The sequence below is a fragment of the Lathyrus oleraceus genome, chromosome 2 (genome assembly GCF_024323335.1).
Source record: "Lathyrus oleraceus cultivar Zhongwan6 chromosome 2, CAAS_Psat_ZW6_1.0, whole genome shotgun sequence".
NCBI lineage: Eukaryota > Viridiplantae > Streptophyta > Magnoliopsida > Fabales > Fabaceae > Lathyrus > Lathyrus oleraceus.
In genome coordinates, this window is record NC_066580.1 from 358567452 (window position 1) to 358711630 (window position 144179).

A 144179-nucleotide genomic window follows, 5' to 3' on the forward strand; every position below is an offset into this window, starting at 1 on the left:
TGTCAATGGCACCAGTGACTATGGGATGTTGTACACTCATGGATCTGGATCTATGTTGACTGGATACTGTGATGCTGACTGGGCTGGAAGTATTGATGATAGGAAGAGCACATCAGGAGGATACTTCTTCTTGGGGAACAACTTAATATCATGGTTTAGTAAGAAACAAAATTGTGTGTCTCTATCCACTGCTGAAGCTGAATACATAGCAGCTGGAAGTAGTTGTTCTCAACTGGTTTGGATGAAACAGATGCTAACTGAATACAATGTCACATAAGATATCATGACATTGTACTGTGACAACCTGGGTGCTATAAATACTTCTAAGAATCCTATTCAGAACAACAGGACAAAACATATTGATATTCGTCATCTTTTTATTAGAGAACTAGTGGAAGAGAAAAGCATAGCCCTGAAGCATGTTGCTACTAAAATGCAGTTAACTGATATATTTACAAAGGCTTTGGATGCTAATCAATTTGAATGTCTAAGAGGGAAATTAGGGATTTGTATCTATGAGAATTTATAGCAATTAATTTGGAGTGGGGAAGGTAATAAAAATCTTGTCTGTCCATTTAAAATGAAGTGCCCCATTTATGGTAAATCATCACCTAGATAATTGGAACTTCCATCTATAGCCTTTTCACACGCAACCTCTACTCAAACAATTCCACCTTCCTTCAACTTCATCAACCTTCTCTGCTAGGGCAACAGAAACCTTTCCACAAGAACAACAAGATGTCACAACATCCTTCACCATCTTGTTCTAAAACTACCAAACCCGCGCACAAAGCTAGAACGCCCTCTATGGACTTTCTTGATGAAGATATTTTGGACGTGATTCCCCTGTCTTTTATTCCAGGCGAAGCTCCTGGTTCATCCTCCACTGCATGCCCTACTCAAGGTAATAGTTCCAATATCCCCTCCAGCTCTACTTATACTCCTAGTTCTATGGATGATATGCATCACACTGAATGTGTCATAAGGAACCTTGTCACGAGAATCCTCAATGAGGGACACTCTATAAAGGGAGTTTCTACTCCTCTATCAAGAAGGGACCACTCTCCTGAGGTTGGACCTCAAAATGAGAAGGAGGATGATTCATCTAGGTATGAAAAAGATATAGTTGCTGAAGGATATGCTCTTTAGGGCAAACTTTGTCTAGTAAGAAATTTGTGGCATCACCTGCTGCCAATGCTTCACAGTCTAAGAAGCATGATTCTATAAAGCAGGTTGTAGATGTTTTTGATTGGATGCATTTTGTGTTAAAACACTTACTGTACTCTGATGTCTGGGCTGATGTCATGACATGCTTGAGTAGTATGCTGCAGGATTAGCTAATACATGATTTACTGAATGTCAAACTGAATGTTATGACATTCATTCCTGACAACAGATACTGAATTATAGAATAATTGGTTTTTCTGTTATAGCTCAATATTTGTTTCAGTCTATTTTTCAGGAGAATAACAGACCTAGCATATAGCCTAGTGTCTGAATGTCAAGCTGAATGTTATGACATTCATCCCTGACAGCAGATACTGAACTATAGAATAGTTGGTTTTTCTGTTATAGCTCAGTATTTGTTTCAGTCTATTTTTTAGGAGAATAACAGACCTAGCATATAGCCTACTGTCTGAATGTCAAACTAAATGTTATGACATTCATTCCTGACAGCAGATACTGAATTATAGGCCAGTTAGTTTTTCTGGTATAGTTCAGTATTTATTACAGGCTGCTGTTTCAGGAAACCAACAGCTGAGCTAGAATTAAAGCTGTCTAGCATATGGCCTATGTTCTAGACGTCAAACTGAATGTTATGACATTCATTCCTGACAGCATATGCTAAAGTGTAGGCTAGTTATTTTTTCTGTTTCAGTATTTATCTCAGGCTGTTTTTCAGGAATCTAACAGCTGTGCTAAAATCTAGGAAACTAACAGAAGAGCTAAATTCAAGAGCCCTAACAAATAGCCTATTTGTTAGAACCCTAATATGTGGAAATTAGGTTAACTTGCTTAACCTTAATTTTAGGAAATTCAAGTACAAGGCCCAAGTACTGCATTATAAAAGGATGACAATCCTACTTTCAGCAATTCAGGGATTTCAAAGTGTGAAGCATTAAATACATCAATGTATTTCATAGTTGTAGTTTTTATTGTGTCTTGTATTAGGTTTTACTTATGAGCTAAGCAATTATCACCTAGATGATTGCATTGGACTAGGGTGTTTATTGAGTTGTAATTGTTGTGTCACTCTAAGCTTTTAAGCGTGAGTGTTGTGTTTCTTGATTAAAGCTGTTAAGCACAATCAAGAGTTGTTTGAAGTATAAATTCGCCATTGACTTTAAACTAATTAAAGGTTGTAATCACTATGGTGATTGAGGGGGAGTGAGTAGGAACTCTGGTCTTAGTTTAGATTGAAATTGCATTGGGTAGGTCTTAAGTGATAGGATTAAACAGTTGGTTTAAGTCCTGAATTAATACTACTTATAGTGGATTTCCTCCCTGGCTTGGTAGCCCCCAGACGTAGGTGTGTTTGTCACCGAAATGGGTAAACAATTGTCTGTGTCTTTTACTGCACTTTTCATTTACCTTCTGCATACATTTCCTGTCTGCGCAGAATTGGATGTCATAACATCCAGTGTGACATTGATAGTCTGTTACTAGAATTTCAAAGGTGATTAACCTAGAAGATGAGAATTCGGATGATGAAGATGATAGATTTCTTCATCACTTGAAACCTAGTGTGGCTAAGAGGATGAAGGCAAGAAAGGGTAGGTCTGTGGCTGAAATGATGACAACCAAAATTGCTAAGAAGGCTACTGCTGTAGGCCCCTCAAAGTCTTGGAGCAAAGTGGAGGTGAAGAAGAGAAAAGTAAGAGAAAGTTCTGACTCAGATGAAGATATTGAAGAAGATGTCCCTGATATCTCTCTTGTCAAGAGTACAACTGTTAGGAAATCCCCTACAAAAGTTGCAGTTGTACACTTGGATAATATTTCCTTCCATCTTGAAGATGGAGCAGTAAAATGGAAATTTGTAATCCAAAGAAGGGTGGTTGTGGAAAGAGAACTGGGCAAGGATGTTGTGGAGGTTAAAGAGGTCATGGACCTGATTAAAACTGTTGGATAAATGAAAACTGTTGCTGGGTTATCTCAGTGTTATGAAGGACTGGTGAAAGAATTTGTGGTCAACATCCCTAAGGACATTGCTGACAAAAACAATAAAGAGTTTTGTAAGGTGTTTGTAAGAGGGAAGTGTATCAATTTTTCTCCAACTATAATTAATAAGTTTTTAGGAAGAGGAACAGGAGGTGCATGTGATCTAGAAGCTGATGAAGATGCAAGCTCCTCTGACTAGTTTTGGGGAAGTTGTCCCCCACTTTTCTGATGATGTGTTGTTCTGGATGTTCTGATGGTGGTTCTTTTGGCAGTCATGTTTTGATGCCTTGATGTATTTTTTTCTGGGTTCTTTTTTATTTCTCTGGATTTTTATCTCAACTTGTTAAGTTGTGTATGTTTGTGGTTTTGTAACACCTAACAATATGCTTTAACATTCTATGTGATATTTTGTTTGACTAATAGGCATTTATTTTGTCTCATTGGTCTCTTTGGTCTCTTTTGGCTAAAAAGGGGGAGAAGTAGCTAAAGGAGCTGTAGCTAAAGTAGTTATGCTATAAACAGATGATAGATGATATTGAAGATGATGTATGTTGGAGATAATATATTTAGTACAGGTGTTGTTGAAGGAGATGTCAGATGGGGAGGTGTATGTCACAGGTGATGTTGAAGGAGATGTCTGTGTTGAACAGACTGAGGGGGATGAAGCGCATGTGTGTTTAATATGTGTTTACTAGTTGCTATTTTCGCTAGTAATGTATGTTTTAATACTTCTGCTGCTAAACTGCTGATGTGGTTATTATCTTGTGAACAAATGGTCTGATGTATGTTTTAGCCAAAATTTGCCAAGGGGGAGTTTCTTGGTTCTATGGGTGGGCAGCAATTTTGGTAAAACCTAGAGTGTTCACAAGTTGTCACAAGTGTTGTCTTGACATGAGATAACATGTTCCTGCAGGGTGTTTAAAATATGGATATGCAGGATTTTACTGAGATGTCAGACCCGATGTCATGACGTCTGTATACAGAACCTTCAGTCTGAATGTTATGTATTGTGTGATTGCGTTTTTTATGCTAATATATATGTGATTGATGTAATGATTGAACGCGCCTTCAATCAGTAATTAAAACCAGATTGACTTATTTTCCAATAAGATATAATCAGCTGTCATGAGAAGATATGAATGGAAAATAGTTTTAGGGTTTTGTGATGTCCAAGCCCAGCCAAACACTTCTATAAAAAGGGCATGGAATACCTGGTTTTAATACACAAGAAATAACGAACGAAATATTGAGAGAGAATAAGGGTTTTAGTCTTGTGTGGTCGTGTGTATTGTGAGTCATTCATTCATCCATAGATGATTGAATTGGACTGACTTTTGAGTTGTAATTTGTCCACTCTAAGCTTTGAAGCATGAGTGTGTGTTTACTTGGTTGAAGCTTTTAAGAAAGATCAAATATGTGTTCTTGAAGAGTGTCTTCTTTTTATTGTAATACTTGTTTTTACATCACTGCTGTGATTGAGGGGCAGTGAGTAGGATCTCATATCTAAGACTTCTTAGGTAGAAGTCACACGGGTAGAGATTAGGTGAAAAGACTGTAACTTAAAGTTGTTTACTGAGAGTCTTTGAACTAATTTTGTTTAGTGGATTTCCTTCCTGGCTTGGTAGCCCCCAAACGTAGGTGACTTTGCACCGAACTGGGTTAACAATTGCTTGTGTCACTTATATTACTGTTCTTTATATTCTATCCTGTTTATATTGTTCAGATATTAGTGTCGTGACATTACCTTCGACATCTCATATCTGATACCAGAATTTCACTCAGGATTAAAACAATTTAACGGATCATGTGGTTCAGAAGGATGCCACCACATCGTCGGAGTCAGAGCTCCGGTCTTCTTCTCCGGTGGACCTCACTGGACTGGTCCACCCTCAACCATCACCAAAATGAAAATGGAGGACATGAATTTAAAGAAAAAATGCTCAGGAGCTTGAATCTGGCCTCAATTTTGTCTAACTCCAAGTATATAGAAAGATACAGGAAGTTGAAATTTGAGGATCATGATCTGAGTTGCTTCGATTTGACCTCTAAGCAACTCAATCTTGTTGCCTACATTGGTATGACTTCAGACAACCAAAAATCAACAAGAATAGTGGATAATTGAGTGAGAATCAAAGAGATGAAAAATTCTGAAAATCACCTTCATTGTAGCTTCAAATTGGCACGATCTTGCTCTCAATTATGCTTGTCCTTGCTTCAGATGCTTGATGGAGTGGAAATGGATCAAAGAGAAGGAAGGACTCTTGGATTTTCAATTTCAAAAATAGTGAGAGATTCAAACTCGATTTTCAAAGAAAATCCTTAAGCTTATCCTTTGAATGTGAGGGTTTAGGGTTGCTGATTCAAAGCTTGCATGCCAGGGGTCCTAAATTCTGAGCAAGAGGACCTCTATTTATAACCAAGGAGATTGATAATTGCACACTTCAATTTTTGGCCAAAATTGGAAATCTCACTTGCATGCTTGCATGGGCGTGTGATAGGCCCATCAAATGATGCACTTAGGTCCAAAATTATGTGTAAGCAATGTTGAAATTATGTGGAAGGGCCATGCAATCGTGTATGAAAAGTGGAACTTCAATTCTTCCAAATGGTCCTTCAACTTTAAGCCATGCACAAGTCATTCATACTTTGTCCGAATGAGACGATTTTGCATTTTTTTGTAAAGGATAGATCAAGAGGAACAACTTTCATGTTGAACATATTTTCATTTGAAGCTTGGATCATGATGAATTTTGAGGTGGAAGTTTGGAAAATCAAACATATCAAAAATATTTCTAAGTATCAAGCCATATGTTCACTTCTTCCACCTTGAGTAACATTTTCTATGGACTTCAAAGGAGAAACATTCCTTCATCAAAGTTGTATCTCTTCCAAATGTCTTCAATTTGGTCACAAATTTGACCTCATTTGGATTTAGCATGAAGGAGTTATACATTTTAGAAGTTGAGGAAAATCACTTGTTCAATGGTATTGGCCCAAAATGACCTATAATGTTTCCCTTTATCACATGTATTTGTAAGTTGAATTTGCATTTCCTCCAAACATAAAAGTTTAAGTAGTAAACCCAGATGAAGAAGGGTTTCCAAGGCAAACAAACTCTAAACTCTTGATGATTTCTTGATCAAAATAACATGTGAAGATCAATGGGGATTCATATATGATACTTAGAGTCATAGTAAACCAATTCTTGATTGAGCTCCTTGCATTGAGGGTCTCAAACCCTAGATGTGAGCTTGATAGAGCATAGGTGAGCATGTACACTACGTACAAAAGCAACAAACTATACATTGACATATTTTTGGTATTTTGGTTAGTAAATGATAGAAAAACAAAGTATGATACAATCTAAAGTGCTTGGTGACCTCTTCCAATGCAAACCCAATGAATGAGGGGTAAGGAGGATGCCAAGTTGTGATCCCAATCTTAATTCATATGATGAGATAACATGAGGGATCTTAGGGTCAAAATTGGGGTCTTACAACTGCCCCTATTTAAGGACGTTCTAGCTGAGGAGATGAAGGTTTAAATCTTTATATCGACTCAGTAGAATGGACTTAAATAACAACAATAGAAACAAATTTTGGTCCCTAAGAGATCTCATGATGCATATGATATGAAATGTTAAAAAAAAATCTCTGTGGGATAATGTTGCCACAAAGGAAAAGAATTCGAAGAGACCGAAAATCCGCAGGAGCATAACACATTCCGTAAGGAAAACTCACTGGGAAGACAAAAACTCTAGAGGAAAAAGGTTGTACGTAGGCGAGGCTACGACTTTAAAACTGTTAGGGGACTCGAGGGATTCCACGAAAATAAATCAATGGAAAGACTTAGTCGAGGATAAAAGGAAAAATCTGCAGGGGAAACTAGTAGATCAGAACAAAGCCAAAATACTCGATCCAAGCCAGGAAAATGGTGATTTCACTGAGGAAATGCGCACTCAAACTCAACCGGGGAAGAAATGATCTTCAACACAGGAGCAACAAAAGTATATTATCCACTACCAATTACTAGGTAAGGAGATAACATATTTTGTCAGAGAGGACATCCGTTACCGGTTAGGGTAAACATATCAAGGATGATTCGCTGGGGGCAACCCAGAGTTGTATTCATTACCAGTTACTGGGTAAGAATAACCTGTTGGGGAAAGCCAAATAGGATTTATAACTACCGGTTACTGGGCAAAAGACCGCAAAGAAAAAGAATATTCGTCACTGATTAAAGTGAACATATCAAGGATAGACTAAAAGGGGAAGAATATCCGTCATCAGCTAAGATGAACATATCAAGGATAGACTCACCTGGGGACATTAGGAAGGATATCCGTCACCGGTTAAGATGAACATATCAAGGATAAATTGTCTGAAAAGAGTAGGAATTATATCTATCGAATATTAGCTAGAATACCAAAAAGAGAATATCTGTCACTGGTTAGGATGAACATATCAAGGATAAACTCCAAGGGGAAGCAGGATTTACAACTACCGGTTATTAGGAAGAAGACCAAAAAGAAGAGGAAATCTGTCATCGGTTAGGATGAACATATCAAGGATTAACTCTCTGGGGAAAGAAATTGGGATTACAACTACCATTTTACTGGGTAGAATACCAAAAAGAGAAAATCCGTCATTGGTTAGGATGAACATATCAAGGATGGACTCAACTGCGGGGGAAGAAAATATTCGTCATCGGTTAGGATGAACATATCAAGGATAGACTTCCTGGGAAACGTGAAAACAAATTCGCCGGGGAGAAAAGGGTTTCTTTTGCCGGGTATTAAGCAAAAGTGAAATACTTGCAAATTGAAAAGTATATTACCATTTACTGGGTAATAGACTCTTAGGGGACCAAAAGCATCTATCTAGGTAAGATCTAGAAAGAAACGGTCAATCAAAGACTCAACCCAATGAGGATATCAACTGGGGAGGAAACTAAAATAATGATCATCCACGAGGAAGTAACTCAGTGGGGAATGATAAAGGTTAAATTCTTTCTGCTTAAGGGGTTGACACTCTACAGTTGAAAGAGGATAGACATACCAAATTTGCGTGGGGGCAAGGTGTAACACCTCAAAATTTGCCCTCCTCTTCTTGGGACTAGTTTAGCACATTGCATTTCATTTTAGGACATTAGGCATTGCATTTTGCATATCATATGAAAGTAAGAGAGTCATCCTCCAAAGTCTTTTCAAAAGATGGAGGAGTTACGTGGTTCAAGCCTGAGGGTTTCCATGAATAGATGATCAACCATCTGAGAGTGTGCACTTCAATTAGGGTTTCCTGAGTCTTCAAAGGTCTTGAACATTATCTTGATTACAAGGATATATCACCATCATCATGGTTCTATCATCACCAAGGGTTTCATGATTCATGCTCAGGTTCCTTTGGATTAGGGTTTTGACCTCTGGTCAACCCTAATCAATGACATTCTTCCAGCTAGGGTTTCTCAAGGAGATAAGGTATTTGCTGAAGAAGAGGATCACATGTTCATTATATTGGGCTTGCATGGGCTAGGGTGTCATTTTTGAGCAAATTCCCCAAGTGGTGGAGGTTCAAGCTGATCAGGGCATTTCAAGGTCATCTGTGGACCAGAAAGTCAACTATAAAGTCAACTGAGGGCTATGAGGTGGGGAAATGAGTGTCAACACTTCAATCATGTTCCAAAGAGGTCCATTTGTCATTTCAAATACCTATCTTGAATATTTTGAAGTCATGGCAAAAGTTTCCAAAAATGGAAAGTGACCTGTAATTTCAAGTTTCCAAAAATGGCAAGTTTTTGGTCCACATTCAACTTGACTTATCAACATCAAAGAAGCTTCAAATGGATTTTTGTTGAACATTAAAGTTGAATATCTTTCTCTCCTCTTTTCAAAAAGTCCAAGATCATGATTATCTGATGATTGGTTGAGAAGTTATGGCCAAATGATCACAAAGTGTACATGGAAGTTCAACATGGCATAACTTTTGATTTAAAACTCCAAATTGGTCCACTCTTTTTGCAAAATGCTCTTTGTGATCAATACTTTCCAAATAAACCATTGCCTTGCATGGAAAAAGCTCATGTGATAACTTGTTCATTCATGTATATTTTGGAGGGAAATTCAAGAATTTAAATTTGGTTGATGCTACCAATAAAATACCACTTCCATTGTGTTTATTAGATGGTTTTAAGTGAGATCATAGCCATTGCATGCACTGTTCACGTGCACATGTCCATGCATAACCTCATTTGCATGTTTTTGCACTTTGCTTCACATCTCCTTAATTTTAATTAACCAAGCCTAATTTGGGTTAGCATTGTCGTTAGCACTTCATATAAAAGCCTAATCATAATTGTTTTGGCTCAGAAGAACAATTTCAGATCTAGAATTCACATTTCCCTCCATTTTTCTCTCTCTTCAAAACTCAAAATTTCTTCACACAAACCTTGATTTTCTTTGCACATTCATGATCATGGAAGAGTTCTAAGCAAGATTCAACGTGTGGTTTGAAGAATTGAGCGAGATTTGAGCTGGTTCATGAACATTCATACATTGATGGAAGATTGAAATTGAATAAGATCTAGTGGATTTCAAGTGCTTCTTTATACACAAAGCTTCAGGATACAAGTACTGGAGCAGATCTGGAGAATTTGAGCACCTGAGGACGCGTATATAGATCACTGCAAGTTCAAGTAAGTGAAATTCGACTCTCTCTTTTCTCCAATTTCTTGCCATGAACATGAAGATCTTGATTCACTGAGCATGTTGATAGGTCCTGTTTTGAATTTGGTTAAGAATTGAGTTAGTTATGATGATTTAAAGTTTGGATGTGAAAAATGTTTTCCTTCGATCCGCTTGATTGACGGAGTTTTAGGACAAATAAATGTGATATTCGTTATCCTCGTAACAAGGCCTTTCGAACGGTACCAATTTTATGCGTTTCTGGAAATTTTTTGGTGCGTGTCCGCCGGAGAACCACCGGAGAAGACGACCGGAATCACTATTCCGGCCGTCTGGTTCAGACCTTAGGGTTTGGCATTGGAGCGTTTGTAACCGTCCGCGCGCGAGTTCGAAACCTGGTGCAAGCGTTTTCAGAATTCCAATTGATTTCTCATTTCCTAAACGCAGCGTTTCACTTGTTATCCTTAAGCGCTTGGGTTCGATCCTGGCGTGAGTGTTTTTGTAGATTTAATTTGATATTCTTCTGGACCTTCCTTGGCCTGAGTTCAATTCCTGGCAATGTGTTTTGTGAATTTAATTGTTTGAGCGCACTTTATCCTTCAGCACGTTGGTTCGAATCCTGCTGAATGCACTTTGTGAATTTCATTTTGAATTCCATTTTTCCACATTATTTTCATTTAATCCATTTTATTTCATTCAACTTCCAAAAATCATAAAAAATAGAAGACACGTCCAAATTGATCCAAACTTTTTTTCACATTCTTGTTTTAATGTCTAGTTTTTTTTAGCATTTATCTCATGATTTTTGTTGCTCTGGATTTTTTGTTGTGCTTGATTGTTTGAACATGATGCCAATTTGCTATGTTGTGCCAATTGTTTTGTGAAATGCTCATGGTTAATCCAATTGCCTTGAAATTTAACATGCCTGATCATAACATGTAACATGATTTTTTGGCGTTTGTTTGGCATTTTTATCATTTGATACCACTGTTTTGGACACATAGACATGTGGTGTAACATTTTGTGCCTTGCATTTGTGCATTTTCATTCATATACCAATTGACCTCTTCTAGATTTAATTTTTGGTATGATGCTTGTACATAACATGTTAAACTCACATAAAAAATTTCATGATCATTGGATACATTTCTGTTTTAATGTGGATTTTCTGTTCTTGATGTCCAATTTTGATCACATTGTTTGCCTTTGCTTTATCTTGATTATGTGTTGGCTTTGTCTATTGAATTAGCTTTGGTCCTTTTGAGGACTCTTTCTTGTTTGATTGAATGTGCTTCATATGAAATGTTGACTTCTATTTTGGTCATTTGACTTGCCTTTGACCCTAGTCTTTGTACTAGTGGTTTGTACTCACCAATTGTGTTTTGTGTTTAAGGTATTTAGCACTAATGATTGGTGTGGCCTCATTATTTGAGATGCCAATTGCTTTGATTACTAACTCTTGTTGTGTTGTAGGTCCATTGATATGATGAACTCCCTTGAGTGCTTGCATTTGTGACTTGCATTGTGTAGATATTGGAAAGTCCTACTGTTGTCTGTTGGTTTTCTGAATACAATACTAACTGTTTGGCTTTTTGTATAGGTACATTAGTCGCTTTTAGCTTGCTTTGCTTTTGCTTTGGAGTGTGGTTGGTACACCACTAAGGTAGTTTAGCCTTCTCACTCCATGTAGTTTGGAAGCCCTGTCGCTTTTTTGGCAGGCGTTTGGCTGAAGTCCTCCTTAAGAGGCAATGTCTGTGTTTGTTTATATTTGTGCCAAAGACCTCCAAGTGAGGCATGTTACTTGATAAGTCCTCCTAAGTGAAGAGGCAATTGACAGATAGAAGGGACTAGTAGCCAGTCCCCTGTTAGTCAGTGAGTCGTTCATTATGCTCGCACTACGTGCTGATGCTCTTGAACAATGTACCCAAGATCTGTGTATAGAGTCAGTCAAGTGGAATAGGGTCCCTCTTTCTGGACCCCCACGCTTTCTTTGATTTGAGCTCACCCAGGCCAGGGTTAAGAGCCATGAGGTTTAACCCTCATTACCATTTTTGATCTGCTCACCCTGACGGTCAATGTCAGTGGTTAAGAGCTTTAGCATACCCTTACAATTTTGGCTTGTTTGTCGAGGTTGATATGACCCCTTGACTAAAGCCCAACCATTTGTCTGAGCCTCTTGTTTGTATATAGAGTGTGATGCTTGATCATTTGTGATTGGTGTTTACTTGCTGTTTGAGCTGACTTGCTTCCTGTGTGAGTTAGATGCATGATTAGAGATCTCAACTTAGGGATTGTGGATTGCATGACAACTATTAGGCTCGAGTTAGTCTCCCTTTTAGTTTGTTGTTTCCCTGGTCTCTGGTTAGGAGAGAGTTTCTCCCCTGTTAAGGGGAACTACGTCGCCCTGATTCTCATACCAGATGAGATACGTAGGCAGGAGATCGAGCGAGATCTCTCCGGGCGCCCTTTTTTTCTTTTTCAACCTTTTTGTTTATTTTGACGTCTCAACGTCTTTTTGTGTTTGTGTGACAACTATTAGGCTCGAGTTCCAGACTCCCTATTAGTTTGTCAATCTGATAACCCTTTTTCTTTGGTATTTGCTGGTTAGCGTGTGCTATTGTTTGGAGTCGGATATAAGTCCATGTATTGGCATTCTGTTTCCTTGTTTGTGTTGTTTGTTTGGAGTCGGATGTAAGTCCATGTATTGGCATTCTGTTTCCTTTTGGTGTTTGTTCAGAGTCGGATGTAAGTCCATCTATTGGCATTTTGTTTCCTTTTTGAGTGTTTCTTTTGACGTCTCAGCGTCTCCTTTTCGGTGTTTTGTTTCGGCGTGCGTTAGCCGAGCTACGAGTGCTCTGATTCTTACACTGGATAGAGAAGATACGTAGGCATAGGATGCGATATCCTAGCGAGTATATTCCCCATTTCCCCGAACTACGTCGACTCTGATGTTTGTTTCTGACAAACTACGTAGGCCCAGGATGCGACATCCTGCCGAGTCCCCTTCCTCCATCTTCTTTCACCTGTTTATTATTCCAGTGTGTGTGCATTCTCTTTGAGCAGTTTATCAGCAACCTTTTTCTATTCTTTTGAGCGTGGATCCCGTCGAGTACGACGGACGTGAGGGGTGCTAATACCTTCCCCTTGCATAACCGACTCCCGTACCTTGCAATCTCTGGTCGTAACACCGTTCCTTTTCCCTTTCTTAGGTTAGTCCTGCGCTTCCTTTCCGTCATAGGATGAATAGCGTCGGTGGCGGCTCTGTAAACATGTTTTTTTTCCGCCGGTTGTTTTTCGCGTTGCGACAGCTGGCGACTCTGATGGGGATGTAAGTTGACCTCTGGCTGGTCCATCTTCCCTAAGCGAGTCAATCCTAGCGCTCTCTAGGGTAGTTTTGGTTGCTTTTACTGCTTATTTATTTCATTTATGATTATTATACTGTGATTGTATATATTTGCATATATGTTTGCATGCATCATATTATTACTGTGCTGGATTCTGGACAGGTTTGGTTCCTTTGATTTGGGGTGGGTGTTCTGAGTGGGGCTAAAACCCAGGCCCGAGTATACACCTAGGATTAACGTGGTCTCACATCTCCTCACATGTTAGATCAGCATGTTGTTGCGATGTGACATACCACATCCGGACGAGGTTCATCTGAGAGAGCTCTTCCGGGTGGAGTAGTCCACTTTGGTTGGGTTACCTCTTTTGAGCTGTTGACTTCGGTGACCGTTCTTTCCCGGATCTTTGGTTTAGATGATCTTATGAGAGCTGCAACGGCACACCCGAAAGGGCAAACCCGTTGAGTATCTTGTCCGATTGTCGAGACCATTATTCGCCTTAGGATGACCTTATTTAGAATTCACCTGTGAGGGGAGGGTTTGATTCCTACAGATGCATGTTCTGGTGGTGACTCTTTGATGGTGACTAATGGTTCTGTTCTTGATCAGGGTCCTAGTTATGAGTTGGATTTATGGATATTTATTTCCGGCATGCCGGAGTGCTGTCCGTGGTATTTATCAGCGGGTTCCGTTTATTTCGGATCCTCGGGCTGAATTTGAGGGTACTTGTTCAGAGGATCTTGTTGCTATTTGGTCAGTGATTTTCCTGTGATGATGGTGATATATCCTCCGTTCCGTTTATTTCGGAACTCCGAGTTGGATTTATGGTTACTCAGTCCCTCAGATGGTTGTGATCAGTACAAAGACCAGAATCCAGTATAGTTGATTATTCAGATGACTTGGAGGATGGAACCGTGACTTGCATTCATGCATCTGCATCATTCCCATTTTGCATTCATTCGCATCTAATTCATGTCTATCCATACTCAAGATACATTCTCGATTGAGATTTTGGTTGAGAGACATCCTGATATCAGAATGTTATTGTCAAATTATTATTCGTCTCGATGAAGCCAAAATCAAAGGACAGAATGTTCCTCATGCAGATAGACATTGAATTCATGCGTGAGTCATAATAACCTGTCTTCTGTTTTACAGGTGTCAGTTTCTAACGTGTTTGATTGACTCAGGAATCGTTGCTTGCACACGCCGAGTCATTCCTCTGCACGTAGCTTGTTCGCACAGCTACCCTACCAGGCGCAGCAAATCCAAACTGATGGATCCACCCAACGCTGACATTCTCTAGCTGAAAGAGAAGATGAGTGAGTTGATCAATGCCATGCAAGGGTTCGCCTTGGGGCAGAAAGCAATCGCCGAGAAGGTGGAGAGAATTGAAAGCTGGCTGAAAATGGGGAAAATACAGGGAGATGCTTCGTCGTCTGGATCCAAGAAGCCCTTTGGTAACTGTCAGCGTAAGAAGGAGGGTGAATCGAGTGATGTGTATGCCCAAAGGGGACACGGTAGGAATCATTACTACCAGCACACTGCTGCAGTAACGATTCCTGCTGGTAATCAATTTGTACAATAGCAACAGCAGTCACCTCAATAGAGAGCGCAGAGAGCTGGGTACCAAGTGAGAGGAAGGATGGCAGATCGTCAGTTTGATAAGCCACCTGTGACATATGCCTTTTTGCTGAAGAAGTTGAAAGATTTGGGGTTGGTTTAGCTGAGAACATTGGCTCCGGTGAGACCAGATTTGAGGCCTGCCAGTTATGATGAGAATGCCAAATGCGAGTTCCATTCTGGTGCCCCTGGATACAATGTGGAGAATTGTAAAGCTTTTAAGCATGTGGTTCAGGATTTGGTAGATTCCAAGGCCATTAATTTTGCACCATCTCCGAATGTTAATGCTAACCCCATGCCGACGCATGGTCAGATGGGGGTGAATGCAGTTTCTGAGGATAAAGGAAAAAATGGGGTGATGGAAGTGGATCAGTTGAGGACTCCGATGGTTGAGGTCAAGAGACAGTTGTTGAAGAATGGAGTCTTTCCGGGCTGTGATGATTGTTGTGCCGCTTGCACGGTTGCTCCAAATGGGTGTGTATTGTTAAGGGAGGCAGTGCAGAGGATGATGGATGATGGAAGTCTCAGCTTTGAGAAAGCTGGTTTGGAGAGGGAGGATGTTTCCACCATAACCATTTATTTTGATCCAATCGACTTGTCAGCTCCGGCAGATGCAGCTCCAGTTACCATCACGGTACCGGGGCCTATTCCATATGAAAACGACGATGCTGTGTCGTGGGATTATGGTGGGGAGGTATATTGCAATGGAGAGAAGCAGGAGGATTAGGCTGTAGGTGAAACCACCATTTCAAAGGTGGATAATGCCGGACCTAGTGGTTTCACTCGCAGCGGGAGGTTGTTTGCGCCCGATACGTTGAGAGGGGGGAAGGAGAAAAAGAAAAGAAAGATAAGGCCGAGGCTTTAGCCAGGGCAAGAGGGAAGCAGGTGGTGAGTGAGGGTATTCCTGTAGCGACAGCGGCGCCTGGTGGGTCGGAAAAAGAACTTGATGATGAAGCTGAGGAATTTCTGAGGATCATCAAGAAGTCTGAGTATAAGCTTGTTGACCATCTGCAGCAGACTCCGTCCAAGATTTTGATCCTGTCATTGCTGTTAAGCTCCGAAGGGCATAGAGATGCTTTATTGAAAATCTTAAAGAGAGCCTATGTCCCGCAAGATATTACGATCAATTAGCTGGAGACAGTGGTGTGTAATGTTAATGCCAGCCATGGGTTGGGCTTCACTGATTTGGATCTTACAGTGGACGGGCGTAATCACAATAAGGCATTACACATTGCAATGGAGTGTAAAGGAGCAGTGCTCTCGCACGTTTTGGTGGATACCGGCTCGTCACTCAATGTGTTGCCGAAGAAGGCCCTGGCAAAGCTGGATTGTGAAGGGTTGATTTTGAGGCCGACTGACCTGGTGGTTAGAGCATTTGATGGCTCTAAGAGGGTTGTGTTTGGGGAAGTGGAGCTCCCTGTGAAGATCGGGCCCGAGGTGTTCAAGTCTGTGTTTTATGTCATGGATATTCAGCCGACATACAGTTGCTTGTTGGGTCGACTGTGGATACACGCTGCATGGGCAGTAACTTCGACTTTGCACCAGAAATTGAAGTATATCTGGGACGGGCAGGTCGTAACAGTGTGTGGGGAGGAAGATATCTTTGTCAGCCAACTGTCATCGTTCAAGTATGTAGAAATGGACGGTGAAATATGGGAAACACCGAGTCAGGCATTCAAAACCGTCAAGGTGGAGAATGCTATTTTTGCTAAGGAAGAGAAGAAGCCGTCCATTTCTTCTTACAAACAGGCTGCGGAAGTGGTGAAGAGTGGAGAAGCCCCAGGTTGGGGAAGAATGATTGACATCGCCGCCAAGGAAGACATGTTTGGGGTTGGTTATCAGCCGGGCCAAGGCTCGTCGGGGCAGAATAGACGCCGTCGTCAGCCATTCACGTTCACCAGTGATGGAATGCTGGATCCAGATCGCGTCTGTGCGGTGGGTGAAGAGATCGACAGTGACTGCGTGCTCGACTCTTGGATAAAACCGTGCGTACCAGGGATGGAGATCCAGAACTGGAAGGCCGAAAAGATCATCACTGTCACTCTACGTGAAGAGCAATATTTCTGTTTTTCAATTCTGTCTGCATGAAAACCATACGTTTTGCCCGAAACGTAATGGTTCATTGTAAGGGCCACCTCATGTGTTTCATTTTGCAATATTTGCATCATCAATAAATGGATGTTTTTCACATTAAAAGCGGTGCTCTCTGTTTTTCATTTATTTTTGCAGTTTAAAACAAAAATAAAAATGGCAATGTTTATTTTCATTTTTCTTCCTTTTAATTTGTCTCGTACCGGTTCTAAAAGCAATGCATGAATCAACATTCATGCAAATTCGATCATTCTCCGGATCTCATTGATAACAATCTTGTTACACCCTCATATGACTTCGACAATCCGATCTATCATGCCGAAGAAGAAGGCGAAGAAGATTGTGAACTGCCGGAGGAATTAGCCAGGTTGTTGAAGCAAGAGGAGAAGGTGATTCAACCGCACGAGGAGAAAGTCGAGGTTGTGAATCTGGGTACCGAGGAGGTTAGAAAAGAAGTGAAAGTTGGGGCCGCTTTGGAGGTAAATGTCAAGAGCAGAATGATAGCCTTGTTGAAAGAGTATGTTGATATCTTCGCCTGGTCTTATCAAGATATGCAAGGGTTGGATACCGATATTGTTGTGAACAGGTTACCATTGAGAGCAGATTGTCCTCCAGTGAAGCAGAAGTTGCGCAGAACTCGACCCGAGATGGCCATGAAAATCAAAGAGGAAGTACAGAAGCAGTTGTATGTTGGTTTCCTAGCTGTTACTAATTATCCACCTTGGGTCGCGAACATTGTGCCGGTCCCGAAGAAGGATGGGAAGGTGAGGATGTGTGTGGACTATCGGGATTTGAACAGAGCTAGCCCGAAGGATGATTTCCCATTACCTCACATCGATGTGTTGGTAGATAATACAACTCAATTCTTGGTGTTTTCCTTCATGGATGGCTTTTCTATATATAATCAAATTAAAATGTCGCTAGATGATATGGAGAAAACAACATTCATCACACCGTGGGGCACTTTTTTCTATAAGGTGATGCCGTTCGGTCTCAAGAATGCCGGTGCCACGTATCAGAGGGCTATGGTGACTTTGTTTCATGATATGATTCATCATGAAATTGAATGCTATGTTGATGACATGATAGCGAAGTCCCAAACAAAAGAGGGGCATTTGGTAGATTTGGCCAAGCTGTTTGACCGGTTGAGACAATTCAAACTGAGGTTGAATCCGAATAAGTGCACTTTTGGAGTGCGGTCCGGTAAGTTGCTAGGGTTTATTGTGAGCGAAAGAGGAATCGAGGTTGATCCTGCTAAAGTAAAAGCGATACAAGAAATGCCTGAACCGAGAACATAAAAAGAGGTTCGTAGTTTCTTAGGTAGATTGAACTACATTTCACGGTTCATATCTCATCTAACAGCCACGTGTGAACCCATATTCAAGTTGTTGAGAAAAGATCAAACGGTCAGGTGGAATAATGATTGCCGAGCGGCATTTGAATAAATAAAAGAATATTTGCAGGAGCCTCCGATTCTGATGCCTCCCGTGGAGGGACGACCGTTAATTATGTACTTGACAGTCCTCGAGGGGTCTATGGGGTGTGTACTGGGGCAGCATGACGAGTCTGGTCGAAAAGAGCATGCAATTTACTACCTTAGCAAAAAGTTTACCGACTGTGAAACAAGATATTCACTGCTCGAGAAAACTTGTTGTGCTTTGGTATGGGATGCTCGCCGACTGAGACAGTATATGCTGGTTCATACCACTTTGTTGATTTCCAAGATGGATCCGATCAAGTATATATTTAAGAAGCCAGCATTGACCGGACGGGTTGCGAGATGGCAAATGATTTTGACTGAATACGATATTCAGTACACTTTTCAAAGAGAGATCAAGGGGAGTGTATTATCTGATTACGTCGCCCATCAACCCATTGAGGATTATCAACCGATGAAATTTGAGTTCCATAATGAGGACATCATGTTTCTCAAATCGAAAGATTGTGAGGAACCGATCCCGGAGGAGGGGCCTGACCCTGAATCCGAATGGATTCTGATGTTTGATGGGGCCGTTAACGTGAATGGTAGTGGAGTTGGTGCTGTTTTGGTTACGCAAGGGATCCCATGTTCCTTTTGCTGCCCGGCTAACATTTGAATGCACCAACAATGTGGCTGAATACGAAGCTTGCACGGGTATCGGACCTCGGTGCGTACATCTACTGGGGCAACGCCCTTCTCGCTTGTGTATGGGATGGAAGCCGTGCTACCGGTTGAGGTCCAGATTCCTTCGTTGAGAGTCCTGATGGACGTGAAATTGGAAGAGGCTGAATGGGTAAGGACTCGGTCTGAAGAGTTGAGCCTGATTGAGGAAAAGAGGCTGGCAGCCATTTGTCATGTGCAGTTGTACCAGCAGCGGATGAAGCGTGCTTTTGACCGAAAGGTGCGACCTCGTGTATCATGTGGGAGATATGGTGTTGAAAAGGATCCTTCCTCCTCAGAACGATCGTCGGGGAAAGTGGACACCCAATTATGAGGGTCCATTCGTGGTCAAGAAGGTCTTCTCTGGCGGAGCCTTGTTGTTGACGACCATGGATGGCGAGGATTTTCCATCCCCTGTGAATGCGGACGCAGTTAAAAAATACTTCATATAAGAGACCCGCTGGACGAAAAGAATAAAATACTCCAGGCAAAAATGGGCATTCCGGCGAACCAAGAAAAAATGGAAAAGGTTCAGGCAAAAATTAGGGATAAAAAGAAAAAAAACTGTACACCCGGCAAGTCGAAAACCCCACAAAGGCAGCTTGGGCAAAAAAGGGTATCCCGGTGGACTGAAAACCCGAAAGGGCGGTCTAGGCAAAAGAGGGAATGAAACGAACAACTGCGTCTAGCATGATCGTTTGTGTTTTGGTTAAGACACATGGATAATCCCCGGCAGGGATCGGTCGGAAGCGTCTTGGTCAGAAGGCAGAAAGCGCGGAGAGTCTTGAGGACATATGGGCTGTAACTGAGTTGGAACTCAATGAGATCACGGGTTCACATTGCCATTAGGATAGATTTTCATTTTGTGCGTAATTATCTCTTTTCAGGGATTGCTTCCGGTGTATTGCTCAGTTTCGAGCCACCTCTTTCAATCAATAAAATGCATATTCAGTCAAATAATTTTGTTTTTTGTTTTCATTACCGCCTTGATTGCAAAAACATCCGTTTATTTTGATAAAGAATTTTTGCATTTTGAGACATAGGGGTCCCTTCCAATGCATGTTCATAAGATTGAAAGCCTGAAATCTTATTCGGAAGGTTGAGTGACCCAGGTGTTGAAATTTTGGCACGCCTGGGGCACGTTTTTATCTAACGATCTCTTTTGCAGGTGCTGTTAGATATTTTCACTCACTTGCAGGTTGTGATGTGAATCTTTTTGACGAAAGATTTCTTTGAGGTCCGATCAGAGACGAGGAGTTGAAGAATGGTGAAAAGACGGCGAAAGGATTGCGACGATCCTGGAAGGTTAATCAAGAAGACTCTTCAAAGTCTGAAGAAGTGGAAAGTTGACACTGTGATTAGATGGTGAATGTCCGTGTTCGATGAGTCGACAGGCGTTCCGTGTTGAAAATTCCATATTTTCCCTAGCAGGGTTTGAGATTGTTATCTCCCCAACAGGTTCGAGATCGATATTTCCTCAGCAGTTCGGACCGAAGGTTGTTGTACCTCCCCAGCAGGTTCGAGATCGGTATTTCTTCAGAAGCCAGGCCTGAAGGTTGTTGTTTCCCCTAGCAGGGTTGAGATTATTTCTTCGGCAGCCAAGCCTGAAGGTTGTTGTTTCCCCTAGCAGGGTTGAGATTGTTACTTCCCCAGCAAGTCTGAAGGTTGCTGTTTCCCCAGCGGAGGTGTGCGTTGGTAGCTATTTCCCCAGCGAAGTCCCCAAGCAGATCGGGTTCAGCGGAGGTCATCCCCAGTGAGGGTTATCCTTTCCCCAACAGCAGTGCTATTCCCCAGCAGGGTTGGAGATTGGAGCGATATCGAGTTCCTCGAGCTCCTCAGTAGAGTCCCCTGAGGGGGATATTTTTTTTATGCATTCATCATTTAGAGAAGCATAGCATATTGCATATTAAATTGCGTAGCATTTCCATGGTTATGGAGCATTATGCTGTAAAAAAATCATGCATTAGCATTGCAAGCATAAGCTAGTCTCAAGCCGTGGTTACCGTTTGAGAATTGGTTTTGCTGGTAAGTTGGAAGATGTTACTCTGAGGAGTTTAGCATCATAACGTTGGATCAACGATATTCCCCAGTAGTGCGATATTGGAGGAAGAATTTCTGTCGTGCGGAGATGGAAGTTGGAAGATGTTACTCTGAGGAGTTTAGCATCATGACGTTGGATCAACGGTATTCCCCAGTAGTGCGATATTGGAGGAAGAATTTCTGTCAGGCGGAGATGGAAGTTGGAAGATGTTACTCTGAGGAGCTTAGCATCGTGACGTTGGGTCAACGGTATTCCCCAGTAGTGCGATATTGGAGGAAGATTTCTGTCGAGCGGAGATGGAAGTTGGAAGAGGTTACTCTGAGGAGTTCGGCATCGTGTTTTTGAATTAGAAATATTCCCCAGTAGTGCGATATTGGAGGAAAATTTTCCGTCGGGCGGAGATGGAAATGAAGATCATAGAATAATGGAGAAAAGGAAGTGTTGGGCATTTTCTGGAGAACGGGGTCCAAATGGAGAAAAGGAAGTGCGGGGCATTTTCTGGAGAAAGGGGTTCAACTGGAGAAAAGGAAGTGAGGGGCATTTTCTAGAGAACGGGGTTCAACTGGAATTGAAGATTGTATCCGGGATGAGGTCCTCAGGATTGTCTTCTGATCATGTGTCACCTTAGACTTTGGCGAGGCCCAGTGAATTCGTTATGGGTGTCTTCAAGTGAAGAAACGCACATGTTACCTTCCTGTCGTGAAGGTGTACCCTCTGGTATGTCGTCATCAGAGTGGTGTTTGGTGTTATTTCCGGCGTTGCCAACGGAATTAGCATAAGAAAATGGAGAACGAGGTTCAAATGGAGAAAAGGAGACACGGGGTGTTTTCTGGAGAACGGGGTTCACAATGATGATCACGAGTTATCGTCAGGCGACTGGGGTTCAAATGGAGAATGGGGTTCATTGTTTGGCAGCAAGAGTGACATGAAGTTGTCGGGGTCCAAATGCGGTGATCAGGGATCGTCCGTGCGAAAGAAAAGGAAAATTCTGGGGTTCAAGAAAAGAAAAACTTTTGGGGTTCAAGAAAAAGCAAAAAAAAAATCAGAAAATTTTGGGGTTCAAGAAAAGCAAAAAAAATAAGAATAATCCTCAGCGGAGCGCGAATTGTTCGATTGTTCTTTATATTCAACCACTTTTTCACCCAGATCATCTAAAAGCCGAGGTTGTTCATATTGACAGGTTCACAGTGGATTGAATGAAAGACCAGCCTGTTTATGACTTATTATCCCCAGCATAGGTCGTTGGCCCGCGTGCCGCCTCAATTATCATTTTCCCTATTTTCTGCCGATGTTCAGATCGAAGAAGTTTCCGACGTTCAGGTTGAAGCACTTGTGGCAGTCAGGCCAAGTTTCCGATGTTCAGATCGAAGAAGTTTCCGACGTTCAGGTTGAAGCACTTGTGGCATTCAGGCCAAGTTTTCGATGTTCAGATCGAAGAAGTTTCCGACGTTCAGGTTGAAGCACTTGTGGCAGTCAGGCCAAGTTTCCGATGTTCAGATCGAAGAAGTTTCCGACGTTCAGGTTGAAGCACTTGTGGCAGTCAGGCCAAGTTTCCGATGTTCAGATCGAAGAAGTTTCTGACGTTCGGGTTGAAGCACTTGTGGCAGTCAGGCCAAGTTTCCGATGTTCAGATCGAAGAAGTTTCCGACGTTCAGGTCAGCGCGAAGTGGTATTCAGACCGAAGTGGTATTCAGACCGAAGTGGTATCCAGACCGAAGTGGTATTCAGACCAGATTTCCGGTGTTTAGACCGATATCAATACTCTCATATTCCGATGCTAAGTATTCAGACTGATGAGCGGCGTTCAGGCCATGGCTATTCTTGTGTTACCATTTATTTTGGTATCCAGGTTAACATTCTGTTTCGGTATTCAGACCGACTCTCACTGTACCAGACGGATTTTTCTTTGAGATCACCTCTTTGCCGATTCTGAAAGGCATGGTTACATAATTCCCAGCGGAGCGCAAATTGTTCGTCTGTTCTTTGTATTCAACCACTCTTCACTCTGATCATCTGAAAGCCGAGGTTGTTCATATCGACAGGTTCACAGTGGATTGAATAGGGGCAGCTATAACACCTCAAAGTTTGCCCTCCTCTTCTTGGGACTAGTTTAGCACATTGCATTTCATTTTAGGACATTAGGCATTGCATTTTGCATATCATATGAAAGTAAGAGAGTCATCCTCCAAAGTCTTTTCAAAAGATGGAGGAGTTACGTGGTTCAAGCCTGAGGGTTTCCATGAATGGATGATCAACCATCTGAGGGTGTGCACTTCAATTAGGGTTTCCTGATTCTTCAAAGGTATTGAACATTATCTTGATTACAAGGATATATCACCATCATCATGGTTCTATCATCACCAAGGGTTTCATGATTCATGCTCAGGTTCCTTTGGATTAGGGTTTTGACCTCTGGTCAACCCTAATCAATGACATTCTTCCAGCCAGGGTTTCTCAAGGAGATAAGGTATTTGCTGAAGAAGAGGATCACATGATCATTATATTGGGCTTGCATGGGCTAGGGTGTCATTTTTGAGCAATTTCCCCAAGTGGTGGAGGTTCAAGCTGATCAGGGCATTTCAAGGTCATATGTGGACCAGAAAGTCAACTGTAAAGTCAACTGAGGGCTATGAGGTGGGGAAATGAGTGTCAACACTTCAATCATGTTCCAAAGAGGTCCATTTGTAATTTCAAATACCTATCTTGAATATTTTGAAGTCATGGCAAAAGTTTCCGAAAATGGAAAGTGACCTGTAATTTCAAGTTTCCAAAAATGGCAAGTTTTTGGTCCACATTCAACTTGACTTATCAACATCAAATAAGATTCAAATGGATTTTTGTTGAACATGAAAGTTTAAGATCTTTCTCTCCTCTTTTCAAAAAGTCCAAGATCATGATCTTCTGATGATTGGTTGAGAAGTTATGGCCAAATTATCACAAAGTGTACATGGAAGTTCAACATGGCATAACTTTTGATTCAAAACTCCAAATTGGTCCACTCTTTTTGCAAAATGCTCTTTGTGACCAATACTTTCCAAATCAACCATTGCCTTGCATGGAAAAAGCTCATGTGATAACTTGTTCATTCATGTATATTTTGGAGGGAAATTCAAGAATTTAAATTTGGTTGATGCTACTAATAAAATACCACTTCCATTGTGTTTATTAGATGGTTTTAAGTGAGATCATAGCCATTGCATGCACTGTTCACGTGCACATGTCCATGCATAACCTCATTTGCATGTTTTTGCACTTTGCTTCACATCTCCTTAATTTTAATTAACCAAGCCTAATTTGGATTAGCATTGTCGTTAGCACTTCATATAAAAGCCTAATCATAACTGTTTTGGCTCAGAAGAACAATTTCAGATCTAGAATTCACATTTCCCTCCATTTTTCTCTCTCTTCAAAACTCAAAATTTCTTCACCCAAACCTTGATTTTCTTTGCACATTCATGATCATGGAAGAGTTTTGAGAAAGATTCAACGTGTGGTTTGAAGAATTGAGCGAGATTTGAGCTGGTTCATGAACATTCATACACAAGATATAGTGGATTTCAAGTGCTTCTTTATACACAAAGCTTCAGGATACAAGTACTGGAGCAGATCTGGAGAATTTGAGCGACGCGTATATAGATCACTGCAGGTTCAAGTAAGTGAAATTCGACTCTCTCTTTTCTCCAATTTCTTGCCATGAACATGAAGATCTTGATTCACTGAGCATGTTGATAGGTCCTGTTTTGAATTTGGTTAAGAATTGAGTTAGTTATGATGATTTAAAGTTTGGATGTGAAAAATGTTTTCCTTCGATCCGCTTGATTGATGGAGTTTTAGGACAAATAAATGTGATATTCGTTATCCTCGTAGCAAGGCCTTTCGAACGGTACCAATTTTATGCGTTTCTGGAAATTTTTTGGTGCGTGTCCGCCGGAGAACCACCGGAGAAGACGACCGGAATCACTATTCCGGCCGTCTGGTTCAGACCTTAGGGTTTGGCATTGGAGCGTTTGTAACCGTCCGCGCGCGAGTTCGAAACCTGGTGCAAGCATTTTCAGAATTCCAATTGATTTCTCATTTCCTAAACGCAGCGTTTCACTTGTTATCCTTAAGCGCTTGGGTTCGATCCTGGCGTGAGTATTTTTGTAGATTTAATTTGATATTCTTCTGGACCTTCCTTGGCCTGAGTTCAATTCCTGGCAATGTGTTTTGTGAATTTAATTGTTTGAGCGCACTTTATCCTTCAGCACGTTGGTTCGAATCCTGCTGAATGCACTTTGTGAATTTCATTTTGAATTCCATTTTTCCACATTATTTTCATTTAATCCATTTTATTTCATTCAACTTCCAAAAATCATAAAAAATAGAAGACATGTCCAAATTGATCCAAACCTTTTTTCATATTCTTGTTTTAATGTCTAGTTTTTTTTAGCATTTATCTCATGATTTTTGTGCTTCTGGATTTTTTGTTGTGCTTGATTGTTTGAACATGATGCCAATTTGCTATGTTGTGCCAATTGTTTTGTGAAATGCTCATGGTTAATCCAATTGCCTTGAAATTTAACATGCCTGATCATAACATGTAACATGACTTTTTGGCTTTTGTTTGGCATTTTTATCATTTGATACCACTGTTTTGGACACATAGACATGTGGTGTGACATTTGGTGTAACATTTTGTGCCTTGCATTTGTGCATTTTCATTCATACACCAATTGACCTCTTATGGATTTAATTTTTCGTATGATGCTTGTACATAACATGTTAAACTCACATAAAAAATTTCATGATCATTGGATACATTTCTGTTTTAATGTGGATTTTCTATTCTTGATGTCCAATTTTGATCACATTGTTTGCCTTTGCTTTATCTTTATTATGTGTTGGCTTTGTCTATTGAATTGGCTTTGGTCCTTTTGAGGTCTCTTTCTTGTTTGATTGAATGTGCTTCATATGAAATGTTGACTTCTGTTTTGGTCATTTGACTTGCCTTTGACCCTAGTCTTTGTACTAGTGGTTTGTACTCACCAATTGTGTTTTGTGTTTAAGGTATTTAGCACTAATGATTGGTGTGGCCTCATTATTTGAGATGCCAATTGCTTTGATTACTAACTCTTGTTGTGTTGTAGGTCCATTGATATGATGAACTCCCTTGAGTGCTTGCATTTGTGACTTGCATTGTGTAGATATTGGAAAGTCCTACTGTTGTCTGTTGGTTTTCTGAATACAATACTAACTGTTTGCCTTTTTGTACAGGTACATTAGTCGCTTTTAGCTTGCTTTGCTTTTGCTTTGGAGTGTGGTTGGTACACCACTGAGGTAGTTTAGCCTTCTCACTCCATGTAGTCTGGAAGCCCTGTCGCTTTTTTGGCAGGCGTTTGGCTGAAGTCCTCCTTAAGAGGCAATGTCTGTGTTTGTTTATATTTGTGCCAAAGACCTCCAAGTGAGGCATGTTACTTGATAAGTCCTCCTAAGTGAAGAGGCAATTGACAGATAGAAGGGACTAGTAGCCAGTCCCCTGTTAGTCAGTGAGTCGTTCATTATGCTCGCACTACGTGCTGATGCTCTTGAACAATGTACCCAAGATCTGTGTATAGAGTCAGTCAAGTGGAATAGGGTCCCTCTTTCTGGACCCCCACGCTTTCTTTGATTTGAGCTCACCCAGGCCAGGGTTAAGAGCCATGAGGTTTAACCCTCATTACCATTTTTGATCTGCTCACCCTGACGGTCAATGTCAGTGGTTAAGAGCTTCAGCATACCCTTACAATTTTGGCTTGTTTGTCGAGGTTGATATGACCCCTTGACTAAAGCCCAACCATTTGTCTGAGCCTCTTGTTTGTATATAGAGTGTGATGCTTGATCATTTGTGATTGGTGTTTACTTGCTGTTTGAGCTGACTTGCTTCCTGTGTGAGTTAGATGCATGATTAGAGATCTCAACTTAGGGATTGTGGATTGCATGACAACTATTAGGCTCGAGTTAGTCTCCCTTTTAGTTTGTTGTTTCCCTGGTCTCTGGTTAGGAGAGAGTTTCTCCCCTGTTAAGGGGAACTACGTCGCCCTGATTCTCATGCCAGATGAGATACGTAGGCAGGAGATCGAGCGAGATCTCTCCGGGCGCCCTTTTTTTCTTTTTCAACCTTTTTGTTTCTTTTGACGTCTCAACGTCTCTTTGTGTGTGTGTGACAACTATTACGCTCGAGTTCCATACTCCCTATTAGTTTGTCAATCTGATAACCCTTTTTCTTTGGTATTTGCTGGTTAGCGTGTGCTATTGTTTGGAGTCGGATATAAGTCCATGTATTGACATTCTGTTTCCTTGTTTGTGTTGTTTGTTTGGAGTCGGATGTAAGTCCATGTATTGGCATTCTGTTTCCTTTTGGTGTTTGTTCGGAGTCGGATGTAAGTCCATCTATTGGCACTTTGTTTCCTTTTTGAGTGTTTCTTTTGACGTCTCAGCGTCTCCTTTTCGGTGTTTCGTTTCGGCGTGCGTTAGCCGAGGTACGAGTGCTCTGATTCTTACTCTGGATAGAGAAGATACGTAGGCATAGGATGCGATATCGTAGCGAGCATATTCCCCATTTCCCCGAACTATGTCGACTCTGATGTTTGTTTCTGACAAACTACGTAGGCCCAGGATGCGACATCCTGCCAAGTCCCCTTCCTCCATCTTCTTTCACCTATTTATCATTCCAGTGTGTGTGCATTCTCTTTGAGCAGGTTATCAGCAACCTTTTTCTATTCTTTTGAGCGTGGATCCCGTCGAGTACGACGGACGTGAGGGGTGCTAATACCTTCCCCTTGCGTAACCGACTCCCGTACCTTGCAATCTCTGGTCGTAAGACCGTTCCTTTTCCCTTTCTTAGGTTAGTCATGCGCTTCCTTTCCGTCATAGGATGAATAGCGTCGGTGGCGGCTCTGTAAACATGTTTTTTTTCCGCCGGTTGTTTTTCGCGTTGCGACACAAGGTATACCACCGTAGCAGAGGATCAGAGAAACAATGGATCACAAAGTGCATGCAAATAATGAAATCTCTAAATGTATATATATATATATATATATATATATATATATATATATATATATGTGTGTGTGTGTGTGTGTGTGTGTGTGTGTGTGTATAATGATTATGCTAAAAAACGATCACAAAGGATACAAATGTCACTGGTCTGAATCATCGATACAATTCTCAGCCAATCCTCACAAGAGGGAAGTATCTGCTGGAGAGAATCATCCACCTCAGAGGCTCAAACCTGGCTAGGGAGAAGAAAAAGGTTTCCGAAGATCTGCGCTTTCAACTCTGCGGGGGATTTTAGGTCAACACCATATTAAATGGGAGACAACCTTACAGAGGATTGAAAATACTGCTTAAGAGTCGGGGCTAACAGAGGTTAGGCATAACTCTGATGGCGACTTGCGGGGGGAACAAAATTGCTGAATCTATGCATCCTGCTGCGATGACGCGCCTACAACTCGAGGGAGGCCATTACGAACTCAGTTGGGGAAACCAACAACTCGGCTGGAGATGCTGAAAAGTTGCTAAGAATAAACGGAGATTGCACCAACTGCTTGGGGAGAAACCAATAATGCTTTGTATTTAAGCCTTACCATTTCCTAAACCGTTGTTGATATTCCTTTAATGAAATTGATTGTTCTTTAAAAAGTAATTGCTTTTATTATTTAAGAAAACATGATTTTTTATTTTAAAACTTTAATTTCAAAATGATCACAGTAAAATTTAATTCTATTTAGCTGAATAAATAAGACTAGAAACAATTGGATAGAAAGCTCAACTTTATTTAATGGAATGGTAGTCTGTAAATGATAAGACTCCATAGATCTATACAAAAGTTGAAAAATGGTAATTTACATGGAAAAGGGCTACATTGAATACAATGATCACTAATCCTTCTATCGCATTCAATATCCATTGTGCTCTTGGCTTTGGCTGAAGATGAATCAGAACCGAACATTGTGCTCAAGAAAGTCTTCAAGACTGGAGATCAACAGCTTGCAGTTACTTGCCATAATCCCTAATTTTTGCATAAATTTCCCCAGGGTTGGGTACTCAATTTATCGGGATAATTTTTATGTTTTATGTCTCTAACGTTTTCTTGGATCGCCCTTTTAGGTTTTCAATCCACCGAAACGCTCATTTTTGCCTAAGCCTCCCTTTCGAGTTTTCAACTTAGCGAGTTGTTATTTTCTTTTTTAGGCGAAGTATTTCTTGATTGCATCGGCATTCACAGGATGCGTGAACTCTTCACCATCCATAGTTGTAAGAATCAAAGCACTTCCTGAAAAGACTCTCTTAACAACATATGGGCCTTCATAATTAGGAGTCAATTTTCCCCTAGAATCTGGTTTGAAAGATAGAATCTTCTTGAGCACAAGGTCACCTTCTCTGAATACACGAGGTCTGACCTTCTTATCAAAATCTTTCTTCATTCTATGCTGGTATAACTGACCATGTCACATGGCAGTTAACCTCTTCTCTTCAATCAAATTCAGTTGATCATACCTGGTCTGACACCATTCAGCTTCAGTCAACTTGGCTTCCATCAGCACACACAATGATGGGATCTCGACCTCTACGGGGAGCACAACTTCCATGCCATAAATAAGTGAGAAAGGGGTTGCCCTTGTTGAAGTGCGAATGGACGTACGATACCCGTGCAAAGAAAATGGGAGCATCTCATGTCAATCCTTGTACGTCACAACCATCTTCTGAATGATCTTCTTGATGTTCTTGTTTGCAGCTTCAATAGCCCCATTCATCTTTGGTCTGTAGGGAGAATAATTATGATATGCAATCTTGAAGTCTTTGCAAAGAGCTTCCACCATATTATTATTCAAGTTCGAACCATTATTAGTAATGATCTTACTTGGAAAACCATAACGGCATATAATCTAATTCTTGATAAACCTCACAACAACTTGCTTGGTTACATTTGCATACGATGTTGCTTCAACCCACTTTGTGAAGTATTCAATAGCCACCAAAATGAAACGATGTCCATTCGACGCTTTGGGCTCAATCATGCCAATCATATCAATTCCCCACATGGAGAAAGGCCATGGGGAGGAAATGATTCTCAACGGTGTCAGAGGAACATGAATCTTATCTGCATGAATTTGACACTTGTGGCATTTCTTCACAAACTTGTAACGGTCGGATTCCATTGTCAGCCAATAGTAACCTGCTCGCAACATCTTCTTAGCCATAGAATTTCAATTGGAGTGAGTACCAAAGGAACCTTCATGGATTTCATTCATCAACAGGTTTGCTTTGTGTCCATCCACGCATCTGAGCAAAACCATATAGAAATTTTCTTGTAAAGTACATCACCATTCAGGTCAAAGTTGCCATCTAATCTCCTCAAAGTCTTCTTATCTTTCAAAGATGCCCCAGGCGGGTAAATCTGACTTTGGAGAAAACATTTGACATCAAAATACCACGATTTTTCATCTTTGATCTCCTCAACAGCAAACACATGTGTTGGCCTATCAAGACGCATCATAGTTAGATTAGGAACTTCATTCCAATACTTCACCATAATCATTGAAGCCAACGTTGCAAGAGCATCTGCCATCTGGTTTTCGTCTCGAGGGATATGATGAAACTCAACCTTTGTAAAGAAAGTTGAAATCCTCCTCGCGTAATCTCTGTATGGTATCAAACCGGTTTGATTCGTCTCCCATTCACCTTTGATCTGATTCATGACCAAAGTTGAATCTCCATAAACGTCTAAATACTTGATTCTGAGATCAATGGCCTCTTCAAGCCCCATAATGCAAGCTTCATACTCAGCCATATTATTTGTACACTTGAAACTCAATCTAGCTGTAAACGGAAAATGAGTGCCTTGAGGAGTAATAATCAATGCCCCAATGCCATTACCATACTGATTAACAACTCCATCAAATACCATGCCCCAACGGGAACCAGGTTCTGACCCTTCTTCAAGCAATGGTTCATCGTAATCTTTCATCTTCAAGTACAATATCTCTTCATCAGGAAAATCATACTGCACTGACTGGTAATCTTCAATCGGTTGGTGGGCCAAATGGTCAGCCAACACACTACCTTTGATCGCTTTTTGAGATCGGTATTCAATATCATACTCTGATAACAACATCTTCCAACAGGCGATCCTCCCAGTTAAAGTAGGCTTCTCAAAAATGTACTTGATTGGATCCATTTTGGATATCAACCAAGTGGTATGATTCAACATATACTGACACAGATGCTTAGCAGCCCAAGCCAATGCCCAACAAGTCTTCTCTAGCATAGAATATTGAGTCTCACATTCAGTAAATTTCTTACTGAGGTAGTAAATAGCATATTCTTTCTTTCCAGTCTCGTCTTGCTGACCAAGCGCATAACCCATACTCTCTTCAAGCACAGTCAAATACATGATCAAAGGTCTTTCTTCAACAGGAAAATACAGAATCAGAGGTGCAAGTAGATACTCTTTGATACTGTCAAAAGCTTTCTAGCAATCCTCAGTCCAATCATAAGACTGATCTTTCTGAAGATGCTTGAATATAGGCGCACATGTGGCAGTCATGTGTGAAAGGAATCTTGAGATATAATTCAAGCGGCCGAGAAAACCTCTGACTTGCTTCTCAGTTTTTGGCGCATGCATTTCTTGTATTGCTTTGACCTAGGCATGATCAACTTCAATACCCTTCTCGCTGACAATAAAGCCCAACAACTTACCAGAACGAACATCGAATGTACACTTAGTGGGATTCAAGCGGAGTTTGTACTTCCTCAAACACTGTAATAACTTCAACAAATGCTCAACATGTTCTTCTTCATCACTGGATTTAGCAATCATATCATCAACATAGACTTCGATCTCTTTGTGCATCATATCATGAAAAAGAGTGGTCATTGCTCTCTAGTATGTTGCACCAGCATTCTTTAGACCGAAAGGCATCACTCTATAACAAAATGTTCCCTAGGGTGTAATGAATATGGTCATTTCCATATCCTTGGGTGCCATTTTGATCTGATTATAACCGGAAAATTTGTCCATAAACGAAAAGAATTTGAATTTAGCTGTATTGTCTACCAACATATCAATGTGTGGCAAAGGAAAATCATCTTTCGGACTAGCTTTATTCAAATCTCTATAATCGACACACATATGGACTTTCCCATCCTTCTTAGGAACAGGCACAATATTGGCACCCACTGCGGATACTCAGCAGTAACAAGGAAACCGACATCAATTTGCTTTTGCACTTCTTCTTTGATCTTCACTGCCATATTAGGATGAGTCCTCCTCAACTTCTGCTTGACTGGCGGGCATTCTGGCTTCAACGACAATCTATTCTCCACAATCTTAGAATCTAAACCAGGCATGTCTTGATAGGATCAAGTAAACACATCTGAATACTCTCGAAGAAGATCAATCAAAGTTTGGAGAAGGAGTAGGATCATTGTATTGAATGGGTTTAGAAACCACCCTGCATAATGATTTGATATTTGATTTTAGAGAAGTGAGTTGTGATCAAATATTATGCAGATGGACAATTATTATTTATTTATTTATGTTTTTTGTGATTACCATTTTTCAGAAAAGCAAAAAAGTAAAAAATAAAACATCATATATGTGGATGAATAGAATTGCATTTTATTAATGATCAATTTGAAAGATGCCAAACAATGTTCACTTCTCCCTTAGGCATAGGAGAAGGATTTTCAAAAACAATAAAGCAATTACTTAGAGCGATGAATAATAACTGGAACGTCGGCAGCGATCCAATTGTTGCAAGCTTTTCCATGCGCCACAAAATTGGTGCAGTCTTCATCTTCATCTGCCTCAATCACTGCAGCTGAGTGTTGTTCATTACCATGGAGGAACCCTCAGCTATGGAAACTGGGTTGAACATCTTCAATAGACGACCCTTATTGAAAACCCAAACAAGCACGATTCTTATTCTCAGAGACCTCTACCATCCTGCCCCATTGATCAGAACTACCATCTTCAATAATTTTCTGAGCATCTTTAAAAGAGGACATAGATGCCCCAACTTTCTTTTCTTCGGCAATAAATAGAGCTTGGAACGGAGTTCCAATCTCATCCTCACCTTCAACATATGAGGGCGACAGATGACTCACCAACAACGTGTTCTCTCCACCAACGATAACGAGCTTTCCATTCTTCATGAATTTCAATTTCTGATGCAGAGTTGACGTAACAGCTCCCGCTTCATGTATCCATGGCCTTCCTAACAAGATTTATAGGCCGAGTGGATATCCATTACCTGAAAAGTAATTTGGAAATCACTAGGACCTATCTTCACTAGAATGTCCACCTCACCAATAACAGTCTTGCGAGAACCATCAAAAGTTTTGACGATCACGACATTGTACCTCATCGGAGCTCCTTGATACGACAATCTGGACAAAGTTCACTTCGGTAGTACGTTCAATGAAGAACCGGTATCAACCAACACATTTGACAATGCATCCTCCTTACAATTCATCAATGTATGCAATGCTAGATTGTGATTTCTGCCTTCCTCGGGAAGTTCTTCGTCACAAAAGCTCAAATTGTTGCAGGAAGTGATATTAGCCACAATATGGTCAAACCAATCTACTGTCACATGATGTTCCACATAAGCTTGCTCCAATACTTTTTGTAATGCTTCTCTGTGCGCTTCAAATTCATAAGCAGAGACAACACTGAAATTTTGGAAGGAATTTAGAGCAGCTGCTCCAGCATATTAAATTCACTCTTCTTAATCAAATGAAGAACCTCATCATCATCATTAGGCTTCAAACTACTGGATTCACCACACTGACACTTTGGAGCACTAACTGGATCTACTATAGGCACTTCCACCTTTTTACTGACATCCTCTACATCCTTTGGGAAAACAGGACCAAAAACACGACCACAACGGGTCACCTTCGCTATATCGGAAATACTCACAACATAATTAGTCGTAGGCAATGGAACCTCTTGACCATTCTCTACCATTGTCGCATCATACTGATACGGAACAGCTCTATCGGATGCATACGGGACTTGACCCACTAACCATATTACCAACGGCGATACCGATATGTTGTTGTTGTTACTGTTGTTGCTATCAAACTGAATTACCACCCACTCAGGGGTCTTAAACATTGGCACTATCACGTTGACATCATCTATATCCCTTGACTGTTGGATCTGGATTACATTCTCATCCATCAACTTCTGGATATCTCTCTTGACAATCGAACACCCACGGGGGATCACACTACAGATTGTACAACTGTCATGGTTGTGTTCATAATCACTAATTATGCACAGGGTCTTATGCATCTCAACCAAGGATCGACGGATACGCCGCATATCAAATACTCGAAAACTTTCTAGACAGCCATCTACCATATCAATAGAGGAATTACCATGAGTAGGAAATGGGTTTGCTTTCACATTTGGCGCACGGTCTTCAAAGGACACCATCCCACTCTTCACTAGCTTTTGGACCTCATATTTCAACGGGTAGCAGTTCTTAATATCATGGCCAGGAGCCCCTTGGTGAAAGGTACATTGGAGTTTTGGCTTATACCACTATGGAAGTGGTTCTGGAATTTGTGGCGGATTTCTTGGTTGGAGAAGGTTCTTGAGAACCAAAGATGGGTACAATTCAGCATAGGACATAGGAATGGGGTCGAAAGAGACCTTCTTCCTCTCAAAATTCGGTTGTTGTTGGAAAAAAGAGGAATATCCATTACCGATTACTGGGTAAATTAACACAGGTAAAGTACTCAACACCAAGAAGGATATTACCAGTTACTGGTTAATAAACTCTTGGGGACCAAAAGATCTATCTAGGTAAGAACTAGAAAGAAATGGTCAAACAAGACTCAATCCAATGAGGATATAACTCAATGGGAGTGGTTCCATCTAGATAACGAGTTAGGGAGGAAACATAAATAATATTCATCCACGAGGAAATAACTTAGTGGGGAAGAAGAAAGGATAAACTCTTTCTGCTTAAGGGGCTGACACTCTACATTGATGGAGGACAAACACACAATATCTACATGGGGAAATGATATCACCAAAGTAAGGGATCGGAAAAATTAGGTCAATATGTAAAAATGCACAATGAAATATCTGATTTTATGCATATGCATATATATGCATGAGTATGTTTATGATTATGCTAACAAATGAGCACAAAGGAAACAGACATTAAGATCCAATCATCACCACTAGATACTCAACTAATCTCAACAAGATGGGAACACCAACTGGAGAACTTGCTATGGATGAAAATAAATCATCGAGGATATAAATCCTATTTCAAATATTCAATTCCCTGGGGATAACACACAACCATGCACTCAAGGAAGACTGGGGATATTACAATCCAAATTAAATGCTCAACTCTGGTTAGGGAAAGTCATGGAGAACATACATCCGACCAAAAACTGCTGAAGACTCAGCGCTCAGAGGAAATGAAGATTACATATATTAGTAGCAATCATAGGGACTAAAATAAATCCAAATCTCAACACTCAACTCTTGGGAGAGGAGGAATAACTTCTAGGGGATAAGCAATGATTGACAAAGATCTTTCTTAAAGCTCAAACTCTCTGGGAGAGGAGAAAATACAACTTGGCAACTCCGTTAGGGAATGAAAGCACTGCTGAGGACATCAACCAATATATATTTCATAGCAACAAGTCAATGTTGCGGGGAATTTTATGTCAAGACCATATCAAATGGGAGACAACCCTGCAGGGGACGACTTCATCAATACTGCTCAAAGTCAAATACCGTCTGAATGAGGAGATCTTTCATCAAAAGAGGAAACTCCGTGGGGAATCCACATCACAATAAGAGGCAAAACTCTGAGTGGGGAACCGAGCTACTTACTGGGGATTCCATCAATCAAAATCAACTCTGTGGGGACTTCACTAGGTAATAAAATCCGTCAGGACAAATCATGCGCCGCACGAGGATGCAATCAATAACATATTTCTTAAGAGGAAAAACAACAGTCACAAGACTCTTCTTTAGGGATGGAAATTTGATCTATCCCTAATGGGCCCCCGCAAATTTATCCACAACGGGTAGGCTAAAAACCCACAAAAATGGATACGGGCATGGGCTCGGGTAATTACTTACAAAAATAAGCGGGTATGGGTGCGGGTATGAGCACTTTGATACCCACCCCGCCCCATACCCGCACACTATATATTTATGTATTTTAATTTATATTATTATATAAAAATGTATCTCTATCAATTATAAAATATATATCAATGTTAAACCATTATGTATTTAATATAAGTGTTCGTTTATTTCAATAATAAATTATTTGAAAACTTTTTAATGTTTTTAAAAACTTAAAATTATATGATATTTTATAATTGATCTATTTATTTTTAATAGGAATGCGAGTCATGGATACGAGTATGGGTACTTACATACCCATAAGACACGGGTACGAGTGCTAACTTTGGCACCCTAACAGGTATAGGCTCGGACACGGGGATTTTTTCAAATCACGGGTATGAGGATGAGTACTATAGTACCATGCCCAAACCCTATCCATTGTCATCCCTACTCTTCTTGGAGATTGAGAAATAAACCAATTCCAAGGTACCAGAAATATCAACTAGCCTGTAGAAACTCGCAAAGGGAGAAACCATGCCATGGCTAAGCAACCACCAAATAAAGGTGTGATGGGATTCTAAAACCAAATAAAGGTTTTACCAGAGATCCAAGATTCAATCATAATATCAATGCAAACCAAGGATGAAAAATCCATGAAGACTCACAGTTGGGGAAAGATGAAGAACTACAAGGAGAATAACCCATCAACCATGTTGGGGATAAATGACAGACCATTTAGGGAGTAAACACCTCCAAACACTGCTTGGGGAAGACAATAATGCTTCACATATCAAGACTTACTGTTCTCATATTGTTGTTGACATTCCTTTTTGAATTCAATGTTCTTTAAAGTAAATGTCTTATTATTTCAGAAAAATGTTTATTCATTGATTTTTTTATTTCAAAATTATCATCATAAAAATACAATTTTATTAAACAGAAGCAAATAAGAATAGTAATCAATTGGATAAAGGCTCAACTTTATTAAATAGAATGGTAAACTGCGAATGACAGGACTCCGTGGATCTTTACAAAGTTTGAAAATGGTAATTTACATGGAAAAGGGCTACATTGGATACAATGACCACTAGTCTCCATGCCAAATTTGAAATCTATGGTGCTTTTGTCCTTGGCTGAGAACGACGAATCAGAACCAAACTGACTAGCAATGCTGCCTCAACAATCAGGTCTAGCCGGATGCAATTAATTTCCATAATCCCCAATTTTTCCTAGATTTCCCCAAGGTGGGGTACTCAATCTACCAAGATGATTTTTTTATTTTATGTATCTAACTTTTGCCTGGATCGCCCTTTCGAGTTTTCAATCCACCGAGACGCTCATTTTTGCCTAAGCCGCCCTTTTGGGTTTTTAACTTAGCAAGCTGCTCTTTTATTTTTTAGGCGAAGTATTTGTTGACTGCATTGGTGTTCACAGGATGAGTGAACTCTTCACCATCCATAGTTGTAAGAATCAATGCACCGCCTGAGAAGGCTCTCTTAACAACATATGGGCCTTCATAATTAGGAGTCCACTTGCCCCTAAAATCAGGTTTAAAAGATAATATCTTCTTGAGCACGAATCTCCTTCTAGAAACACACGAGGCTTGACCTTCTTATCAAAACAATTCTTAATTCTCTATTGATATAATTGACAATGACACACGACAGTCAATCTCTTCTCTTTGGTCGAATTTAACTGATCATATCTGCTCTGACTCCATTCATCTTCGGTCAACTTGGCTTCCATCAGTGCACATATTGACGAGATCTCAGCCTCCACTAGGAGGACAACTTTCATGCCATTAACAAGAAAGAAAGGGGTTGCCCATGTTGAAGTGAGGACGAATGTACGGTACCCATGCAAAGCAAATGGGAGCATCATGTGCCAATCTTTGTACGTCACAACCATCTTCTAGATAATCTTCTTAATATTCTTGTTAGCAGCTTCAAAACCCCATTCATCTTGGGTATGTAGGGAGAAGAATTATGATGTGCTATTTTGAAGTTTTTGTAGATATCTTCCACCATATTGTTATTCAAGTTCAATCCATTATCAGTAATGTTCTTACTTGGCACACCATACCGACATATAATTTCATTCTTGATAAACCTTACAACAACTTGCTTAGTCACGTTTGCATACGATGTTGCTTCAAACCACTTCGTGAAGTAGTCAATAGCCACTAAAATGAAATAATGTTTGTTTGATGCCTTAGGCTCTATCATGCCAATCATATCAATTCCCCACATGTAGAAGAGTCATGGATAGGAAATGACATTCAAAAGTGTCAGAGGATCATGAATCTTATCCACATATATTGGACAGTTGTGGCATTTCTTTTCATACTTGCAACAACAGATTCCATTGTCAGCCAATAGGAACCTACTCTCAACATCTACTTTACCATAACATGTCCATTGGAATGAGTACCAAAGGAACCTTCATAAATTGTTGTCATAAATAGGCCCGTTATATATCTACCCATGCATCTAAGCAAAATCATATCGAAATTTCTCTTATAAAACACATCACCATTCAGGTAAAAACTGCCAACTAGTCTTCTCAAATTCTTCTTATCTTTCAAAGATGCCCGAAGCGGGTAAATCTGAATTTGGAGGAAACATTTGATATCATAGTACCATGGCTTATCATCTTTGATTTCTTCAATAGAAAATACATGAGCTGGCCTATCAAGGTGCATCACAATCAGATTAGGAACTTCATTCTAATACTTCATAACAATCATAGAAGCTAACATTACAAGAGCATCTGCCATTCGGTTTCCATCTTGAGTAATATGATGAAACTCAACCTTTATGAATAAAGATGACATCCTCCTTGCGTAATCTCTATATGGTATCAAACTGGGTTGATTCGTCTCACATTCACCTTTGATCTGGTTAACAACCAAAGCTGAATCTCCATAGTCGTCAAGATATTTGATCATAAGATCAATGGCTTCTTCGAGCCCCATAATGCAAGCTTCATAGTCATCCATATTATTTGTGCATTTGAAGGGCAATTTAGTTGTAAATGGAAAATGAGTGCCTTGAGGAGTAATAATCAATGCCCCAATGCCATTACCATACGAATTAGCAGCTCCATCAAATACCATGCCCCAACGGGAACCAGACTCTGGCCCTTCTTCAAGCAATGGTTCAGCATAATATTTCATATTCAAATACAATATCTCTTCATCGGGGAAATCAAACCGCACTGACTAATAATCATCAATAGGTTGGTGAGCCAAATAGTTAGCCAAGACACTACCTTTTAATCACTTTCTGAGCTCGGTATTCAATATCATACTCAGATAGCAACATCTACCAACAGGCAATCCTTTCGGTTAAATCAGGCTTTTCAAATATGTACCTGATTGGATCTATCTTGGATATCAACCAAGTAGTATGATTTAACAATACTAGCGCAGATGCTTAGCAACCCAAGCCAAAGCACAACATGTCTTCTCAAGCATAAACTACTGAGACTCACAATCAGTGAACTTCTTACGGAGGTAGTAAATAGTGTAAGACCCAATTTTGGCCCTAAGATCCCTCATGCAACTTCATCATATGTATTAGCATAGGGATCATACCTTGGCATCCTCCTCACCCCTCTTTCATTGGGTTTATTTTGGGAGAGATCACCAAGCACCATGTGATTGTATCATACTTGTATATTATCATTTTACTAACCCAAGTACCAAAAATATGTCTTTGCATTTGCCTAACTCTTTTATAGGTAGGGCATTATCCCCATTGATCTAGCAAGCTCATATCTAGGGTTTATGACCCTCATGGCTAAAAGCACAACCAAGGATGGATCCACAATGTATCTAAGCATCATATATGAGTCCAAATGATCTTTGCATGTTATTTTGATCAATATTTCTTGAAGAGTTTGGAGTTGGTTTGCCTTGGAAACCCTAGTTTGTCTGGGTATCTTGAGTAACTTCTTCAAAAAGCTACCTCACCAATTGATCAAATTTCTCAAGGGACACTTCAAATTTCATCATATTATGCATATATGATCTACCATGAGCCAAAACGTCAAGAGAATTGGAGGTTAGCAAGATGGTTAATGGTGGTTGGCCAGATGAATTCATCTGATCAAAACTGGGTCTCCCTAGGCCCTATCGCCTATAATCTTCACCATATGAAAATGATTCCAAGAGAAACGTTACTCTAAATGACATTCCAAACAACTTTCATGTTGATACCTAGAGATAATTTGGCTTGAAAAATCATTTTCTATGTTGAAACATTATAGGTCATTTTGTCTAAACCCTAATATGAAAGTCAACTTCCCAAGGCCATAACTTGCTCAATTTTTCTGAGATGAAAGACTTACAAGTTTCACAATCAAATTCTAGATGTCTACTTAAAATTTTATGTTTGGAGTGAGATCTAATTCAAATTTTATGAGCATGTGATATGATGATACATTATAGGTCATTTTGGACCAATACCATTGAACAAGTGATTTTCCTCAACTTCAAAAATGCATAACACTATCATTATAAATCCAAATGACATGAAATTGGATACCATTTTGAAGGTATTTGAAATATATACAACTTTGATGAAGACACATTTTTCATTTGGAGCTCACATGAAAAGTTAAGTAAGGTGGAACATTGAGGTATATGACTTGACACTTAGAAATAATTTCAACATGTTAAAATTTCCAAACTTCCACCTCAAAATTCACCTTGATCCAAGTTCCAAATGGAAAAGTGTTCAACATCAATGTTGTTCCAGTTGATATAAGCTTTCCAAAGAGTCATATTTCATTCATTTTAGATGAGATTTGCTAGGGATGCACATGGTCTTAACAGGTCTACATCAAGTGGAAAGATCAAATGTCCAAAACACCATTTCACATTGCCTTACTATTCAAGCTTCTTTGAGACTTCAGAATAGTGGAATTTGGACCTAAATGGATTGCTTCAAAGGCCTGTACACACCCATGCAAATTTTCATCATGCAATTGCCAAAATTGGATACATTTTCAAGTGTGCAAATATCATTCCCAATTGCTATAAATACAAGGCCTCTAAGCTCATTTGAAGGATCCCTAGCGTGCCAGCTTTGCCCCCTCTTTTCAAACCCTCACAATTCAAAGGAAAACCTGAGAATTTTCAATCTGAAAATTGAGTTTGAATCTCACTGCTTGGAGATTCAGAAACTCCAGGATCCAAAGCTTTGTTCCATTGCCAAGCCACTTCTACAAGCTTCCTGAAGGTGATCAAGCAAAGTTTGAAGCAAGCAAGATCCAGTTCTGCACAACATTGAAGGTATTCTCCAGAAATTTTCTTGTCTTTGATTCTCACTCAATTCACATCAATTCTCTTGGATCTTTCGTTGTCTGAAGTTCTACCAATGTAGGCAAGAAGATTGAGTTGCTTTGAGGTTAAATCGAAGCAACTCAATTGACACACCTCAAAATTCAACTCGTCATATCTTTATATATATATGGAGTTAGTTGAAATTGAGGTCAGATTCGTGCTCTACGCCATTTTTTCTTTCAGATCATGTCCTACTTTTTCATTTATGTGATGGTGATGACAGAACCAGTCCGGTGAGCCTCGCCTGAGAAGGTGACTGGAGTTTCAACGTCGGTGGTGTGCTGGATAGGTTCTGAGCCACATGATCAGTTCAAATTGTTTTAATCCTGAGCGTTGCATTTAAATACCCTTGGTGTGGTGCGCTGACTCGTGTGTTCGGTGGAACGCGCGTTTTAGACCACTTGATATGCCACCTCAATTAATGAGGGAGATCAAGTGGTCCATGTTTTTTCTGATTATTTGAATTTCATTTAATTTGTTTTATTTTCATTAATCCATATTAATTTTAATATTGATCCAAAAAAATATGAGAGTTTCACCAAAAAAAATTAAATAAAATCCTCTTTCATATTTTGAATTAATATTATTTTTTTGATCATTATTAATATTTTTCATGATTTAATTGATTTTGTGACTATTTTTAATTGTTTAAAAATACTATTAAGTCTCCAAAAATTCTGAAATTTTTTCTCCAAGGTCCTTTGACCTTGTTTGACCTATGATAAATCTCATGGCCATTTCTTTGGTGTTTTGATGAGATTTAGGAATTTGACAAACCATATTTAATTTAATGCATTATTTTTAGTATTTTTAAATTAAATAAATGTCAAATAATTATGTTGAGCCATTTTAATTATTTGTATAAGTTTGATTTGTGTTGTTGGGCCTTGGTCAAAGGTTGATTTGACTTTGTTAGGTTAAGATCATTGGATTTAGGGGATTGATGAAATGTACATTCCATCTCCCAAAATGAATGAATGATCTTAATTTGGTGAAAGTCCTCCTTTGTCCAATTTGAGTATTGATCTATTCCCCTCCCTCTTCATCTTATTCCCTTTCTTTGTGCATTCATGTCATGGTCATATGATATCTCAAGGTCCTAAGGCTAGTTGATTGAAAAATCAACATAAGTATGGATGAGATCAGGCCACCTCTTTTGCATATTCTTTTTGTGTGTGGTATGTTTCATGAGCATAGTCTATTATACTATGTCTCTAACATGCATTAACACCAAAATTCTATTGCCCGACCTTAAATAGTTGTGACTTCTACATAAGTCCAATTATGATTGCTTAACATAGCGCTAAATTTTTGATACAAAAGGCATAACATTCTAGTTAGTGAGATTGTAAGTCTCCCCCCTTTCATGGTATTGTGTGGAAACTTGACCTTTTTTCCTTACTTTGTGTAAGACCTTTGACCCTAAGATCCCTCATGCAATTTCATCATATCCATTAGCATTGGGATCACACCTTGGCCTTCTCCTTACCCCTCTTTCATTGGGTTTGTTTTGGGAGAGATCACCAAGCACCATGTGATTATATCATACTTATATATTGTCATTTTACTAAACAAAATACCAAAAATATGTCTCTGTATTTGCCTAACTCTTTTGCAGGTAGGACATGATCCTCATTGATCTATCAAGTTCATATCTAGGGTTTAAGACCCTCATGGCTAAGAGCATAATCAAACAATGATCCACAATGTCTCAAAGTATCATATATGGGTCCCAATGATCTCTACATGTCATATTGATCAAATATTCTTCGAGAGTTTGGAGGTGATTTGCCTTGGAAACCATAGTTTGACTGGGTATCTTAAGTAACTTCTCCAACAAGCTATCTCACCAATTGATCGAATTTCTCCAAGGACACTTCAAAATACATAATCTTATGCATATATGATCTACCATGAGCCTAAAAAGTCAATATAAGTGAAGGTTAGCAAGTTGGTTGATGGTGGTTGGCCAGATGAATTCATCTGATCAAAGGTGGGTCTCCCTAGCCCCTATCTCCTACAATTTTCACCATATGAAAATGATTCCAAGAGAAACGTCACTCTAAATGAAATTCCAAACAACTTTCGTGTTGATACCTAGATCTAGTTTTTCTTGGAAAATCATTTTCTATGTTGAAACATTATAGGTCATTTTGTATAAACCCTAATTTGAAAGTCAACTTCCCAAGGCCATAACTTGCTCAATGTTTATGAGATAAAAGATTTCCAAGTTGCACAATCAAATTCAAGATGTATACTTAAACTTTGATTTTTTGGAGTGAGATCTAATTCAACTTTTATGAGCATGTGATATAAGGATACATTATAGGTCATTTTTGCCCTATACCATTGAACAAGTGATTTTCCTCAACTTTGAAAATGCATAACTCTATCATTCTAAATCCAAATGACATGAAATTTGTGACCATTTTTAAGGTGTTTGAAAGAGATACAACTTTGATAAAGACACATTTCTCATTTGAAGCTCACATAAAGAGTTAATCAAGGTGGAATATTGAGATATATGGCTTAACACTTAGAAAACTTTTCAACATGTTGAAATTTCCAAACTTCCACCTCAAAATTCACCATGATCCAAGTCTCAAATGAAAATGTGTTTAACATCAAACTTGTTCCCCTTGACCTAAGCTTTCCAAAGAGTCCTATTTCATGCATTTTGGATGCGATTTGTTAGGGCTGCACATGGTCTTAATAGGGTTGCAACATTGGAAGAAATCAAATGTTTAAAATCCCATTTCACCTTGTCTTGACATCCAAGCCTCATTTGAACTTCAGAACAGTTGTACATGGATCAAATTGGATTGCTTCATGAGCCTGTACACGCCCATGCAAGCTTGTGCATCACCATGTCCAAATTTAGCAATTTTTCAAGTGTGCAAATATCACTCTCAAATGCTATAAATACAGGCCCTTGAAGCTTATTTCAAACACACCTTGCGCACCAGCTTTGCCCCTCAATTGAAACCCTCACCATTCAAAGGAAAACCTGAGAATTTTCAACTTGAAAATTGAGTTTGAATCTCACTGTTTGGAGATTCAGAAACTCCAGGATCCAAAGCTTTGTACCATTGCCAAACCTCTTCTCCAAGCTTCTCAAGTGTGATCAGATCAAGTTTGAAGCAAGCAAGATCCATTTTTGCACAGCATTGAAGGTAAACTTTAGAAAACTTCTTCTCTTTGATTCTCACTCAATTCTCATCAATTCTCTTGGATCTTTGGTTGTCTGAAGTCCTACCAATGTAGGAAAGAAGATTGAGTTGCTTTGAGGTCAAATTGAAGCAACTCAGTTGACACACCTCAAAATTCAACTTCTCATATCTTTCTATATATTTGGAGTTAGTTGAAATTGAGGTCAGATTCGTGCTCTACGCCATTTTTTCTTTCAGATCATGTCCTCTTTTTTCATTTTCTTGACGGTGATGAGTGAACCAGTCCGGTGGACCTCGCCTGAGAAAGTGAGCGGAGGTCCAACGTCGGTGGTGTGCTGGACAGGTTCTGAGCCATTGATCTCATTTAAATTGTTTTAATTTTGGGCGTTGGTTGTGATTACCACGCGTGTGGCGTGCTAACTGAGTTCCATCATGGAACACACGTTTCCATCCACTTGATTTGCCACCTCAATTAATGAGGGAGATCAAGTGGTCCACATTTTTTTGATTTTCTGATTTTCATCTTATTTCATTTGATTTTCATTAATTCATATTATTTTTGATGTTGATCCAAAAAATATTAGAGTTTCACCAAAAAAATTTAAATAAATTCCTCTTTCATATTCTGAATTAAAATTATTTTTTGGATCATTATTAATATTTTTCATGATTTAATTGAGTTTGTAAATATTTTTAATTGTTTAAAAATACTATTAAGTCTCCAAAAATTCTGAAATTTTTTCTCCAAGGTCCTTTGACTTTGTTTGACCTATGATAAATCTCATGGCCATTTCTTTGGTGTTTTGATGAGGTTTTAGGAATTTGACAAACCATATTTAATTTACTGCATTATTTTAGTATTTTTAAATTTAATAAATGCCAAATGATTGTGTTGAGCTATCTTGATGATTTGTATAAGTTTGACTTGTTTTGTTGGGCCTTAGTCAAGGTTGATTTGACTTTGCTAGGTTAAGATCATTGGATTTAGGGGATTTGTGGAATGTACATTCCATCTCCCAAAATGAATGAATGATCTTAATTTGGTAAAAGTCCTCCTTTGACCAATTTGAGTTTTGATCCATTCCCCTCCCTATTCATCTAATTCCCCTTCTTTATGCATCCGTTTCATTTGGCCTGTGATATCTCAAAGTCCTAAAGCTAGTTTATTGTAAAATCAACATGAGTATGGACGAGATTAGGCCACCTCTTTTGCATATTCTTTTTATGTGTGGTATGTTTCATGAACATAGTCCATTATACTATGTCTCTAACATGCATTAACACCAAAATTCTATTGCCAGGCCTTAAATAGTTGTGACTTCTACATAAGTCCAATTATGATTGCTTAACATAGCGCTAACTTTTTGATACAAAAGGCATAGCATTCTAGTTAGTGAGATTGTAAGTTTCCCCTCTTTCATGGTATTGCGTGGGAACTTGGCCTTTTTTCCTTCCTTTGGAAGATGTCTTGGTTCAAGGATCCATGCATTTGATAAGTGAGTTGAGTGTTCTCCAAAGAATGACTTTAAAAAAAGAGGAAGCAAAAACAATATTAACTTCTAACTCATTAACAACTAACATTTAATTTCAAGTCCTTTATTTTAATGCACTTTAATTTTTAAGCTCTATTCATTTGCCATTATTCATACTATTCTAATTGTTTATATTAATGCCTTTTCACTTTGTCCACTTAGACCATATTGTGTGATATATCTTGGTTGTGTATATTTTGTTTGTTTTGTGTGGTCTTTGGCCATTAATGTACCTAATAAGAAACAAAAACCCTAATAGACTATTATGTGGGTTGTTGGTTTGATCTTGAACAATTGGACTTATAATTTAGGCAACATCCCTATGCAAAAGGACTTGGCCAATGCCAACTTTAATTCATGTAACCAAGTGCTTGAAAATTTGAAACTTCATCTGATACATCATTGAAGATCCTTCTGAATTCATCTGCAACTTGATCATTGTGTAGCTGTTATTTTGAACCTGTGACTTGTGGAATTCATCTGTTACATGGGCAATTTGAAGAAGATTATGGAGTTGCTAAAGCTTGGATGTGGCTATCTTTATTTGATGCCTTACTCTTCAAGTTAATATTGTATGTATTGTTTGTTGCTTGATTCTAATATCCAAGGGAATTTGGGGTTTCTATATGGCATTCCTGCCTATTGGATTGCTACCCATCGATCAGATCTTTTCAACTCTTAACTTTTAAATTTATGCTTAGGATTAGTCTCTTCATCTCCTCCCCATCTCTTTAATTTCAAAATCTCTCCCTCTTTTTAAAAACTTCTTTGTTTGAACTTGTTATTTTCTAAACTTACACCACTTTGCAAACTAGAAACTTTGACCTTATGCCATTGAATTTTCAAACTTCTTTTCTTAAATTAAACTTGTAAATAAATTTAACTATACTTGACTTAAAATTTTCAAAATCCAAAAAGAAGTAACTCATTCAAACCAATTTCTTGGCCCTTGTGCCTTTCAAACTTAATTTTTAATTAAAAGCAATGCACACACTTTGAAATTTGTATCACGAACTACGAGGTTTTGATCCCTAATTTTTATGTTGGTAAGTAGGCACAAGTCCGATGGTCTTGTCAAACACAAGAATATAATTAATGAATTCTTTTCTCATCCCCCCATTCTATTTGTTTGTAAACATCACATTGTACAAAATACATATACAAACAAGAAAGAGCTCCCTAGGAGTACCTAGGACACTTTGGGTGCTAACACCTTCCCTCTGTGTAACCAACCCCCTTACCTGTAATCTCTGGAATTTTATTAGTTTTGATTTGAAAACTTCTTATTTTTGGGTTTTGTTCGTACTTTTTCCCTTGGAAACAATAAAAGCGCGGTGGCGACTCTTGTTATTTGATGTCTTGCTTATCCATAGCTTGATGATCATGAATTTACCGATAAACTTTGGATGATCACTTGGTTCAAGGATCCATGCTTGTGATAAGTGGGTTGAGTGTTCTCCCAAGAATGACTTAAGCTAAAAAGCAAAAGCAATACTAACTTCTAACTCATTAACAACTAACATTTAATTTCAAGTCATTTACTTTTAATGCACTTTAATTTTTAAGCTCTATTCATTTGCCATTATTCATACTATTCTAATTGTTTATATTAATGCCTTTTCACTTTGTCCACTTAGACCATATTGTGTGATATATCTTGGTTGTGTATATTTTGTTTGTTTTGTGTGGTCTTTGGCCATTAATGTACCTAATAAGAAACAAAAACCCTAATAGACTATTATGTGGGTTGTTGGTTTGATCTTGAACAATTGGACTTATAATTTAGGCAACATCCCTATGCAAAAGGACTTGGCCAATGCCAACTTTAATTCATGTAACCAAGTGCTTGAAAATTTGAAACTTCATCTGATACATCATTGAAGATCCTTCTGAATTCATCTGCAACTTGATCATTGTGTAGCTGTTATTTTGAACCTGTGACTTGTGGAATTCATCTGTTACATGGGCAATTTGAAGAAGATTATGGAGTTGCTAAAGCTTGGATGTGGCTATCTTTATTTGATGCCTTACTCTTCAAGTTAATATTGTATGTATTGTTTGTTGCTTGATTCTAATATCCAAGGGAATTTGGGGTTTCTATATGGCATTCCTGCCTATTGGATTGCTACCCATCGATCAGATCTTTTCAACTCTTAACTTTTAAATTTATGCTTAGGATTAGTCTCTTCATCTCCTCCCCATCTCTTTAATTTCAAAATCTCTCCCTCTTTTTAAAAACTTCTTTGTTTGAACTTGTTATTTTCTAAACTTACACCACTTTGCAAACTAGAAACTTTGACCTTATGCCATTGAATTTTCAAACTTCTTTTCTTAAATTAAACTTGTAAATAAATTTAACTATACTTGACTTAAAATTTTCAAAATCCAAAAAGAAGTAACTCATTCAAACCAATTTCTTGGCCCTTGTGCCTTTCAAACTTAATTTTTAATTAAAAGCAATGCACACACTTTGAAATTTGTATCACGAACTACGAGGTTTTGATCCCTAATTTTTATGTTGGTAAGTAGGCACAAGTCCGATGGTCTTGTCAAACACAAGAATATAATTAATGAATTCTTTTCTCATCCCCCCATTCTATTTGTTTGTAAACATCACATTGTACAAAATACATATACAAACAAGAAAGAGCTCCCTAGGAGTACCTAGGACACTTTGGGTGCTAACACCTTCCCTCTGTGTAACCAACCCCCTTACCTGTAATCTCTGGAATTTTATTAGTTTTGATTTGAAAACTTCTTATTTTTGGGTTTTGTTCGTACTTTTTCCCTTGGAAACAATAAAAGCGCGGTGGCGACTCTTGTTATTTGATGTCTTGCTTATCCATAGCTTGATGATCATGAATTTACCGATAAACTTTGGATGATCACTTGGTTCAAGGATCCATGCTTGTGATAAGTGGGTTGAGTGTTCTCCCAAGAATGACTTAAGCTAAAAAGCAAAAGCAATACTAACTTCTAACTCATTAACAACTAACATTTAATTTCAAGTCATTTACTTTTAATGCACTTTATGTTTAAGCTTTATTCATTTGCCATTATTCAAACCATTCTAATTGTTTATATTAATTCCTTTTCACTTTGTCCACTTGGATCATACTTTGTGATATATTTTGCTTATGTATATTGTGTTTGTTGGTGTGGTCTTTGACCATTAATGTACATAATAAGAACAAAAACCCTAAAAAACTTATTGTGTGGACCGTTGGTTTGATCTGAGACAATTGGACTTAGAATTTAGGTAACACTCCCTATGAAAAGGACTTGGCCAATGCCAACTTTCATGTAACCAAGTGCTTGTAATTTTAAACTTCGTCTTCTACATCATTGAAGATCCCTTTGAGTTCACCTGTAACATGATCGTTGTGACGTTGTTATTTTGAACATGTGACTTGAGGAATTCATCTGTTACATGGGCAAATTTGAAGAAGATCATGGAGTGGCTAAAGCTTGGATGTGGCTATCTTTATTTGATACCTTGCTCTTCAAGTTAATATTGTGTGCATTATTTGTTGCTTGATTCTAATGTCCAAGGGAATTTGGGGTTTCTATATGACATTCTTGTCTATTGGATTGCAGCCCATTGGTTAGATCTTTTCAACTCTTAACTTTTAAATTTATGCTTAGGATTAGTCTCTTCATCTCCTCCCCATCTCTTTAATTTGAAAATCTCTCCCTCCTTTTAAAAACTTCTTTTCTTGTGTTTGTCTTTTTTTAACTTAGACCTTTTGCAAATTAGAAACTTTGGCCTTATGCCATTGCATTTTCAAACTTCTTTTCTTAAATCGAACTTGTAAATAAACTTAACTATACTTGTCTTAAAATTTTCAAAAGCCAAAAAAACTAACTCATTCAAACCAATTTCTAGGCTCATGTTCCTTTCAAACTTAATTTTTGAATAAAAGCAATGCATCCACTTTGAAATTTGTATCACGAACTACGAGGTTTTGATCCTTCATTTTTATGTTGGTACGTAGGCACAAGTTCGAAGGTCTTGTCAAACACAAAAATATAATTAATGAATTCTTTTCTCATCCCCCCATTCTATTTGTTTGTAAACATAACTTTGTACAAAATACATATGCACACAAGAAAGGGCTCCCTAGGAGTACCTAGGACACTTTGGATGCTAACACCTTCCCTCTGTGTAACCAACCCCTTTACTTGTAATCTCTGGCATTTTATTAGTTTTGATTTGAAAACTTCTTATTTTTGGGTTTTGTTCGTACTGTCCCTTTTCCCTTGGAAACAATAAAAGCACGGTGGCGACTCTTGTTTTTTGATGTCTTGCTTATCCATAGCTTGACGATAATGAATTTATCGCTACAAAAATTAAGTGGTGACTCTGCTGGCGAATAGTCTCCAGTGGGTTTAGCCTACTTTTTTGTGTGTATATAATTGTATATATATGATGTATATATATATATTTGTTTATGTGATATAATCTGCTTATTGTGCTTGGTGATCTCTAAGTGGTGAGATAAGTTCTAACCCGAACTTGAGTGCAGTTAATATAGGAGGATGGTATAGTCATGTTCGACTTGTGTGGAGTAGTCCTTAACAAGTTGGCTTGAGATCCATCTGCTCAGTGGATACCCTTTTGGATTTGGAAATGTCACACAAGTATTTGTGGTTAGGCATTACTATCTCTAATTTGGGTCCGAGAAGCTGAGGACCGTAGAACATTTACCCCTCTTGGCCTATTTAGGACGTAATGCGGAGACTGGTCAAGTGTAGACTTGATAACAGTTGTTACGTGATACTACACTCAGACGAGTTTCTCTTGAGAATATTATGGGTCGATGAGTCAGTCATCTTAACCTGTAATATCTGATAGATGGAATTAAGACTCTGGGAACTTTTTAGAATATGATCTACATGTTTTATCCTTAGTTGACTCCTTTGGGATGGTTCTTACCCAGACTCCATGCTCGTGATTTACAACAAACCCTTGATTCTTGGTTGATCCAATTAAGTCTTATCAATATCAATGGAACTTGGGTGTTGATAAGGTGAAAACCATAATCCACCAAAATGGATGATTGATCTTGACAATGACTTGATTAATCCTTTGACCTTTGTTTGTTTGCCTTGTGTGTGATCTCTTATTTATGATTGTTGCATTCATGCATTCATGCGCATCATAACATTTACCACACGAAAATTTCAAGGAACTGGGGTATTATTTGCAAATATTTTTAGACCATGGATTATGGACGAAGGAACACTAACTAGTACAGTTTTAGATGTCCCGGCTTGAAAGATTTAAGGAAGCTAGCATCCTTTGTATTAGACCCCTTGGACTTCAAACAACTTCATGGGAAGCTTCTGTCTATCTTGTCTGCTAATGTGGTTAAAGGACTCTTGAGTGTATTGGTGCAGTTTTATGATCCTCTCTATCGCTGCTTCACTTTCCCAGATTATCAGCTTGTGCCTATGTTGGAGGAGTATGCCCATCTCTTGGGGATACCTATTTCTAGTAGAGTGCCATTTAGTGGGTTGGAAGAGATTCCCATATCTCATCTTATTATTGAAGCTCTTTACTTGAAGAAGTCTGAGATAGAGGCTTATTGGGTGAAGAAAGAAGGATTGTTTGGGTTGCCATCTAATTTCCTCATCAAGGAAGCTACTGCTTTTGCTCAAGCCGGTAGTGTGGACGCTTTTGAAGCTACCTTTGTGTTGCTCATTTATGGATTAGCTTTTTCCCTAACATTGATGGTTTTGTTGATGTTAACGCCATTAGAATTTTCCTGATTGGGAATCATGTGCCTACTCTGTTAGGTGATATATACTTTTCTTTGCATTTAAGAAATTCTAAAGGTGGAGGAACTATTGTCTGTTGCATCCCTCTTCTATACAAGTGGTTTATTTCGCACTTGCCTTAGACGCCTGCTTTTGTGGAGAACAAACAATGTCTACGATGGTCTCAGAGACTTATGTCTCTCACTAATGATGATATAGTTTGGTATGATCCCTCTTGGAGCAGTTTGGAAATTAACTACAACCCTGCTTTGGCTCGTCATCAACTTGGGTTCCCCTTGAGTGAAAAACCTAATAACACTTTGTTAGAAGGTCTTTTCTATCAAGAGGGTAAAGATCCCCAACATTTGAAGCAGAAAATTGTGCATGCATGGCATAATATGCATAGGAAAGGAAGATCCGAGCTTGGTCCGTGCAACTATGTAGCTTTGGAAGCTTACACTATTTGGGTGAAGAAAAGAGCTTTGGAGTTGAAAATGCCTTATCCTTGTGAGAGACCTATGTATATGGTTGTGGTTGACCCATTAACTCTCCCTAACCAGGATATAGAGGAGTTGGAAGACGCATTCTCCAAGATGAAGCGAGAGAAGGATATTTGGGAAGAGCGTTTCCAGGCTTTGAGCAAAAAGCATGAGGAGTTGCTATTGGAGTCTAAGGACAAAGATGCACTTATTGAGCTACTTGAAGACCAAGTGACAAAGAGACAGAGAGAGTCGGAGGTTTCATCTTCTAGCATGCCTCAGCCTTCCATTGCTTGGAAGAAGATTATTGATCAGCTTGTCCTCGAGAAGACTCGGATGAAGCTTAAGCCTCCATGTGCGAGCAAGTAAGGTTTAACTGCTAGAGTGCGAACCAAGCGTATCCACTTTACCGCAAATAAGCAAATACTTTCCGCTCCCATGACAAAGTATACAAGCAAGTGAACAGTAGCGCGCGAACGTCAATACCATTTGGTAAAAACAACCAAACAAATACGCCATTTTTGAGCCGAACTACGAAGCTCTAGCTTCCCTATTGCACGTATAGGGATACGTAGGCACGGGGGCCCAAATTCTTGGCGAGCACACTAACTTAAAACTTATTTTCTCTCCCACCTTATTCTCTCATCTTATTCTCGATAGCAAGCAACTTAAAGATAAATAAACATCCATACGCATTTGATACGAGCAAGTGGTTCCCATGGAGTACCATGGATGTGAGGGGTGCAATACCTTCCCCTTGCATAACCGACTTCCGAATCCGCTCTTGGTTGCGTGACCATTTCTCTCATTTGGGGTTTTATCTCTATTTTACCTTTCCTTTGGAATAAATAAAATCCGGTGGCGACTCTTTATTTTTCGCAGCGCTTCATTGCGGAGTTGCAGGAGTTGGAGCTGCTTGACTCTGGGCTGCAATGAGTGACTCCATGGGAGTAGTGAGCCTAACAAGTTATTCCTTGAGTTCTCGGTTCTCTTGTTCCCAATGATCCATATTTCGTTAATGATTAGCGCAAGTATCATATTGATGATTCAGCTTGTCTGATACAAAGATGAAGAATAATGAGACACCTGTCAGAAGGGCTAGAATGCAAGAAACCTGCAATGCAAATGATGCATGAATGCAATGTTTTTGATTTTATTATTTTCAAGGAACATACAAAGTCTTACAATCAAATATTTCAATAATAATACTTTTGAGTTGACCATAAAATCTCTTTTTATTCATAAAATTTTGGAAGGATTACACTGAGTACAATTTTAGAAACCAAAATACAAATACAAGAGAAAAGGAAAATATCATCCCAAGGATCCCTAGCAACTACATCAGATGAACTGGCTAAGGGCGTGTACTTCCTTCAGATGCGTCTGATCTCTGCCTCATAAGAGGTCTTTATATGAGCTTTCTCGATGATGAGATGATCAACGGTCTTCATATGGATCTCTCTCTCTCTACTGCACACTCTTCAAGAATCTCGATGAGTGCATCCTTGCCTTTCAACCCAAGCTGCAACTCCACTTGCTTTTGATTTAAAGAATGGAATTGGTCTTCCCAAAGGTCCATCTCTTACTTCATCTTAGCTAGTGCATCTTCCAACTCCACTACATCTTGGTTAGGGAGAGTTGATGGCTCAGCCATAGCCATAGACATAGGTCTTTTGCAGGCATATGGCAGCTTAAGCTCCAAAGCTCTCTTCTTCACCCAACTAGTGTAAGGCTCCAAAGCTACACAATTCCATGGTCCAAGCTCGGCTTTTCCCTTCCTATGAACACTATAACAAGCACACATCATCCTTCCATTCAAATATTGGGGATCTTTACCCTCTTGATAGAACAGACCTTCTAACTGAACGTTATTAGGTTTATCTTCCAAGGGGAACCCAAGCTAACGACGAGCCAAAGCAGGGTTGTAGTTGATTCCTCCTTGTGTACCAATGAGAGACACATTAGAGAATTCACCACAACTATCAATAATCTCCAAGCCATCAAATGTAGAATCATACCAAGTAATATCATCATGAGTGAGAGACATAAGTCTCTGAGACAACCGTAGACATTACTTGTTCTCCAAGAAGACTGGTGTTTGAGGCAAGTGTGAAATAAACCACTTGTACAAAAGAGGGAGCAACGCACAACGGTTCCACCACCCTTAGAATTTCTTAGATGTAGATAGAAATACGTGTCACCAACAAAGTCGTAACAGGATTCCCAACCAAGAATATTCTAATGGTGTTAACATAAACAAAGTTGTCAATGTTAAGGAACAATGTTAAACCATAGATGAGCAAGACAAAGATGGCTTCGAAAGTGTCCATACTACCAGCTTAAGCAAAAGTGGTAGCCCTCCCAATCAGAAATTCAGAAGTCAGACCTCAGATCCCTCCTTTCTTCGTCATATTAACATCAATCTCATATTTCTTCAAATGATGGGCACCAGCTATGACTTGAGATTTTGGAATCTCCTCTAATCCACTGAAAGGCACCGTGTCAAATACGGGTATACCCAAGAGATAGGCATACTCTTCCAATGTAGGCATAAGCTGATAATCAGGAAAAGTGAAGCACCGGTAGAGAGGATCATAGAACTTAACCAATACACTCAAGAGTCCTTCAACCATCCCAGTAGATAAAACAGCCAAAAGTTTTCCATGACGTCCTTTGAAATCCATAGGATCAACTACAAAGGATTCTAGTTTCCTTAACTCTTTAAAATCTGGGCATCTAAAATTGTACTTCGTAGTGTTTCTTCGTCCACAATCCATGGTCCGAAAATGTTTGCAAATATGACCTTAGTTCCTTGTAAATTTATTTTTGTGATGAATGTTATGATGTGCATGTATGCATGAATTCAACAATCACACACAAGGGATCACACTCAAAGAAAACACAAATAAAGGTCAAGGGATGGATCAAGTCATCATCAAGATCAATCATCCATTTTGGTGGATTAGGATTTTTCACCTTATCAACATCCAAGTTCCATTGATATTGATGATAACTGATCGGATCAACCGAGAATCAAAGGGTTTGTTGTGAGTCACGAGCATGGAGTCGGGTTAAGAACCATCCCAAAGGAGTGTACTAAGGATAAAACATGTTGATCATGTTCTAAAAAGTTCCCAGAGTCGTGATCCCATATATCAGATACTATAGGTTTAGATGAATGACTCATCAACCCATAGTATTATCAAGAGAAACTCATCTGAGTGTAGTATTGCATAACAACTGTTATCAAGTCTACACTTGAACAGTCTCTGCACTACGTCCTAAATAGGACAAGTTGGGTTAAATGTTTTACAATCCTCAGCTTATCGAACTCCCAGGTCGGAAAAAGTAATGTCCATCCACGACTTACTCGTGTGACATCATTATTTCCAAAGGAGTCTCCACTGAGTGGATGGATCTCAAGCCAACTCGTTAAGGACTACTCCACACGATTTGAACATGACTATACCATCCTCCTATCTTAGATTGCACTCAAGTTCGAGTTAGAACTTATCTCACCACATAGAGATCACCAAGCACAACAGACAGAAAGTATCACACATACAATATATACAAACATACAAACATCGATAATCAACAAATATGATATACATAAAAAATAGGCTAAACCCAGTGAGGACTATTCCCCAGCAGAGTCGCCACTTTCTTTCTGTAGTGGTAAATTCATGACCACTGAGCTATTGGTTATCTCAACGTCAATAAAACAAGAGTCGCCACTGTGCTTTGATTGTTTCCAAAGGAAAGGGGAAAAGTACGAACAAAACCCAATTATAAGAAGTTTTCAAATCAAAACTAATAAAATGTTAGAGATTACAGGTAAGGGGGTTGGTTACACAAAAGGAACGTATTAGCACCCAAAGTATCTTAGGTACTCCTAGAAAGCCCTTTTTGTGTGCAGGTGTTTTAGTTGAAAAAGATGTTTGCTAAAAGAATAGAATGAGGGGATGAGAAAATAATTCATTATTTACAATTTTTGTGTTTGACAAGACCTTTGGTCTTATGCCTATGTACTAACATAAAAATGAGGGATCAAAACCTCATAGTTTGTGGTAAAAATTTCAAAGATAGGTGGATTGATTTTAACAAAAGCTTAAAGATCTTTTGTAATCAATGAGAGAATACTCAACCAAACATCCACCGATAATGAGGGCTTCATAACATTTAAGAGGGAGGCCTCCAACTCGGATTCAATCAACAAGTATGCCACTAACCTCTAATAAATGGAAAGTCTTACAATCTGTAGCAGGGTTTTCGTTACCTTTAGGTTTATTGACTAAACCAAAAGTCAACATACAATTCGAGTCGCCACCGCACTTTTATTTGTCCAAAGGAAAGGCTAAAAAGCAAACAAAATCCAAGTAATAAGTTTTTCAAATCAAAAACTAATAAAAATGTCAGAGATCTAGGTAAGGGGGTTGGTTATGAAATGGGAAGGTTTTACGCACCCAAAATATCCTTAGTACTCTAAGGGAACCCTTTTTGCAAATATGTGTTGTGTGTTAGTATTTGTGAAAAGATTTGTGCAAAAGATTGGAGGGCTGAGAAGAGAATAGATTATATTTACAAATTTTTTTGTTTGAATGGATGAACCCATTGCCTACGTACCATCACAAAGGAAGATCAAAACCTCGTAGTTCGGGGTAAAAAAACTCAAATATTGGTGAATTGATTTAATCAAAATCCTTAAGGTCTTTTGTTATCAAGGGGAGAAAACTCAACCTAAACCAACAATCCACCATGTGAGGAAAGCTTCAACATGCTAGTGAGAGGTTAACCCTATAATAAGCATGGAAGACTTATAATCCAACCACTAAGGATGAGGTGAGATTTACATCAACCACTATGATAACTCAAACCTATGACTAATGTTTATGAAAAGGTTTTAACAAGTGGCCATTGGAACCACAAAACAACTTGAAATGAGTTATATTTACAAGTTAAAGTTATTTACAAAATGAAGTCAAAGTTGAATTAAAGCTTATTTGCAATGAGTGTTTATGAAAATGGTTTTGAAAAGTTAAAGGCTTAAGGCCTAGGTTTCTAATTTGAAACAAAGTCAAAGTTTTGAAAATGATTTTTGGCTTGGTTAGAGTGAGAAGAAGAAGAGAAGGGCTAGTCCTAAAGCAAACAAAGATAAGAGGGGAAAGACAAAACCCTTGGAGTTACTTTTCTTGGAATCATAGAGATGATTCAAGATGCTCCTTTTCTTTGGACTTAGCACACAAACAAGCAATCAAAAAATTTGAATTCAAGCTCCTAGGATCTCCACTTGGCTTGGCTCTTAACTTGGCTACTCATGACAATGGTCCTCTTTTCACAATCTCAAGGTGGGATCCCTATCACACAAAAGCAAACATCAAAAAGTTCACAACACAATAAGGGGAATGGACAAAGAATAAGTTTGGAGGAGAAGTCCTTTGAGATAAACTTTGAATTTTTAGCATTCTAAAGGCATGAGGCCTAGTTTCTCTTCAACAAGTTTTTCATTCTAAAGGCATGAGGCCTACTTACTCTTGAACTCCTTTAAGCATACGTAAGTCCTAATTCTAAGTCCTTTCTCCTTTTGCATTTGGTTCACACAAAACAAACACAAAGCAGACACAAGATAGCAATATATTTATATACAATAATGGGCTCCAATGAGCAAAAGAAAAATGACATAAATATAACATATGTGCTCAAGTGAGCAAAGGGAAAATCAATATGAATAATGAGCAAGAAATAAATGGTATTAAGAGTAAATGGCAAGAAATTAAAAGCTCAAATTAAATTTAATAATTAGTGGAGGTTATGTTAGCTTGTCATAAGACAATGTAGCGCTATGTTAAGCAATCGTAAATGGACTAATGTAGTAGTCACACCTATCTGAGGCTGGTCAATAAAAATATAGGCAAAGAACACAAGTTAGAGATCATGACTAGTAAGCCAAGCTCCATAAACTTGCCATGCCAAAACAAAAGGGGAAGGGCATTGTATTGACTTTTAGTTATTTGCTTGACCAAGAAGAAACCTATCTTGGAAACAAAACAACTCACTTGATCATGGATCAAGTTGAGTTTGGTTTGGATCAAAGAAGGTTAAACTTCTTATTTGTCAAGACCAACTTCAAGACTTTAACTCATTGTCCATTAATGGAAAGAAAGGGATGAAGATGAAAGGGAGGGAAAAGAAAGACCACAACCAAATCCAATTGATCAAATGTGAATCAAATCAACATCAACCAACACCAAACAGAAAATAAATGAAGATAACAAGTCAAAGAGTCAATGGTATTTTTTTGGTATTTTTGAATTAAAATAAAATGCAAATAAAATATAAACAAATAAGGTCAAACCTCAAATTCAATTCAAAACAACTTCAATGAGTCCAATTAAATTCTCATAGGTTCAACATAGTCAAACAAGCTTTGACTAATTTTTTCACCAAATTTTGAAATCAGAAAGTATTTAAAAACAATTCAAAATAATTCAAAATAACATAATATGAATTAAAAACTCAAATAATCTCAAATCAAATAAGAAATTGATGCGACCATTTTTCATTGATTTATCATGATCCATAAATGCTATGAAAATATTTTTGGATTTTTCAAAAGTCAGAAAGTATTTTAAAATGAATTAAAACTAGTAAAAATCAAATAATCCATGAAAAATATCAAATGCAGTCACAAAAATAATTAAAAATATTAATATGAAACTAGATTTTTCAAGAAAAGTTTTGGAGTTGGTCTCATATTTTTATGACTTCAAATGATTTTTTTATGAATTTTCAAAAAATCAAATGAATTAACTGAAAATAAAAGAAAATGAAATAAATGGAAAAAACCACAGCCACGCGATGGAGCTCGTTAATTGACGTGGCATTAATAGACGGTCCAAATGTGAAAGCGCACGATGCAACCAAGTCAAACATGCTACACAAGGCATTAAATGAAGTATTCCAAATGAATGATCAAGATTAAAATGTGGCAACTAGATCCAATGGGTACAAGAGCGCACACGTGGGGATGGTGGTGGAAACCACCATCTTCTCCGGCCAGACAACCAATTCCGGCCACCAGTTGCAGAGAAAAAAGTTTTAATGAAAATGGAAGGTAAGGACATAGAAATGAAGCTCGTGTGATGGAGATCATCACTGTACCAATGGATCTTCCTCACTCTTCCTATATTGAGAGAAATATGAAAGGGAAGATCATGGTGTTCCAACTATTTGTTCATGAAATGGTGAATTGAAAGCATCAATGGCTTGCCTCAAGTGTGAGGACTTCAGAAAACCACATAAACACAAGAATGCTACATTGAATTGAGAGTTATAGATCCAGAAAGTTTGAATGTATACCTTCAAATGGATGAACTTCTGGCCATGAATCCTTCAAGATCCTTGCTCCTCTTTGATCCTTGAGTGTAATGGAAGTGAAAGGCTAAGGAATTAGGCTTTAAAAGTCAGCTAATGATGCTGAAATTCAAGCTCGAAAGTGTGAATTTTTTTTTGAATAATTCCTTTGGTATGGATATGGTTTCAATGCTGTAGAAATTTAGATCTCCAAAAGGTTACCAAATGAACGAGAGGGAGTGGTTACTTATAGGTGAATGCATCAGCTGATCAGACTTCTTTTATGTGCATGGCAAATTGAAAATGCATTGCATGGGCCTGTACAGACGTGTGGAAGGCCCAATGATGGTTGCAAAATCTAGATGAGATCATGTAGAGAGCAATTGGACGTGTACATTGGATGGAAACAGCTTGCACATTCAAGTTTCATCATGAAATACCAAAATGCACATAAATGAAGATCATTTTGAAACTCACAAATGGTAAATCCAAATGAGTAATGTGAGTAATGGTTGGAAAGCCCTTGGAATAAGGAACAAAAGTCATGTTGGGAAAAATTCATTTGGCATTTGAAAATGGATGAAAACTGGCTGTGAAAATTCAAGTACAAAACATGTCCACATCATTTTGAAAAATTTCACCAAAAGCAAGCTTAATCAAACCCCTCTGTTTTATGATTCAAGCTTTAAATAAAAACACTTCCAATATAAACGTTGTATATATTTTCAAGGTGATAAATTTAGACTCAAAGTTTGCATCATTTGGATTTTTTATGACAAAGTTATGGGCATTTGAAGTTGGGTACTTTTTCAAATTCAATGAATTATGTCCAAGATGACCTATAATGTTTTGTATTATCACATGTATTTATGATTATGAAATTTTGTCCAACATAACAATTGAATTATACATCTCAATATTTCCAATGCATTTAGTCTCACCTCAAAATCATAAAAAATAAGGAAGTTATGCCCTTGGTAAGTTGACCCAAAATTAGGGTTTCAATCAAAATGACCTATAATGTTTTGAAATGAATGATGACCTTCCAAGTTTCAAATGGATTTTTTATGAACATGAAAGTTGTTCATATGGTTATTAAGAACATGTTTCCTCTTGGGGTCATCTTCATTTGACAAACACATAAAAAAGTTATATCTCAATGGTGCTCAGCTTAGTCAGATGACTTGACTGGTCAACTTTTTCAAGGCCAAACTTCCAATCTTGATGAATAAATGATTTAGGGGCCTCTCATAGGCTCATATATTCATAAAATGATGAATCAAAGAACTTCCCTTAATTAAATTTGATCAAAGGTTGAGGTTGCTTCATGGCCAAGGCACAATCAAAGTATAGTGAAATTAGGGTTTCCTTGGGAAACAATCCTCAAGCCCTTTGGGTTATCTTGGTCAAATTGGAAAATTGAGATACTTGGGAGACATATATGATGATTAGGAGCTTTGTGGACCATTTTCATATTTTTTTCTCATCTTCATCTAGCGATTCCATTTAGCTTAGGAGCCTCCTAGGAGCATTGGGGCATATGATCACTTGAGCTTCAAAACAAAAAGAGTTAGTGACATATTTTTGTGCTTTTGGTTAGTAATCAAATAAGAAGAGCAATAATATACAATACAAGCATGCTTGGTGGTCTCAAAACACTCAAACAAGTCCCAACCTTAGGGTTAAGGAGCCAAACATGCTATGATCCTTGAGGCAATGCACTTTTACAATACATGATGCCATGAGGGATCTTAGGGTAAAAATTAGGGTCTTACACAATCAATATATCATGGAATGGGAGAATTATATCTCAACCAAAGATAACCCATATCTAAATGCTCTCTTTTGAAAAAGTTAAAAGGAAAAGGCACAAAATGGCCAAAAGGATTAGATGAGGTTGTTAGTTCTTTTTTGTCTTTTTGAAAATAAAGTCAATATGATTAAGTTCATTTACAAGTTTGATTTAAGAAAATAGTTTGAAAATCAATGTCATAAAGCCAAGGTTTCTACTCATTAAAACAAGTCTAAGTTGAAAACAACAAGCAAAGAAGTTTTGAAAATGAGAGAGAGATTTTGAAATTTAAGAAGGAGGAAGAGATGAAGGGACTATCCTAGACAAGATTTAAAAGTTTAGAGTTGAAAAGATCTAATCAATGGGAAGCATCCACAAGAAAATAGTTTCAGATAGAAACCCATTTCCTTTGGATTATCAAGCAAACAACAAAGCCATAATCATCCAAGCAATTAATAAGAAGACCAATGGCATCAAATAAAGATAACCAAACATCTAAGAAAGCACTCCAAAGCAAGCAATTTTTAATGTCCTTTAGATGTATCAGATGAAAAGTCCCTTGAAACATGCTCAAAGAGAAAACATCAAATGATATCAATAAGATCAAAATAACAATTCAAACAAGAAATAATAGGTGCAACAGATAAACCAAGCGAGTCTCTCTAGCTTGTATCAGATGAATGGCATTGGCCATGAAATGGTCTCAAACTAATGGCATTGGCCAAGTTTTTCCATAGCTCAGGGATGTTGTCTACTCTAAGCCCATAGGTCCAAATCAAGTTACAGACAGAGGTCCAACAGTCCACCAATATATTTTTTAGGATTTTTGTTTTTATTAAGTGTTTTAAGGTCCTAAGACCACAAACAAAACAAGAACACAAACACAAATATATCAAAATTACACAATATGGCTCAAGTGAGCAAAGTGAAAATGAATGAAACATAAAGAATTTGCATGAATGTAAATGATAATGAATGATAAAGTGAAAGAATTTAAATTGCATTAAACTAAATGACACTAAAAATTAAGTCATTACAAAGAGATGTTAGTGAATATTAGTGGAAGAAGAAAATATTGTTTGAGTCATTTTTTGGAGAACATTCAACCAGCCACTCATAAGCATGAAGATATGAGCCTAGACATCATTCATGAGAAGGGATTCAACTTGGATAAAATCAACAGGTATGCCACTAGCTCTCACAAATGGAAAGGAGGCAAAGTCTTCACACAATACCATGAGGAATAGGATACTTACAATCTTACTTTAAAAAATTCTATTGCTTTTGGGACAAATTTAGCGCTATGTTAAGCAATCGTAATTGGACTTATGTAGAAGTCACAACTATCTGAGGTAGTCAATAATAATATTGGTGTTAATGCATGCTAAAGATAAGGTATAAAGACCAAACTCCTAAAGCATACCACACACAAAAATAAGAGGGGATGGGCCTATCTCAATCAAGCTCATGTTGATTCATCTGACACAAGGTCATTGATGAATCAACTAGCATTTTGATATATGAGAAAGCATGGGACAATAAAGGATTGGAGAAGAAATGAGATGAAAATGGAGAGATGAAGTGGAAAGTATCCCAAATTGGTGAAGGGATGAAACTCACTTGATCAATACCATTCATTCATCTTGAGGGATGAAGTTCAAACTTCATCAACCCCCTAAATCCAATGGTATTGACCAAGTCAAGGTCCAATTCAACCAAAGACCAAGGCCAAACAGAAATTGAGTAAACACAAAGTCAATAAGATAACTCAACAAAATATTAAAGCAATTAAAACAATTTAAATCAAATTTTAAAATGAAGAAAATAATTTTTAAAAGGGGCAAAAACCTAAAATCCCTTAAAATCACCAAAGGAATGCCCAAGGGATTTATCATAGGTTAAACAAGGTCCTAGGACCATTGACTAATTTTTTTGGCATTTTTTGAAAGTCAGAAGTATTTAAAAATTAATTAAAACAAGTCAAAAATTAAAAAATTCTCTAGAAATATCAAACTCAATCCAAAAATTAATTTTAATTCAGAAATAGGAAGAGGAAATTATTTGTGAAATTTTGGTGGTGGTCTCATAGTTTTTGGATTAAAAATGAAATTATAGTGAATTTAATAAGGAAATATTATTTAAATATTAATTTGCAAAAATAGAATAAATCAGAAAAACAAGGGTCATCAGATCTCCCTCATTAATTGAGGTGGCAGAACTGATGGCCATGTGCGTGCTATCCACCATATGCCTTATCAACGCATGCACAACAATGGTAATTAAAATGGATGGACCAGATTAGAATATAGCCATGAGATCAAATGGTTTGCATCGTGCCAACACACCACCGGAGCCCTAGCTTCCGCCATCTTCTCCGCCCAATTCACCGAACTGGTCCAATTAAGAAGTTCATGAAAATGAATGGATCATACATCAATTTGAAGAGAAAAACACGAGGATTCCAAATATCACCTTCAAATCTTTCAACTCTCACGCTATAATAAGAAACGTGGAGTTGAAAGTTGAGGTACCAAAACTGAATTGCTTCGATTCAACCTCAAAGAAACTCAGTATCAATGCCTGCATTGGTAGGACTTCAGCCATATACAAATTAAGCCAATATCTTAAGAAATGAGTGAGAATCGAAGAGTTGGAATTTGGGAAAATTCACCTTTGGGTAGAAACTTTGAAGCTCGATCTTGATGCAATTCCACTTGGTTCTTTTTCCTCTTGCTTGTAGGAGTTGATTGAAGTAAAAAAAAAGGGTCATGAATCCTTGGGGTTCTAGTTCACAAACAGAAGTTGAACTAGAAGCTCGATTTCAATGAAATCCTCAAGGTATTGTCTCAAGTTTGGCTATGGGATTGCTTGGCAAAGCTTGGACAAGGGTCTTTTTCAATCTGAGGCAATGGACTCCAATTTATAGGCAATGCAATTCATTTCTACACCATTTCAAATTTGAACCAAAAATAGTAAATTCATGTGCATGGGTGCATGAGCATGTGTTCATACCCAAACTATCATTACAATCCACTGAAAATCGTTCCAAAATGATACTGATGTCATAACATGAAGAGTTGTGTAACAATTGAGTTCAAAAGTTGCGAAATTGAGCCATGAGAATAACCTATGCGTAAGTCCTTCAAATTTTGTCCAAATAAAATGATTTTGGACTCTTTGGAAATTTACCATCAATGGGAACAACTTTGATGTTGGGACTTTTTCCATTTGAAGCTTGTAACATGATGAATTCTGACCTTGAAGTTGGAAGAATCAAACATACTTGAAAATTTTAAGTTAAAAGTCAAATGACCCCTTTTTCCACTTTGAATAACTTTTGCTATTAGCTTCAAATGACATTTTTTCCTTCTACAAAGTTACATATCTTTCAATTATATTCAATTTGATCATAAATTTGACACCATTTGGAGCTAGCATAATGGAGTTATGGATTTTAAAAGTTGAGAAAAATTGCTTGTTCAATGATAAGGACCCAAATAGACCTATAATGTCTCCTCATGGAACATGACCTTGTAAGTGGAATTTGACCTTTATCAAAGAAGAAAAGTTGAAGAATACATCCTTAAATTAATCATGAAACTTGGATCATATTCATATCATAAAAATTAACGAAAATATGGTTCTTGGAAATTGACCTTCCATCTAGGGCACAAACAAAATGACCTATAATCTTTCACCATAAAAAATGACTTTCCAAGCAAACTTAGTTCTTGATGCCAACATGAAAGTTGTTTTGAATGTCATAAAGAGTAACTTTACTCACATGATAATTTTTCATATGACAAAAATTGTAGGAGATAGGGTCTAGGGAACCCTAAATTTGACCAGTTGACTTTTCTAGTCAACCTCCTTAAACCAACTTGCAAAATTGAAGTTCCTTTGCTCTTAGAGGATCATGGAGGATCATATATGCTTATGATGATGTATAATGAAGTATATCTTGATATCTTTGACTAAATGTTGAGAAAACGTGTTGAGGAAGGCACACAAGATACCTGGATGAATTAGGGCTTCCTTGACAAACAAGCTTCAAACTCTTGATGAATTCTTGATCAAAATGACAAATAAATCATATGGGGATCCATATATGATGCTTAGAACCCAAAGTGGGCCCTTTCTTGCTTGATCTCTTGCATTGAGGGTCTCAACCCCTAATTGTGAGCTTGATGAGGCATAGGTGGACACACACACACTACCTACAAAAGAAACAAAGCCACGCTAGACATATTTTTGGATATTTTGGTTAGTAAACAAAGAAAATAAAGTATGATGCAATCACAAATGCCTGGTGATCTCTCCCAATGCAAATCCAATTAATGATAGGTGGGGAGGATACCAAGGTGTGATCCCAATGGTAATCCCAAGCTATGAGATGGCATGAGGGATCTTAGGGGTCAAATTAGGGTCTTACACTTAGATACCTTCTTCTCACACAACGTCAGACCTTTGAACCTGTATCAGGAACTATACGCAGACTATCTAGAAGATGTTGTGCCTTTAACTTAAATTATTGCACACTATTATTGTAATATTGTGTGCATGTTAAGCTTTCGGAGCTGATTTATTGCATCGTCGAACCTTTGAATCTATGATGTTACATCTTATCATACCATCAAAATTGATTCAGCATATGCACTTACCTTGGAAACAAAAATCATTTTTGCATACATCTCATGCGTCATCTTGCACTTCATCAAATCAGGATTGTTCACTGTTGTTTGGCCTTTGTCCAGAACCTGCTACTGTCAAGCTGACTTCTTGGCATCCGTACAACACACGCAGTAATCAGAAACTACTCTTGATTCAGTCGGAGAAAAATCAAGCTATTATGAGGAAGGACATGACCACTGTGAGGGACCATATGGGTCAACTTACGAAAGTTGCGCAAGATATAGCCAGAGGTCAGGAAGAAATACGACAAGCTAATCTGAGAGTGGTTGCTGCTAATCCTACTGTTGTGATAATGCTAGTGAATCCACTAGAGGAGACCAGTACATCTGTTGTGACTCAACCACCTCCTGAAGGAGGTCCCATGTATGAAAACACTGCTCAAACATTCAACATCCCTGTTTGTGGGAGGGTTCAACCCGAGATAGATGATCATCAAGATTCTTTCTTCACTACAAGGGATGATTCAGTTTATGATGCTTTTGGTCCATCAACTGCTGAGATGGAGATGAAGCTCCATGTTTTGGAAGACAAGATGAAAGCTATCCAAGGATTTAACTCCTTTGGTTTGGATGTTGTAGATATGTGCCTAGTGCCTGTGTGAAAATTCCTGCTAAGTTCAAGGTCCCAGACTTTGAAAAATACAAAGGGGTTACCTGTCCAAAAACCCACATCTGAGCCTTTTGCAGAAAGATGGCTTCTCATTCCGATGATGAAAAACTTTTAATGCACTTCTTCCAGGATAGCCATAATGGGGCCTAGCTTGAATGGTATGTACAGATGGAGCGCACACATATATACGAATTTGAAGGGAACTAGCTGAAGCTTTCCTGAAGTATTATCAATACAATTCAAACATGGCTCCTAACCGGACTCAGCTCCAAAGCCTCATTCAAAGTCGGATGAATCATTCAAAGAGTACGCCTAAAGGTGGAGAGACTTGGGTGCCTAGGTTTAACCCCCTCTTCTAGAAGGGGAACTGGTAGACATGTTCATAATCACCCTTCAAGGGCCTTATCATGACAGGATGGTTGGAAGCGCCTCTTCAGGATTTTCATATTTAGTTATTGCTGATCAGTGAATCGAGAACTGCTTGAAGATCGATAAAATCCAGGATACAGTAGTTGCGACTAGTGGAGCAAAGAAATCCCAACACGGATTCCCAAAGAAGAAGGAAGGGGAGACCAATGTTGCCTCGACAACCAAATGGGAAGAAAAAGCATACCAAATGTCATACTATCAGGTGGTAATAGTAGCACCTAACCCATATCAACAACATATGTATGTTATCCCTACTGGTCCTCCACCATTATAGTATCAGCAGCCCTATGCCACTCAGTAACCATATGTTTTGCAACAACAGAATTACCACCAGCAGGGTAGATAGGGACCAAGAAGGCCTCCAAGAAAGTTTTACTCGATTCCCATACCATGTGGTCAATTTCTCAAGGGCTCATTAGTTCAGTTGAGGGAATCTAAGGCTCCTTTAACACCTCTTCCTCCAGGGTATGATATGAATGTCAATTGTGACTACCACTCTAGAATTTTGGGGCATACGATCGAGAATTGTAATATCTTCAAGCATAAGGTACAAGACTTGGTCGACTCAAAGGCTATCTCTTTCACACAGAACGACCCGAACATATGGAACAATCTTATGCCTCCACAGCAAGCACATATGCAATGCCATAGCTTAAGTAGTGGTAAATTGAAGAAAGTTGCATCTCTGGGACTATCCCATCAATCTCTGTAAGCATAAAAACCCCAACCAATGGGAAGGAATAAGGCTAGTCATGCTAGCAATCATTAGTCTGTTCAATCATGTTCATGTGTAATTTTCTTGTTTGTCATTTGTAAAGACTCGTTTGTTTTCAATTGATAATGACAAAGAAATAAATATTCATATTTTTGAACCAATCCATTCGTGTTCACTCATACTTTATTTGTCAGTATCTAACTTGTGTTTAAGAAAAATAAAAAGGAGGAGGATGAAATTGGAAAAATATGAAACCACTGCACGTATGCTTTTGAATAAAACCTTGTTGATGATATAAGGAATTGTTTCAAATCCTCAAACACTGGAATTATAAGGAATATAATCCCTAGTCAACCCCTTTGAGCCAAGGAGTATGAGTTTCTTTCGGTACATAAAACCCTCAATCTTAACTCGGGGTAGGGTAGTCATCAGTTAGTTTGACCAGGCGTTCAAACTTCAAAAGGAAAAAGAAGAGTGTCCTATCTAACGATCAACCATATCTTATCTCTCACGAGAGGTCGGAAACCACTATTCCTAATGGTTGTCCCTCACCAACAGGAACGAGGCAGTCACAGCCCTTTCAAGTCAAACAAGCAGAGGTCACACGATTTATTCCAACAAAATAAAAAGGAACATGAAATCAAAAGAAAAAGAAAGAATGCCCGCTAATTTGAAAACTCAAAAATGAGTGACTTAGGCAAAAATTAGGCATCCCTATGGATTACAAATATGAATCAATCCAGCAAAAAATAGGGAAATAAAAAAAATGAAGAAGCAAAAGAGGAATCAAAAGAAAAACCTCAGCAAGAAAAACTTTATGTGGCTATAAACCAAATAAAAGATGGGTGACTTCCACTCTGAAAACCTCGTTGGTTTAGGATTTCCACTATCCCAAATACCTTTTGCAAGATGAGCACTTGTATCGAACTAGATGGACGTAGGACTAGAGAACATCAAGGAGAATGGGTGGGTTATAATAGGTTTCGAGCCATAAATCCTTTCTTTCTGAAACTGTGGACCATGCCACGTTACAACCCTTAAAAGACCTAATTAAAGAAGGTTTATTTCGAAAGTATACTACAGTCAGTAAGATCGTGTTAGAAATGACTCCTTATTGATTTGCTTATCATTTATGTTGGTATCGATATGACGTTCTCATTAGTGATCCATTCACTATATGTTTTAACTCCAATGAACAAAATTGGATTTTAAAACTGACATAAATATTACATTACAATTATCATTTCTAAAATGGACATTTTTACACGTGAGTAATCATTGGACATCAAGAAAGTTTCCATAATGAGTATGAATTGAGAAGCTTGACGACATCAAATGATAGAATGCCAGAGGACTCCATTGAGTTGGGCCAAGTCACTTTAGTTGATCCCATTAAGGGAAGGAATGTATGAAGATTCCGTTGAGCAAAAAGACAAGCCAGTTCGAGATTTAGTCAATTTAGGGAAATCACGTCAAGATCATATCTCTCTAAAACTAGTTAGTCAGGGGTACTCCCTCAAATACCAGTAAACCGAAGGAAATGTTACTTCAAGACTCGTACTGAGGCAGGCCACCTCAAGATCACAAGAAGTCAACCTTTATGAGATGGTTAATTAGAGGTATGTAGTTCCAAGGCACTGGGGCAGGTCAAATTGAGATCGTCTACAACCAAGTTGCTTCATAATTTGTGACTGGGGCAATCCATGCAGATACCCAATAGATTGGGGCAAGACTGTCCATGGAGGGAAAGTTCCTTTCCATACTTTCTGAGTTTCTCAAGGAGGATCCTTCGTATGCAAGAAACTTCTAAGTTTAAGATGAATGTCGGGAAGTCATGTTGATCACATCCCATAACCTTCAATTGGAAGCCTTGTAACCAAATAGAATATCTCCCCGTGTCCACCATACCATACCTAAACTTGGGGCATCTATAGACCCACAAAACCATTACATCAACTGTCATGCATTATCCATATCATTTCACTCATACATATCATAACACGAAACTCTCTAACAAGTTAAAGCCCAAATTTGTTGGCACCATTCTAGAGCCCATTCTTGTTGGCATCCTTGAGGATAAATCGACTTTGCTTAGATCCTTGTAAAACTCCTAGTTGGCATCCTCGACAAGGTTTTCCAAGTTATTTATTTTTTCTTACCTTTCGTAAGTCCTCGTGGCCTTTTGTGCGAGAAGGGATGTCTCTGTCAAAACTTTGCCTTTTGATTTGTTTCTAAATACCCAATGTAGGTTCGGTGAGTCTTGGAAGGGTATCCATGTTTCTAAAAATTCATCCTTGCCGTTGTGCTTGTGGAACACCCTGGGATTTTCGTGCTTACAGGAAAGTGCCCAGTTGACATAGCATGCCAAAGCCCAGACCCTGTCTGGAAAACTCCTTTAAAGTCCAGTTCTTGTCTGGTAAACCTCTCAAAAGTCCAATTATGTTAGCACCCCTTTTTAAAGCCTAACTCACTTGGCATCCCCTAAATTCAAGAAGCCTAAGTTAGACACTCGTTAGTGTCTATCACTTTTTCAATACTCGTTTGTATTGATATCCTTTTTTCAATACTCGTTTTTATTTATATTCCTTTTGCTCGTCAGTGTCTACCACTTTTTTCTTCAATTTACATATGTATTGATCTCTAACACTCTTATGTGTTAATCTTTTTCTCCAATACTCGTTTGTATTGATCTCTAACACTCGTCCATGTTGATATCCTTTTACAATGCTCGTCTGTATTGAGTTTTAACACCCGTTTGTGTTTAGCTTTTTTCAGTACCCGCCCGTATTGATTCACTCTTTTGTGTTAATCCCTTTTTCAATACTCGTATGTATTGATCTCTAACACTCGTCTGTGTTAATCCTTCTTTTTTTAATACTTGTTTGTATTATCTCCAACACTTGTCTGTGTTGATATTTTTTTTCCAATACTCGTCTGTATTGGGTGTCAACACTCGTTTGTGTTAATATGTTTTTCAATACTCGTCTATATTGGTTCCAACACTTGTATCTGTCTATCATTTTTTCAATGCTCATCTGGATTGATCTCCCATACTCGTCCGTGTTTATTATTTTCCAATTCTCGTTTTCATTGATCTCCAACACTCATCTGTGTTAATCCCTTTTTTGAATGCTCGTCTATATTGATCTCCCACACTCGTCTATGGTTATAATTTTTTTCCAATTCTCGTTTGCATTGATCTCCAACACTCGTCTATGTTAATCCCTTTTTTCAATGCTCGTCTGTATTGATCTCCCACACTCGTCTGTGGTTATCATTTTTTCCAGTTCTTGTTTGCATTGATCTCTAACACTCGTCTGTGTTAATCCTTTTATTCAATATTCATCTGTATTGATCTCCAATACTCGTCTGTATTGATATCCTTTTCCAATGCTCGTCTATATTGAGTTCCTGCCTTTGTCTGTGTTATCACTTTTTTCAACACTCATTTGTATTAAGGTCCAACATTCGTCTGTATTATTCCTTCTTTTTAACACTCGTCTATGTTTATCATTCTTTCAATACTCGTATGTATTGATTCACTAGTCGGTGTCAATGATTTTTCCAATACTCTTTCATATTTAGTTCTAACCTTCATTCGTATTGAGCCATTACCAATACCCGTTCATAGTGATTTTAGCTTTCGTCCGTGCTAACCCCTTCCAATACTTGTCTGTATTGTATTCATCACTCGTCCATGTGGATTTCACTCTCTTCTTAACCTTTTGTTAGGAAAGTCTCGGTACCTTATTCATCGCTTTTCTTTCTTAGCCTTTTACTAAGGAGTTCTCGATATCTCTTGTACAAGAAAACCATATCCCCAACGAAGTCATCTATCACTCCAAAGCCCAAGTTTTACTTGGCAAACTATCTTCAAACATTTTACATGATATATTCCCCACCGAAAAATCTTTTCACTTCTTACTCAATGCCTGCTAAAACTTGTTAGTAGAGACAAAAAAAATCAATCATATACTGCATACATATCTCATTCATGTCTAACCTCGCTTTACAGTTGACTCATTCTCCCCAAAGACATCTCATTTAATCCCTAACAGATGACCATAAGCGTACACGCCGTCCATTAAACAATTTATCATTAGTACCCTTACCATAATTTCATTCATTCCATGTGGGTAAATTTCTTGAATATTCTAATATTTAACTCTCTCCTACTTAGAATGTTTGAAATATGTTACTATTCATACATTCAGGTTTGAGAATATTAAATAGGGGCAGTTGTCATACCTTAAAATTTTCCATTTCCTTTTCATTTCTACCTAACTTTTGGTTTAACATTCCATATGCATATCCATGATATCATAGTGCATCCATTTGCATTGAGAAGCTCAAAATCATAGATTTAAGGGCCTTGATCACACAAATCATGGAAGAGAGGCTGATTCCTCAAGCTAGGTTTCATTTTGATAGCCTTGCTTGTATTGGAAGATGAAGTTAGCTGAAATATACCCACCGGACACATGCCACGCTCGAATGTATAATAGAGTCGCTACCGAACTTTATTTATCTCTAGAGGGGGAAGGGAAAACATCGAGAAAACCTAAGGGAAAAAAGAAACACGGAGAAACGGGTAAGGGGATCAGTTATGCAAGGGGAAGGTATTAGCACCCCTCATATTCATATACTCCATGGGAACCGTCTTGAATGCTCTTGTTTGGATGGGTGTTATTATCTTCATGTACCTACAAAACAGATAATGGGTTAGAAAGAGAGTGATCGAGAAGGATTGGGGCCCTCTTGCCTACGTATTCTCATAGTGCAATGAGAAAGTCAGAGCCTCGTAGTTCGGAGAACTAGAGAGAGAAAGAGGGGAACAGAAAGAAAAATGCTCGCCACGCATCCTCGTGCCTACGTATTCTCATAGTGTAATGAGAAAGTCAGAGCTCCGTAGTTTAGAGAACCAGAGAGAGAAAGGGGAAAAGAGAAAGAAAAGTGCTCGCCAAGGATTCACATCCTCGTGCCTACGTATTCTCATAATGCAATGAGAAAGCCAGAGCTCCATAGCTCAGAGGATAAAGACTGAGAGAAAGAGAGATTGGGGTGGTGTTTAAACCAAAAGAAAATATGGGGGTTAACCATAAAGGTGTGTCCCAAAATAAAAGGAATTGTAATGATGCTTAAACCAACAGAAAGGAAACTTGTCAAAGCCGGAGACTCACATGACAAGGGTCTTACCAAAGAATCAGACTTAACATTGTAAGGAAAAAAATAGGAACTTTTCAAAGTCAGGGACTCACATAGAAGCCTATAAAAGAATTCGGTCTCACAAGACAGGGACCTTACCAAGGCATTGGGATTGATATGGTAAGGAATATGGAATAACCATAAAGGTGTCAACCCTCAAAGAAATGATTGCAAATGGTGTCAAAACCAAGAATATCTGAAGAGAGGAGCCACAAAGGCTAGGGGAAGACTTTCTAGTAAATTAACTAGAATTGCACTAAAGTCTATAAATATAGGCAAATATTATGAGCAACTAGGTCATTCGTCCCGTACTCAAGATATTCTAGACAAGTGTAGGGAAGATCCCATATCATCATTATTTATTGCTTAAGGCTCATGACATGCAAACCTAGTCAATGTCTGACAAGTTATTGGAGAAGGTCCCAAAGATGATGGTGGAGATGAGTCAGATGAATGACTGCTGATGAAATTTGTAGTCCACTGAGGCTATGAACTTATTGAGAGGTTGATGCTCCAAAGAAATAGAGGTAAGTCCTACCAAGTGACTAAGATACTTATGGTCACTTGACAAAGACAAAGGGCAATGTAGTAGATGAAAGGATTTAGTATATCAAATGTAAATTTTATCAAGCCAAATCAGGGAATTGGATTGATGAATAAATAAGGATGCATAAACATACAGAGCTAACCTAGGGTCTCATTGTCAGGTATCCTAAGAGAAAGCCATGTGGATGCAAAGTGTATTGTCCTATGTCTCATTGTTAGGTAGCCCAAGAGAAAGACATGTATGTGTATGCGTGTGGTAATCCTAAGAAGATGAATGCAAGAGGCAATAGTCATAAAGCAAATGAGATAACACACAAAAACCCAAGGGTTCAACAAAAATAAGTCAGAGTGTCCACAAGGTCTCACAGTCCAAGATTACTCCAAGTCAAGCAAAGGTCCTAAGTCCTAAATCAAAGTCCAAAGTCTAAAAGGTGTTCAATACTCCAGATCAATCATAGGATTAAGATTACGTCTAAGTTACTTTATCATGTTTTGATCCATTAAGATTAACAAGTAAGTAACTGTAAGACCCCAATTTTTGCCCTAAGATCCCTCATGGCATTATATCATATCATATCATTGCCTCAAGGATCATTGTGCACCTTGCTTCCCTCCTAGTGGGTGGGTTATCATTGTGAGTGTGGTTCTTGATCACCAAGCATGTATTGCATTTGTATATCATTGCTTTTCATTTGTTTATTAACCCAAAAGTACAAAAATATTATCATCTAACCTTGTTACTTGCAGCTGAAGCAATCAATAGTCAATCAGTCAAAACCAGCCATTGAGCATAGATGGTGGCCATTCTGAAGAATTTGGGCACCATGATCATTCATAAGACATTCATATGAGTTATGACATCATGTGGAATCAAGATCTCAAGTGGAAGAGGCTTGAAATTCATCAAAGCATGGCTCAGTCAACCAAAACCCTAGCAAAGTCAACTGTGGTCAACTGTGCATTTAATCAGTGATTTGATGGTGGGAAATGGTTTGAGAGGTCTCATTCATGTCCATACAAGCCTCATATAACATGTCAAACATCAACATTGAGGAATTGGAGGTCAGACAAAAAGTTTCCAAAAATAGCAAATGACCTGTAATTTCAAACTGCCAAAAATGGAAAGGTCTTCTCCTCAACTTTACATCATCAAGCAAGCTTCAAATCAAAATTTGTCCAACATGAAACTTGAAGAGCTTGCTCTTGACTTTCCAAAACGTCCAAGAACATCCATTTCTCATGTGTGGTTGGCAAGTTATGATCAAATCATTGTCCATGGATTTTGAACTTCAACAAGGCATAACTTTTGCATAGAAAGGCCAATTGATGTGGTTCTTTTTTGAGCAAGTTTCTCTTGATCCCTACTATCATAATCATGCATCATAGCTCACAAAAAATCATCACACAAAAAGTGCACTTTTCACTTGAATTAATTTTAAATTTTGGAGGGAAAATATTCATTTGAAAAATATTCATCATTTTCAATTCCAACCAATCCCATATGCATCCAAACAATATTTGAAGTGCATTTCAAGTGAAAATTCGCACTGTAGCATGCCATGCACATGTAAGGGTGAAAAATGTCAATTTGCCAAAATGCCTCCATTTCTCCTAATTTGATTTAGCATTGCTTAAACATGTTTAGGGTTTGGTTAATTAGGAGTATATATAGTGTAATCATAACAGAATTCCATAATCACAATTCATTTTTCGGATCCAAAATTTTTCATCTCAAAATTCTCTCAACTTTTCCAAATTTTTTCTCTCAATTCTTCAAGTAATTGGCATTGTTCTTGCTCTGTTCATCATCAAGCATCATTGTTAAGCAACATTCAAGCAAGATCCAAGGGAGATTCGTGCAAATCAAAGCATCTTGAAAGCAAGAACTTCATTAATGGTGAAATCTCAAATCCGTGGATTCAAAGCCAACTAAGCATCCAAGATCCTTCCATTCACTCATTCAAGGTTGCTAGGACACGATTGGAGCATTGCCACGACCTGGAGCACTTGAAATCGCGAACTGCTCTACAAGAGGTGAAAATTCGATCCTCTCTTTTCTTAAATTCATCATGTGATACTTATAGATCTTTCTTTTGTGGTGATTCTGAGCTAAAAATCTCGTGATTCCATGCTATATTGAGAAAGTTCCATGGATTTAAAGTCTCATGTTCATAGTTAGATTTGCTCGATTCATGATTTTGATGTTGTTATTTGATGAGATGCATGTTAATTTGTGTTATGTGATGTTGGATCTTCATGAATATGTGATCAAATCGTGTTTCTGGAACCATTGAATTTTTCTGGAAAATTTGTGCATGAAGATCATGAAGATCTTCATGCTGTTCTTGATTCTGGACATTTTCCTGCGGATTTATCCGCAACCTTCATCGCCTAGCCACGGAATTACCTGCGGATTCCTTTGCGTTTCCTGCGGATTCATACGTACTGCATGGGCGTGCATGCGTTTAGGGCTCGAGGTAAAACGACCTCGTTTTGTTTGGCGCCCTGGGACATTTGAAATACGCGAGGGTTCGATTCCGCTCCACATCGTTTCTTCATGTTTACCTTGCATTTTATTTCCAATTGTATTTCATATGTTTATATGCTTGTTCATTCTTTTTTTTAGTTTCTTTCCACAATCAAAAAATCATAACTCAAGAAATACAACTCTAAATTGCATGATTCTTTTTTTGAATTGTTCATCAGCTTGTCTACTTTTTTATGGACATTTTTTCAAGATTTGTGCACGGTTGAAAAAAATAAATGCCTAGGGTTTGTTCTTGTATGCCATGCCTTGCACTTTGCTCACCATTTCATTTGTGAAATCATGATACTTAATTGGATGGAGCTGAAATTTTGTATGCTTTTTCTAGACACCTTAGGTGATCTATTGTCTTTGAGTTTGTTATTTTTGCATGTCTAGATGTTAAGATATGATGTGATCAATATGAGTGTGACAATGTGTGTCACACTATTTTTTGTCCAACTTCTTGATTTTTTCTACCATGCCATGTGAACTTGAAATGCTCTGAATTTTTGCATGATGACACTTCTGGATGTCTTGTTTGAGCATGATATTTTGTAGGATTTTTTGGACCCATTTCCTATTTGATTGGTATTTTCTTTGCTGTTTAGTCATTTGTGAACTTTTGTGGAGTGTTCAACTTACATGATTTGTGAAATCCTCATGCATTATTGGATGGACTTGAAATTTGGCATGTGTATTGTAGACATCTTGAAGTTTCCCATGGCTTTGGTTTCATTCATTTATCTCATGTCATTTTTGTTTTAGGCTTACTTGAAGTTGATGCATGATTTGATGCCTTGTATGAGCTTGCTTGAACATGCTTTGACTTGTTGATTTTAATTGCTATGCCTCCACTTATCCAATTGACATGATTTTTAGTGTGTTGCTCATTCAATGTGTTCTATTTAGGCAGGATTTTTCTTGGAATTTATTGAGCCATTGTGGTATTGATATGCTTGTGATCATTCTGTTTGCTCCAATGTGTTTCAATTTGCATAGTTTGACATGAATTGCTTATGAAATGGATTTGGTGCATAGTTTTGGCATGAGACCAATTGGACTTTGTTCTAATTTGATTAACCTTGATTTTGGTTAAGTTTCATGTTCTGTTTTAAATTTTTTTCCCTATCTTGGACCCTAGGCTTTGGCCTAAGGGTTTACTTCTCATGTTTGAAGTTTTGTTTCAGGTTGCACATACAAGTTACACAATTGATGATGCCTCATCTTGAGAGCATTTGATATTTTCTTTTGCTCACTAATGTGTGTTTTGTAGGTTGAAGTTGATTCAATAGGGAGAATGACGAAAATGAAATACCCAAATTGCTGACGGTATGCTTTCGAAGAAAAATTTACTGATGATGTAAGGCATTGTTTCAAATCCCCAAATACCGAAGAGATAAGGAGTTAGTCCCTAATCAACCACTATGAGCCTAGAAGTTGGTGTTTCTTTCTGAATTAAAAACCCTTACACTTAACCAGGGGCAGGCAGAGTAGTTTTTTTTAGTTAATATGGATATGCATTCATATTGCAAGAGAAGACATCCCACCTGTGGATTAACTACATGATATTCTTCTCACATATATTAAAGTGTCGAAGAAATCATGAAAAACACAAAAGTTATAAGGGTTATTCCTAAATAACTAATGACATGGCAGTCACAAGCCTTTCAAATTAAGAAAAACAAATTCCCTGAAATTTGTTCCAAGAAGAAAAAAAAAGTCCGCTAAGTCAAACACCTAAAAAGACGACTTAGGCAAAAATTAAAGCATCACAGTACACTGAAAGCTTCAAAGAAGCAGTCCAGAAAAAATAAGGGATAAAAAGCAAAAAATTTAATCAAAAGAATTCATTTAACCTCTAAAAAAACAAAGAAAAACAAGCTTAGGAGACCATCATATAAAGAATCAAAGGGTCACCAACATTCTTGACAAAAAATAAGGTGACTGCCTTTTCAAGAAAATCTCATTAGATCTTGACTCTTCATCTTTACCCTTACACCTTCAAACTCTCTTGTAAGCTGAATGCATATGTCGAATTAACCAAATGTAGGACTAGAGATCATCAATAAGAAGGGGTGGGTTATGTAAGACCCCAATTTTGACCCTAAGATCCATCATGCTATCTCATCATATGCATTAGCATTAGGATCATACCTTGGCATTCTCCTTACCCCTCTTTCATTGGGTTTGTTTTGGGAGAGATCACCAAGCACCATGTGATTATATCATACTTGTATATTATCATTTTACTAACCAAAATACCAAAAACATGTCTTTGCATTTTCCTAACTCTTTTGTAGGTAAGGCATGATCACCATTAATCTATCAAGTTCACATCTAGGGTTTAAGACCCTCATTGACAAGAGCATAACCAAGGAATGATCCACAATGGCTCTAAGCATCATATATGAGTCCCAATGATCTCTACATATTATTTTTATTAAGCATTCTTCAAGAGTTTGGAGTTGGTTTGCCTTGGAAACCCCAGTTCATCTAGGTATCTTGGGTAACTTCTTCAATAAGATTCTTCACCAATTGATCAAATTTCTCAAGGGACAATTAAAAATTCATAATATTATGCATATATGATCTACCATGAGCCTAAAAAGTCAAGATAATTGCAAGTTATCAAGTTCGTTGATGGTGGTTGGCCAGATGAGTTCATCTAATCAAAATTGGGTCTCCCTACACCCTATCTCCTACAATTTTCACCACATGAAAATTCTTCCAAGAGAAATGTTACTCTAAATGGCATTTTAAACAACTTTCAGGTTGAGGTCTAGAGATAATTTTGCTTTTAAAGTCATCTTCTAGGTTGAAACATTATAGGTGATTTTGTCTAAACCCTAATTTGAAAGCCAACTTCCCAAGGCCATAACTTGCTCAATTTTTATGATATGAAATATTTTCAGGTTACACAATCAAATTCAAGATGTCTACTTCAACTTTTATGTTTGGAGTGAGAGCTAAATTAACTTTTATGAGCATGTGATATAAGGATACATTATAGGTCATTTTGGACCAATACCATTGAACAAATGATTTTCCTGAACTTCAAAAATCCATAACTCACTCATCACAAATCCAAATCATGTCAAATTGGTGACTGTTTTGAAGGTTTTTGAAATATCTACAACTCTGATGAAGACACTTTTCTAATTTGGAGCTCACATAAAAAGTTAGGCAAGGTGGAAGAATTAAATATGTGACTTGACACTTAGAAAATATTTTGACATGTTGAAATTTCTAAAATTCCACCTCAAAATTCACCATGATACAAGTTCCAAATGGAAAAGTGTTCAACATAATAGTTGTTCCTCTTGAACTCGGCTTTCCAAAGAATCTTAATTCACTCATTTTGGACAAAGTTTGATAGATCTGCGCATTGCTTAAACAGGCATGTATGAATTGCCAAGATTCATGCTTCAAATGTTCAAATAACTTTGCCTTGACATCCAAGCTTCATGCAGACCTCATTTCAGTTGATTATGGACCTAATTGGATTGCTTCATGGGTATGCACACGCCCATGCAAGCATGTGCCTTTCATTAACAATTTTGGAGTATTTTTCAAGTGTGCAAATAACACTTCTCATTGCTATAAATAGAGGTCCAATGCCTCAGTTCAAAGGACCTTGCATACCAGTTTTTCCCCCAACCTTCCAAACCCTCTCAATTCAAAGGAAAACCTGAGAAACTTCAACTGAAATTTGAGTTTGAATCTCACTATTTGGAGATTCAAAAACTCCAGGATCCAAAGCTTTGCATTAGTCTTAAGCCACTTCCACAAGCTCTATAAGTAAGATCAAGCACGAATTAAGGCAAGAAAGAACCAGTTTAGCACAACATTGAAGGTATTTTTCCAAATTTTTCTTCTCTTCGATTCTCTGTCAATTCTCATCAATTCTCTTGGATCCTTAGTTGTTTGAAGTCCTACCAATATAGGCAAGAAGATTGAGTTGCTTTGAGGTCAAATTGAAGTAACTCAATTGACACACCTCAAATTTCAACTCCACGTATCTCTATATATATTTGGAGTTAGTTAAAATTGAGGTGATATTCGTGATCTACGCCATTTTTTCTTTAAAATCATGTCCTCTTTTTTCATTTATGATGCGGTGATGATTGAACCAGGCCGGCCAGGGTCATCAAAGAAGACGATCGGCCTTTGGCTCTGGCGATGCGCTGGAAGCGTTCAGAGCCATTGAATGAGTTCAAAATGTTTCAAATTTGCAACACTTTTGTATCCTTTACAATCGTTTTGTCAACATAATCATCATATATACATATACGTATATATATACCCTCATATAATTTCATTATTGCATCATCACACTTATTGATTCATTCTCGTGATTTTTAATTCTCTATTATGGTGGTACTTTATCCCCATTCAAGATTGGTGTCTGTCCTCCTTCAATTATAGAGTGCCAGCCCCTCTAAGCAGAAAGACTTTAACCTTTCTCCTTTCCCCACTGAGTTATTTCCTCGTGGACGATGATTTGTTTCAGTTTCCTCCCTAGTTGATTATCTGGATGGAACCACTCCCCTTGAGCTGTGTCCTCATCGGGTTGAGTCTTGATTGACCTTTTCTTTCTAGATCTTACCTAGATAGATAATTTGGGTCCCCTAAGAGTTTATTACCCAGTAACTGGTAATATTCTTCTTAGTTTGTAGTTTGTTACTTCTTGCCCAATACCCGGCAAAAGTAACCCTTTTTCTCCCCAGCGGATTTATTTTCATGTTTCCCCAAGAAGTATATCCTTGATATGTTCATCCTAACCGATGACGGATATTTTCTTCCCTTGCTTTGAGTCTATCCTTGATATGTTCATCTTAACCGGTGGCAGATATTCTCATCCTTGGTATTCTACCCAATAAAAAGGTAGTTGTAATCCCTATTTTTGTTCCCCAGAGAGTTAATCCTTGATATGTTCATCCTAATCGATGACGGGTTTCCTTCTCTTTCGGTCTTCTGCCCAGTAACCGGTAGTTGTAAATCCTGCTTTTCTCCCCTTGCAGAGTTTATCCTTGATATGTTCACTTTAAGCGGTGACAGATATCCTCTTTGTGGTCTTCAATCCAGTAACTGATAGATGTAATTCCTATTTTCTCCCCTCAGAGTCAATCCTTGATATGTTCCTCATAACCGGTGACGGATATTCTCTTTGATGGACTCTATCTAGCATCTGATAGATGTAATTCCTACTTTTTGTTGAGATGGTTTATTCTTTATATGTTCATCCTAACCAATGACGAATATCTTCCTTAACATTTCCAGGCAAGTCTATCCTTGATATGTTCAGCCTAATCGATGACGGATTTTCTTCCCTTTGAGTCTATCCTTGATATGTTCACTTTAACCAATGACGGATATTCTCTCCTTTTGCGATCTTTTGCCCAGTAACCGGTAGTTGTAAACCCTATTTTCAGCTTTCCCCAGCGAGTTTATTCTTGCCTAGTGACGGGTAATGAATATACCCTCTGACGGCCCTCAGTGAGTCATCCTTGATATGTTTACCCTAACCAGTAACGGGTGTCTTTTCTGTCAGAATTTTATTATCTCCATACCCAATAACTGGTAGTGGATAATACATTTATGCTCCTCCTCTGTTGAAGTTTATCTCTTCCCCAGTTGAGTTAAGTGCGTATTTCCTTAGTGAAATCGTTGTTTCTGCATGACTCAAGTATTTCAGTTTTATTCTGATCTACCTGTTTCCCCTGCAGATGTTCCTGTGTCTCCTCGGCTAATTCTTTCCATTTTCATGGAATTTCTCTAGTCTCCCTGCAGTCTTTAAGTCGTAGCCTGGCCTACGCATAACCCTTTTTATCCCTCAGAGTCTCTTTCTTCCCAGTGAGTTTTCTTTATGGAATGCATTATGCTCTTGCGGACCTTCGGTCTCTCTGATTTCTTTTCCCTTGTGGCAATATTTTGCCACAAAGATTATTTTAACATTTCATATGATATGCACCATGAGGTCTCTTAGGGACCAAAATTCTTTTCTATATGTTGTTATTTAAGCCCATTCTAATGAGTCGATGCAAAGATTTTAACCTTCATCTCCTCAGTTAGAACGTCCTCAAATAGGGGCAGCTGTAAGACCCTAATTTTGACCCTAAGATCCCTCATGATATCTCATCATATACATTAGCATTGGGATCATACGTTAGCATTCTCCTTACCCCTCTTTCATTGGGTTTATTTTGGGAGAGATCACCAAGCACCATGTGATTATATCATACTTGTATATTATCATTTTACTAACCAAAATACCAAAAATATGTCTTTGTATTTGCCTAACTCTTTTGTAGGTAAGGCATGATCACCATTGATCTATCAAGTTCACATCTAGGGTTTAAGACCCTCATTTCTAAGAGCATAACCAAGGAATGATCTACAATGGCTCTAAGCATCATATATGAGTCCCAATGATCTCTACATGTTATTTTGATCAAGCATTCTTCAAGAGTTTCGAGTTGGTTTGCCTTGGAAACCCTAGTTCATCAGGGTATCTTGGGTAACTTCTTCAACAAGCTTCTTCACCAATTGATAAAATTTCTCAAGGGACAATTCAAAATTCATCATCTTATGCATATATGATCTACCATGAGCCTAAAAAGTCAAGAGAACTGCAAGTTAGCAAGTTGGTTGATGGTGGTTGGTCAGATGAGTTCATCTGATCAAAATTGGGTTCCCCTAGACCCTATCTCCTACAATTTTCATCATATGAAAATGATTCCAATAGAAACGTTACTCTAAATGACACTTCAAACAACTTTCATGTTGAGGTCTAGAGCTAATTTTGCTTGTAAAGTCATCTTCTATGTTGAAAGATTATAGGTCATTTTGTCTAAACTCTAATTTGAAAGTCAACTTCCCAAGGCCATAACTTGCTCAATTCTTATGAGATGAAATATTTCCAGGTTACACAATCAAATTCAAGATTTCTACTTCAACTTTGATGTTTGGAGTGATAGATAAATCAACTTTATGAGCATGTGATATAAGGATGCATTATAGGTCATTTTGGACCAATACCATTGAACAAGTGATTTTCCTCAACTTCAAAAATGCATAACTCACTCATCCCAAATCCAAATGATGTCAAATTGGTGACGACTTTGATGGTTTTTGAAAGTGCTACAACTTTGATGAATACACTTTTCACATTTTGAGCTCACATGAAAAGTTAGGCAAGGTGGAAGAATTGAATATGTGACTTAACACTTAGAAAATATTTTGACATGCTGAAATTTCCAAACTTCCACCTCAAAATTCACCATGATAAAAGTTCCAAATGGAAAAGTGTTCAACATAAGAGTTGTTCCTCTTGATCTCAACTTTCCAAAGAATCCTAATTCACTCATTTTGGACAATGTTTGATAGGTCTGCGTATTGCTTAAATAGGCTTGTATCAGTTGGCAAGATTCATGCTTCAATTGTTCAAATAACTTTGCCTTGACATCCAAGCTTCATGCAGACCTCATTTCAGTTGATTGTGGACCTAATTGGATTGCTTCTTGGGCCTGCACACGCCCATGCAAGCATGTGCATTGCATTGCCAATTTTGGAGAATTTTTCAAGTGTGCAAATAACATTTTTCATTGCTATAAATAGAGGTCCAACGCCTCAGTTCAAAGGACCTTGCGCACCAACTCTGCCCCCAACCTTCCAAACCCTCTCAATTCAAAGGAAAACCTGAGAAATTTCAACTAAAATTTGAGTTTGAATCTCACTGTTTGGAGATTCAAAAACTCCAGGATCCAAATCTTTGCATTACTCTTAAGCCGATTCCACAAGCTCCATAAGCAAGATAAAGCACGAATTGAGGCAAGAAAGATCCAGTTCTGCACAACATTGAAGGTACTTTTCCGGATTTCTCTTCTCTTCGATTCTCTCTCAATTCTCATCAATTCTCTTAGATCCTTGGTTGTCTGAAGTCCTACCAATGTAGGCAAGAAGATTGAGTTTTTTTGAGGTCAAATCGAAGCAACTCAGTTGACACACCTTAAAATTCAACTCCACGTATCTCTCTATATATTTGGAGTTAGTTAAAATTGAGATGATATTTGTGATCTACGCCATTTTTTCTTTAAGATCATGTCCTCTTTTTTCATTTATGATGTGGTGATGATTGAACCAGTCCGGCCAAGGTCATCGGAGAAGATGATCGGTCTTTGGCTCCGGTGATGCATTGGAAGTGTTCAGAGCCATTAGATGAGTTCAAAATGTTTTAATCAGGAGCGTACATTGTAATTACCCAGTGTGTGATCAGTTGACTCAAGCGCATCATGGAACGCACGCTCTCCACCACTTGATCTGCCACCTCAATTAATGAGGGAGATCAAGTTGTCCACGTTTTTTTGATTATCTGATTTTTATTTTTATTCCTTTGATTTTCATTAATTCATATTAACTTTAATATTGATCCAAAAAATATGAGAGTTTCACCAAAAAAATTTAAATAAAATCCTCTTTTATTTTATGAATTAAAATTATTTTTTGGATCATTATTAATATTTTTCATGATTTAATTGATTTTATATTTATTTTTAATTGTTTAAAAATCCTTTTAAGTTTCCAAAAATTCTGAAAAATTTTCTCCAAGGTCCTTTGACCTTGTTTGACCTATGATAAATCTCATGGCCATTTCTTTGGTGTTTTAATGAGGTTTTAGGAAATTGACCAACCATATTTAATTTAATGCATTATTTTTAATATTTTTAATTGTTTAAATGCCAAATAAATTGTGTAGAGTCATTCTAATTGCCTTTGTGAGTTTAACTTGTGTTGTTAGGCCTTGGTCAAGGTTGATTTGACTTTGTTAGTTTAAGATAATTGGATTTAGGGGATTGGTGGAATGTACATTCCATCTCCCAAAATGAATTAATGATCTTAACTTGGTAAAAGTCCTCTTTTGTCCAATTTGAGTTTGATCTATTTCCCCTCTCTCTTCATCTCATTCCCCTTCTTTATGCATTCATGTCATCGACCTATAATATCTCTATATCTTAAAGCTAGTTGATTGAAAAATCAACATAAGTATGGATGAGATTAGGTCCCCCACTTTGCATATTCGTTTTGTGTGTGGTATGTTTCATGAGCATAGTTCATCATACTATGTCTCTAACATGCATTAACTCCAAAATTCTGGTGCCCAACCTCAAATAGTTGTGACTTCAACATATGTCCAATTACGATTGCTTAACATAATGCTAAATTTTGACACAAAAGGCATAGCATTCTAGTTAGTGAGATTGTAAGTCTCCCCTCTTTCGTGGTATTGTGAAGAAACTTGGCCTTTTTTTCCTTCCTTTGGAAGATGTCTTGGTTCCAGGATCCATGCTTGTGATAAGTGGGTTGAGTGTTCTCCGAAGAATGACTTAAACAAAAGAAAAGCAAAAGCAATACTAACTTCTAACTCATTAACAACTAACATTTAACTTCAAGTCATTTACTTTTAATGCAATTTAATTTTTGAGCTTTATTCATTTGCCATTATTCATACCATTCTAATTGTTTATGTTAATATCATTTTCACTTTGTCCATTTGGACCATATTTTTTTGTGATATATTTTGTTTGTGTTTGTTTCTGTGGTCTTTGACCATTAATGTACATAATAAGAACAAAAACCCCAAAAAATATCTTGTGTGGATTGTTGGTTTGATATGAGACAATTGGACTTAGAATTTAGGCAACATTCCCTTTGCAAAGAACTTGGTCAATGCCAACTTTCATGTACCCAACTTCTTGTAATTTAAAACTTCATCTGATACATCATTGAAGATCCATTTGAGTTCATCTGCAACATGATCATTGTGAAGCTGTTATTTTGAACCTGTGATTTATGCATTATGGAATTCATCTGCTACATGGGCAAATTTGAAGAAGATCGTGGAGTTTCTAAGCTTGGATGTAGCTATATTTATTTTATGCCTTGCTCTTCAAGTTGATATTATGTGCATTGTTTGTTGCTTGATTCTAAAGTCCAAGGGAATTATGGGTTTCTATATGACATTCTTGTCTATTGGATTGGAGCCCGTTGGTCAGATCTTTTCAGCTCTCAACTTCTAATTTTGTGCTTAAGATTAGTCTCTTCATCTCCTCCCCACTTATTTAATTTCAAAATCTCTCCCTCATTTCAAAAATCATCTTTGCTTGTGTTTTGTTGATTTCTAAACTTTGACCACTATTGCAAATTAGAAACTTTGGCCTTATGCCATTGTATTTTCAAACTTTTTCTTAATCAAACTTGTAAATAAACTTAACTATACTTGAGTTAAAATCTCAAAAGCCAAAAAGAACTAACTCATTCAAACCTTTTTTAGACCTTTGTGCCTTTCAAACTTAATTTTTTGTTAAAAAACAATGCACTCACTTTGAAATTGATACCACGAACTACGAGGTTTTGATCCCTCATTTTTATGTTGGTACGTAGGCACAAGTCCGAAGGTCTTGTCAAACACAAAAATATAATTAATGAATTCTTTTCTCATCCCCCATTCTATTTGTTTGCAACATCATTTGTACAAAAACACATATGCACACAAGATAGGGCTCCCTAGGAGTACCTATGACACTTTGGGTGCTAACACCTTCCCTCTGTGTAACCAACCCCCTTACATGTAATATTTGGCATTTTATTAGTTTTGATTTGAAAACTTCTTATTTTTGGGTTTTGTTCGTACTTTTCCCTTTTCCCTTGGAAACAATAAAAGTGCGGTGGCAACTCTTGTTTATTTGATGTCTAGCTTATCCATAGATTGATGATCATGAATTTACCGTTATAGGTTAAAATCAAATTTTGAGCCTTTTATCCTTTTGTTCTAAACCCGTGAACTAGACCACATTATAACACTCAAAATACCTAATTGAAGCAGGGTTTATTTTTGAAAACATACTACAACAAGGTTGCGTTAAAATTGACTCCTGGAGATTTTCTAATCATTTGTATTGGTATCATATTCTTGCAATATCTTTCATAATTTTAAAAGCTAAATTTCGTGTTGCATTTGGACTTATGGTTCACTAGCTGCACATCACCACATCATTTCAATATTTTTTTCTTTCAAAATCTGCATAAACATCACATTAAAATTACCATTTTTGAATGAAAAGTAATTTTTAAATGCAAGTAGGTACTCAACATCAAGGAAATTCTAACAGGGAGAAATCAGAGAGGAACTTGATCATTCAACAATGCTGGCAAAAATCAAGACCATCTCGGAACCCTATGAACCAAGGGCAAGTCACCTAGAGACTCTATCGAACAAAGCAAGATCACTCTAATAATTGGTCAGTCTAAAACAAATATCCAAACATCAGTTAATCGGAGGAAAATCATTTCAATGCTCAATCCATCTGGGGTAACTTACTCAAGGCTTAGACCAGAGTAAGTCACTTTGAGAGCACAGCAACCCAACCACTCCAATAGTCGGTTAGTCAAAGAAAATCCTTTCAAAGGCTCGAACTAGGGCAAGCCACCTCAAATAGCACATTGAAGCCCACTCTCAAAAGGTCGGTCAATCTGAAGTAAATCGTTCCAAGAATTGGTTAGTTAGGGGGAAGACTACTGCAAGATTCAAACATAGAGGAAAACCATCTCGAGCCATGTTGTGGCGTAATTGTTCCCAAACTCCCTTCAAGGATAATTCCTTCAAAGACCCTACATACTAAGGCAGAATATACTACATAAGGGCAGGTCCTCCCTATACTCTTAAATTGCGCAATCAAACCTTGCAAAACACCAGAAATCGTCGAGTTCAAAATGAGTGTCAAGAAGTCACACTAGCACAACATCCTATCACCTTATGGCAGAGGAAAAACACAATCTTCATGCATTAATCATATTGCTACGCTCTGACAAATCATTTGCAGGTCACCACAGCCTAATCGACATTGAAGTTGGGATTTTCCCATGAACAAATGTGTAAATTGCCAACAATGGAACAAACTGGGGGCACCAAGAACATCCATGCCTGCCTTCCGATCACAACCTCATCAAATTCAAAATGTTAGAAAGTCAAACCTTTTCCACCAACCAAAATTCCAATCCATATTGGCAACCAAAAAAAGCCTAAAAGTCCAATCCATATTGGCAACCAGAAAAAGCCTAAAGGTCTAATCTCTATTGGCCACTTCACAAAATAAATTCCAATCCCCATTGGCGTCATTTGCAAAATCTGGTGTTCATCAGTAACCCACAATCTAACAATGTTCAACGAACCAAAATCCAATCGTCATTGGTACTTAAAATTCCATTTCTCATTGGCATATCAAAAACCAATTGACATTGGTATTCCAAAACCCATATGCGCTTAACCTTTTTGAGGAAAGAAAACCAAGCACCACAAAAACACAATCATCTATTTGCATTCCTACATGCATTAATCATAACATTTCATGCATAGCCTATCCCCCGAGATAAAGCATCAAACAATACAATGAAACATGCATACATAACATAAATCAGGATCTAGGACCTTTCACAAGAGACCAGGTCAATCCTAAGCCTATTCGGTGGTATTTCTTCGAGTGAGTTTTTACCCGACACATTTTCTCATTGGATATCCATAGTGAGCGTATTTGATGATGATATTCCCCAACGAGTCAGATTTTGCTCCCCAAGCAAAGGTTACCCTGAAAAGTTTCCTTTAGATTTTTTCCTATGTAGAGCTTTCCCTAATAAATATTCTCCTGAGGGAGTCCTTTCTGGAGTGTTTTTACAACCGACTATTGTCTTTTGCGATACTTATCGGTCCCTGAGTTGATGCTAATTTCTTTGCCTTTATTTTTAATTTGTTCTTGACCCCCAAGTTAATGTTGTCTTTATTTTCTCAATCCTGAGTTGATTTGTTCTCAACCCCCGAGTCGATGTTGTCTTTATTTTCTCGACCTCTGTGTTGATTAGTCTTTGACCCTCAAGTTGATGTTGTCTTTATTTGAAGCTCGGCCCCCGTGTCGATGTTGTTTTTATTTTCTCAACCCCCAAGTTGATATTTTCTTGATGTGTTCTCAACCCCCGATTTGATGTCTTATCTTTATTTTCGACCCCCGAGTTGACACCAATCGTTGTTCTTTATACTAGGTGTTAACCCTCAAGTTGATGTTGATTTTGTCTCCCATCCTAGTTTACTGGTTTTCATAACTTCATTGCATTTCATCTTTGCATTTCATATCCACCTTTTAGGACAAAATTTAGGGTCATTTTATATTTAATTATCTTCCACCATGAATGTACGAAGACCGTTGTCATTCATACCTGTCATACCCTAAATTTTACCTTAACTTTTTCACCCGCATCAACATCTCATAATCAATTCATGTTTAGCATGCATTCTTTCAGTCAAAAGCATTCATCGAGGTTTAGATGAAAAGTCAGGAGTTCTGGCATTTTTATCTGGTCTTGATGGCATTCATTCAGTCATTTGTTGATTAAGAAGTCAAAAGACTTAATTTCTCAATCTCAGTGCATCATTCATTCCATTCTATCATGTTTCAGAGGATTCAGAAAGTGATAGTCAATAGTACTATCGTCATTTGGATCTCTATAGGGTCTTGATTGTGTTTGAGAATTAGAAGCAAACGGTTCAAGAGTGATTCATTTTATCTAGTTGTATATTCATAATTAGTCGATCAGTAATTTAATGCATTCAAAATTCATCTGCATTTTTTACTTATCACATTATGCATTTCGTTCTGCATAACGCTTAAAATACCAACCAAAATAATTGTTTGGATCTACAGGAAGATCGATTGAATCAATTTTCAAATGTACATTGAATTAGCGAGCGGGAAATTCAAATTTGAGCTTGCAGACGTCAGTTTTCTTAATCTACGGTTCACGTAGTTTAACCTGTCATGCTCATTTTATTTTTTCGGCTATTTTTGAATCGCATTCTGACCAGCCTGAGCCTTTTAACCGGTCAATTTTTATTTCAAAATTTGCTCAAAACCTGTATGTTTCTGAGAAGTTTATTTTGCGCTGATCATTTTCATACATTCAGTTTATTTTTTCGGGCACTTCTCTGTCCAATTTTTTTTCATTTTTAATCTTTTTTTTATAGTCAAAATAATCATTGGATTTAATTAGGATTAATTGGGAAATTAGATTGATTTTTCTCTTGGTTTATTTATATACTAACTTTTAATTAACATTAAAAACAAAGTTAAAAAATGATGAACAAAAGGGAGTAAAACGTGTACATATCACATTGTTAACAAATTAGTCTCATTTCCTCTAAACAGAAGCATCCACGCAACACATTTGGATATGGAGGAAAGTTTTATTTTAGAAAATTGAAAGCAAAGAAAAAATAATAGAAAAAAGGAAGTAGGGAACTGAGGAAAGGGGTTTAGTGCTAAGTCTTGTTTTCTTCTTCACTTTTGTTTTCCTTACCATGCATAAATCATAAAACTTCCTTCTTGAACCATTACACATAACTTTTGCTGGTAACCAAAACTTCTTTCCTATCAACTCAACAGAAAAACCTTCATTTTGATTCCTTCCCTCACACATTGAAAAACAAACCTGCAAACACCATATCACACAAACAGCCAAGCAACCTGTTTTCAACATCACCTTACCACTATCAAAACCCACTCATTTGTTTCAATGCACCACTTTACACAATGGAACATCCCTCCACCATTGTCTTCGCACGCCTTCATCCTCCATGTAACTCATAAACCACAAAAAATCAACACCATTAAAAACTACCATAAAACCTTCTCACATCTTGCTCTACCTTTCAACCACTTGCTGCAAGCACACACGAAAACCTCACCGTCGACAAACACCATGAACCAATTTCCTCGGCTCCTCCTTAAGCACTTTAATAGCCTACAAATGAGATCAAAACACAAATAATAACTCTCACTGAATCATCACCCTTCAAAACCAACAAACCACACCCAATTTCCACTTTCAAATCTTATAAGAGGAGAGAGGATTTTTTTTCTTGATGATTCATTTTTGTTGTTCATGGGTCCATGTTCATGTTGTTTTTTGTTCCAAAAAAATAGTGCAAGCCATGTTGTTGTTGCAGGCGCGAGAGAGATGAAAGAGAATTGAGATTATGTTTTCTTTTCATAAGTCTTTTGTTGTTTGTTTTGCTGTTAAAAAAGATGTTTTATTTTTAGAATTTTTAAAGAAAAAAGTGAAAACAAGTCACGTTGTTGTTGCTGTGTGTTATCTAAAATGAAGAAGATGATGAAATTTGTCATTTTGTAAACCCCCCCCCCCCCTCTCATTGCCCCGTGTCAACGTCTGTGTGGGTGGGGGATTTATTTTTCCTCTTCTTGTTTCAAGCAGCGTCCCTACCTCTTGCTCTTATTTTTATTATTTTGTTTTTTTCTTCTTTTTTATTTTCTTTTTCCTATCATATTATTATTGTTATTATTATTATTGTTATTCTTATTATTGTTATTATTATTATTATTGTTGTTTTTTCGTTATTATTATTTCATGGTTACTATTTTCATTATTACTATTGTTATTATTAGTGATTATTATTATTATTATTTATTATTACTATTCTTATTATAATTACTATTAATATTTATTAATTATCATTGTGATTATTATTGTTATTAATAACTATAATTACTATTAATATTTATTAATTATCATTGTGATTATTATTGTGATTTATTTGTCTAATCGGTTTTTCACAGATGCATTGCAGTTTCGGGTGATTCCTACATGAATCACTTTACGATTGCTTAACATAGCGCTACATTTTTTAGTTTAATTGTCATTTCTTTTTACCTTTCAAAATGTCGCTTAAATCATTGGTTTTTCACAGATGCATTGTAATTTCGGACTTAAGAATTCAATTTAACTTCATAAATTGCTTAAACGCATAAAGTTTATTAACCGGCCTCTAAATATGGTGATTTCCATATAAATCACTTTACGATTGCTTAACATAGCTTTACATTCTTTAGTTTAAAACTCTGATTTATTTTTGGTCCATTTGTTTTCTCTTAGGCCTTCTTACAACAAGATTTTTGTTATTTATAATTCATTTATTGAGGTTGTTTTTGTTAATTATTATACTGTATCCTCATTCGACAAATTGTACCCCTATTCCCGTGATATGTAATAAGTTTACCGTTCATTCATTTTTATTGTATTAGTTAATTGTTAACTAAAGATTAAAATCAACCCTTTTCAGAAAAAGAAAAAAAATAAACACTCGACCCAACATCAAGTCTTTTTCTCAAATCCAATCCAAATTGAATGCAAAGTCGAGCATCTCCCTCGTTTAATCCAAACTCTTTTCATAATCAACTTGCAACACTTGATCCAAAGTCAACTCGTTGATGTAAACCTTTATTTGGTAATAAATTTGAAAGACAAAGGGCCAAGAGATGCACATCTCTTCAGAACCCTTGATGGTCGAGCGTTCGGAGCACACTGGATTCAAAATGATTATTAGCCTTTGAAATAAAAAAACACGTTAAACAAACTTAGAATAAGGGGACAATGGGACCACATCCATGCATACCCCGAGTAAACGCGCTCTTGGTGCAGACCTAAGCTCAATTATTACTCACCTTCCACAAAGATAAAATCTTCATGATAAAAGCAACTTAACCAATCAAACTTGCTTTCCTCCCCTGCACAACTTCGATAAATTTTTTAGAAACAAATATGCTTTATCCATATTCGACATGAAACAAACAAAGACTTTCGCTTCCAAGAACAAGCAGCAAGTAAAGGTTTAGTCACTTGATGTGTCTAAATGATCACTCCTTAAAAGCAATCCACCCAGTAGTTCTTTCTAAGTAGAACTACGTAGCATTGAGTTCTTCATAGAACCTGAAGACACGTAGGAGCAAGATTGAGAAATCTTATCAGACACCCCTTTAATAAAAAATGTTATTATTTTCTCTTTTCTCACTCGATAAGTAGAAAATCACAAATAATATCATGCTAACAGTCTAACACAAAACTAACTAATGGACCCCATTGAGTACAACGAATGTGAGGGGTACTTATACCTTCCCCTTGTATAACCGACTCCCGAACCCGATTTGGTTTGGATGACCATTTATTTTTGTTTTTCGTGGGTTTTATGATATTTTCCCTTTCCCTCTCTAGGAATAAATAAAGTTTGGCAGCGACTCTATTTTGTTTATATTTCGAGCGTTCCTTATGCTTAGGTATTTTTCGCGCTGTGAAAATACCTTCGGGTTCAAGATAATTAAATAGGGACAACTGTCATACCATAATTTTGCGCGAGCATTTTAAACTTCCATGCATCCGACTTTATGTTATTTTGCTTAGAATAAAATTTTGATTTTACGGACAGACCGATTGAATAAATTTCTTAACCACACGTAAAATCAATGAATAGTTTTTTTAGGTTTTAGCTTGCACTTGTCTATTTTATTGATCAACATTACGCGTAGTTTAACCTGGTGTTCTCATTTTATTTTTTGCATCTTCGGGCAGTCACATTTTGATTTGTTTGAGCCTTTTCAACCAGGTATTTTCAACTGCGAGATTTGATCTGTGACTGTTTATTTTACTGACTTTATTTCACATAGATTTTTTAATGTATTCATTTTATTTTTTCTTGCATTTTCGCGCCTGATTTTTATTTGTTTTAATTCCTTTTATTTTTGGTTTTTTTAATCAAATATCAAGAAAAAATAAATATGCATTTTGATTTTATTTTTTTTCATTAAAAATATTTGAATTTTATTTCATTTGATTGTTAAAACATATATTTGATCCTTGAAAATATTTAGGGGCTTTTTTTGGCATTGCATTTAATATATAACCCTAATTATTACTCCTGTATTATGTTTTAGCCAATAGATTCAAGTTATCAGCGGTCCCACATCAATACTCCTTATTCACTCATATCCCTCTCTTTCAAAATATAAAAAGAAAAAATTCATACACGCAGACAATGAGATAACCGTCCCACTCACTTAATCCCTTTCTCTCTCTTTATCTCTCTCTCTCTCAATTTCACAAAAAGATCAAAATATATAAAAGAGAAAAAAAGTCAAAAACTTTGAACAACGTTTCCACACATTTTCCGTTCTCCTCCTTGCATCATTCATCATTTTCACTTTTTTCCATCTATTTCACTAAACACCACATCCATACTCCCTTTCACATTAATCACATAATAACTTCCTCATCTTATTTCCTCCCTCTGTCTATAACGAATATCTCTTCCCTACATCTACAATGAATGCGCAAACTCTCTGCATCCATACGATTCACCCATTACCACCACCATGTGAACCACCCAACCTTCATACTCACTTCCATGACCCTTCCTCTCACATAAACCAACACATTCCTCTCCTCACACACAACACACACCAAAATAACACCTTCCACTAAGTTACTCACCATTGGCGTTATGATTTGCCGCCTCCAGCACAATCATCATCATCCCCACTATCCAACCATACACAACCACAACAACTCACCTCACGTAAAAACTCCATCATCCCTTAGTTTCAACTTCAATAGTGTTGCACCGTGAACCACCGTCTGCACCTCACTTTCACCACTTAGAATCATTGTTCATTGCCGAAAATATCAACCTTGTCGATGGAAGTTTCACGGTATCAATTTCACTCTGTTTTTAAATCTTTTTTGATTGCCCTGATTCTTGTGTTTTAGTGATGTTCCCATTGAAGTAAGATTCTGATTTTGCTTGTTCATGAGACAAAACGAGAGATTCGAGTTTGTTTGGATCCATCTATTTTTTGTTCATTATTTGTTAGTATGGTGTTTGTTATTTGTTTGAAGGGTGATATGATTTATGATTTAACAATGAACAAGGTTTGTGTTTATTTGTGGTAAGGTAGATCAGAGTTTTATGGGAGAAAGAGAAGCTTTGAAAAATGCATATAAAAATCGAGATTTGTTTCATTTTTGATGGGTTGTATCCGTAAGTATATGGAGTATGTCCAAGTAGTATAAAAGATTATTGATCCCACAGAGACCAATGTTAATCTATCTATTACTATTGTTACGTTGTATATATAAGGCTAATAGAAACAAAGTGTAATGCGTACAGGAAATAAAAAACAAAGATTGAATTTAGAGAAATAATACTGGAATGTGATTCACTTCGATCTAACAGTACTCCTATTGTCTAGTAGTAACACTTATGGGGAAATATTCTCTTCTCGAAATAAAAGTTAATTAAACAGGAACCGTCATGTTAGCATAATCGGAACCAATTTTTACTCTCTAATTTATACCTTTCATTTGTCACATATGGCCGACGCTTACCGTGTTAAAGTAGTAAACTCATCTTTTAAGGAAATAAACTCTTAGCTCAATAGAAAAGTGATTTTAATTTGAAAGTTTGACTTAAAAGGGTTTCGGGCTTGTGCTCGGATAACCGGATCCTAAATCTATAAATGTATCCGAAAATAGTTTTACAATTGCCTTCTAATAATATCAAAATTTCCTAATTAATTAAAAAAGCGCTTTCGCTGTTTTTATCAATTAAAAACTAACCAAGTTTTATCCAAACTGTCAGACGACTTTCGATCTTACCCGGTGTAAACACAACTATTACGTAAATAGAAACACAATCCCATTTACGTAATGGCCGATCAATTTAAGTTCAGAAAAATTGTTTAAAATCAAAATCAGCCCCTAAAGTATTTCTACAAAAACAACATATGGAGTACCATCGAAACGACGGTCCTCACATCCCAGCATAATAAATTTAGCTGGACATGACTATGATAAAAATTGCATATAATTGATTTGCAGAATAAGTCATTTAGGGATTAAAACGTGATAAGTGTGTGATTGGTTTCCAAAAGAACGAAAGTGTCACTCTTAAGTTTGGTTCGAAGACAAATCTTTTTCTGGTAAAAGAATTTAAAACAAGTACATCGTGCAATAAAGTAATATTATAAAGCGGTGCGGGAATTTAAATAAACTAAAGACAATGTGATATATAATAAATTGCAAATTGAAATAAAAACCTGCTCCAAATCGGAGACTTGAATCTGGTACAATTCTGGGAAGTAAATCTGACTTGAAGATAAATTTTACAGGAAAATAAACTTTTATGCTACGATGCTCCAATCTCGATTACAACAATAGTGCGATAACTTCTCGATGTGACAGATTATCACTTTTAATACTGAGTTTATGCCTAATGCTGAAACTAAGACTGGATGATCAAAAACTAAGAATTTAAGACTTATTTATAGTGTAACAATGCCTTGGGGTCCAAGCAGCCCATTCAAAATTCGTGTGAGAGGATTTCTCTGGTCTTGGGAGAATTCTCCAACTGCGTTAATCGAAAGCTTCCTTAAGGCAGATGGCGCCCGCCATCCCCTACATGGCGTCCGCCATGTGTGTAAAGAGGGAGATTGTGACCTTCTGACTATTGGGACGTGGTCAACATATGAAGATGGCATCCTCCATCTATACTTGGTGCCCGCCATGTGGGAAAAGAGTGAGAGACATGGTATTATGACCGTTGAGACATGGTCAAACCATGACACCTCATGGTGCCTTCCTTGGCCAACGCCATGTGGGATGCCATGTGTGTATTTTTCACTTTAAATCCTAATTTTTGCTTTTTTTTGTGTTGTTTCTTTGTTGGAGGCTTATTAGGGCATTGTTACTTGAAAATGAAACAAAACACAAGCATAATACAAGAAATTGACAAATAAAATACAATAAACATGTGCAATCGGAGCCAAATATGCAGTGTGTTTTAGTGTTATCAAATTCTCCCACACTTTAACATTTGCTTATCCTCAAGCAAAAACTCTTATAAGCACAAGAGATAAACAACAACACATAAGTATTAAATCTGGGCTATAGACTTTAGTTCGATCAATGATGCTTTGATAGGTACTAACTCGTGAACCAAAGACATCGTAATAACACTTTCCGTGGATTGTAGTCATAAGTTTCTTCTCCATACAAACAAATCCATATCATGATATTATATTCAGGTCTACTTTACTCATCCCCTTCTTACCCCTTTTTCATTCAGGCGCAGTCACATTAAGCATGTTATCTTACACTCGCATGCTGAACGAACTTGTTGGTAATCTCGATTCATGATTGTATCAATATTAACTATTCTTTGTAATTTAACCATAGATACACAAGCATACTCTAAGAAGTTTCACTAACGTTAAGCTAAATAACCGGGTGAGGGTTACCCAACTTAGAAGGTGGAATACTTTTCGAATTCTTTGCTTTTAAATTATATCTTTTTCTTTTTCTTCTTTTTCATGGGATCATACCTAATTGCATCGGCTTGTCACTTAGCGGTGATTAAGATGGTGCTGACTTCTAAAATAAACTACTTAAGGGTAAATAATTAAGGGTGAGATTTTAAGGCCAAAACATAATAAGTATCTGGATAAGTCCTACAGTCAGGAAACTTACGGTGCTAAGACGATATCTATTTTTCAAAAGTTTTCCCAAGTCTATGCAACGAATAATCCTAAACGTGTCTAACAGCCCAAATTTTCAAAATAAAAGTTGTTTTCTTCATTAAAAATTTTGTTATGGCTCAAGAAATGGGAAAAATAGACAAACTACACAAATGACTCGTCAAGCACATGTAATTGTTGAAAACAAACTATAATTAGACTAAAAGTATATAAAAAACTAAATTAGAAAGCGATAAAAAATGGAAAACATAAAGGAAATTAAAAAAACAGTATATATTCCCTCCCACACTTAAACCGAACGTTGTCCTTAATGTTTCGATAAAAGGTGAAAATGAGATAGGTAGAACCTGGATCGTGCTACTGTTGACAGCTAGTACCCTCTCATCCCTGTCCTGATCGTCGAGGGTGACGGCTCCTACTACGGTGTCGGTCACTCTGTGATAGCTCAAGCCGCTCGACCCTCGCTGCTAGTGAGACATTAGACTCTTGAAGTATATGAAGGTTCCCAAGTATGGAACCTTGAGTTTCCTTTACTAGCCTGAAGTGGTTGCCAAGGTAGGCTTCCTGACGTTGTTGTTCAGAAGTGATGGTGAGCTGAGATTGCAACATAGATTGCATGGATCGCTCATGTTTCCACTGCGACTCACGCATGAATTTCATCATGTCACGTTGCTACTCATACATGGCATAGAACATGTCATCACGTTCTTCTTCGTGAGCCTGTTGTGCTCTCCACATATCCTCTATAATGTAGAAGCCAATAGGTGTACCTGCAAAAGGGTTAGTAAAATATGGAGTGTGTGCAGGTGATGCATGTGGTGAAGGTACGTGATGAACGGGGGGTCGGTCCATTCGCTCAAATTCATCATCGGTTCCATCACCTTCGCTCTCTTGGACATTCGGTGATGGCGGACGGAGAAATGGTGCATCTTATAAATCAAAAGTCCAGTTTCTTTGACGTTGCACATTTTTATGATGAGAGCAAGGAAAAATAATACTCGAGATAACAACATTATGAACCATGAGGATGTAGTCTCCGTCTTTCCTTGCCTTGCACAGTCTCATATCTCAAAAAAAAAAAATATTGTGCGAGGTGCGAGTGTTCTAATGTAGCTAGCTCAGTGTATAGCCCAAGAGCATGTGCAATGGAGGTAATCCACCTCCCAAATGACATAGTATCACCCTTCTTCTCTACGACACCCATATGTGCTATCATAAAAGGCAAGGGGTTCAATCTTCTCCTATAAAGGGCAACCTGCAAAAATATGAATTCTTGGGAATTTAATTTGTTAGAGTTTTCCTGGGCAAAGGCCGTTTCGGCCAACAAATGGCGGAAGACACGTATGGTCAGGTTTTGGATATCTGAGGCCAAGTTCCCCTCGAAGGAACTAATGGTGTGACCCATCAAGTCTTTCCATAATTGAAAAGCTTTGAGTTTCCAATTGGCCTCTAAAGGGGCCTCACATATAGCACCTTCCCCAAATAGGAATCCTAATAGACCTGCAAGAGCATCAGTGGTGTATTCATATTCCAAATTAAACATCCTAAACTTCACAGTGCCGACAGTGCTAGCAATGTGAGGACTGACGAGATAAATCAGGGAACTAAAAAATTCTCGGGTCAGCGTCTCAACTGTCGATTCTCTACGAACAAAAATATCATGCAAGTTTAAATTATCTAGCATGTAGACTACACTATGATGGATACCTAATCTATACAGACAATCCTCATCAATATACCTGGTCGCAAGAATTTCATGTGTCTGTAGTGCTTCGAATTTCCGTCTCTACCTCTCTCCTGGCTTTTCGACGCAAAAAATAATTATCCCTTGCTCCATTCCTACCATTGTTGTTGTTGGTTGAAGGAAATTGGTGGTTTTAGTGAGAATTGGTAAAATGGGTTTTTTGTGGATTTTGGACGAAAGATTGGATTTTTATAGATGAAAAGTGAGTGGAATTTATGGGAATAGTAGCAGGTTAGTGGGTAAGTGAGTGGTTAATGATATTTAGTGGGTTTTCAATATGGTCAACAATGGAGGAAGTGGGGTTTTTGGAGGGTTGAAGATGAAGAGAATGTGAGAAAAGGGAGTTTTCTCACTTCTGTCCCGTGTAACTGCTTCAGACCCCTTGGCGTCCGCCTAGGGGTAGATGGCGTCTACCATCTTTGTTTCTCAGGCTGGAGATCCCCTATCTTGGGTTATAGCTTTATTTTGGGGGTGCAAATAGCATCTTCTGAGATTTTCCTTAGTATTGATACATGCAAGAGACATAAATAATATTTTTACACGATATAAATGATAAGGATAGAGATTAATGTAAAAAATAACTGATGAAAATTTAGAAATTCCACTAAAAATATAATAATAGGCATAATAATAATGAGTGGTAAAAAAATTTAAAAAATAGAGATTCGGAAAGAATGAAAAATGATATAAGTCAGGCAATGGTGAATAACAATAATAATAATGATAATAATGATGCGGTAAATCTTCCTCACATGTAGTGTGAGCAATGTCCTCAGTGTTCATGTAATTCTTCTAAATTGATTGGCGACGGACACCCTGATTCATATGTGGATAGGATGCATGTGCCTCTGCTAGCTGGCGTTGGAGACTATAGATTTCCTGATACAAGCAATCGGTATCGGCAACATGAGTAGTGTTAGAGGTCTCCATCTGCAAGATCAAACCTGTAAGGTCTTCGCGGAGAGAAATCATCTCCTTGCACATATTATCAAACTCGGAATAAATGTTGTGTCGCTGTAAATGAACATTAGAGGAGTAAACTGTGGTCCTTTCCAAGAGGGGTGTTTGATGGTATTCAGAAATCGGTGGGTTTTTTGGTGGATTAGGTGTCTCATCCCGGGCTTCTAAAGGGTATGACCAATTTTCCTTGTTATGGATACTCGACTGGTTAGGATTCGGTAGTCCAAAGTTATGGATGGTCTCATCATTAATCAGGAGCTTATAATTATCAGAATTGAAGAAGATTCCCCTAATTAGGTCGCATTTTAGACAATGATTAAGGTCAACTAGGGTATGGTTGCAATAGGCAATCAGGTGAGATATTTTGGTCGTGAGACCTAGGGCATGAGCTATGTGGGTTATTATTCCTCCTACATGAATGGGTCCCTCGGAGGATCTAGCAGTCAGGTTGAGGTTATCCATCAGGAAGTTACCGCTGGCTATAGGACGTGACTGAGCGGTGCAAAAGAGCATAAGGATCTCTTCAGCACTAACATGGTCGTCGGTTTCATCTCTTCCAAAGAAAGCTTGGGCTAAGATCATTTGGAAGTACCTGAAGGTTGGGTTATGGATTTTGTTGGATAGTTGGGTGGAAGGATCAGGTCCTCCTCCACCGGTGATGTTGCTCTAGAACTTATCAAGTTCATCTTGCATGACATCGCACTCAGGGTACTAATGTATAGTGCGAGGCCATACTAAAATCCTAACAGGTTAGCAAAGTCTATATGGCTAAAGGTGTACTCTTTTCCAAACAGTCTAAAGTTAATGCAAACCATTTTGAATCCTCTGCCAATGAGAAAGTTGAGGAATTCTAGTGTTAGGTGTATGTAGGTCACATTCATGGCATAAGAGCATTCGTCCCATTAGAGTTGGCTGTAGAGGTATTTCACACTGGCTTCAATACCTAAGGCTTCTAGGCAGTTAGGGTCAGGGTATCTGGTTGGAAGCATTAGTCTCTTAGAAAGAACCATATATCATTTCCTCAGAGTATCGTCTCTGAACACAACATGCATGTCATCGAAGCTCTGCATCCTGAAAAACAAGGTTAGTGGAGAATGCTATCAAGGGCGATGGAATCTGAAACCTGAAATGTAAATAACGCATAAGTCAGTCCTGTTAAGCACATAATAAATAATAAATAATTCACCTTTTCGACATTAATAAATAATGATGCATGAATAAAAAAAAATAGAAAGGGTCGTGGGTTGCCTCCCACGCATCGCTTGTTTAACGTCGTTAGCTTGACAATTAAGTGGTTTACGTAGTAGGTGTAACTATTGGTGGTTCGATCAGAGTATGACCAGATTAGTAGGTAGGGATGTCCCCTCCGTGATAATATTTTAATCTTTGTTCGTTCACTACAAAAGGACTACATGAATGATCACGAATTTCTACTGCCCCAGATTTCAGGACTTTGGTAACCTCATAAGGGCCAGTCCATCTTGAGCATAGTTTACCGGGAAATAATCGCAATCTAGAGTTAAAGAGAAGTACGGGGTCACCTACGTTAAATTATTTTTTAACTATCTTTTTGTCATGTCATGCTTTGGTTCTTTCTTTATAGATGATGGCATTTTAGTAAGGATTTCAACATAGTTCTTCTAACTTATGGATGTCTAGAATGCGTTTTTCACCGGCTACTAACTAGTCCTTATTAAGGGATTTTATGGCCCAATAAGCTTTATGTTCTAACTCAAACAGTATGTGGCAAGATTTTCCGTAAACCAATTGATAAGGGGTTGTTCCTATAGGGGTTTTGAACGCGGTCTTATAAGCCCACAATGCTTCTTGTAGTCTTAGGGACCCATCTTTCTGGGATATCAAAAAAAAAATCTCTAAGATTTGTTTAATCTCCCTATTTGATACTTCCACTTGACCATTGGTCTGCGGGTGGTACGGTGTTGCTGCTCTATGTTTTACTCCATATTTATTTAAAAGATTATTAATATTCTTGATATGAAATGTGATCCTCTGTCACTTATAACGAGGCGAGGCACTCACAATCTAAGAAATATGTATTTTTTAAATAATTTAATGACTACGCGAGTTTCATTTGTAGGTGAAGCTACAACTTTGATCCACTTAGGCACATAGTCAACGACTACTAAAATGTACTTATTTCTCATCGAAGATGGAAAAGGTCCCATAAAATCTATTCCCCAGACATCGAAGAGTTCTATTTCTTAGATATTTTTCAAAAGAATTTCATCGCGTCTTGAGACGTTCCCAATGCTTTGACACCAGTCACATCTGACAATATAGGCATGGACTCTGCGCCATAATGTTAGCCATAAAAGGCCTACTTGGAGTATTTTGGCGCAAGTCCTAGACGTGCCCGCATGTCCATCGTATGGTGCAAAGTGACAGTGTTTGATTATATTCTCTACTTCCTCTTCAGGGATACAACGACGAAATATACCATTTATGCCTCTCTTGAATAAGAGGGGATCATACAAGTAGAAGTGTTTTATGTCGTGAAAGAATCTCTTTTTCTGTTGGTAATTAAGGTCGGGGGTATGATATCGGCAACTAGGTAGTTTACAAAGTCGGCGTACCAAGGTGCATTTGTTAATACAAGAGATTTTTCAATGTCTGGTTTTAAATAAGGGTCTAGGTCATCATAATGTTTGGTTCTAATTTCCATTATAAGCCTGTCATAGGTAAATTCATCATTTATCGGGATAAGATCGGGTTTTAGGTATTCGAGCCTCGAGAGGTGGTCAACAACCAGGTTCTCGGTGCCTTTCTTATCACGAATCTCTAGATCGAATTCTTGTAGCAAAAGGATCCAGGAAAAGAGTCTAGGCTTAACGTCCTTTTTTCTTAATAGATATCGGATGGCGGCGTGATCGGTGTAAACTATGATTTTAGCTCCGACTAAGTAAGATCGGAATTTATCGATGGCAAAAACAACAGCGAGGAGTTCTTTTTCGGTTGTGGCATAATTAAGTTGTGCAACATCTAATGTCCTACTAGCGTAGTAAATTACATGAAATCTTTTTATCTTTCCTTTGCCCTAACACAGCACCCACAAAATAATCGCTTGCATCACATATAATTTCGAAAGGTTGCCTCCAATCGGGCGGTTGCATAATAGGTGCGGAGATTAGTGCTTGTTTAAGGTGTTTAAAAGCTTGTAGGCCCTTATCGTTGAAAATGAATTCAACGTCTTTCATTAGAAGATTTGTTAAAGGTTTTGTTATTTTGGAGAAGTCCTTAATGAAGCGTCGGTAGAAACCGGTGTGTGCAAGGAAACTTCGGATCTCTCTAATTTTCTTAGGTGGTTGGAGGTTTTCTATAACCTCTATTTTAGCCTTATCAACTTCAATACCTCTATCAGAAACTATGTGTCCTAACACTATTCCTTCGATGACCATAAAATTACATTTCTCCCAATTTAGAACGAGATTGACTTACACGCATCGTTCCAGAATTTTCTCAAGGTTAGTTAAATAGTTTTTAAAACTAGATCTACATACCGAGAAATCATCCAAGAAAACTTCCATGATCTCGTCGAGGAAATATGCGAAGATTGACATCATACAACGTTGAAAGGTAGTTGGGTCATTGCATAGTTCGAATGGCATTCATCGATAGGAAAATGTTCCATATGGGCATGTAAAGGTTATTTTCTCTTGATCACTGGGGTGAATGGGAATTTGGAAAAATCCTGAGTATCCATCAAAATAGCAAAAGTAAGAATGTCTTGCTAGGCGTTCAAGCATTTGGTCTATGAACGGGAGCGGGAAATGGTCTTTCCTAGTTACTTTATTAAGTTTTCTATAATCAATACACATACGCCAACCGCTTTCTATGCGTTTAGCTACTTGTTCTCCTTTTTCATTTTGTACTACTGTGACACCTCCCTTTTTAGGGACCACATGTACAAGGCCTACCCACTTACTATCGGAGATTTGGTATATTATTCCAGCCTCTAGTAGCTTCAACACTTCTCTTTTTACCATGTCACTCAGTATAGGATTTATCCTTCTTTGATGTTCTCTAGAGGGTTTAGAATCTTCCTCTAGCATAATCCGGTGCATACACACGGACAAACTTATCCCTTTGAGATCAGAAATGTTATATCCTAGAGCTGTGGGATATTTTCTTAAAACATCTAAGAGTTGATTTGTTTCATTACCATTTAAGGAGGCGCTTACTATGACGGTATGATTTAGTTCTTCATCCAAAAACTCGTATCTTAGATTCTTAGGTACCTCTTTAAGCTCTATTGATGGTTTCTTGGGACATGACATATGGTTTGGGGTGATTGCTAAGCATTCGTGAAGGTTATCATCTATATAAGGGTCTTTACATTCTTCGTCCTCCATTATGGGGGTCGAAGGTAATTTAATTGTTTCAACGGGGTCTTCTTGGTCTAACTCTCTTCTGCATTCGTCGATGATATCGATGACATAACATGAGTTATCTATGGCTGGTGCTTTTAAGAATTTTGATAATATAAATTCTACTTTTTCATCACCTACCTCAAAAGTCATTTTTGCTTTCTTGACATCTATTATAGCCCCAATTGTTGATAAGAAGGGTCTACCTAGAAGGATAGGGATTTCGTCGTCTACTTTAATGTCCATGACAACAAAATCTGTAGGAATATAGAGTTGGCCAATCTTAACTGGGATATCTTCTAAAATGCCTATTGGATACTTAACGAATCTATCGGCTAATTGAAGGGACATTCTAGTCAGCTGCATTTCTCATAGGTTTAACCTATTACAAACAACTAAAGGCATTAAGCTCACGCTGGCTCTTAAGTCCATGAGTGCTTTATCGATAACATGATTTCCTAAAACACAAGGTATAAAAAAACTTCCTTGGTCTTTCTCCTTTTTAGCGAGTTTATTTTTAGCAATATAATTGAATTCTAAGGGTTTAGGATCATCAAGTCTTCGTTTGTTGGTTAGGATGTCCTTAAGGAACTTGGCGTAAGATGGTATTTGGGTGATCGCTTCGGTGAATGGAATCTCAACATGGAGTTTCTCAATCACTTTTACAAAAAAAATTAGATTGGTTGTCTAATTTGGTTTGCTTAAGTCTTTGCGGAAATGGGATTGGTGATTTGTAAGGAGGGGGTGGTACGTAAATTTTAGTATCTTTCTCTCCTTCCTTATCTTTAACGTCTTCCTCTTTTTGTTTCTCAGGTTCTACTGGGTCCTCTACTTATTTCTCGGGTGTGGTCACAACATTTTTCTTGGGGGGTTTTGGTTTATTCAACCTAGGGTTTACGGGTTCATCGTAAGTAGTTCCACTCTGTAGGGCAATAGCGTTAGCATGCCTCTTGGGGTTACGTTGAGGTTGTCCAGGAAATTATCCTTCTGGTGTAGTTTGAGTAGCTTGTTGTTGTGCCACTTGAGATATCTGGGTTTCAAGCATTTTCTTGTGGGTAATTACATAATCGAGTTTGGTGCCCAATTGTGTAATTAGTCCATTTATATGAATGTTTTGGTTCATGAATTCCTTATTTTACTGATTCTAGGTTGTGATGAAGCTCTCCACCATTTTCTCAAAGTGTGACTTTGGGGAAGTAGCTTGCATCGGTTGGTTTGGTCTTTGGGTTTGGAAACCAGACGGTCTTTGAGGTGTAGAATTCTGAGTGGGGTTATTATTCTTATAGGAAACGTTTGGGTGATTCCTCCATCCAGGGTTATATGTGTTAGAATAGGGGTTAACTTGGGTGTAATTGACCTGATCTGAGTTTATGTAAGCTAAAATATTACATTGAGCTATCGTGTGTCCTTGGGTTCCACAGATCTCGCATCCGAGTTGGATTGCAGCTACGATAGCTGTAGGGTTAATCATTAAACTTTCTACTTTTTGATCTATAACATCCATTTTGGCACTCATATGATCAAGGCAACTGACTTCATAAATACCTCATTTGGTCTCTTTCCTCTCTACCGATGCTCGTTCCGTTCCAAATTGGTAATGGTTTTGTGCCATATCTTCAATGAGAGCGCAAGCTTCGGGGTATGGTTTGTTCATCAGAGCACCACCTGCGGAAACATCGATGGTCATTTTGGTATTGTAGATGAGTCCATTATAAAAGGTATGAATTATAAGCCATTGCTTTAACCCATGGTGTGGACAGGCTCTTAGAAGTTCTTTGTATCTTTCCTAAGCGTCGAAAAGTGATCCACCCTCTTGTTGCGTGAATCTAGTTATTTGGTTTCGTAGAACAGCGGTTTTACTCGATGGAAAGTATCTAGCAAGGAATACTTTCTTTAGGTCATTCCAAGTGGTTATAGAGTTTGCTGGAAGGGAATCTAGCCATGATCAGGCTTTATCTTTGAGGGAAAAGGGAAATAGTCTTAGACGTATTGCCTCAGGAGAAGTACCATTTTCTTTTAAGGTATCCGTTAATTGAATAAAGACTTTTAGGTGTTGGTTCGGGTTTTCCATAGGAAGACCGACGAACTGGTTCTGTTGCACTAATTGTAATAGAGAGGGTTTTAGTTCAAAGTTATGAGCTGGTATAACGGGGTTTACTATACTAGAGTGGGTCTCTTTGTTGGATGGTAAGGTGAAATCGTTAAGTGGTCTTTCATTTTGGTCTTATACCATTGCTCTTTTAAGTCTTTGGAGTAAACGTTGAGCTTGAGCATATCTTTGGGTTCCTCTATTGGATCAATTAGGTTTCCGGTACTACGAGTTCTTCGCATTGACTGGCAAAAAGGGATGCCTTAGTCTAGACGGTGTAACAACAGGGTACGAAATTTGACGTAATTGGTCCCCGGCAACGGCGCCAAAAACTTGATGGGTTGTATCTGCAAGTATACGGAGTATGTCCAAGTAATATAAAAGACTATCGATCCCACAAAGACCAATGTCAATATGTCGATTACTATTGTTACATTGTATATCTAAGGATAATCGAAACATAGTGTAATACGTACAGGAAATAAAAAACAAAGATTGAATTCAGAGAAATAATACTGGAATGTGATTCACTTCGATCTAACAGTACTCCTATTGTCTAGTAGTAACACTTACAGGGCAATATTTTCTTCTCGAAATAGAAGTTAATTAAACAGGCACCGTCGCGTTAGCATAATCGGAACCGAGTTTAACTCTTTAATTTATACCTTTCATTTGTCACATATGACCGACACTTACCGCGTTAAAATAGTGAACTCATTTTTTAAGGAAATAAACTCTTAGCTCAATTGAAAAGTGATTTTGATTTGAGAGTTTGACTTAAAAGGGTTCCAGGCTTTCACTCGGATAATCGAATCCTAAATCTATAAATGCGTTCGAAAATAGTTTTAAAATCGCCTTCTAATAATTTTTGTGCGGGGTTTTCGTTACCTTTAGGTTTATTGACTAAACCAAAAGTCAACATACAATTTGAGTCGCCACCGCACTTTTATTTGTCCAAAGGAAAGGCTAAAAAGCAAACAAAAGCCAAGTAAGAACTTTTTTTCAAAATAAAAAACTAATAAAAATGTCAGAGATCTGGGTAAGGGGGTTGGTTATGAAAAGGTAAGGTTTTACGCACCGAAAACATCCTTAGTACTCTAAGGGAACCCTTTTTGCAGATATGTGTTGTAGGTTGGTATTTGTGAAAAGATTTTGTGTGAAAAGATTGGAGGGATGAGAAGAGAATAGATTACATTTACAGATTTTGTTGTTTGAATGGATGAACCCATTGCCTACGTACCATCACAAAGGAGGGTCAAAACCTCGTAGTTCGGGGTAAAAATCTCAAAGATTGGTGAATTGATTTGATCAAAAGCCTAAAGGTCTTTTGTTATCAAAGGGAGAAAACTCAACCTAAACCAACAATCCACCATCTGAGGAAGGCTTCAACATGCTAGTGAGGGGTTAACCCTATAATAAGCATGGAAGACTTATAATCCAATCACTAAGGATGAGGTGAGATTTACATCAACCACTATGATAACTCAAACCTATGACTAATGTTTTTGAAAAGTTTTAATAAGTGGCCATTGAAACCACAAAAAACAACTTGAAGTGAGTTATATTTACAAATTAAACTTATTTACAAAATGAAGTCAAAGTTGGGTTAAAGTTTATTCACAGATGAGTGTATATGAAAAGAGTTTTTGAAAAGTCAAAGGCTTAAGGCCTAGGTTTCTAATTTGAAACAAAGTCAAAGTTTGAAGAAAAAGATTTTTGGCTTGGTTAGAGTGTGGAGAAGAAGAGAAGGGCTAGTCATAAAGCATACAAAGATAAGAGGGGAAAGATAAACCCTTGGAGTTCCTTTTCTTGGAATCATAGAAATGATTCAAGATGCTCCTTTCCTTTGGACTTAACACACAAACAAGCAATCAAACAATTTAAATTCAAGCTCCTAGGATCTCCATTTTGCTTGTCTCTTAACTTGGCTACTCATGACAATTATCCTCTTTTCACAATCTCAAGGTGGGATCCCTATCACACAAAAGCAAACATCAAAAAGTTCACAACACAATAAGGGGAATGGACAAAGAATAAGTTTGGATGACAAGTCCTTTGAGGTCAACTTTGAATTTTAGCATTCTAAAGGCATGAGGCCTAGTTGCTCTTCAATATATTTAGCATTCTAAAGGCATGAGGCCTAGTTTCTCTTGAACTCCTTTAAGCATGGGTAAATCCTAATTCTAAGTCCTTTCTCCTTTTGCAACTTTGGTTCACACAAAACAAACACAAAGCAACACAAAATAGCAATATATATATACACAATAATGGGCTCAAATGAGCAAAAGAAAAATGACATAAACATAAAATATGTGCTCAAGTGAGCAAAGTGAAAATCAATATGAATAATGAGCAATAAATAAATGACATTAAAAGTAAATGACAAAAAATTAAATGCTCAAATTAAAGTTAGTGGTTAGTAAGGTTATGTTAACTTGTCATAAGACAATGTAGCACTATGTTAAGCAATCGTAAATGGACTAATGTAGTAGTCACACCTATCTGAGGCCGGTCAATAAGAATATAGGCAAAGAACACAAGTTAGAGATCATGACTAGTAAGCCAAGCTCCATAAACTTGCCATGCCAGGGAAAGAGCCTTGTATTGACTTTAGGTTATTTGCTTGACCAAGAAGCAACCTATCTTTGACACAAAATAATTCACTTGATCATGGATCAAGTTAAGTTTGGTTTGGATCAAAGAAGGTTAAACTTCTCATTTGTCAAGACCAACCATAAGACTTTAACTCATTGGCCATTGATGGAAAGAAAGGGATGAAAATGAAAGGGAGGGAAAAAGAAGACCACAACCAAATCCAATTGATCAAATATGGATCAAACCAACATCAATCAACACCAAACAGAAAAGAAATGAAGATTACAAGTCAACAAGTCAACAATATTTTTTTGGTATTTTTTTGAATTAAAGTAAAATGCAAATAAAAATAAGCAAATAAGGTCAAACCTCAAATTCAATTTAAAACAACTTCAATGAGTCCAATTAAATTCTCACAGGTTCAACATAGTCAAACAAGCTTTGACTAATTTTCTCACAAATTTTTGAAGCCAGAAAGTATTTAAAAACAATTAAAAACAAATAAAAATAGCACAATATGAATTAAAATCTCAAATAAATCTCAAATCAAATAAGAAATTGATGAGACTATTTTTCATTGACTTATCATGATCGATAGATGCTAGAAAAATATTTTTGGATTTTTCAAAAGTCATAAAGTATTTTAAAATGAATTAAAACTATTAAAAATCAAATAATCCATGAAAAATATCAAATGAAGTCACAAAAATAATTAAAAATCAAAATATGAAACTAGATTTTTCAAGAAAATTTTTGGAGTTGGTCTCATATTTTTATGACTTCAAATGATTTTTTTATGAATTTTCGAAAAATCAAATGAATTAACTAAAAATAAAATAAAATAGAATAAATGGAAAAAACCACAGCCACACGATGGAGCTCATTAATTGACGTGGCATTAAGAGACGGTCCAGATGTGAGGGCGTACGATGCAACCAAGTCAAACGCGTAGCAACATGTATTAAATGAAGTAAAAATAATGGATGAACAAGATTAAAAAAACGTGGAAACCAGATCCAAGGGCTACAAGAGCGTACACGTGGTGATGGTGGTAGAAACCACCATCTTCTCCGGCGAGACAACCACTTCCGGCCACCAGTTGCAGAGAAAAAAGTTTTAATAAAAATGGAAAATAAGGACATGAAAATGAAGCTCGTGTGATGGAGATCATCAGTGTACCATTGGATCTTCCTCACTCTTCATATATTGAGAGAAACGTGAAGAAGAAGATCATGGTGTTCCAATTGTAAGCTCATGAAATGATGAATTGAAAGCACCAATGGCTTGCCTCAAGTGTGAGGACTTCAGAAAACCACACAAACACAAGAATGCTATATTAAATTGAGAGTTTTAGATCCAAAAAGTTTGAATGTATACCTCGTAATTGAAGCACTTCAGGCCACGAATCCTTCAAGATCTTTGCTCCTTTTTGCTCTAGGGATGCAGTGGAAGTGAAAGGCTAAGGAATTAAGCTTTCAAGGTCAGCTAATGATGCTGGATTTTGTAGTGGTGTATTCGTCACTTTATGATTTATTGATTAAATCAAAAGCAAAGCATACAAAGAATCGAGTCGCCACCGCACTTTTATTTATCCTAAGGAATGGCTAAAAAGCGAACAAAAGCCTAAGAAGTTTTACACGTAGAAAACTAATGAAAAAGATCAGAGAATCTGGGTAAGGGGTAAATTACGCAATGGGAAGGTGTTAGGCACCCAAAACGTCCTAGGTACTCCTAGGGAGCCCTTTTCACACTTGTTGTATAAAAAATGTTTATTTGTTTATGACATATTGTGCAAACATGAATGGGATGATGAGAAAAGAATGTACATTTTTTATTATTTTTGTGTTTGAACGGATGAACCCGTTGCCTACGTACCTTCCATCAAAGGTAAGGATCAAAACGCCGTAGTTCGGCTAAAAGATTTCCAAAAATTAGTGAGTTCATTTTTAAACACAAGCACTAAGGCTTTTCATTACCAATGGGAGAAAACTCAACCTGAATCAACAATCCACCATGCGAGGACGGCTTCAACATACTAGTGAGGGGTTAACCCTATAATAAGTATGGAAGACTTACAATCAACTCACTAAGGATAAGGTAAGATTTACATCAACCACTATGGTAGTTGAAACCTATGGCTAATGTATGAAAACATATTAACAATGGACAAAGCCACAAAACAATTGAATGGGTGAAATTAATTGATTATGAGTATTCACAAAACATGGTCAAGGTATGATTAGGATTGATTCGAAGAAGTGTTATGAAATGGAGTTTGAAAAGTCAAGGACTTAAGGTCCAGGTTTCTAATCTGAAAAGACATGAAGATGTTTGCACAATAATGTCAAAGTTTGAAAGCAAAGTGTGAAAAGGTTTAGGACAAAGAGGGTATGGATGAAGGAGTGTAAAACTTCTTAGAAAGGTTCACCTCTTGAGATCATATAGAAGATGATTCAAGTGTGTCCTTTGGAATGAGGCAACAATGCAAGTAAGCAAACAAGGTGATACCGGATGCCATCAATGAACTTATACCAATCTCACAAACAAAAGCGGATACCGGATACCAATCAATGGATTTACACCAATCTCCTAAAACCAAACAATGATACCGGATGCCAATAAATGGACTTACTCCAATCTCACTCAATAAAAGCGGATACCGGATACCAATAAATGGATTTACACCAATCTCCTAAAACAAAATAATGATACCGGAAGCCAATAAATGGACTTACTCCAATCTCCAAAGAATGATCATAGGAATACAAAGGCCAACAACATGGTCTTACAATTGAATCCTCACAAAGCAAACACAAAACAAAAAGAAGGATGTCAGATGCCAATCTATCTGGGCTTACTCCAATCTCCAACAGATGATCATGGGAAAGCAAATGCCATCAACATGGACTTATGATTACATCCTCACATACAACAAACAAATAGAAGCACTAAGCAAAGAGGACATAAGTGGCCAATGAGATGGTCTTACACTTAATCCCTTCCAAATCATAGGAACAGAGGCCAAAGAATGGACTTATAGCTGATTCCTCAATGGGTAAACCAAAGATGGTCACAAAGATATGAAATGATGATCATGCAATAATGAAAAATGAATGATGATAAATGCACAAAGGCAAACACACAAACATGTACGGATGAACCAAGCAATCAATCAAACAAAGTCATTTAGCACACACTATATCCAAGCAATTAGGCTTAAGCAAGGGTTAGACTTTACAGTCAACTGGAATGGGGTAAATGGTGCTCTTAACCTTAACATTGAGAGTTAAGGTGAAGCAGATGAAAGGATATGAGGGGTGTGCCTCATTGCTCTTATCCCTGGTCAGGGAGAGCTTTGAATATCAGAAGGTGTGGGAGTTCAGAAAGTTGGAACTCTCTCCACAAGTTAATGACTCGATAGATCTTGGGTTAAGATCCACAATGCTACAACATGTAATGTGAGCAAAGGGAAGACACACAGAATAGTAGGAGATGGACTATACATCTCTTCTATCTACCAATTGCCTTATTCAAAAGGACTTTTCCTGCTTGGGGACAAAGATAAACAATCACAAACATTGCCTCTTAAGGAGGACTTCAGACAGGTGCCTGGCCAAGTAACTGGCCAGGTCTTCCAGACTACATGGAGACAAGAGATTCTACCTCAATGTTAATTCTATCAATCAAAGCAATAGCAAGTTCACAATGGAACTATAGCAACTAAGGTACCTGAAATCAATCAAATATAATCAGTATACCAATCACAAAGTCAAAACAGACAAGATATGAACCAACAGTCAACACAATCAATCACATGTGCAAAGCACAAACTCAAATCAAATGATCTAGCATCCTACAAAACAAATCAAGTTAGTCCATACAATCAAATAAACCAAACTCAATCAACTTGAATTAATCTCTTTAAAGCAATTGCTTCTTCAACCTGAAAATCAAACTCAAACATGAGAAGTAAACCCTTAGGCCAAAGCCTAGGGTCAAAGGAGGAGAAATAGACCAAAACAGAACATGAAAGTTGATCAAAACCAAGATTAATCAAATAATAACAAAGTCTAATTTGTCTCATATCAAAACTATGCACCCAATCCATTTCATAAGCAAATCATGTCAATCATGCAAGTTGGAAACTCAATGAGGTAAACAGAATGAACACAAGCATATATATACCAAAATGGCTCGATAAATTCCAAGAAAAATAATGCTTAAACAGAACACATTGAATGAGCAACACACCAAAATTCATTGCATTTGGATAATGGGAAGCATGGAAATTAAAATCCCTAAGTCAAAGCATGTTCAAACAAGCTCATACAAGGCACTAAATCATGCATCAACTTCAAGCAAGCATAAAACAGAAACCAAACATGATAAATGAATGAAATCAAAGCCATGGCAAACTTTCAAGATGTCTATAATGCACATGCAAAATTTCAAGTCCATCTAATAAACACCAAGGATTTCACAAATCATATAAGATCGTGACTCACAAAAGGTTCACAATTGGTCAAACAGAAAAGAAATTCTTAAACAAATAGAAAATGCATGCCAAAATTCCAGGAAAATTCACAAACATACTTAACATCCATATGTATCATCATGCAAAAAATCCAGATCATTTTGAGTTCATATGGCATGGTAACAAAAATCCACAAATAGGACAAGAAATGGTGTGACACACATTGTCACACCTCCAATGATCAGATCATATCTCACAATCCAGAAATGCAAAAATAGCAAACTATATACCAAAATGACCAGGAATGAGTCTAGATTATGCATGTCAAATTTCAGCTCCATTGGATAAGCCAACATGATTTCATAAATGAAATGGTAAGCAATGTGCAAGAAATGACATGTGAAAGCAAACCCTAGGCAATTATTTTTTTCAACCGTGCACAAATTTATTAAAAATCATCAAAAATAAAGGATATTACAAGGATCATGGCATAAAAAATTTCATGTGAAATGGATTATTATTTTGTGATTTATGATTTTTTGAATGTAAAAGAAAAATAAAAAAAAGTGAAACAAAGAGCATGAACATGATTAACATATATGAAAGAAAATACACAAGGCAAAATGGATTTTGCTGGAGCGGGGAATCGATCCCCTGGACAATTCAAAAGAAGGCGCCACTTAAGTGAAACGCCGCGTTTCACTTAAGTGCGTGGCACAGTACGATTGGCCACATGGCGCTAAAACACGAAATCCATGCAAAACCAAGGCAAGGCAAGATCTAACGAAGTTCTGGAAACGAAAATATAAAGTTCATCATCATCTTCATCCAGTTCATAATCACTAAGAACAAAATCTCACAGAAATACACGAAACTTATATCAATCGAACCAGCATTCATCATACATCACTAATCTAGCATTGATTTAACCTAATTTTACTCATGGCAAAAGAATCGATCAAAACAAGTTTCACAATCCAGATTTCAAATCCACATAACTTGCTCAAAACTTAATGAAATTGCACGATTCAAATTGCAGAATGCTCTACATGCTAAGATCTACAAACGCCACATGATAATTGTGAGAATTGGAGCATTCGAGTTCTTACCTCTATGAAGATGCAGATCTTGATCCGTGCTCCTCAAGGCCTCAATTGTGGAAACAGATGCTCAATGAAGTTTGGATGAATGTTTGGAAGCAAAACTTTAGCTCAAAACAGCTTGAATTCGAAGAAATTCTCAACTGCCATGTGAATATGCAAGTTCCAACAACCATGATCTTCAAGGATTCTCCACTATTTTTCTTCAACAGATCTTCAATAACATCTGCAGATGATGATTAGCACAAGAACAAGCAAAAGAATCAAGAATTTCGATGGAAAAAAGTTGAAAAAAGCTTGAGCAAATTTGAGAGAATTTGAGAGATTTTGAGTTTGGATTTGAGATTGTGAAGTTTTGATTATGAATTCTATTAGAATTAGGACTTTATACCACCTGTTAATCACACTAGTTAAACATGATTAGCAAAATGTGAATGGATTAGTGAATTAAGCATGTTATGCAATTTGGAAAAAATGCCCTTATGCAAATATAACCAATGGAACAGTAAAATTTCACTTGCAGCAAGTCACAAATTCTATTTTGAAGCAATGGCAATTGGTTTGGCATGAAAATTGTGCATACTTTTCAAATTCACCTTTTTTCCCACCAAAATTCAAATTGATTCACTTGAAAAATGCACTTTTTATGTGATGATTTTTGATGAAATGTAATGAATGATTTGAATAGAGGGGATCAAAAGAAATTTGCTCAAAAAATAATCACATGAATTGGCCTTTTGATGCAAAAGTTATGCCTTGTTGAAGTTCAAGATTTCTTGCCAATGATTTGATCATAACTTACCAACCACAAATGAGAAATGAGTGTTCTTGGACTTTTTGGAAAGGCAAGAGCAATATCTTCAACTTTCATGTTGGACAAAATTTGATTTGAAGCTTTCTTGATGATGTCAAGTTGAGGAGAAGACCTTTCCATTTTTGGCAGTTTGAAATTACAGGTCACTTGCTATTTTTGGAAACTTTTTGTCTGACCTCAAATCCTTCAATGTTGATGTTTGACATGTTATATGAGACTTGTATGGACATGAATAAGGTCTCTCAAACCATTTCCCACCATCAAATCCCTGATTAAATGCACAGTTGACCACAGTTGACTTTGCTAGGGTTTTGGTTGACTGAGCCATGCTTTGATGAATTTCAAGCCTCTACCACTTGAGATCTTGATTCAAAATGATGTCACAACTCATATGAATCTCTTATGAATGATCATGGTGCCCAAATTCTTCAGAATGGCCACCATCTATTGCTCAATGGCTGATTTTGACTGATTTGACCTAATTGCTTCATCTGCAAGTAACAATGTTAGATGACAATATTTTTGTACTTTTGGTTATTAAATAAATGAAAAGCAATGATATACAAATGCAAAACATGCTTGGTGATCAAGAACCACTCTCAAAAGACAACCCACCCACAGGGAAGCAGGCAAGGTGCACAATGATCCTTGAGGCAATGATATGATATGATATGATGCCCTGAGGGATCTTAGGGACAAAATTGGGGTCTTACAGATGCCCCTATTTAAGGTCATTCTACCCGGAGAAGTGAAGTTTAGAAATCTTCATCTCGACACGGTAGAATGGGCTTAAATAACAGTAATGAGACAAATTTTGGTCCCTAAGAGATCTCATGATGCAAATGTATGCGTGCAAAAGACACAAACTCTGTGGGGATATGGTTCACACAGAAGAAAAGACGATCCGTCGGAGTAATACACTCACCAGGAACAGAGACTCTAACAGGACTCTTATTGGGGATAAAAGGAAAAGAAATGCGTGAGCAGGACACGACTCTGATTTAGGGGAAACAGAAAACAGACTGGAAACTTTACTGGGGAAGTAAAGGACTCACACTGGGGATCAGACGAATTTCCAAAGGAAGACACATCCGTTGGAAAGACACAAGCTAACTCAGATTATCCACAAAGGATACTTCGGATAAAAATCCGGACTCGGACCAGGAAAAGATTCACAAAGAACCTCCCTGCCGGGGAAAATTGCATATATTGGGGAAAACGCCAATACAGCAAAGGGTAAAAATCACAACAGGAAACTCCACTGGAGAAGGTCTACCACAGAGACTCTCACGGGGAAAAGCAACAAAATGAGGTGTCACCGGTATAAGGGTAACAAACTCAGGAAGAATGAATATCTAAGACCGGTATAAGGGTGAAAGATATCAATCAACCAACATCTGAGAAAGACCTGAAAAAAGGTACATCAACTCAGGAAAATCTGACTCCACAAGGGACCAAGGTCATAATAGGGAGCAGAAAGGAGGGAACACCAGGGATACCGAGGTATATAATAGGTGACCGACTGAAACGTGAATTGGTATATATGCCAAAACACTCATCATCCTGAAGAAAGCTAGAAAAGAAGACTCGTTTATAGGATGGACATTCGATTCCACAAGGAATATGAATCTTACTCTGCGGAGAAAACAATCAAAAGATTGATCCAAGAGTGCATGAGACATATTATTCATTACCGTCAGAACGTGAATAATATACTCGAAAAGGAAGAGACACCAGAAATACCGGTTACTGGGTATATAATAGGTGACCTACCAAAAACGTGAATTGGTATATATGCCAAAACACTCATCATCCAAAAGGAGGGCTTGAAAAAGCAAATCGACTTACAGGATGGACATTCGAATCCACAACGCAAAACGAAACTTACTCAACTGGGGACACAAACCCAAAGAGCGCATGAGATATAATATCCATTACCGTCAGAACGTGGATAGAATACTCGCATGAGATATATTATCTATTACCGTCAGAACGTAGATAATATACTCGCATGGTAAGAAACACCAAGGATACCGGTTACTGGGTATATAATAGGTGATCTACCGAAAACATGGATTGGTATATATGCCAAAACACTCATCATCCCAAACACAAACTGGTTAAAGGATGGATATTCGATTCTACAAAGAATACGAATCCTACTCTACTGGGGAAGATCAACAAAGGACTCCAACCAAAGAGCGCATGAGACATATTATTCATTACCGGTAGACCGTGAATAATATACTCGAAAGGAAAAGACACCAGAGATACCGAAGTATATAATAGGTGACCAACCCAAAAGGGAGAAACAATCGATACCAAGCATCCGGGTAAACGAGAGACAACTCAAAGGGATAAATTGCAAGCATCCGGCAATTATCCAAAACAACAAATATTCGATTCCGCAAAAGGGAAATAACGAATCTTACTCGACTAGGGAAACACAAAAGTCTTCGACTGAAGAGTGCATGAGATATATTATCCATTACCGTCAGAACATGGATAGTATACTCGCATGGAAGATTATCCACAACCGGTTACTGGGTTAACAAAGGATAAATCGACCGAAAAGAAAGGCATCGAGATACCAAAACTAGGTATATAATGATGACCAATCAAAGGGAGCAACAATCATTACCAAGCAAATGGGTAAATGAAAGGCGATCTGCTGAGGATGAATTGCATAAACAACAATTATCCACAAAGACTAGCTGGGGATATATTGATAAACAATCAATAATCTGGGGAACAAATCACTAGCAAACGGTGAAAGGACCCACTGGCGACTTCAAAAAGGATAAAATTGCAAGCATACGACAATTATCCAGAAGACTTGCTGGGGATACAATTGCTAGCAACCGGCAATTATCCACAAGCAAAGGGAGGAATATCAACATCGAATATTGAACGAAGATAACCACAAAGAGTAACCATCATCGGTTAGGATGAACAACAAGGTTAACTCTGCAAAGGGGAGAAATTAGGGTTTACAACTACCGAATACGGGGTAGAATACCAAAACTTTGGCTGAGGAAACAAGAGGTTTAACATTACCAACTACCGGGTAGAAAACCAAAAACTCAACCGGGATAAAATTGCTAGCAACCGGCAATTACCCACCTGTACCACAAGGCACAAACTCCGCTAGGGAGAAAAATCACAACATGGGATTTACAACTACCGAATACGGGGTAGAAGACCACAGACTCAACTGAGGATAGGGTGAATGACTGCCAAATACTGAGCAATTATTCAACTTATTCCACAGGGAGACTCCAACTCTATCGGGGATAAAACCACAACAGCCAAAAATCCACCATCAACCAGACCGAACCACAAGGGTTACCGCTGCTAGGGGAAAAGAGATAGGACTTACAACTACCGAATACGGGGTAGTAGCCATACTCTGGTGGGGATAAACAGAATTAGGGTTTACATCTACCGAATACTGGGTAGAAAACCAACAACTCCACGTGGGGAATCACAATTCCGCACGGGAACCAAAAAATAGGGTTTGTAACAAACCACAAACTGCTGGAGAGCAGAAAAACTAGGATTTACGACTACCGACTACTGGGTAGACAACCAACGACTCTTGCCAAGGAATAAAAGGTATATAACCACAAATTCCGCCAAGACACAAGAACATAGGACTTACAACTACCGGTTACTGGGTAGAGGCCCAAAAAGGTTCCGCTGGGGATAAAAGAATTATTGTCGGTTACTGGGCAGTTCATTCATTTATTCCACAGGGAAGCACAAGAACAGTTGACAAAACGCCGATTCGGGATTGATCCGAAAAGACAGACTGAATCAAGACTCGTCCTATTGAGGATATAACTCAAAAGGAACAATTCATCCCAATATATGTGTTGGGAGGAAACGGAAGAAACCGTCATCCACGAGGACGTATCTTAGTGGGGAACTGCAGAAGGAAAAGACAGACATTTTCTGCCTATGGGCTGACTCTATATGGAGAGATTTAGACACCCGACATCTGCTTGGGAAGATCTATAAAGAGATCTATATCACCCAAAATCAGGAGACAACAAACAAGAGATATATGGCAAAAATGCAACATGAATATCTGAATGTTTATGATTATGCATGAATATGCGTGATTTATGTTTGATGAATGCTGACAAAACAAACATATCTAACACAAACAGGTCCAGGAATCAAACGCCCGGTACTATACTTCCAGGGGAACAACCAACTGGAAAGCCAATCTGCAGGAGATCCACAAGCTGAAAAGCAAAGATCTGCGGGGAGGCAAAAGATCGAAGATACCACAAAATCTCTGAGCGATGGATCAACAATCAACCCAACTGGAGTACAGAAAGTCACAATAGGCAACAGCAGCCACAAAGACAAATCTGTTGGGGAATGGGATAAATCCCAAAACATGCAGGGGAACAAGAGCTCACTGCACAGGCAAGAACTGCCACGAAGGCAACTCTACATAACTCCACTGGGGAACAACCCACTGAGGGAGAACAGATCATCCACATAGAATCTAACTGCACAAGCAACTCTACTTGGGGATAATGCAAGTAACCAATCCATTGGGGAACAACCCACTAAGGAGGGAGAATAGATCACAAGTAGATTCTGCAACAAGCCACTCTACTGAGGATCGAAAGCAACAGGAGATCAACCAAATCTATGGATGATAGATCACCAACCAACCCTACTGGGGAAAACAGAGGCTTCAACTCCGGCGGAGATTCTGAGGGGAATACTTAGATGAAATCCTGACTCTGTTGAGGAATATCCATTCTATTGGGGATTTTGCATATACACGATCCACCAAACCACAAATTTACTGACGTCTCCTGGGGAGATCCGTTGAAGAATCCACTGAGGGATACGGAAGAGGGCTGGGGATCAACCACCAAATGCTAGCTCTTCTGAGAACACCCACAACTGCTGAGGAGGAACATAATCACTGCCCTGCTGAAGGAATAAGCGCACTGATGGGGAGATATCGCAACTCCGCTGGCAACGTGGTCGGGGAAGAGAGTACTACTGGAGCAAACAAAGTCTTCCACAAGCACTCTATTCTGGTGATATATCACAGATTCCTCTAGCGACTGTGCTGAGGAAAAGAAGCAACAACTCTGCTCGCGACAATGCTGGGGAAAGCGGTAAAGTACCGAGATGTCAATCCACCAACCATTGAATCTTCAACAGGAAAGCAACCATGCTGAGGAGAAAGACCACAACTCCACTGGCGATTGCACTGGGGAGAGTGATAGGGTACCGGGGTCTCAAACCACCAACTACCGAAACTTCCAAATGGGAAACACCCATGCTGGGGAGAAAACTGCTGGAGAAGAAAACGAAGTCTTCAACAACACTCTGCTTAGGGAACAACCCTAACAAAAGCTCTGCTTGGGGAGCAACCCCAACAAAAAGCAGGATAAAGAGGATACAACCAATGCCAGGAATATGAACAAATGTCTTACCTGTTGGAAATCATGCCACCCTCGGGAGAGCACTGAGAGATCCTTAAGTATCCTTTCATCATTGTGAATGTTCACTTTGTCTAAAACAACAACTTTGAAAAATTTATTCGTTTAAAACAATGACATTCTATCAATTAAAACATGCAAAACATTTGTTGAATTGAAACAAATAAGAGTGCAAATAATTGGATAAAAGGCTCAAATTGATTTGATGGAATGGTAGCCTGCAAATGGCAAGACTCCATAGATCTGTACAAATTTGAAATCAGTGATATATATTGGAAGAGGGCTACATTGAACATAATGATCCTTTCTCTACCAATTTGAATCTCGATGTATTCGAAGTTTCGGTTGACGACGAATCGAGAATCCGCTGACGAAAAGACGGCTGCGGAACAGAAAGTCTTGTCAGGATGCAGTTACTTGCCAAAACCCTAATTTTTGCCTAGATTGCCCCAGGGTGAGGTACTCAATCTAGCGGGATGCAAATATACCTTTTTTTTCAAGTCTCTAATTTTTTCCTGGATTACCTTTGCAGGTTCTCCACCGAGATGCTTATTTTTGCCTAAGCCACCCTTTCGGGTTTTCAACTTAGCGAGCTATTCTGTTTTTCATTTGCATATACTTTTCTTTTTTATGCAAAGTATTTCTTGACTGCATCTGCATTCACAGGACGAGTGAAATCCTCCCCATCCATTGTTGTAAGCATCAAAGCTCCGCCTGAAAAGGCTCTCTTAACAACATATGGACCCTCGTAGTTTGGAGTCCACTTGCCCCTGGAATCGGGCACGAAAGACAAGACTTTCTTGAGCACGAGGTCACCTTCTCGAAACACACGAGGCTTGACCTTCTTATCGAATGCTTTCTTCATTCTCTGCTGATATAACTGACCATGGCACATGGCAGTCAATCGCTTCTCTTCAATCAGATTCAGCTGGTCGTAACGACTCTGAATCCATTCAGAATCAGTCAACTTGGATTCCATCAAGACTCTCATTGACGGGATCTCCACCTCTACTGGGAGAACAGCTTCCATGCCGTAAACAAGAGAAAAAGGGGTTGCCCCTGTTGAAGTGCGGACAGATGTACGATATCCATGTAAAGCAAATGGCAGCATCTCATGCCAATCTTTGTACGTAACAGTCATCTTCTAGATAATCTTCTTGATATTCTTGTTAGCAGCTTCAACAGCCCCATTCATCTTAGGTCTGTAGGGAGAGGAATTATGGTGTGCAATCTTGAATTCAGCACACAACTCATCCATCATTTTATTATTCAGATTAGATCCATTATCAGTAATGATCTTATCTAGCACACCATAACGGCAATTCAGCTGGTTCTTGATAAACTTCACAACCACCTGTCTGGTCACATTCGCATATGAAGCGGCTTCAACCCATTTGGTGAAGTAATCAATTGCTACAAGAATAAACCTGTGTCCATTGGACGCTTTCGGTTCAATCATGCCAATCATGTCAATTCCCCACATAGAGAAAGGCCATGGTGATGAAATCACATTCAGAAGTGTCGGAGGAATATGAATCTTATCCGCATAAACTTGACACTTGTGGCATTTCTTCACATATTTGCAACAGTCAGACTCCATTGTCAGCCAATAGTAGCCTGCTCTCAGCATCTTTCTTGCCATGGCATGTCCATTGAAATGAGTACCAAATGAACCCTCATGGACCTCAGTCATTAACAGGTTTGCTTCGTGTCTATCCACGCATCTGAGCAAAACCATGTCAAAATTTCTCTTATACAGCACTTCACCACTGAGGTAGAAACTGCCTGACAACCTTCTCAAAGTTTTCCTGTCTTTCACAGATGCCCCAGGCGGGTAGACCTGGTTCTGGAGGAAATTCTTGATATTAAAATACCAAGGCTTGTCATCATTCACTTTTTCTACTGCAAATACGTGAGCTGGTCTATCCAAGCGCATCACGGCAATATTGGGTACTTCATTCCAATACTTGACAACAATCATGGAAGCAAGTGTAGCAAGAGCATCTGCCATCCGATTATCCTCTCGAGGAATATGATGAAAGTCAACTTCTGTAAAGAACGTTGAAATCCTTCTTGCATAATCTCTGTACGGAATGAGACTTGGCTGATTCGTCTCCCGTTCACCCTTGATCTGATTGACAACCAGGGCCGAATCACCATACACATCAAGATGTTTGATTCTCAAATCAATGCATTCTTCCAGTCCCATAATACAGGCCTCATACTCAGCCATGTTATTCGTGCATTTGAAAGTTAGCCTTGCTGTAAGCGGAATATGCGTGCCATGAGGAGTAATGATTACTGCCCCAATACCATTTCCATACTGATTTACAGCGCCATCGAACACCATCGTCCATCTGGAACCAGGTTCCGGACCTTCATCAAGTGTAGGCTCATCACAATCTTTCATTTTCAAATACAGAATCTCCTCATCTGGGAAGTCGTACTGAACAGACTGATGATCTTCAATCGGCTGGTGCGCTAAATGGTCAGCCAAGATACTACCTTTGATAGCTTTCTGAGCTCGATACTCAATATCATACTCAGACAATAACATCTGCCAACGGGCAATCCTCCCAGTTAAAGCAGGCTTCTCGAAGATATACTTGATTGGATCCATTCTGGATATCAACCAAGTTGTATGATTTATCATGTACTGCCGCAAACGCTTAGCTGCCCAAGCTAAAGCACAGCACGTCTTCTCAAGCATAGAGTACCGAGACTCACAATCAGTAAACTTCTTACTGAGGTAGTAGATAGCAGATTCTTTCTTCCCTGATTCATCTTGTTGACCGAGTACACAACCCATCGAGTCTCCAAGAACAGTCAAGTACATAATCAGAGGTCTTCCTTCTATAGGCGGAGACAAGATCAGAGGTTCAGACAAATAATCTTTGATACTGTCGAAAGCTTTCTGGCAATCCTCGGTCCAATCATGGGACTGATCTTTCCGGAGGAGCTTGAATATCGGCGCACATGTGGCAGTCATGTGGGATATAAATCTGGAAATGTAATTCAAGCGGCCAAGAAAACCTCGGACTTGCTTCTCAGTTTTGGGTGCAGGCATCTCTTGTATTGCTTTGACCTTTGCAGGATCAACTTCAATACCTCTTTCGCTTACCACAAAACCCAACAACTTGCCGGAACGGACTCCAAATGTACATTTGTTCGGATTCAGACGAAGTCTAAACTTCCTCAAACGCTGAAAAAGCTTCAACAAATGCTCAACATGTTCATTTTCCGTTCGGGACTTAGCGATCATATCATCAACATAGACCTTTATCTCCTTGTGCATCATATCATGAAACAAGGTAGTCATAGCTCGTTGATACGTGGCTCCGGCGTTCTTCAAACCGAAAGGCATCACTCGATAACAGAATGTTCCCCAAGGTGTGATGAAGGTTGTCTTCTCCATATCTTCGGGTGCCATCTTGATCTGATTATATCCGGAAAATCCGTCCATAAAGGAAAAGACTTTGAATTTAGCTGTATTGTCTACCAACATATCAATGTGTGGTAGAGGAAAATCATCTTTCGGACTAGCCTTATTCAAATCTCTGTAATCAACACACATACGGACTTTTCCGTCCTTCTTAGGCACAGGCACAATATTGGCCACCCATTGAGGATATGTAGAAGTCACCAGAAACCCCACATCAATTTGCTTCTGAACTTCCTCTTTGATTTTCACTGCCATATCTGGATGAGTTCTTCTGAGCTTCTGCTTCACATGCACGCACTCAGGCTTCAAAGGTAGGAAATGTTGCACAATATCTGTATCTAGACCCGGCATGTCTTCATACGACCAAGCAAAGATATCGGAATATTCTCGTAGCAACTCGATCAACCCCTTCTTGACAGACTCTTCAAGAAGTGCCCCAATCTTCACCATACGAACACAATCCTCAGACCCCAAGTTGACTGTTTCCAGATCTTCGGATGCGGATGAATGATCTTCTTCTCGTGCTCAAGGAGACGGGTAATCTCATCAGGAATCCCTTCAACATCATCTTCCTCTGCCTCGAATACAGGGAATTCAAAATTGGGAGATGGCGTTGGATCATTATGTTCAATGGGTTTTAGAATCAACCTGCATAATGATTTTGGTTAACGAAAAACTTTAGAATTTAAACAAGCAAATCATTATGCAAATGAAAAATGTTTGCTTTTATTCTTGTTTTTATGGGTTTTTTGTGATCACTGATTTCATGCAAAAAGCAAAAAGTGAAAACAAATGGAAAAACAAATGTTTGACAATGCATTAATTGAATGAAAATATCATTGTATTAAATGCTGCCAACAATGTCATCACTTCTCCTTTTGGCATGGGAGAAGGGTTTTGAACAAAATGAACAATTACTCTGATCTATGGATGACTGTAGGAACATCTACAGCGACCCAATTGTGGCAGACACCACCAGGAATGATGAAATTGTTCAGATCCTCTGCATCCTCTTCCAAGATAGCAGCAGCTTCCTCAGGTTGATCAGCATGGATGAAACCTCCACTCTTGAACAGCCCTTGCTCATTAAATGCCCCAGAACAGTAGCCAATGCCAGCCCGGGATCTATTGTCTTCAAGCTCAATCATCTTCCCTAAACCAGCAACTGCACCACACTCAATGGCCAGCTTCGCATCACGGTAGGAAGTGAATGAAGGAGACTTCTTCTAAATTGGTTCATCAATAGATAAAGCTTGGAACGGCGTTCCAACTTCATCCTCAGCGTCAATATATGAGAAAGAAGACAAGTGGCTAACCAGGAGAGCCTTTTCCCCAATCACGGTCTTGCGCGACCCATCAAATGCTTTCACAACAACACCACTCTGCCTCATAGGAGGACCCTGATATGACAACTTGGAGAGTGTGGTCTTTGGCAATACATTCAGAGATGATCCAGTGTCCACCAGCACGTTGGACATGGCATCAGATTTGCAATTCAGGGAGATGTGTAAAGCCATGTTGTGGTCTCTTCCCTCCTCAGGGAGATCAGCGTCACAAAAACTCAAAGTGTTGCAAGCGGTGATGTTTGCAACTATACTATCAAACTGTTCAATTGTGACATCATGATCAACATACGCCAGATCCAAAACTTTCTGCAGAGCCTCCCTATGGGGTTCTGAATTCAACAGCAGAGATAAAACGGAAATCTTGGATGGCGTTTGTAGAAGCTGATCTACAACATTGTACTCACTCTTTTTGATGAGCCTCAGCATCTCATTAGATTCTTCATTCACAATGCCACTAGGGCCAACTGAAGAAGCAGGAGTCTTTTGTACAGAGGAGGGTTTGGCAACAGGTGCCGGATTCTGAATATTCACAGTTGTCCCAACAGGACGCTCAACGGTATCAGAAACCACAGGAGCCTTGGGAGGTGCAGAAAACACGCGACCACTACGGGTCAACCCGCTCACATCAGCAATGTTGGTGACAGACGTTGAAGGCAAAGGCACTTCTATCCCATCTTCCACAGCAACGGGATTGTATCTGAACGGCACAGCTTTATCAGATGAATAAGGCACAGGGCCTGCAGGCTTGATTGTTAGGGAAGGAGAGACCTTCAGCTTGCTGCTATCATAACGAATAACAACAGGCTCGGGTAATTTGAACACCGGTGAAATAACATTCACCTCCGGCTCATCTTCATCAACATTGCGATTCTGAAGGATCTCAATGGTACCCTCATCTAGCAATTCTTGAAGTTCTCTGCGTACCTGGTTACAACCCAAACGATTCATCGAACAGATGCGGCACTTGTCGTGGTCATGCTCCATGTGGCTGTATTGACACAGCAACCGATGTAATTCGACCAGCGATTGTCTAATATGGCTTACATATTTGACTTTGTACTTCCCAGGGCATCCCTGGACCATATTAACAGATTTCCCATGCGCGGGCAATGGGTTCTTGGTAACATTCGGGCATGAATCTTCAAAGCTCAGAATTCCACATCTCATAAGGTCTTAAACCTTAGTCTTCAATGGGTAGCAGTTTTTGATGTTATGACCCGGAGCACCGGAGTGATAAACACAGTGTTGGTCTGGTTTATACCACCATTGAGGATTCGCAGGAATAGCAGGAGGATCCCTGGGTGTAACCAACTTCCTTTCCAACAAGGAAGGATAAAGCTCTGCATATGACATAGGAATTGGATCGAAATTGATCTTCTTCCTATCATAACTCAAGTTAGCTTGGTTGGTTGTGCTGCCACGAGGCTGGTAAGCCTGTTGCTGTGGACGCTGCTGTTGCTGATATTGCGGTTGTTGTTGATGCTGATGCTGCTGGTATTGAGCATTGTCTCTGAAGACAGGTTCTATATGAGCCACCTGGTGTTGATTGTTGTTACGCCGTGCTGGCCTCCTCTGAACAGAGGGTCTTCTAGGCTTAGCATGGGATTGCACAGCATGTGCCTCCCCATCCTTCTTCTTAAACGCCCCATACCGTTTAGAAGAGCCTTCATCTTTTGCTAAACGTCCTTCACGGACACCTTCCTCGAGACGCATCCCCATGTTCACCATCTCGGTGAAATCAGAGGGAGCGCTCGCTACCATCCACTCGTAATAAAAAGAACTAAGAGTCTTCAAAAAGATCTTAGTCATCTCTTTCTCTTCCAGCGGTGGAGTAATCTAAGCAGCCAGCTCTCACCACCTCTGGGCGTACTCCTTAAATGTCTCCTTATCCTTCTGAGACATGGCCCTGAGCTGATCACGGTCAGGAGCCATATCAACGTTGTACTTATATTGCTTGACAAAGGCTTCGCCAAGATCATTGAAGGATCAGATATTAGCACTGTCCAAACTCATGTACCATCTGAGTGCAGCACCGGACAGATTATCCTGAAAATAATGGATCAGAAGTTGATCATTATCAGTTTGGGTAGACATCTTTCTGGCGTACATGACCAGATGAGCAAGAGGGCAGGTGTTCCCCTTATATTTTTCAAAGTCAGGCACTTTGAACTTGATCGGTATCTTGACATCGGGAACAAGGCACAACTCGGCAGCAGACTTGCGGAACAAATCTTTCCCTCTGAAGGTCTTCAATTCCTTTCTCAGCTCAAGGAATTGGTCGTTCATCGCTTCCATCTTCTCATTAACATCCGGGCCCTCAGACGGCTCGGAATGATAGATGGTGTCGTCTACCCTAGGTATGGTATGCACGATAGGAGGAGCAGCAACAGGGACCGGGCTAGATGTCGGCATATGAGCAAAGGTTGGAGCAGGCAGATCAGGCATGAAACCTGGAGGCATTCCCCAAGGAAACCCGGCTGGCATAGCATGAGACGCGAAATGAGCACTGGCAGCTGGCACAGTCGGAACAACGACCTCTGATATAACAGTCCTCTGGACAGGAGTTGCAGGCGGTTGAGCAGGTTGATTCTGAGCAGCAAGGAGTTGCTCCATCAAAGCGCCAAGTCTGGCGACCTCTTCCTTTAGCTCACGGTTCTCTTGCTCTAGCTGATCCATAACTCTTGCAGAATTGGCTCGAGTATAATACCGGTGAGTCAGCTTGTCTTCAAAATAAATGAAGAACACAGAGTTAGGACAAGAAGACCAGAAACAAGGTACCTGCTTATGCAAAATGATGCATGTAATGCTTGTGCATATGCTTTGTTTTATTTTCAAGGAACCCTTAGGGTATTATTTGCAAACTTTGAATTTTTAAGCATTTATTATCATTATGGAAAATATCTCATTCAATATATTTTGAACAAAGAAGTACAGCATTTTTGATCAAATTACAAAGAGAAAAGGAAAATAACATCCTATGGATCCCTAGAAGCTCGGGATGCTGGAAGACGAGAAACACACAGCTTCTTGATCTCTCTCTCATAGGCAGCTTCCATATCTGCTTTCTCCTTTGCAAGTCGATCATACTTCCTCTTCCAGAATTTGGAAGACTGAGGAAGCAGAGAAGTCCAAGTATCATTGGGATCGTCGATCACCCGATGCTCGAGGAACTCAATCAGAGCGTCCTTCTCCTTAAGCTGCTGCAGCAATTCTTCTCTTTCACAGATCCAAGCACGTGAAAGGTCTTTTTCTCTCAACTCCTCTACACGTTGGGTAGGGAGGGTTGAAGGCCCAGCCACATCCAACGGTGTAGGTCTCGGATGATCATAAGGCATCAAGTACACGGCAGCTCTCTGTCTGACCCAAGAGGTATAAGGCTCCAAAGCAATGCAGTTCTTCGGACCTAGCTCATTCCTACTCTTCTTGCAGATCTTACGCCAAGCGCGGACAAATCTGGCTTTCAGGTCTTGGGGATCTTTACCCTCCTGAAAGAACACACCTTCTAACAAAATGTTATGAGGTTTATCCTTTAGGGGGAACCCAAGCTGACGACGTGCTAAGATGGGATTGTAGCTGATCCCACCACATGTACCAAGAAGAGGCACATTAGGGAATTCACCACAATAATCAATGATCTGTACAGTATCATACACGCGAAGATACCAAGAGATATCATCATTAGTGAGAGACATGAGTCTCTGAGACCACCGTAGACATCCCTTGTTCTCCTTAAAAGCAACTGTCTGCGACAAGTGCGAAATAAACCACTTGTACAGCAAAGGCAAACAGCATACGATAACTCCTCCACCCTTTGCATTCCTCAGATGCAAAGAGAAATATGCATCACCCAACAGAGTCGGAACGGGATTAAGAACTGAGAAGATCCTAATGGCGTTCACATCCACAAATTTGTCGATGTTGGGAAACAAGACCAACCCATAGATGAGCAGCACAAATAAAGCCTCAAAGGCATCCTCACTCAAGGCCTTCCCATAAACAGTAGCTTGAGCGATGTGGAAATCAGAAGGAAGACCCTGAATTCCACCTTTGGTAGTCAGATTAGCTTTGATCAAAGCTTCATCTATGTGCAACAAGTCTGCAATCTCTCGAGCGGTCGGAATACTCTCTAAGCCGCTGAACGCTACCTGATCCAGAATCGGAATCCCAATAAGGTGAGAATACTCCTCCAAAGTAGGCAACAGCTGGAAGTCCGGGAAAGAGAAGCAGTGATACAGAGGGTCATAGTACTGAGCCAGAGTACTCATCAGTCCCTCATCAACCTGAGTAGTCAACAGAGGCAGAAGCTTCCCATAACGAGCTTTGAAACCCAAGGGATCTAATACATAAGATGTCAGATTCCTTAACTCTTTCACATCAGGCTGTCTAAAGTTGTACTTCTTTGTATGCCTTTTTGGTCTTTCCATGTGTGAAAATTTTGCAAATAAATCCCTTAAGTTCCTTGAAAATTTTCTCATTTTTCTGATGACATGAATGCAACAATCACACTCAAGGATCAAGCAAGTCACACCAGACAAAGTTCATGGGAAAGCTCATTGTATCCCTAATATCAATCATCCATTTTGGTGGATTATGGTTTTCACCTTATCAACACCCAAGTTCCATTGATATTAACGGTACATGAACCGGCTCGAACATCCTTAATATCAATCATCCATTTTGGCGGATTATGGTTTACACCTTATCGACGCCCAAGTTCCATTGATATTAACGATGTTTGAACGACTCAACCATGAATCAAGGGTTTGCTGAGAGTCACGAGCATGGAGTCCTGGTTAAGAACCACCCAAAGGGAGTGTACTAGGGTTTAAACCTGCCAGACATGTTCTACCAGAGGTTCCCATAGTCATCATCCCATCTTTCGGATATTATCGGAGGAACGAATACTCGTATTCCAAAAATATTCTCAAGAGAGACTCTTATGAGTGTAGTATCGCGTGACAATCGTATCAGATCTTACATCTGAACGACCTCCGCACTACGTCCTAAAAATAGGCCAAGATGGGTTTGGTAAACTACGGTCCTTAGCTTCTAAGGCACATGATTGAAAGAATAATGCCTAACCACAAATAACTTGTGTGACATTATTAATCCAACATGACCTTCACCAAGTGAATGGACTCGCAAGTCAACTGGCTAAGGAATACTCCACACCAGTCAACAAGACTACGCCATTCTCCTATCCTAGAGTGCACTCGAGTTCGGGTATAGAACTCATCTCACAGAGATCACCAAAGCAAACAGCAATTGTATATCAAGCAATTCAAACATTACAATCAATACAGTTATCCCAAATTGTACAAAAATATGTCAAATAACACATAAACAAGTATCACACAACAAGGGTGAAAAGTAGGCAATACCACCAGGGAAGGTCTAATGTTCTCCCCAGCAGAGTCGCCACTTTTCTGTAGCGGTGTATTCGTCACTTTATGATTTATTGATTAAATCAAAAGCAAAGCATACAAAGAATCGAGTCGCCACCGCACTTTTATTTATCCTAAGGAATGGCTAAAAAGCGAACAAAAGCCTAAGAAGTTTTACACGTAGAAAACTAATGAAAAAGATTAGAGAATCTGGGTAAGGGGTAAATTACGCAATGGGAAGGTGTTAGGCACCCAAAACGTCCTAGGTACTCCTAGGGAGCCCTTTTCACACTTGTTGTATAAAAAATGTTTATTTGTTTATGACATATTGTGCAAACATGAATGGGATGATGAGAAAAGAATGTACAATTTTTATTATTTTTGTGTTTGAACGGATGAACCCGTTGCCTACGTACCTTCCATCAAAGGTAAGGATCAAAACGCCGTAGTTCGGCTAAAAGATTTCCAAAAATTAGTGAGTTCATTTTTAAACATAAGCACTAAGGCTTTTCATTACCAATGGGAGAAAACTCAACCTGAATCAACAATCCACCATGCGAGGACGGCTTCAACATACTAGTGAGGGGTTAACCCTATAATAAGTATGGAAGACTTACAATCAACTCACTAAGGATAAGGTAAGATTTACATCAACCACTATGGTAATTGAAACCTATGGCTAATGTATGAAAACATATTAACAATGGACAAAGCCACAAAACAATTGAATGGGTGAAGTTAATTGATTATGAGTATTCACAAAACATGGTCAAGGTATGATTAGGATTGATTCGAAGAAGTGTTATGAAATGGAGTTTGAAAAGTCAAGGACTTAAGGTCCAGGTTTCTAATTTGAAAAGACATGAAGATGTTTGCACAATAATGTCAAAGTTTGAAAGCAAAGTGTGAAAAGGTTTAGGACAAAGAGGGTATGGATGAAGGAGTGTAAAACTTCTTAGAAAGGTTCACCTCTTGAGATCATATAGAAGATGATTCAAGTGTGTCCTTTGGAATGAGGCAACAATGCAAGTAAGCAAACAAGGTGATATCGGATGCCATCAATGGACTTATACCAATCTCACAAACAAAAGCGGATACCGGATACCAATCAATGGATTTACACCAATCTCCTAAAACCAAACAATGATACGGATGCCAATAAATGGACTTACTCCAATCTCACTCAATAAAAGCGGATACCGGATACCAATAAATGGATTTACACCAATCTCCTAAAACAAAATAATGATACCGGAAGCCAATAAATGGACTTACTCCAATCTCCAAAGAATGATCATAGGAATACAAAGGCCAACAACATGGTCTTACAATTGCATCCTCACAAAGCAAACACAAAACAAAAAGATGGATGTCAGATGCCAATCTATCTGGGCTTACTCCAATCTCCAACAGATGATCATGGGAAAGAAAATGCCATCAACATGGACTTATGATTGCATCCTCACATACAACAAACAAATAGAAGCACTAAGCAAAGAGGACATAAGTGGCCAATGAGATGGTCTTACACTTAATCCCTTCCAAATCATAGGAACAAAGGCCAAAGAATGGACTTATAGCTGATTCCTCAATGGGTAAACCAAAGATGGTCACAAAGATATGAAATGATGATCATGCAATAATGAACAATCAATGATGATAAATGCACAAAGTCAAACACACAAACATGTACAGATGAACCAAGCAATCAATCAAACAAAGTCATTTAGCACACACTATATCCAAGCAATTAGGCTCAAGCAAGGGTTAGACTTTACAATCAACTGGAATGGGGTAAATGGTGCTCTTAACCTTAACATTGAGAGTTAAGGTGAAGCAGATGAAAGGATATGAGGGGTGTGCCTCATTGCTCTTATCCCTGGTCAGGGAGAGCTTTGAATATCAGAAGGTGTGGGAGTTCAAAAAGTTGGAACTCTCTCCACAAGTTAATGACTCGATAGATCTTGGGTTAAGATCCACAATGCTACAACATGTAATGTGAGCAAAGGGAAGACACACAGAATAGTAGGAGATGGACTATACATCTCTTCTATCTACCAATTGCCTTATTCAAAAGGACTTTTCCTGCTTGGGGACAAAGATAAACAATCACAAACATTGCCTCTTAAGGAGGACTTCAGACAGGTGCCTGGCCAAGTAACAGGCCAGGTCTTCCAGACTACATGGAGACAAGAGATTCTACCTCAATGCTAATGCTATCAAGCAAAGCAATAGCAAGTTCACAATGGAACTATAGCAACTAAGGTACCTGAAATCAATCAAATATAATCAGTATACCAATCACAAAGTCAAAACAGACAAGATATGAACCAACAGTCAACACAATCAATCACATGTGCAAAGCACAAACTCAAATCAAATGAGCTAGCATCCTACAAAACAAATCAAGTTAGTCCATACAATCAAATAAACCAAACTCAATCAACTTGAATTAATCTCCTTAAAGCAATTGCTTCTTCAACTTGAAAATCAAACTCAAACATGAGAAGTAAACCCTTAGGCCAAAGCCTAGGGTCAAAGGAGGAAAAATAGACCAAAATAGAACATGAAAGTTGATCAAAACCAATATTAATCAAATAATAACAAAGTCTAATTGGTCTCATATCAAAACTATGCACCCAATCCATTTCATAAGCAAATCATGTCAATCATGCAAGTTGGAAACTCAATGAGGTAAACAGAATGAACACAAGCATATCAATACCAAAATGGCTCAATAAATTCCAAGAAAAATCATGCTTAAACAGAACACATTGAATGAGCAACACACCAAAATTAATTGCATTTGGATAAAGGGAAGCATGGAAATTAAAATCCCTAAGTCAAAGCATGTTCAAACAAGCTCATACAAGGCACTAAATCATGCATCAACTTCAAGCAAGCATAAAACAGAAACCAAACATGATAAATGAATGAAATCAAAGCCATGGCAAACTTCAAGATGTCTATAATGCACATGCAAAATATCAAGTCCATCTAATAAACACCAAGGATTTCACAAATCATATAAGATCATGACTCACAAAAGGTTCACAATTGGTCAAACAGAAAAGAAATTCTCAAACAAATAGAAAATGCATGCCAAAATTCCAGGAAAATTCACAAACAAACTTAACATCCATAAGTATCATCATGCAAAAAATTCAGATCATTTTGAGTTCATATGGCATGGTAACAAAAATCCACAAATAGGACAAGAAATGGTGTGACACACATTGTCACACCTCCAATGATCAGATCATATCTCACAATCCAGAAATGCAAAAATAGCAAACTATATAAAAAAAAATGACCAGGAATGTGTCTAGATTATGCATGTCAAATTTCAGCTCCATTGGATAAGCCATCATGATTTCACAAATGAAATGGTAAGCAATGTGCAAGAAATGACATGTGAAAGCAAACCCTAGGCAATTATTTTTTTCAACCGTGCACAAATTTATTAAAAATCATCAAAAATAAAGGACATTACAAGGATCATGGCATAAAAAATTTCATGTGAAATGGATTATTATTTTGTGATTTATGATTTTTTGAATGTAAAAGAAAAATAAAAAAAAGTGAAACAAGGAGCATGAACATGATTAACATATATGAAAGAAAATACACAAGGCAAAATGGATTTTGCTGGAGCGGGGAATCGATCCCCTGGACAATTCAAAAGAAGGCGCCACTTAAGTGAAACGCCGCGTTTCACTTAAGTGCGTGGCACAGTACGATTGGCCACATGGCGCTAAAACACGAAATCCATGCAAAACCAAGGCATGGCAAGATCTAACGAAGTTCTGGAAACGAAAATATAAAGTTCATCATCATCTTCATCCAGTTCATAATCACTAAGAACAAAATCTCACAGAAATACACGAAACTTATATCAATCGAACCAGCATTCATCATACATCACTAATCTAGCATTGATTTAACCTAATTTTACTCATGGCAAAAGAATCGATCAAAACAAGTTTCACAATCCAGATTTCAAATCCACATAACTTGCTCAAAACTTAATGAAATTGCACGATTCAAATTGCAGAATGCTCTACATGCTAAGATCTACAAAAGCCACAAGATAATTGTGAGAATTGGAGCATTCGAGTTCTTACCTCTATGAAGATGCAGATCTTGATTCGTGCTCCTCAAGGCCTCAATTGTGAAAACAGATGCTCAATGAAGTTTGGATGAATGTTTGGAAGCAAAACTTCAGCTCAAAACAGCTTGAATTCGAAGAAATTCTCAACTGTCATGTGAATATGCAAGTTCCAACAACCACGATCTTCAAGGATTCTCCACTATTTTTCTTCAACAGATCTTCAATAATATCTGCAGATGATGATTAGCACAAGAACAAGCAAAAGAATCAAGAATTTCGATGGAAAAAAGTTGAAAAAAGCTTGAGCAAATTTGAGAGAATTTGAGAGATTTTGAGTTTGGATCTGAGATTGTGAAGTGTTGATTATGAATTCTGTTAGAATTAGGACTTTATACCACCTGTTAATCACACTAGTTAAACATGATTAGCAAAATGTGAATGGATTAGTGAATTAAGCATGTTATGCAATTTGGCAAAAATGCCCTTATGCAAATATAACCAATGGAACAGTAAAATTTCACTTGCAGCAAGTCACAAATTCTATTTTGAAGCAATGGCAATTGGTTTGGCATGAAAATTGTGCATACTTTTCAAATTCACCTTTTTTCCCACCAAAATTCAAATTGATTCACTTGAAAAATGCACTTTTTATGTGATGATTTTTGATGAAATGTAATGAATGATTTTAATAGAGGGGATCAAAAGAAATTTGCTCAAAAAAGAATCACATGAATTGGCCTTTTGATGCAAAAGTTATGCCTTGTTGAAGTTCAAGATTTCTTGCCAATGATTTGATCATAACTTGCCAACCACAAATGAGAAATGAGTGTTCTTTAACTTTTTGGAAAGGAAAGAGCAATATCTTCAACTTTCATGTTGGACAAAATTTGATTTGAAGCTTTCTTGATGATGTCAAGTTGAGGAGAAGACCTTTCCATTTTTGGCAGTTTGAAATTACAGGTCACTTGCTATTTTTGGAAACTTTTTGTCTGACCTCAAATCCTTCAATATTGATGTTTGACATGTTATATGAGACTTGTATGGACATGAATAAGGTCTCTCAAACCATTTCCCACCATCAAATCCCTGATTAAATGCACAGTTGACCACAGTTGACTTTGCTAGGGTTTTGGTTGACTGAGCCATGCTTTGATGAATTTCAAGCCTCTACCACTTGAGATCTTGATTCAAAATGATGTCACAACTCATATGAATCTCTTATGAATGATCATGGTGCCCAAATTCTTCAGAATGTCCACCATCTAGTGCTCAATGGCTGATTTTGACTGATTTGACCTAATTGCTTCATCTGCAAGTAACAATGTTAGATGACAATATTTTTGTACTTTTGGTTATTAAATAAATGAAAAGCAATGATATACAAATGCAAAACATGCTTGGTGATCAAGAACCACTCTCAAAAGACAACCCACCCACAGGGAAGCAGGCAAGGTGCACAATGATCCTTGAGGCAATGATATGATATGATATGATGCCCTGAGGGATCTTAGGGACAAAATTGGGGTCTTACAGATTTCAAGCTCAAAAGTGAGAAATATTTTTGAACAATTCCTTTGGTATGGCTATGGTTTCAATGCTGCAACAATTCAGATCTCCAAAAGGTTACCAAATGCATGAGAGGGAACCTTTATTTATAGTTGAAAGTATCAGATGATCACACTTCTTTCGTGTGCATGGCAAAGTGAAAATGCATTGCATGGGCCTGTACAGGCGTGTGGAAGGCTCAATGATGGTTGAAAGAGATTGCTGAGTTCATGTAGAGAGCAAATGGACGTGTGCATTGGACTGAACAAGCTTGCAAATCAAGTTATATCATGAAATATCCAAAATGCACATGCATGGAAAGGATTTTGGAACTCACAAATGGTAGGTCCAAATAAGTAATGTGAGTAATGGTTAGAAATCCCTTGAAATAAGGAACAAAAGTTATATTGGGAAAAAACTCATTTCGCATTTGGAAATTGATGAAAACTGGCTGTGAAAGTCCAAGTACAAAACATATTCAAAACACTTTGAAAAGTTTCACCAAAAGCAAGCTCGACCAAACCCCTCTAATGTTTATGATGCAAGCTTCAAATGAAAACACATCCAACATCAAAGTTGTATATATTTTGAACATGATCAATTTGGACTCAAAATTTGCATCATTTGGATTTTCTATGACAAAGTTATGGGCATTTGAAGTTGGGTACTTTTTCAAATTCAATGAATTAGGTCCAAGATGACATATAATGTTTTGTATTATCACATGTATTTCTTTTAGGATTATGAAATTTTGTACAAAATAAAATTTTAAGTAAACATCTAAAGATTTACAATGCATTTGATATCACATAAAAATCATAAAAATTAAGGAAGTTATGCCCTTGGTAAGTTCACCCAAAATTAGGGTTTCAGTCAAAATGACCTATAATGTTTTGAAATGAATGATGACCTTACAAGGTTTAAATGGATTTTTGATGAACATGAAAGTTGTTAATATGGTTCTTAAGAACATTTTGTATCTTGGGGTCATTTTCATTTTACAAACACATCAAAAGTTATATCTCAATGGTGCTCAGCTTAGTCAGATGACTTGACTGGTCAACTTTTCAAGGCCAAACTTCCAATCTTGATGAATAAATGATTGAGGGGCCTCTCATGGGCTCATATATGCATGAAATTATGAATGAAATAACTTCCCTTGATTAAATTTGGTCAGAGGTTGAGATTGCTTCATGGGCAAGGCACAATCAAAGCAATGTTGAATTAGGGTTTCCTTGGGAAACAATCTTCAAGCCCTTTGGGTTATCTTGATCAAATTGGAAAATTGAGACACTTGGGATACATATATGATGATTATGAGCTTTATGGATCATTTTCATGCTTTTCCTCATCTTCATCTAGCTATTTCATTGGGTTTAGGAGCCTCTTAGGAGCATTGTAGAGCATATGATCACTTGAGCTTCAAAACAAAAAGAGTTAGTGACATATTTTTGTGCTTTTGGTTAGTAATCAAATAAGAAAAGCAATAATATACAATACAAGCATGCTTGGTGGTCTCAAAACACTCAAACAAATCCCAACCCTAGGGTTAAAGAGCCAAACATGTTATGATCCTTGAGGCAATGCACTTGTGCAATAACATGATGCCATGAGGGATCTTAGGGTCAAAATTAGGGTCTTACAATATCAAAATTTCCTAATTAATTAATAAAGCGTTTTCGCTATTTTTATCAATTAAAAACTAACCAACTTTTATCTAAAGTATCGGATGACTTTCGATCTTACCCGGCGTAATCACGGCTATTAGCAAATAGAAACACGATCCCATTTACGTAATGACCGATCAACTTAAGTTCAAAAAAATTGTTTAAAATCAAAATCAGCCCCTAAAGTATTTCTACAGAAACAACATATGGAGTACAGTCGAAACGACGGTCCTCACATCCCAACACAATAAATTTAGTTGGACATGACTATGGTAAACATTGCATATAATTGATTTGCAGAATAAGTCATTTAGGAATTAAAAATGTGATAAGTGTGTGATTGGTTTCCAAAAGAACGAAAGTGTCACTCTTAAGTTCGGTTCAAAGACAAATCTTTTTGTGGTAAAATAATTTAAAACAAGTAAGTTGTGCGATAAAGTAAACAAAGTAAACCAGAACAATAGTGTAAATAAATTTAAAGCGGGACAAGAAAATAGAAAACCTGTTCCAAATCGAAGACTTGAATCTGGTACAATACCGGAAAGTAAATATGACTTGAAGATAAATTTGATAGGAAAATAAACTTCTATGCTACGGTGTTCCAATCACGATTACAACAATAGTGCGATAACCTCTCGATGTGACAGATTATTGCTTTTACTACTGAGTTTATGCCTAATGCTGAAACTAAGTCTGGATGATCAAAAACTAAGAATTTAAGACCTATTTATAGTCTAACAATGCCTTGGAGTCCAAGCATCCCACTCAAAATTCGTTGAGAGAATTTTTTTGGTCATGGGAGAGTCTCCAACAGCCTTGACCGAAAGCTTCCTCAAAGATTGGTGAATTGATTTTAATCAAAAGCCTTAAGGTCTTTTGTTATCAAAGGGAGAAAACTCAACCTAAACCAACAATCCACCATGCGAGGAAGGCTTCAACATGCTAGTGAGGGGTTGACCCTATAATAAGCATGGAAGGCTTATAATCCAACACTAAGGATGGGGTGAGATTTACATTAACCACTATGATAACTCAAACCTATGACTAATGTTTTTGAAAAGAGTTTAACAAGTGGCCATTGGAACCACAAAACAACTTGAAATGGGTTATATTTACAAGTTCAATTTATTTACAAGATGAGGTCAAAGTTGGATTAAAGTTTATTTACAATGAGTATTTATGAAAATGGTTTTGAAAAGTCAAAGGCCTAAGGCCTAGGTTTCTAAATTGAAATAAAGTCAAAGTTTTAAAAATGATTTTTGGCTTGGTTAGAGGGGGGAGAGGAGAGAAGGGCTATTCCTAAAGCATACAAAGATAAGAGGGGGGATATAACCCTTAGAGTTCCTTTTCTTGGATTCATAGAGATGACTTAAGATGCTCCTTTCCTTTGGATTTTTAGCACACAAAGCAATCAATCAATAATTTGAATTCAAGCTCCTAGGATCTCCATTTGGATTGGCTCTTAACTTGGCTACTCATGGAAATGGTCCTCTTTTCCCAATCTTAAGATGAGATTCCTATCACACAAAAACACACATTAAAAAGCTCACAACATAATAAAGGGAATGGACAAAGAATAAGTTTGAGAAGTCCTTGAGGTCAACTTTGAATTTTAGCATTCTAAAGGCATGAGGCCTAGTTGCTCTTCAACATATTTTGCATTCTAAAGGCATGAGGCCTAGTTGCTCTTGAACTCCTTTAAGCATGGGTGAATCCTAATTCTAAGTCCTTTCTCCTTTTGTATTTTGGTTCACCTCAAAACAAACACAAAACAACACAAAATAGAAATATATTTATACACAATAATAGGCTCAAATGAGTAAAAGAAAAATGACTTAAACATAAAATATGTGCTCAAGTGAGCAAAATGAAAATCAAAATGAATAATGAGCAATAAATAAATGACATTAAAAGTAAATGACAAGAATTTAAAAGCTCAAATTAAACTTAGTAGTTAGTAGAGTTATGTTAGCTTGTCATAAGACAATGTAGCACTATGTTAAGCAATCGTAAGTGGACTAATATAGTAGCCACATCTATCTGAGGTCGGTCAATAAGAATAACGACAAAGAACACAAGTTAGAGGTCATGACTAGTAAGCCAAGCTCCATAAACTTGCCATGCCAAACAAGAGGGGAAGGGCCTTGTATTGACTTTTGGTTATTTGCTTGACCAAGAAGTAACCTATCTTTGACACAAAATAACTCACTTGATCATGGATCAAGTTGAGTTTGGTTTGGATCAAAGAAGATTAAACTTCTATTTGTCAAGACCAACCTCAAGACTTTAACTCATTGGCCATTAAGGGAAAGAAAAGGATGAAGATGAAAGGGAGGGGGGTAAGAAGACAACAAACAATCCCAATTGATCAAGGGATAACTCATCCTTGATCAAATTCATTCATCTCTCTAGGTGATGATCCTTAAGGATTCTCAAACCACAAGATCCAATGAATTTGATCAAAGTTGAATCAATTCAACCTTGATCAACACCAAACAGAAGAGGAATGAAAATAACAAGTCAAGAAGTCAATACTATTTTTTTGGTAATTTTTGAATTAAAAGAAAATACAAATAAAAACCAAACAAACAAAGCTGAACCTCAAATTCAATTCAAAACAACTTCAATAAGTCCAATTAAATTTTCATAGGTTCAACATAGTCAAACAAACTTTGACTAATTTTCTCACAAATTTTTAAAGCCAGAAAGCAATTAAAATCAATTAAAAACAACCAAAAATAGCATAATATGAATTACAATCTCAAATAATCTCAAAACAAATAAGAAATTGTTGAGACTATTTTTCATTGATTTATCATGATCCATAGATGTTATGAAAATATTTTTGTATTTTTCTAAAGTCAGAAAGCATTTTAAAATGAATTAAAATCATTAAAAACCAAATAATTCATGAAAAAAATATCAAATTAGGTCACAAAAATGATTAAAAATCATAAGATGAAACTAGATTTTTCAAGAAAAATTTTTAAGTTGGTCTCATATTTTTTTGACCTCATATGAATTTTTTATGAATTATTGAAATTAGAATGAATTAAAAGAAAATAAAGAGAAAATGAAATAAAGCGAAAAAAGTTGATCCATCGGAATTGTCTCATTAAGTCTTGTGGCGTGTTACACAGCCTGGATCCGAGGGTGCATGATGTACTCAAGTTAGCAGTGAAACACAATGAATTAAAAAAGTAATTAGAAAGGATGCACGAGATTAGATCATGAGGGAGAGATCCAATGGATGTGATCAGTACACGTGGTGGTGGTGGTGGAAACCACCACCTTCTCCGATCAACCAAGTAGAATCCGGCTAGAAATTGCAGGAAAACGAATCTCATCAAAAATAAAAAACAAGGGCATGTAAATGAAGCTTATGTGATGTTGATCATCACTATACCATTAGATTCCTCTCATTTTTCCTATATTGAGAGAAAAATGAAGGAGAAAATCATGGTGTCCACACGGATTGATCTTGAAATGGAAAATTAAATGCACCAAAATTTTGCCTCAAGTATGAGGACTTCAGAGAACCACAAAAACACAAGAATACTACATTGAATCATGAGTTTCAGATCCAAACAATTTGAGCTTATACCTTCAAAAATGGTGAGTTTCTGGCCATGAATCCTTCAAGCTTTTTGCTCCTTTTTGATCTCTGAATATAGGGAAGATGATTGGCTAAGGAATCTAGCTTTGAAACTCAACTAATGTTGCTGAATTTCAAGCTCGTAAATATTGAAAAAAATGGTGAGTGATTCCTTTGGTGAGGGTTGTGGTTTCAATTCAGCAGCATGTGGGGTCTCCAAAAGGGTTTTTTGAAATGAAGGAAAGGAGGCCCTTATTTATAGGTAAATGCATCTGATCATCACACTTTGCTCATGTGCATGGGAATTGCAATTTTGAATGCATGGGCCTTTGTGGACGTGTGAGAGGCCCATGAATGGTTGAAGGGACTTGCTGAGCTCATATGGAAAGCATGTGGTCGTGCACATGGAATGGAAAAGGCTTGCATCTCAAGTTTTAACATAAAATGTCAAAAATACACATACATGAAGAAAAATTTGAATCTCTCAAATGGTAGATCCAACTGACTATTGTGAGTAATGGTTGGAAAGCTATTTAAATAAGGAATAAAAGTAATGTTGGGAAAAAAACCATTTGATATGTTCAAATTGATCAAAACTGGCTTGGAAAGTTCAAGTGTAAAACATGTTCGAATCACTTTGAAAAAGTCAACCAAAAGTAAGCTTGGTCAAACCCCTCTAACCTCATGATACAAGCTTCAAATGAAAACATCTCTAACATAAAAGTTATTGATATTTTCTAGATATTCAATTTAGACTCACAGTTTGCATCATTTGGATTTTCTATGACAAAGTTATGGGCATTTGAAGTTGGGTACTTTTTCAAATTCAATGAATTAGGTCAAAGATGACCTATAATGGTATGCAATTGAACATGTATTTACTTTAGGATTATGAAATTTTGTCCAACATAAAATTTGAAGTAGACATCTTAATATTTCCAATGCCTTTGGTCCTACCTCAAATTCATAAATATTGAGAAAGTTATGCCCTTGGCAAGTTGACCCAAAATTAGGGTTTAGGCCAAAATGACCTATATGTTTTGAAATGAATGATGACCTTAAAAGATTCAAATGTATTTTTTATGAACATGAAAGTTGTTCATATGGTTTGTAGGAACATTTTTTATTTTGGGATCATCTTCATTTGACAAAGACATTAAAAGTTATAGCTCATTGAACCTCAGCTTAGTCAGATGACTTGACTGGTCAACTTTTCAAAGTCAAACTTCCAATCTTGATGAATAAATTATTGAGGGGCCTCAATTAGGCTAATATATGCATAAAATTATAAATGAAAGAACTTACCTTGATTAAATTTGATCAAAGGTTGAGATTGCTTCATGGGCAAGGCATAGTCAAAGCACAGTGAAATTAGGGTTTCCTTGGGAAACAATCTTCAAGCCCTTTGGGTTATCTTGATAAAATTGGCAAATTGAGATACTTGGGAGACATAGATTATGATTAGGAACTTTTTGGACTATTTTCATGCTTTTTCTCATCTTCATCTAGCCATTGCATTGGGCTTAGGAGCCTCCTAGGAGCATTGTGGAGCACATGATCACTTGAGCTTCAAAACAAAAAGAGTTAATGACATATTTTTGTGCTTTTGGTTAGTAATCAAATAAGAAAAGCAATAACATACAATACAAGCATGCTTGGTGATCTC